Raw genomic sequence first — 143,566 nt, forward strand, 5'->3', positions numbered from 1 at the left:
ATTAACGCCCTTCTCACCGCCAGCGCCATCTGTCTTGTTCTAACGCAATTTAGAAATGCCCGGCTACTCTTAACAAAAGGAGCGGAACCTCTGCAGGGCAGGAGTCCCAACAAAACATCGAGCGCAGCGCTTGTCACTCGGCGTCACACGCGGTCCCGGTTTACAGAATCCCAGTGCTGCACACAGCAACGGAAAAGGTGGGAAACAATCTTTTGTTCATAAGGAAAGTCTAATTCAAGTCAGACTTCTGCTGCTTGGTCAGATAACTCTAAACCAAATCTTTTGTTTGAAGGCAAATATTGATCACAGTTTTGTTCGAAATCAAAACCACAACAACGACAACAACAAAAAAACCAACGGCCTTGTTCTTCGCAAAACGAGCGCTTTGTAAGAAAACAACGATGATTTCTAAAATATATCCTGTGTGGTCTTTCAAAAGTGAATTATCAAAAAACATTTTCCCAAAAATAAATTAGATAATTAAAAAAAAAGTCTTTTCCAGCATAGCTGGACATTAGGCTGTCCTCACCGAGCCACTAGTATTGCTGCTTTTCCCAAAACCGGGGTCGTTTTTTTCAAACCATATTTCAGCCAGCTGCTGTGTGGACCCATAAGTTGAAGCTTTGGACCCCAAGCACATTTTGTATTGTTTTGGATCAAGATTAGGGTCACAAAAAACAGGGTGATGCACGTGGACCACTCCAATTTCTTGGCTTCGGAAAGTTTTTAAGCCAGCTTGAATGACTTTGTTAAATAGGTCTACGTCTTCAAGGCCCCAGCCTTGGATGGAGACATCAAAGCCACCGGCTCGAAGAAGATCACCTTTGTAAATACAGGTAATGCCAAAGCCATAGTTCCTCCAGAAACCCGTTTTCTGGGTGAAGGCAAAATGATTGTCACTAGGAACCTTTCCACTATAAACAATCTTTGGATCATACTGGCTAAAAATGATGGGAAAATACACTTGTTGACCCAAAACTGTATTGGCTCTACACCGCTGGAGGAACTCTGTGGTAAACACCAAGTCAACGTCACAGAAGAAAAGTAAAGACTCGTTCTGGAACTGAGAAGATCCGACCTCCAGAGCCAGGGCCCTGGAGAACTCGCCTGACACCGGCAGGACCTGCATGTCAGCCTTGGGATACTTGGAGCGGTAATCTCTCATCAGATCGATCTGCTTCGCTTTGTCAGGGTTGGAGTTGGAATCGAAAAGCAGGACAACCAGCTTGACGTTCTGGTTTGGAATGAGGCACGTCTTTTCAAAATTCCCCATGAACCTCGCGAACATGTCGAACCGTCCTGAGAGAGGAATCAGAATGTTGATCTTCTTGTCTTTGAGTTCCTTCCTCTCTACTTTCGATCGGCTGAGCTGGAAGGGAACGAACATCTTCAGCGAGTTGGAGAGGAATGACAAGGATCCGGAGTCCTGGTTGATTTTGCTGGCCAGCTCCTTGGCGTCCATCTCTTCGTGCTCCAGAAACTGGATCTTGCTGAACGTCTGCTGCAAGTACGCGTGTCTCCTCACGGGGACGGTCATCTTCTTCCCCTTATGCTTTTTGTACAGAAGCAACAAGTCAAGAACGTACTCTGCTCCATACATGGGATTTACTCGGCGATAGCCATACTGGATTTCCTTGAAATCGATGATCCTCCCCCGGGTCTTAGCGTTGGCGTTGATCATTTCCATGACCTGCATAACGATGTCATCCAACGCTTCGCGCTGAGACGAGTCCATTCCTCTGCGAGGCGGCTGCCCGTCGGCACCCGAATACAAATACTTCCCCGTAAGAAACTCCCATTCCAGGATTTCTTCCCGGTGGCGGGGCTGGAACCGCATGAAGGAGGGCGGCATCCCCAGCTGCAGGTCGTCCTTGCGGATTTCGGTGTTGCTGTATTTGCTCATGAGGACGATTTCCCGGTGCAGCTGCACGGTGCGGTGGCGCAGCTCGGCGATCTTGCGGCTCAACATGTAGCTGTGCAGCCTGTACTGGTACGGGGGGTTCTTGTTGGGGTGCAGCGTTATCGCTCGGTGGATTTTGCTGTTCCTCAGGTCTCGGATATAGCCTTTTTTGTTCTGCTCGTAATTTTCATAGAACAGCTGCTGCATCTAGAAGAGAGAACGGAGAAGTCAGTGTCTCGGCAGCGCGGTACTTGTCAAAGTTCGCCCCCGCTGGGAGAAAATTGCTCCCGGCTCACAGGGCCAGGCGGCTTTCTGAATAAGCTGTTCTTGGGTTTAGGCACAGGTTGTAGCAATATCAGCTGCTATTCAAGGAAATTAAGAGGATTATTCCTTGTAAACTGGTGAAAGAAACATCTACCGTGGATTTGGGATTACTACAGCCCATTCTAGACATACCACTGTTGGCCAAACAACTGAGCAGTAAGTAGATTATAAACTCGTTTTTTCACAACACAGCATCACCAGGAAAAAACACCATGAAGTGTTCACTACAAAATTCTTACTATTCATCTGCTTCCCACGAGCTTTCATAATAATAATAAAGAACAATAAAAAAGGTTCCTATATCCATAGTAATTAAGTATGATGATGCTTCTTCCATGACACCCAAATGCAGTTCAGACATTAACAATCCAGCTTGCTGAATGTCTTAGTCAAGATGTCGAATGTGTTACCTCAAGTGCTGCAAGGCAAAGCGACAGTTCCCTCGTCACTTTAAAATGTCAACAGAAAATAAAAAGCACATGAGATTCCCAGCAGCAGTTCCACAAGGCAGGTAATACAACATATATATGTAAGCTAGAATAAAAGCATCCTTTAAGTGGAAATTGCTGTTTCAAAAGAAGAAGATCGGGAGCTAAGATTAGATTCAGAAGCCTTTGGAACTGAAGAAAAGGAACTCAGCTGCAGTAACTGATGGGAAAAACAAAACAAAACAAAAAAACAAGAGCAAAAAACCCCTCAAGGCTCAAGTTATACACCAGCCTAGACAGCGGACAGCTAAAAAGACCAGGAGCTAAATCTATGTCACAACACGAATGTCATCAACCTGCCAGAGGAGCTGATACGACAGATTCATTCCACAGATGATCCCGCCTGCGCTCCTGGCAGCAGAATTCGCAATAGGTAATACAGTCAATAAAGCACGTGTAAAAAGGTATGAAGATTAGCAAAGAGCTAAAATCCAAAAGACAAACAGAAGAGAGAATGACTCAAATATGATGCTTCTACCAGCTGTCCGGACCCAGCAGCAATCCTGTTTTATTAGGCCTTCAGTTGCATTTTTCCCATTATTGTGGACAGCCACTGAATCTGAGGGATAAACGCACACCTGGATTTCATTGCCGCTATCTTAACAAACCAGATGTGCGCACGCTGGAACCTGAAATCCAGCGTATCGCTGCGGACAGCACAGGAGCAAGCTGCCTCTGCTTGGATTTTAATCTGAACAAATGTTATTTATTGCAAAGTTATCTAAATCAAACGAACCTTCTGCCTTCCTGAGAAACGTGTTTTTCCGCTCACCCAAAGACTGTTCTTCATTTGTACCCTATATGGTTTCCTTTACTAATAACACTTCATTTTTTTGTCCACTTTGAACCTCTCTGCTTCTATTAAGGGCTCTAGGAGACCTCAAATCACACCCACTCAGTCCTGCAATCGCAATTTTATTACAATGGAGAGATCACACAGCAAGAACAAGACCCGTCCAACACGACCTGACCCACACGTGTATTTTTACTGATTCCAGTGATCTACCCTCTCTAACACTATATATATGTATATATATATGTATATATGTATATATGTATGTACATGTAAGTATTAAATGTGTATGGTAACAGGCTGGAGATTTCACTGACATTTTAACTACAATTATAGGCACAGCCTTTCTCAAGAGTATTGTGGCACCAGATAAAAATTCTTAAATCATGTCATTAGGCAGCTATTACTTAAAGGAAAACTGACAATAGGACTTAATTTCAAATTTTGTTTTGAATTTATAAGAAAACAAAATCAAGACCATGCAGCCTGAATGCATTTATTCCAAAATCGCCATCTAGGGCATTCTGAATTAGCTAAGAGAAGCAGAAAGGCTTTTAGATTACACAACCAAGTTTTAATAGGATACCGATGGGTAGGAAAATGTTATGAAATTCCCAATGGAAGTAAAGATCTGGACCCCTAGTAAACGGCCTTAAATAAAATTAGCAAGCGTTATTTTAAAGCTCAGGCTCACTGTGCAGGAGTAACCTCTTAGCTAAGCTGGGTAACTTTGGAACTTTTACTACCACTTCTTGTCCCTTCCGAAAACCAGCTCCCTTTGAAAACGGAACCGAAAATAAAACATATCTCAGCCAGACTCCTACTGGTGCTTCAACATAAAGCCATTTACAACAGAAACATCTATTAACGGCCGCTTTGCTGCAGCCAAGAAGGTGACAACTGTCACAAACCCCACGCCCCGGCCAACCCTGCGGTGCCACTAATGAGAAGCACCACAGTAGCCAGGCTTTGCTATAATCCTGTTTTTCAGCAGACTGCCTCGTAAGGCTGCCACTTTCATTGTTTTTCCGACAAAGTCTCCCCCTCTCCTATTCCATCACCCTCTCATCTCCTTATTGAGAGGCACGGGACGTGCCAGCATCCTGTGCCCTGAGCCCCATCCAGGAGCAAGGTGCACCCCACGCTGATAGAAAACACACAGAAAGGGATCGGAAGGGGTTACTCAACTCCCTACAGAGAGTATAATGACTTACAAACTATTTTTGCACAGTAGCATGTAGTGCTATACATGAAGTCCAAGTGGGCAGCAGCCAACTGAGCCGTTTAACCCCTCGCGGGCCGAGGCGCCTGCGGACACTGACCGAGGTGGAGGGGTCTGGGGACTCCCCTTCACGACAAGGAGCCCCACATGGATTGTGTTTTCTCGCCCACATCTACAAAACTCAAAAGAAATGAGCAGGTACCTCCATACAGTTCGACAGCTCCACCAGCATTAATTGGCTTAAATTATGAAGGCGGCGCTAGTCCTGGGCATCGGGTTCCATCACGAACAAGGGTAATGCTGACTATCGCCCATTGCTGCTAACGTAGTTTCTACCTCATTTGCGTCTAAAACACTACATTAAATGTTACCTATTAGCACACATGGGCTTTTGACTCCATACAATGCTGGAAAGCCATAAGGAAGGCAAAAAAATCACAACTGCTTCTTGTGTACAGCATTAACAGGGGGGTGGGAGAAGTGGACAGAGAAAGGAACAGTTGTAATTTATTTGTTCCTCCCGCATAGCAGCCATTAGACACACACGTGGGGAGCGACACAAGCCCAGAACATGCACGTCCCAAACAGACGTTACGTGCAAACCTCCCCATGCCCATTACCAGACTCCTGCAAGCTGAACTCTTGCAAAATCTGCTTTCAGCGAAACAGGTTTCTCTATGATTCTTTTTTTTTTTAAAAAAAGAGCCTTTCACAGATATTAATTTTGCAATGATTATATTCTAAGCATGCTTTATTCTAGTGCAGAGCACTGAGAGCGTAGGGATACAAAGAAGAGCCACTCTTTATTGACCGCTATTTACTCTAGACCTGTTGAAGCCTTAAAAACCCTAATGTTCCCCAAACCATTAGAGACTGAATGTTTAAACTGTGGTACAGCTGTTGTGGGCACCGCTGGCGCGTGTCCAAACGACCAACTGAAAGGAGAGAGTGTTACGTTCTTCGTTTTAAATGAAGAAGTCTTTTGCAGGCCAAAAAAAAGTGTACTGGAGAAAATGGACTTTAAAAATAAGACCAGTTTATGCAGAAACTGGCCTGCAGCCACGGATTAGCCCCCGAGGGCTTTCTCTCACAGCTCCAGATTGTGCTACTGTGGCCCAGAAAACGCAGCCCCACAAGTCTCATGAAAAGCAATTGTGGAGAAGACGCGTTGTATGGCGGGCTTCGAAATGCCCAAGATGTGCTTCAGATGCAAAGTCAAACTAAAGAAAAGCTGGAAAGATGGCTGATGTCACCTCACGTTCCTGTCGGTTGGTCGAAGAGAAATGAAAGATGTTCTGCACCCACATACCAAGTAACTGCATGAAATAATTGTAGCTGCACTAATACAGCTTTGCCACTTTGGAGCGATTAACCCAAAGAGATCACCGGTTTTCTCGCTTCTAAATCACTGATACAGCTAAGCTGAGAACATATTTTGCAAGTACATCTGATGGAAAGGGGCAGTGAGTCTTTGTTTACTGATGATGTGCTCATGGTGGAGGGGGAGACGGTCATGACTTCCCTGGATACAACTCTGTGTATTCAGCGTTCTTATTAACGTTTAGCTTTCCATTTTAAATCCCGATGCTTTACGTGTGATCCCACAGCTAACCCCTGACTGGGCAGAGATCCTATGATGGAGACAAACATGGGGAAGCGATGGATAAACACTGATTTCCAGTGAACTTGGCCACTTGTTCATCCCTGTAACCTCCCCAGTCGCCACTACAGGACATGCTGCAGGAAACCAGACCCGGCGCTGGGAGATCAGACCCCTCTCTCAGCTGAGAAGTGAAGACCTGAGCTCTGGGCGCGATTAAATGATGCGATCCTTAGACCAGTTACTTCTCACACAGATTTCATCATGTACCACCGGTTTGCATTTGCTTTGTTTCATAAATTAGGGAAGGGCAAGAAAATCAGCTGGACATCCCGAACAGCCCGTACTCAGAGTTTCCATAGCAGACTGCTGGAGGAGCAGCAGATCCAGCTGTGAAATACTGCGACCTCTGAGTGCAATAACTCCAGGCACGCTCTGAAGCAAGAAGTTTATTTTATACAACACAATTGCCTCTTCTTATATGATACTAAGTGAAACAGCGTCTGTCTCAAGAGCCTCGCAGTGCCTTCTGCACTGCTCTCCTCTCCAAAGTATTCGAGAAGGGAAGCCAAGTATCTAAAGCGAGTTTCAAGCAGAGTAAACTCAAGGTCATTGAATTCTCAAGGAATCTGTGAATTAGGAGAGTTACTGCTGGAGTTCAACCTTTTGTTAACATTACCAAGTAGCTGCTTAATTAAACAACTGTCCTTCTCCCAACCCTTTCTTGTTTAAGCAAGCAGAAGAGCTTAAAAATTACTTATTCATTTGCAGTTTCTCAAACCAAGTAGCCTTTAAAGTATTCCCAGCTTGGCAACAGAAAGAAGAAAACCTTCAGAAATGAATCTGTCTTCAAAACTTGCATCGTGTACTTCACCTCTGACCTTGAGCTTCACGATCTCATTACACAAAACCTACACGTGGGAGCAATACAAAGCACTTGGGAACTCACTGAGATCCTCCAGCTCTGAAGGAGTGAAGTTTCCTCCTCCTGGCCCTGCATTCTCCTCTTACCCCTGCCTTAGCTTCATGCTCCTGGTCTAAACGAGGACACAGGAACCTGGTCTCGTCATGAAGCAAGGATTCTTTCCTCAGGTCTCCCCTGCTTTGGGTAAGGGGGATAAGTTGGATCAGACCTGCTGCGTAAAGAAAAGAAAGACCAGAGCAATCACACGGCACTCTCAAAAGAGAGAGCTGCTCATTCAGTGAAACATCCTTCCCCTTGGGTGTCTTGGGCACACACCCTGTGACCTCCATAAAGCCCGGAACTGCTTCTCTAAAGATTTATGTTTTTAGAGCTTAAACCAGAATACAACCTGAAAGGATTTCACACCTTAGGAGTAACCAGATAAAACAGAATATGCCATTTTAGGATATTTAGATTTAACTGTGCAAACCTTAGGAGATCTGGATGCAATTGCAGGATTTTCTTCCAAAAGGTTCTGATTTAACAGAAACTAAAACAAATAAAACACCACTATTAAGATATTAACAAATGTTCTACCCTACAACTGTTAAAGAAGCAGAACATCATAGATGTTAATGACTAATTATCATTGCTGCTGCCTGAGAAAGTGTGATCAAAATTTGTTTCTAGCCTAATTTCCAAATTACGAGCCCTGGTGCAAACTGCTGTTCTGCACATGGCTCTCCCCTGCTCAAGTCAGAGCCTTGACCCGAGGGGCAGATGATTCAGCTCTCCGTCTCCAGCAGAGACGCGCTCACTGCCTCTGTCCCACATCCAAACCAACCGGGAACACAGCGACTCGCCGCTGGTTTGTTCCTTTAAAGGCCAGAGTCAGGGATGATGCCAAATTACTTGCCCATCAAATATACTGTCTGAGGATTCCTTTTCCTTGTTGTCAACTCCACGCTTTCAGGCCCCGCAGTACAGGCAGAGCACAAGGAAAACTTGGTTTTCATTATGACTTTCAACAGGCCTATGGAAGAAAGAGCCGCAGCCTTGGAAGTCAGCATCTGCTCTTTCTCATGCAAAGTGTGAGGATTTCAGAGGAGCAGCACATGACCCTTGGAGGGTAGTTTCTTGGAGATGATAAGCAGAAAGCTTCTGACACCCTGGCACATATTTTTTTGGATGCTGGAAAAGGGGGATGCAGTCTCCTCTGAGCAGAGACTAGAGAAGAGAAGACCTCTTCTGGGCCGCTGTGCGATTTTCCACCATGTGTTTTCAAGAGGCAGTAATGTAATCATTTTGAAATACTTTTGTCCATGGAATTCAAAGATTCCTATTTGGGACCTACTTTCCGCTTCCAGTGGTTTTGTAGGAGTTGCGAGCCATGATGGATGATGAGCCTTTTTGGTCCCAAAACACTTGGCAAGGCCACCACAAGCTGCTGCTTGGTGGAGAAGAAACCCTCTGCTCAGAGAAACTTCAGCGGCAGCCCGGGCATCCCCGCCTCATCTCACGCTGGATTTACAAGAACATCTTTTTTTTCTTCCCTGTTGGTGGAAAATAAGAATGAGCCATTCAGCTCCCTACAAACTCCCACAGTACCAGTGCCCGACACAGACGTCACATTTGTCACGCAGGCAGATGGTTTCGCTGCTCCTCTTTCACCAGCCTAAGAGCTCAGTTCGGTTCTTCATCTTCAATCTGTTTTTTCAGCCAGAGCCACCACTTTCTGGAGCTGGTTTGAAGACCATCTACAAGGGTCTGGACTCAATCACGAGTTTGTTTCACACGGGGAGCAGCACAGGGTGACAGCTTCCAGGGTTCACCAAAGCTGCAGAGCATTGTTCTGATGTGTGTGTTTTAAACACATGCACTTCTTTTTCTTATTTTTTGCCAATATGTTTAATAATTGCTTAGAGGAGGGGAGGGAAATAAAGCCACAAACCCTTGTTTTATGTGGAGAAGCCACATGTTTGAGTCAGCCCATGAAGATGCTACAGCTGAGCCCTGGGATAACGCAGCTTCTCCAGGCTGCGATGGCAAAGAGCATCGTGCGGTAACGCCGCAGCAGACAGAATTTCCACAGTGAGATGCCGTGATTGCGAAAGTGTTTCTGTTGTGCTTGTATCATTACCACACAGGACTTAAAGCTGAGCTTAAAGGCAAAATCTGCCCTTTGTCTCATCACTGGAAAACATATGTGCACCATCCAGTGTAGACGTGGCACTGCCAAAACCATACGATGACAAGGTCTGTGACTCAAAGAGTTCTGACATCTAAAATAAGTGCAATACACAGTAGTTTGGTTATAAAAGCTACAGCTCCTTGATGAATGGGGGAACCAGCAGAGGAAGTCTGCCCATTCAGAGGGCTGATGATCTCTCAAGAATTTGAGTTTCATGCCCTGTACATCAAAAGCCCCACAAACTGTGCATTAATAGGTCTAACTACAAAGGTCACCTATTTTTATTACTTGCTTTGCTGAAATACAAGGGATAATATATTTTAAATAAAGCATATTTTCGGAGAAAGTAGCAAATAATGCAAACTGGAGCCTCACCTGAATAGGGTTTGCTGGGTGGGTGCAGATTCAACATCCTGAAAAGTAGCAAAAGGAGGCAAAAGCACAGCTGCACATGCGCAGGTTTGGGACCAGCCCATTCCTCTGCAGTTTCATGTATGCTCTGAGCCCAAAGAAAGCCAACATCTTTCTGTGCAGCCACAGCTTTAATTGTCCTCCTGTCAGTGGAATAACTTTCTCATTATTAAAAAGAGCTGTCAGGCAGACTGGCATTTCCCTCCTCGCCGTGTCCAAGTTAGCCCGTTCGTTCAAATATGGTTAAAGATTTCACATAGCGTTGCTGGCTAACTGTATATGGTCTGAGGTTTTCTGGAACTCTGCTGTCTGGCACAGTTTGGAAAAGTAACAAGCAGTTTCACTCTGCAGTGCTCTGTAACCAAGTGCCTCTTGCATTACACATGGTCTGTCAAACCAAGGGTTTCACCTCCGAGCGGGTGTGTTTAAGCTTTGCTGATGTGCACCATCCATCATCGAGCTTTGGCAAAAAAGAATATTCAGCTGCTGCTTTTGTAATGACCTAAATTAAAGCCGGAGATGCAGATACCGATAAACCCAGTTACGCTGAATGTAAATGCATTAGCCACCATTAGAAATGTAACAGCAAAAAATAAATTAAACGCTGCCTGAAGTATTCCCAAGCTTGGTGAAGGACGTGCTATTCACACAGCACACTGAACTCCCTTAAGAACATTAGCCATGCACACATGAAGAGCTTTTTGGTCCTTTCCTAGGGTTTTCCTTGTTCCTCTGCTCCTGATCTGGAAGACCCTTTGTTCTGCTGGTTGTGAGCAAGCTGCCACAGATGCAGTTCTGGGAGAGCGGACCCGGCTCCAAACCTGTTACCTGCAGCCACTGCTGCTTGGTCCCTCCATCCCCCAAGTCTCTGCTCACACCCACCTACCGCTTTATGTCCTCTTCCTTCCCCCTTGAAGGCTGCAGCCCCTCTGGATTCAGAAACTAGGCAGCTTGGAGGAATTGTTCCATTTTCATTAGGGACCTTCCCTTACCCGAACGACACTTTCCATTCATCTGTGAGACAAGGGGCAGCGGGAGGAGCAGGAAAACATGATCTTCTGGGTGGGTTCGACAGTGGGTCAAAGTCCCATTGCTTCAGGAAACCTTGCGGGTGCTGGATGCTGCTGAGCACAACGGAGCATGGCAGGGAGGGAGGAAAAGTCATTGCTGAGAAAAGCAGAAGCAGCTTCAGCCAACAGATGGAGAAGACTGGTAGAGTTTGCAGCTTCATTCACCAAACAGCGATGCCTTGTCTTCTTACGACACATTTTTAGTTGTTGATTGAGGACATTTCAGGGATTTGACTCATGAATAGCAAATGACTTAGGCTGGGTTTGCCAGAAAGCCTTCTCCTTGCTGCAGGAAGGCAGGGCTGCTTTCAAGTAGCTCCTGAACCAAGACAATTTACAGCCTGACAGCTTAAAGCTGCATTGAAAGGGGTACTCGTTTCCTTGGGGCATTATAAATCGCCGCGGTTCAGACGCAGACGGGCACCGATCCGGGAAGGCAGGGTGCATGGATGGGGACTGTGTTCTTCTGCTGTCCCACAAAGGCACGTCCACGAGGGAGCCAGAGCCCTTCAATGGGGCTTTCAGAGGGACACACAGGACTACTTTCTGCGGCATTTTCCTCAGTGCTCTTCTGAGATACACGTGTCATCTGAGCTGCAGTTTGTTCCCCAGTTCAGTGCGGTTTTGAGCTGGAGCTAAGGGCTCTGACATAGACCCGATGAGCACTTCGATGTGCTCCCAGCCGACAGCAGGCTTTAAACACACTGCTAAGAGCGAGTTTTTGCCAAGAGGCTCAGCTGGTGGCTGCTCCCCATTGCTGACTCAGCCCTGGGGGTAGCACCTTGTGTCAGAAAGCAAAGGTGGGCACTGACACGCTATTTGCATTTTAGAATAGCAGTGCCCTTCAACACAGCTCATCTGGCAGGGCCTGGAGGCACCCGGAGAGCTGCGGGTGGGAGGAAGGCTCTCATAAGGACATCATCTGTCAAGGACATTCTCTACCGCAACAACGTGCTTTAGGATGCTAAATTTGGCATTATCAGTATTTTTCTCTATAGTCTACAGAAAGAGCTATGCATGTACCCCAAGATTCTCATTTCAGGGCTGTTTTTCCCACCACTGTTTGGGGACTTTTTGATGAAGTGCCAGCGGGTCAGCGTGGCCGGTGCTGGATGACGTTCTTCACCAAGCCCTGCCTGGGCTGCCTGTGCCTTGATGCGAATGCCAAAGTCAAATACAATCCATCCACCCACCCAAAACAGATGTTAGAAACCTGTCTCTCTCCAGCAGTCCTCTGAGGTCTGGCCTCCTCTCAAATGCCCAAAGGGATAGTTTTCATTTTTATTTTTAAGGCAATGGTAATACGTTCAAAGGCTTTTTTCTTTTTGGAGAAGGCAAATCTACACCTGGTCCAGAACTGCTTCTATATACACACCAGCGACTAACAGCACTCTATCTCTGAGGGAAGTTTGACCTCTTGGCTGACAAAATAGTTGTTTTCTACCTTCACAGAAATTTTAACAGCTAATTCAGAGGAACACAGGTGACAAATCCAGCCAAATCTATTTAGTGTGCCATCTTACCATTCAGCAAACTGTCAAAAGAGAACTCTTCTTTCCCCTTCTGGTATTGCATCTGCTTCTACAGGCCTTTAAGCAAGAAGAATACAGAGATGATCTCCCGGGTCTCTTGCTCTCCATGGAAACCATTATGGTATTTCCCACAGATAAAACCAGAGAGAAGCAAAGGATGAGCAAAGATGGAGTGAGAGCAGATGGGAGAAAGCACAAGGGCAGACCAGAAGAGGCAAGCTTGCTGATCCACTGGGTTGTCTTGTAGCACTTTTTAAGCAAGATGCTCCTTTCAGGCACTTTATGTCCTAAAAAAACCCCAAAACGTAACAGCAGTCTGTGTTGCGCAAAGATGCAAGATGGAAAGCATTATGCTAACCTTAAAATGTAGCCCAGGGGCCTGGTGCATCACAAACTGTTTAGTATTAGCATTATCCAGAAGAGCACTGAAAAAATGCATTGCAGGATATTGAAGAAATCTATATCCGGATATTAAAGCTAGTATTCAGTAAACTGGTAGGAGTGACTATGGTCAGGCCACAAGCTTAATGAAGTCTAGGAAATAAAGCACCATGACTAATTTGAAGCACGTTAAAAGAAATCACATACAAACTCCACTAAATCCACCAACTCAGAAGGGATACTTCTGTGCCTTACTTAGGACGGGCGAGGAGTCAGACACATGATTTACACAACATGCTGTATTGCTCACCACTTCGATTTTCAACAAAAAGTACAGAATGTTCTAGAGGTCTGGGATTTCACATCTAGGAGATTTCTAAGAAAAAGCTTTTATGGCTGGATTGGCAATGGCACGGCCCAAAGCTGCAGGCTCAGCACACTTGGTGCCTGCCGGACGCTGCCTTCCTGCCACACAAAGCAAGATGAGCATCCAGGTTTTGTGACCTGCCAGCAGAGCCACAGCGTCACCTTAGCATATGTAGCATGCCATTTGCAACCAGTCAAGAAGCAGATCAAAGCAAGTCTTCCTGGCACTGAAAGTGCAGGGTCCCAGGCTCCTCACAGGTTGGGTTTTTTTCTGTAGTGTAGCCCTCCCGTCCACTTTGAATAGGAAAGAAACCGCCTGACTCATTAAATGTCAGCTTCTCGGTTTTGTCAAAGGGCTACAATACACTGGGAAAGTAAAACAACCCCGCGACATCAAAAAATACACATCAAACCCCAACCCTATTCAAAACACCCTTCTCATCTTCATCCTTCAGCTAACTCCCACTCAGCACTAACTGAGACTGGAAACTGTCCTGAAAAGGACATTTCCTGAGCTGCTCTGCCCTGGTTTTGCTCCATGTTCCATAGAAGAGCAACCAAACGTGGTTCACAGGCACGAGAACGTGTGCAGGTACAACAGCGGGTGACTCACTCAAGGTGGCACTTGGAGCTTTACCGGCTACAGGGCATCACACAGCGGTTCTGCACAGACACCATGTGTGATAAATGCCAGCCTGGAAATCTCCTTACAATAAAAGAGATATACTGGAGACTTTAACAGAAGACAGTAAGGGATCATAGCTTACCAGAGTAATTGGAACTACTGCTAATAATATGTGCCTTGAGTGCTGCAAAATGCCAGAAAGTATGGTAAACTGTGTGAACTCACCAAGATGCAGGTTTGTGAGAGATGCACCGATTCATGTCATTGCTGAACAATGTCAAATCCAAACATCAAATCCACTCCACTGGTGAGTGAGCTGCCTCTATGTTAGGTTTCTTTCTTCACTTGCAAGTTACAGAAACCATTACCCTGATATAATGGTCAGGGTTTCAATAGCATGAATCTCTTGGTCATAACCATGAAGAAAAAAATAATAATAATCTGTAAGCCTCAGTGGCAAACAAAATAAGGTATTTTTTTTCCTTTGACCACTAAATAATTATGCTTACATCATGCTAAAATAAAAGTCTAGGTTGTGCTTTCTGCTATTAAAAACAAATTTAAAAAAAAAGAAAGAGATCAAACTGTCCATGTATATGAAATTATAAATCCAAGCCATATATAACGCAGACCAAACTATGTAATCAGGACATAACAAATGGAGTTTAATACTCAGAGGCAACCACAGCTCTGGAAGACTTTTAAAGGAATATGTCAATTTTCCTAGGTACTACATCAGGTTCTTGGCCAGACATTTTTGATTGCACTGTACTAAAAATACAGTCCCGGTTTCAGAAGACAAAAATCTTAGAAAGATGACGAAATGCGAAAGGTAATTGCAATGCACCGCTGAGCTATTTTATTACATTATCTAAAATCTTTAAAGAGCAGATTAGCTCACAGAGCAAACATTCTGGTTTCCCTGATGGTTAAGTCCTGGCATTGACACAGGCAGCAGAAACAAGGGCTCCCGAAGCCAGGGGAGTGGTGCTAGCGAGCTTCTGCAGCAGGTTTGCTCGGCAGAACGGGCAGCGCTTTCCGCCCAAGAACTACAAGGAAGAGCTGCAGCCCCTCTGTAAACGCAGAGGGGGAAGACGCTGGGAGAGGTATGTGATCGCTTGCCAAGCCCTCTCGAGCAAAACTGCAATACTTGAACAGTTATCGGCACTGTGTGGGTCTGACTACAGATGTAAAAATGGGGGGAGACGATGTGAAAAGCTGCCGAGGGGTTTGGAGGAGCCCAGAGAGCGCATTCAGCAGTGGTCAAGAACTGCCTCCCCCTTATCTTCCTTCATTTCATCCTAACCTCTTATCTTCCCAGAAAGAGAGGGCACAGCGTTATTATGATGATGCCGTAAGAACTAAGGTTGGCCAAAGTCGGAGACATTTAACTCTTAAGAAAAGGTAAAAAGCACAAAATCCAGCAACTGTGGCTATAACAGGAGGGACTCCCTACATGTGCAACAAATAACACACTTCAGCGGATGAGATTTGCACTACACAAATCCCTGTTTACCTAGGAAATCCGTATTTACAGTGGCCGCAGTTTTGTTTTCCTTCTGCTCCCTTTGCCGTCCCACCTGTCACAACCAGCAGCGTCAGGATCGCTCCTGCAGCCGCACCAGCATCCACAGCCCTTCTCTTCACCCTCTGCCCAGTTAGTCCAAGAAATGGCTCTAGTTATTCAATAAAAAGCAGGGAGATAGGCATTAGTCTCTGTTTGTTGAGGGGAAGAATGATGATTAAACAAACTCCTGTTTCCTTTGTGCGGTTAGGCTCAAAAATTAAATAACCGCTCCCTTCCTTAAGCACAGGGGAAACCTCCAGGGAAGCTGCATGCAGGTGGATCCAGCATCGCACGGGATGCAGGGAGCAGGAAAACATCTCTCAAGAAAGGAAAATAGAGGAGAAACATCAAGGTCTTTAGTTAAAAGTACAGCGTATCTAGATGTTGCTACCATCTAGCATATGACATTGCGGTTTCTTGCTCTATAAAAGCCAGTTTTAATCCTGAAGGCTGTCTCCAAGCAGCAATTTAAATGTAGGGTTTCAAACATGGTATTATAAAACTGAAGATTAATTTTAGACAAGACTGAACAAATTATATTTTGAACGTTATTTTTCTAAAATGTACAGACTGCCATAAAATATAGTCAGAGAAACTACATCCAGAATACGAGGTGTCAACGGTCAAGCGTATCCTCATTAGAGGGTGGCCAAGTGATATTTATTTAAAGTGTTATGCACTATGAATTAAACATTTATTTTGTATTACCCAGTAAAATATCTGAACCTCATTTTGGCAGCTGTGCAAATTCTACCCCAACTGCATTGACTGACTGTACTTCCTTTGACTTTCACACAGTCTCTCTTCTCGTTTTAAGAAAAACCTAAAAATCAAGAATGCCAAAAATGCAAACATTCATGTGTCAACCCACAGCATGCAAAAGGAGCATGAAAGCAGATCACCCCTCAAGACATCATCTTTATTAAGGTCACAGATGGAATTACAGTGTGATAATTAAAGTCTCTGGAGACCTGGCAGCCTCATCCTGTTAGAGTGACTCTTCCAAAAGATCTGGGAACAACAACTTTCCGCTCCCGGATCAGTGGCTTAAACAGGGACTATACTGAACATAATTCTGGAGATCTGATCATCCCCCTAAGGGAAGAAGGAGCCTCACAGGTTTTGACCAGATTCTTCTGCCCAAGGTGGCTAAAGCCAGAGATGACAGCCTGCAAGAAACTCGTGTCAGCCTGCTGTTAACGTTTACCCAGCCTGAAAAGTGTTGTGGCTTGGTTTTAGCAGGACTGCAAGATTTATTCCGTTTCAAACGCTCTCTGGACCATAAAGCAGAGCAGTGCTGCTGTGTGTCACTGTTTCATTGAACCAGCGATAGAAATATGCCACTTTTTCTACCTCAGAACGGGCCTGGAGGGCAGAATTAGCCTCTGCTACCCGAGGGACCGCGACCGCAGATGACAAGCTTGTCGATACAACAACTCTAACGAGAAACTGAAATAGGAGCTGTTGACACCTACTGCTCTTGGGCAAAGCCAATTCAAAAGGCACGTTTTGACAGACCAACGTGACTTCAGCGCCTGGCACACAAAAGAATTGTCACCACGTGTCCTGCCCATTGCAGGGCCATGTATGATGAAGCAGGAGTAACAGGGTGGGTTGTTCTTAAAAAGCACAAGAATGTGAAAGAGAGGGTTGCAAGCAAGACTGCTGGGATTTGCTTCGTTTTCTTTAATTAAATAGGCATTAGCTTAAGAAGAAAAGGCATTTACAAAGGCCAAGCCACAATTTGAACACTAGGCATGGATGGTTAGTATCTGACAATATGGAAATGGGGTTTCATTATTGATGTAAAAGTGAAATAAGATCCAAGAGCTGGAAACAGTGGCACCACACTGGCAAAGTGGCTAAACTTTTCAATAGTCACCAAAATGGAGAAAGTGGGCAAGATAATACACTACTGCCCAACTACTCAGACTACTCAGATTAAAACCCTTTTGTAGAAAATATATTTTAAATAAAGTTTCCGGGAGCTGTTGTGCAGCCTGTGCGCACAGAGCATCCTGCCTACATAGATGTGACCATTCTCTCTGGACCAGGACCCACAAATTCTCCATTTAGCTCATTACTTTATGCAATTACCTTTATCTAGCTCAGCTTGTTCCTACCATTCAGTCCTGTGTTAATAAACTTTTATATTGGATATTTTGGAGCTTTAGCAGTTGTCCATCAGGATCAGGGAAGATTTGGTGGTGTTAAATTTATTTGTGGCAGCAAAGGAAACTGATAGAGGAGATCAGGGGGGCATGGGTGCTTTCCTCTGAAAAGTTGCTGAGCATCTCACACAGTCCTTTTTTCTAAGAGCTAATGCTGAAGGTCACTGTTTGTCATCAGAGCTGGTGTCAGGAATAATTCCTACCCCAGGACAGATGGGAGGCAAATCCTTCCCCCAGTGTGTTCTCCTACTTCAATGTGGGATATGCCTCTCTTAGGACCACTTAAGCACCTCTCGCCTAATCAATCATCTGTCCATGGAGAAGATCAGGAATTAACCTCCCTCTTGTCTCCCCCGAGCAAAACTGGATTAGGCTGAAATTCCTGAGTTAATGCAGAGATACCTGGGTGAAACTTAACAGCCTGTGATGCACACAAGATCAAATGAGCAAAGTCCAGAGGGGACACGACTTAAGTGCTCTACAAGCTACAACTATAAGCACATGCACCGCCTGCTTTTCCAATTGCTTATATTCTGTGCAGAAAAAGAAGATTTAGAGCCGTGGCTGCAGCTGCAAGCGCGGTGGATCCGTCTCAGCCGCAGCACGGATCTGCCGCCCTCCCCGGCGCGCCGGTGCCAACCACCAGCATCCAGTTTCATAACGAGCAGCGGCCCAACAGCAGCCAGCTCCGGGCACCGCCGTGCGCCGCGCCTCGTGGAAAAACCATTGTCAAGCGCCGTGCAAAGCCAGTGAGCTAAACACTGCCAAGAAGCAGCTGAAAGCAGGCGCAGTCTCCCCATCAACGTGGACAGGCGACTCCCATGAACCTGCAAGGACACAATATTCCCTCCAGACACCGGCAAATCCAATTGCACATTTTATACCGCTTCGGTAATGACACGGATTTGAAGCGATCCAAGCTTCAGCCCCAAAGGATAAGTATTTGAGAGCAGGAACTCCAAGTTAAACTGTGGGCACAAAAAGTGACTTGGGATTAAGCAGCATTTTGCTTTGCTTAGACTGTTACCCTGGGTGGAGCTCAGCAGCTGGTCCACATATCCCTGTGCAGAACAGCTGGATCCTCTGGGTTTGGTCAGTGCTGGAGACCAAAAAAATCCTCCTTTGATTTTAAAAGAACAGCAGATAGGGAATGCTGACTCAGGATTTTAGCATTTCCCCCCACCACATCCCAGTAGCACTAGAAAGGTGCTGTGTTCTCATACACAGAGCAAGAGGATAAGGAAGAAAATAATTCGGGCTCTTCCAACAGATAGCAGAAGACACTCAGTGAGAAACTGCATCAGTGCAATGCACCAAACCCCAGCGAACTGTGACTAAAATGCAGCTTGATTTGTGTCCAGAGAGAAACAGCATTCTCTACCACTTTTTCCCCCTCTCACATACAACACCTCAGCTGCTCTGCAATGGGGGAAAGCTCGGCAGACAACGGGATGAATCTCAAAAATAATGAGAAGCAGCAGGTTCAGAATAGGGGGGGAGGGAAGAGATGAGAGAAGGAAGCAGATTACGGACTCCGGCCAAGGATCTACTCATTACATAGAAAGGAGATGAAAGGCTTTACTTAAAGCGCCAACGTCAGTTCAATGTATTTATAAGGATTCAAACAAGTCCCACTGGTGCAGAACAGCCCGAAGGAGCTTTGTATTCGTGTAATTTAATGGCTCTTTGTTCATAGAAGTCAAAAAGCAGCGGTGGATTTCAGCGAGTCCCCGGCCAGGCCCTGCGCGGCTTCCAGGACTAAAACGGGCATCACTGGAGAGCGCACGGCACTGCGGTGGGGCAGCTGGAATTAAAAGGCTGTTGTAAAAGAAATCCTCTGATACGAGCAATTAATACTACCCTAATTATGTCTTTTCCCATACTTGCTGCTATTCTTGCTGGCTGCCCACCTGACCAGCCACGAAGGCACTCCTCCCAGGCAAAAATAAGAAACTACAAGCGAAGTGGGGACTTTAAAAATATACTTTTGCCAACTTCTTTTCAATCCAGCGTAATGAATACAAGATATAAAAAAAAACATTCTGCACCCTTTTGTTCTGTGATGTATTTTTATTACTGGCAAAACCATTAAGCTTGAGGTTTTCTTATTTTATCTCTGCATTCAGGGTTCCTTTATTTTTTTTGGTAATCAAAATGGCAATAGTTTATTATATGCTTTGAGGTTTCCTGCACACAAAAAGAAAAAAAGGCCACGCTACTATTCCTGTCTCTAATTCATCCCTTTTGCTTGCTCTGCTGTGGGAAAGACTTCAAATCATAACCAGCAATTTCGTCTGCCTCCTAGTTACCAAAAATGACTGCTTCACGCACTGGTGATTCACAGACCGAGAGCGACACACATGCACACACGCTTGGTACCAGAACATCCATCTGATGCCTGGCAACTGTATCTTTCCTTCACTAAAACAGGAAAGCAAGCCTAAAAAGTCTTCCTGATAAACCAGTGGAAAACCCACAGGCACCTTCAAAGGGGTTTTAGGCTGATTAGTTGGAATAATATTTTCAAGCCAAGAGGATGATAGTGGAGCATTATACATCCTTGAGATACCTTATCTGAAATGTGCCATTCTTTGTTCAACACAGATGTGCCCAAAGGCAAAAAACAAGTGACTTCTATGAGAAATATATCCGCCAGAATATGTGGTTATTTCTAAGACAGACACAGAAAGGGAGAGAAAACCCTCCAGCATCAGTGTATTTAAGCAAAATCCCAGCTCCAGGCAGCAGGATGGCCCTCAACCTGTCTGAAAGGGGAACCCTGCGGTAAAACATGGTTCAGCATCCTCCCAAACACACTGTGAATTCTTCCTAACCCCAAACTGCATCACCCCATCTTCCACGCAGTATTTGCAGAACAACACGCTCATTTGCATCCCCAGAACAATAGAGAAATTAACGGAGATGACTGCAATTCATACAGCCTTGTGTCTGCAGCAGTGAAAAGGTCAAACAAATTAAGGCTCTGAATTCTGGGCAGAGATTTCAAGCTGGCTCTCTAACATTTGCAACACAAGGGAATAATTAGAAAACATCCATCAGCTCCATTTCCGTTAGAAAGCCCATTTCTGTTAACATGGTGATGAGCTGTCCTCTGCATAGCTAGATCCGCTGTCAGATTATGGTCAATTATTTCTCCTCAAGTATTTCAACTCACAAAAACACAGACTTTACTTCCTTCAGCTCTCAGATCTCAGACGAGCCGACCACACACAATACCCCTCACAGAAAGAGCCCCAAAACCCCACCAAGCTAGCGGACCGGCTGAGCCCCTGCAGAAAACCAGCTCCGAGGGACATCAAGGAGAAGGAAATTGTCCCTGCATTAAAAAAAGTCCCTAGGTACTTTATAAAAACACCAAGATTTCCATGCTGAACACACAAAACCTGCAGCGCCTCCCTCCTCATAACTGTGAAGCTTTATTCAAACGCTCTGTTCTCTTTTACAAGGAAGCATCCTGCTGAGCCCATAGGGTGTTTTTAGATGGAGGAACAGGAGAAATATGGGACACTGCAGCTTAAAAAGCACATTTTCTACGAGCTGTTCCACGTCAGAGCTTGCACGCCCAGACATTTCACGCCCCATGGAGCTGGCACAACCTGATTTTTAGCAGAACAAACCAACCTGTCCCCCCTGGGAAACAGAAAGCTGCTGAGAAGAGATGTGCTGGTTTGGCACTGCTGTGGGACTCCAGGCTTTCGGATCTCACGGCCAAGAAGGACACTGCCAGTTTCTGGAAATCTGGGTAAGGATCCATAAACACGAGCAATGTCCTCAGCTACACTGCAAGGAAGGCGCTAGGAAAGATTCAATGCAGGAGCCTCAGCAGCGTGACCAGAAGGAGACAAAATCTCTCACCAGCCACGTTGGCAAGGAAAAAAACCACATGAACTGAAGAGACGATTTAATATCAAAGTCTCTACTGCCCCAGGAGAGCTCCACGAGAGAAATCAAGAGGGAAAAGAGAGACAGGAGGAACCCACGTGAACGATTTCCTCACCTCGCAGGCAGTGATGGGACACGTGTGCCTGCTCATTACACGGCTGACCCATCTGTTTTCTGCAGGGTCTCCGTGTCAATCATGAACTTGCACTGAACCAGCAACCCCTGTGATGTCCCTCATTCCCTCAGGTACTAAACTTGCTTTCCAGCTCTGGACCGACACAGATCAGCAGCAGAATCCCACCTGGAGCATCGAGCACCAGAACGACCCAGATTTCCTTGGATCTGGGATTCCCAAGAACAGGCACTTCCACGCAGCACCATCCCTGTGCCGAAAGCATCACTCTTAAGCCCACTTATTCATTAACTTATTCCCTGGCACAGAAAAGCTCAAAACTGATGTCCTTTTTTGTTGTTGTAGCACAGCTGCCAAGGCTAATATTGATATCTGGCCATAATCCTTCCTAACCCCATGGAGGCCTTTGGCAGATCAGCACGTTGCAGCAACAAGGTTTAGGGGTTAATGGGTGCTAAATAAAAAGTACGCCCTCAGAAGCTGTTTTAAAACGTGTTTCTTCTCAACTGTTATGATGACACATGCCACCGTGCCCTTTCCATGCCCTCCAGCTGAGCGTGCAGCTGCAGTGCTGCCCTTGTCCCACTTTCCCAGTTTGCATTTGTGTCCCTTTTCCCCCATCTTTTAAAATTCATTTCATTTAAAATGTTTGTGAAGTCCTGGGTTAGCTGAAGCTTCATTACCCAGAAATGGCACCGTAAGAAGAAAAACCCAGACTTTCTGCCTTTGGAAATAAAAATGTTTTGGCTGCCAAAGAAAAGAAAGAGTTACACCCATGTAAAGCTTTCACTTAGGAAGAATTAATACAGCCAACTGGTTTTGGATGGACTGCCAGCAAACTAGAGTATAAAAAAACAAGAAAAGAAATAAGAAGAGGCCCAAGCCCCATCCTCCCCCATCAGATTTGCTCCAGTTTTCAGCTTCTGCTGGGTTCCCGTTCCAGAGGGAAATCCTCCGTCACCTCTGTCTAGACTACTCACCTGATTTTTTTACTGGAAGAAGCAGTGCTGAAAATTTATATAATGTAGTACTGCACACTACCACTCATAAATCATTTGATTCAAACGATGAATTAAGGAGCACTGTTTTCTGATACTAATCCATTGCCAAAGTCAAATATTTTAGGGGGATAACATATCTTGCACTGTCAGCAATATCTTGGTTTCTCTTTCAACTGCAAAAGCAATAAAATGACTTAGTCAGAAGCAGCACTTCTTTTTCCCCTTAGTCACTCATAGATAAATTACTCAAAACCAAACATGGCTCCAATAGAAGGCTGGCACTGTGCACCAGAGCAGGACTAACAGACTGTTGGATTATTTTCAAGAATATACCATTTAACTATATTAAAGACAGGAATGAAACTACATCAGAATTAACTAAAAACACAAGAGTTACACTGCAATTGGTTTAACCCTGTCTAGGTATTAGCATTTGCACCTCTTGCTGCTAACATTAACTTTTGTATAAACAGTTCCGACCATAGGTCAAAACCAAAAGAATAAAATACCTGCTTCCATTTAAGTGTCCAGCACATGTATTGCTTGCTTACTCTCAAGAAGCAGAGATGCAGCTTCCGGGACCATAAGCCCTTCGAATCACACAGGCTAGAATCACACATACAAGCTGTATTTTATACACTTACAATATTTTATATACGTGTCTCTGTAGCATCGACCCAAGTGAAATTCCCTGTTACGCTATTTCCTTGCTGACCATCAATTCCAACATCCCACCCCCAAAACGCTTCAGAAAAAGTCCCTTTTAAAGAGTTAGAAGTTGCATGTGCAATTCCTAGCATGACTTGCTCTCTATACTACAGGATTGCAGCTTGATCGTGAGTGCCTCCCTCGGAGCCAGTTCAGCTGCAGATCTGTCCAGCGGGACACGTAATCTTGCATATCATCACTGCTGAACACATAGCCACACTAGCATGGCTAAATTCCCAGCCTGGATAATTAGAGATTTTATTCCTCTATTGTCCAACTGCAGATTTCATTACAGACTCTATGAATGTCTCTCCTTAACTTCCCTCATAATCATTAGCAATAATTTAGCAATGAAGATGCAGAAGACAGAAATAAGCAGTTAATAAGAAGGGAGCAATGGCGCTTTTTTTTTCCTTTTTAAACAAGTCTAGTGCCAGCATTCATATCCATAAGCTGTATTTTCATGGCTGTCCAGCAAAAACATGTGGAACAGGAAAAGAAAACCTGGAGAAATCAGGCTTTGTTGTGCCCATTGGCTTTAACAACAAGAAGTGATACCGAGCGTACATCTCATTAGCTTGCCGGAGCCTGCGCTATGGATCTGCTTCGACAGCTCTCCTTAGGTCGACTCATAGTGCAACAGGGATGCTGTTTTGCCATCTCGATATAAACGACTTGTATCACAACACGGTGCTGGACTGTCCGAGGGGCTGACAGCGGCTGGGCTTCGTGACCCATTTCACACACTCGCTTTGCTGCAGCACGGAGCGTCCCTCGCCTGGGCACTGCGGGGACCTCGCTGCTGCTCTCGTCGTTCTGTGCCTTCTGCTGTCCACCCCTCCCCAGAAAGAGAGCTACAGGATTTTAACATCAATTAGAACAGCAATTCAACCCTTTCTTCTGGACAAAGTAGTGAAATAAAGAGGATTCTCTGTACTGGATATAATTCTCTTCAGCAGCACGAGCTGAAGGAAACACATTAAAATGCATCACTTGCAATTAAAAGCACACTGGTTAGAATATTTCCACTTAAAAAGTAACAAAAAATTTAATCTCTTAAGCATGTTTCCTTTGCTTCCTCTCTGATTTGGAAGTTTCAGATTGCGAATAATCATTATTCTGAACAACTTGCCCACAGGCGCAGCCCTGCAACTCCTCACAGACCAGAACATGTCAACTACATTCAAAATTCCCAAGTGCTGCTCTAACTTGCTTATCAAACGTCTGATTAAGAAGGCGGTGGAGACAATGAGTCTATGCACTGGTGGCTCAAGTATCACACACTGTTGCTCAATTTAGTCTTTTTTTTTCCTAGTTTACTTCGGAAAAAAAAGGCAAGCAGCTGTTCCAGCAGACAGCTCCCGGATTTCCCTGGATGTGCGTCAGCGGTGTGATGCAGGCTGCTGCTCAATCTGGCGGCCATCCTTCAGACAGAAGGAAGGAAGACCGTGGTCATATCTAAGCTACTGAAAATCTTGGACATAATCCGTAAAGTAAGCCAGACAGACAGCTTTCCGTGCTTGCACTTTCTAAAAATGAATCACAAAAAGCCACGACAGTAGATGGAACGGTTTAAGCCAACCAGTCAAAAATAAAGCCAAAGCAGAGCAGCACTGCCAACGTCGCTCCACTGTGTCATTTTGCATTTGGGAACACCTTATAAGCATTTGCAGAGTCTTAAATTAAGCCATCAGTACCAAACTGGACAGTGTGCAGACATTCACCAAGACCATGAAGAAATGTGGCTTTGCCTTCTTACAGCCATTTTCTCCTTAGTGCCTTTTAATAGTGTATTTTTTCAAGCACAGTTTCACCTTTTAATTAACGCAAGATGTACCAGCTGCTCAATAATTCTGCACCCTCTTCCCTCCCCAAAATATTCAGCTTATCAGTTTCATATTGTAAACCCAAGACACAGCCAAGAGGCCAAGACGTGATGGAGCTCAGGCTTCCTATGTGAGGGGATCAGGCTTTTCAGCCACATGATAACACAGCTGAGGCCACGGCACACAGTGGAAATGCTACAAAAGAGATTTACGCATCCTTGTTGGGAAATCTCAAGAGGAGCAGTATCTGTAGTGGACCCACTTCTTCCCACAGGGTGTGACAACCTCACGCTGAAGTCAACGAAAATTTGTCATATCCTGCGGTGGAAGAATTCACCCCATGAGCTAAGAGGGGAGTAGTAGCTGTCAGTCTGCGCTGATGAGGTGCAGCTGACCCAGGAGAGAAGCCAGACCCCATATACATCGACATCAGCTGATAAACCCCACATTAAACTATTTTGCCCCAAGCGATAGTCTGACAGGGCAAAACCACGTGCTTAACAGGCACCTTCTTTACCACACACGTTGCTGGCGTGCTGAGAAATGTGCACGGGTGTTAACCTAAAAACCTGTTAGGTGTTAACCTGACACACGGAAGAGTTTCTGTCTAGTAGGAGTACAGAGGGTAAAATTAAATCTCACTCACAAGGCAGCAATCTTTGCCAGGACTGCAATGGAGTATCTACGTTGCATGTGAAAACAAGATCTGTTTCGTTTCCTCGCCACCTCCTGCCTAAAAATTCGACCCAGATAACAACATCCTGAAGCTGTCCCCATTGCAGACAAGCTCAGAGATTGTCCCACTTTAATCCCTCACGTACCAGTTCCTGCCTGACGTTCTTTCAGATCAGGATTAAAACATCCTCCTACCTACACACAGAAGGCTCGTCACAATTTAGATTTCAATAAAATGCAACATTAAACCCACCACTGCCAGAGCCACATTAAACAGGCAATCTGTAGGTGATCTGGCCATGCGGTGACAGTCCAGATGTTCCCTGTCCGTGTCCGCCTTCCACCCCCTCATGGCATTAGTCACTCCTAAGACATCAGAACAAAGCCACATTCAGGCTCGCCAGATCAGGTTTTGTTTGCTTCAAGACCACAGTGCTAGACAGCTGCTGCACATTTTACCCTGAAGTTTGAGTGAGCTCTTCACAGGATTCCAGAAGCTGTGATTACGAAGGAGCTCTGAAGGGCTCCAGCTCAACCTTCTGCTCGAAGCGGTGCTACTGGCACAGCTTTGAACCTCCTGAGCTGCGCTACGTGGCCATTGCTCCTTGCACCATCTCGCACGACCAAAGTTGCCCTTTCAAGTAGTTGTAGGTGGCTGTTAGATGACTCCTGTAGGTTCTTCCTCACAAGAGGAAACAGCTCCCTGAGCACATCTGTGATGGTGGGTTTCTGGACATCTTAGAGGCCTTCTGCTAAACTCTCTTCAGTTTCTCATTGACCCTTTTGAGCTAAGAGGATAATATTTTAGATGCATCTGACCAGTGTCAAGCAGAAGGGAACAAGAACTTCCCCCCCCCTGCAGGCCAGGCTCCCAAGGTAGGTAACACACACTTTGCTTCATTTGTATCAATCGCACTCTGGGCTTGTACTCAACCTCTGCCCAATGCAACCCTGGGGCTTTCCACCAGTACTGACACAGGTTTTATTTCACTACACCTGCAAAACCTCACATTTTTTCCTCCTAAACCCTACAACCTTTCTGTCAGCCCAGCCCTGAGCAGACTGAAGGTCCTACAAACCCTCCAGACAGGGGATCATACAAATATATTTTTAAGTAAACTAAATCCCCTAGTGGTCTCCTATGCCACCAGATTGAAGTGTTTCTCCTCTGTGACTCACTTTCCCCATTTAAAAAGAGATAAATACACATACCCTGATACATGCATAAAAAACCTGGGTAACACAGCACTTCCCTGCCTTGAAGGTGCCGGTTATGTTTATTAGTAGGCAGCCAAAAGTAACATGACAATATTAACATGTGTGTCGTCCCTTGAACCTGTGTTGTTTCCTGCTTAAGACAAACTGTAAAGGTATCACACAAATTTAAAGCATAAGGGTTATAAACAGTTCAATTTGGAACATTTTTAGACTATATTTAAATCAGCCTTTATGTAATCGGAGAAAAACAGGGCAGTTCTGGCCATGTTTTTCTCCCCTGTAAATAGGCATTTAATCAACAGAAGACAAAACATGACATTCCTGGAAAACCACTTAAATGCTCAGATTTGCTAAGTGAAGCCCTGTTCTTCCTTACAGCCTTCCTGACCTTTGCATAAGAAAGAAATAGAGACTGGACTTCTTTAGAGAACAGCTGTTCAGCTTAAGGGGGACGTGAAGAGCCGCGGTTCCACGTCGCACCCTCTCTGGTTTGGTTGCTGGAGGGCAGGTGCATCTCCCCGGGCAGGGAGCAGGAGCTGGATACGTGCCCCAAAGGGATGTGTTTTGACTCAAAGTTCATCCCAGTGCCCTCAGGACATCATGCTGGGTCCATGCACAAACAGCCACGTCTCACTGTGAGTACTTTGTTCTCATTTATGGCCTCTTGGACTGAAGGCTGTTTAAAAGTTCTTTTTTTATCCCCCTCCCCCCTTTTTTTTTTTTTTAAAGAAAAAAAAAAGAGAGAGAAGATGCTGACACTGCAAGTGACCACCCAGGTTTTCAAAGCACTGCAAGAGGCCAAAAAGGAAAGTCACCCATCAAGCTGCTTGTTATCCTGACGTGTCTTTACAGGAGAGGCAGTTCCCACAATCAGTTCTATTTACTGCAGGCTGTAATTCTGCCTGGATGGCAGGATGAACTCCTCGGGTACTGCTCTAGTTGCGTACGAATGCTTTCAAGGCAATATTTACCACTAATGAAGATAGGTTTTGGGTCTCCCTCCTGTAAATGTTCAATGTCCATGTGCTGACTATCTGTTTTAGTGGACTCACATGATGCTTGTCAGCGAAGAATGTGCAAATACCCACCCTGTTGGGGAATAATTATGTGTATAATGGCACTAAAAGAGTGACAGACCTGTAACTTTTAACGCCTCAGCCTCTGTCTCAAGACCACAAGCCCCAAGAACAAGTGCAATTTTACTTGGCACAGACAGGGATGACTGAGCCAGATGACAGATAAAAGGAAGCCAAAAGTTTCAATCTCTTCCGAAAATCTCTGCCATAGTAAACCAATGACAGGGAGCATATGGCTCGCAGCCATATTATTTGTTTTAGCTTATTATGCATAGCACAATACACACAGTAACAAGTGCGTGTCAAGATGTGGCCCGTCAAACGTGTTGAAAACATTTACTGGTCTATTAACAATGAAAAGGTTCCCTGCCCTTGTATTACACAGACAGAGGTTTACCGCATGCAACTCAAAATTTGAATGCATTGCCCAATTTGCAGCCAACAGCCCCAAGTCTCGAATGTTTTATGAGCAAGCAACTTGGACTCCTTCTCTGGGATACGTGTGAGCAATTTCAATTGGAGTTGCATTTGTACATCCAACGGGCAACTGTCGGCTGCAATAGGATTGCAAAAGGGTTGCATTTTCTGGTGGTTTACCAACGGGTAAACTCTAGTCCAAGCGATATTTAAGAAGCTTCAGTAACTGTAAGAGAATGCAAGAGGCAGGGAGAGACCTCTAAATATCAGCTAATCCCACCACCCTGCTCAAAGGAAGGCAACTAAAGCAGGTTGCTCAGGACCCTGCTGGCAGTTGGGTGTTGACTGTCTCCAAGAATGGAGACTCCAAGGCCCCTCTGGACACCTGGTTCCTATGTCTGACCACCCCTGCAGTAACAAAGTTTTATCTTCCGTTTAAATGCAATTTCCTGTATGCCAGTTTGGGCCCATTGTCCATCATCTAGTCACTCAGCACCAAGAAGAAGAGGATGGTTCCACCTTCCTTAACAACCCACCAGGTGTTTATGCACGTTGATGAGATAGCCCCAAGCATCCTCTCTCCGGGCTGAACAGCCCCAGCTCTCTCCACCTCTCCCTGTTCACCAGATGCTTCAGTCCTCAGACCTTTCTCCAGGCCTGTCACATGTCTATGAATCCCCCTAGTTTTTATTCGCACTCACAAAGCCAGAAAATCCAAACGCAAATAGCTGACTCACCAAACACACGTGGTAAAGCCCCAAGTGTGCCCAGAACCTCACCCATTGCAGTGAGTTGTTTGAAAAGGCCACCAGTGTAGACACCCGAAAGGTCATTGTCTTCGTATGAGGAAAGTACAAAGCTCAGATCAGATATGGATCAGAAAATCAGCCTAACGCTGTAATCAATATAATTAAGTGGAAGTTGAATCACTGAAGGAAGAGTACAGGAGGAAATAATACCGTAAAACAACATGTAATGACGTTAGCACAACAATTACTGTGTTCAGACTTAAAATGAAACAGCAAGGTAACAAAGATGGGACCAGCCAAATCAAAGCTTAAGACAGAGTATTAAAAAAACCCTCAAACAATCTTAAAATTGTCTCACTTCAAATTTGCATTCTCTCTCCCTGAGAAGATGATTACAACCTCTTGATCTCGGCAAGCAAGACAAATTATATTATTGTGATTAAAAATCAAGGTCCTTCTGCGCAGCAGTAAGTAGGACACACATATTGTGCTGGCCGCTGCTACAAAGTGCCGAAGATCTAGAGAATGGCACAGCAGCAATTCTTCCCTGAGATTATCTTGGTTTCCGGACACAAAAGAGTTAAAGCCATAAGCTGCTATGACTTAGGAGATGCTCAGCTCCTCCACCCAGAGTGCACAGCACCACGCTGACCAACACAACAAATCCAGAAGCAGTTCTCCCAGCGGTGAAATTCAATTGCATGTGCCCATTATTTGATTTCTAGCTGCATGCGTAACAAAATTAAAAGGGGAAAGGAGAAATCAAGTAATTTTAACAAAACCTAATTGGGAAGGGAAGCCAAACAAACTACCATCTCTCTCCTTTTCAATAAAAGCTTCCTCTGTCAAAGCCTTAACATCTTGTAAGTGGATGGCAGCAAATCCATTTAAAGCTTAAACACAGAATTTTATTCTTCTGTGCCCGCACAGCAAAATAGATCATTCTTCCTTTGTCGTGCTGGAAGGATTTGGGCTGAAAACTGGCAAGAAGCAAATTTTAAAGCTGGGTCACTACTTCCCCCTACTTTTTCATCCTAGTAGGGTCTTCAGTAGCAACCTCCAGTTTCAGTCAAAGGAGATTAGGGAGGGGTTCAGGAGCTGCGCAGTGACAAAACCAGAAGTGTTACCTGTAATAATTACTAAGAAAGACTTTCATGGTGTTCCCATAGGAATTAATCCTATATTCGTATTTAAAGCATGACCGAAGCAAATGCTCTTGAAGAAATGATGGGAGGAAAAGTGCTAGCAGTTTGCCACTTCAATGCACTAATTGTAACTTAAAAAAAGAACAACAACAATGAAGAAAGGCTGACACCCTTAAGGAAACTGGGCTGTCTCGATGACAGGGTGAGCTCAAAACCAGAACCACTTTCTTTCCCTAGATATCTTCTCAAGTGAGTAGCAAGCCCTACCTAGGTTTTTACGAGTCTCCAGAACTGTACCCCCTTCTCTACAGCACCCCCTTCTCTACAGCTTTTTGGAAATAAAGCCGGCAACACAAAGCACTCTTAACTAAACCATATAAATTATGAGGCAATAAGATGTGAAGAGTTGTTCTCAAAATTCTGCCAGGTTTTTCTGAGTAAAGACAAAGTTTGGCACCACACCAAGTCCTAAAAAAGCAGGAAAGTGTCGGACCAAATTTTAAACTGTATCTTGAAAAGATTAGAAATATCAGCCATCCCCTTCGGATCATTGCTTCACAGCAAGTCTGAACAAGCACCTTCTGAAATGAAGTTGGGTAAACCTCAAACAGGCGCAGAAGCCAGAGCTTAAAGGGCCACTGTTCCCTCTGCAGCAGGGAGGACGAAACGCGGCCCCACGTGCGTGCACAAAGAGCTGCACCGCATGGGGCTTCGCTCAGCTACTGCCCTGCACTCGCTTCTAAACCAAGAGGCAGCCAAAAGCAGCGAAGAGAGGAATTACATGAACCTGAGTGCTACTTTCAGTGGAACAAAATCCTACTTAAGTGCCATGGCATAGCAAGTGTGTTGAAAATACGGGTCATGCGAGATGCGCCACCACCAGAAAGGTGGGGTCTAGAGTAAGTCTCCCTTTAAAACCCATTATTTCAAGAGAACTTACAGATTTCAACACCACTCTACGCAGAAATTGCCATCATCAGTCTCCTTTTCCCTGCCAATACTCCTCAGCCTTTTGTGTTGTATTTTTTCTTTTAAAAGAAAATGTACACCTAACACTGCATTTCTAAACATTGGACATTGATTCCAGTCTCTACCAGTCTGTTAGAAAGCTGCTTCTAGATTCATTCTCAAACTACTTTAAAAATATGGAATGCTCCCCATGTCAGGGAAGAGCACAGAGATCCCAGTCCCTTCACCGAAAGCTCAGAAGTGGAAAAATCCTTTGAGCAGCCATTTGGATATTAAAGAACAGGTCAGAGAGCAGAACATCTTATTCCCTTCGATTCACAACAGAAGGTGAATGTTGTTTTCAAGATGCCAGGGAAAACGCAACCTGGATTCTGGAGTTTGCATGGTGGCTTTGAGATGTGAAAGCAGCTTGCTCAAGGGAAAAAATAGCATTTTTTGATCTTATAGAGCTAAGTGCATTTATATCAGTTACTGTAGTCAACGTGAATAATCAAATGCTTCAAAACCTCATGTTACAGAATACTGCAAAGAAGTTTGGGAGAGCATGCATGGAAAGAACAGGAAGACTAATAGCTAATAAGAGAGCTCTCCAGTTCCAATTTCCTAAAACTGATGTCCTGAGTACTGCTGTGACAGCAAAAATAACAAGCCTCTTTTTTTTTTTTCCCTTTCCCTGTTAGCAACAGCTATAAATGTCATCAACAGTACCAGCAGGAAACCTCCACAGAGGGTAGGATGTGAAGAAATAAGATGCTTGCTTGTTTTAGAAACCATTAAATTTGCCATTTCCACTGAACTCCTACAGTAACGTCTTCCTGAGAAGTTCAGGGACTCAAAAAATAGAAAAAAGCCATCCTCGCAGAAAGAGAAACTGCATCTGCATCTGCAGCAGAGGAGTGAGCAGCAACAGTCCTGCCCATCTCCTGAGGACCCTTCCAAGTCTGATGGGATTGTGACTGGCCAGCGCGGGTGGTGGAAGAGGCCAAATTCCTCTGGGTCAAGAGGCTCTGAAACTGAAAACTAAGCTCTCTGTCATCACAAACAAAAAAAAACCCATCACCAAGATGGTTTCACAGGAAAGACCTCACAGTCAGAAGCACCCTGCTCTCACATTCCCATGAAAAAATCGCCCTACTCTGCCCAGATGCCTAAGAGGAAGGAGCACGCTTTTCGAAATGTTATTTCTGCCGTCAGACGTACTCACACCATTGAATCCAGCCTACTGCCTTTTTATTTTTCTCAGAGATACTTCTGTGGAACTGGAAGTCAAGGGGACATGGAAGCTGAACAACAGAAGTGCCCGTGATAGCCTTAAGTGTGCTCGTTAGGGTCTGTGGACTGAACAAATCAACTGAATAACAGAGAAGTACAATTAGAATCTATTCTAACAAATGCATTTTTGAGGCCAAACCTACTGCTCGAAAACAGCAGAGGCCTGTGCAAACAGCATGAGAAAAATCTGATGCCCCAGCTTCTTCAAATACACAAACTTTTATATTGGAACTCTCTGCAGTCATGTGGCATTTTTTCCCTGACATTGCCATACAGGTCTGAGCCACACAGAACAATTCGGGGTATTTACAGCCAGACTGACTTGAAATGCCTTAGCTCAGGTAGCAGGAGCAGTTTTACTCTGGGAATTGCCCACTACAAACACAACAGCCACAGCCTGTTTGTTTTTCACATCTTCCTACTCAGGCTGCTGCTTTTACACCGCCCTCCAGCCTGCGCTACAGATGTCCCTACAGGAGCTATTAATTGTGAGGCTGCAACTACCCACAGTAAGGGAAAAAATTAGATCTGTCAATGACTTGCCAAAGATTCAATATAATAAGACAGTAGTGCTACTGAAAAGCAGACCATTGCACGCTTCAAAGACAGATCTTTAGAAATTGTAGGTAGTCAGATCCAGCTGATACATGCCATCATTCAGCAGGTTAAAAAAAATAGTTTAAAAAAAGATCTGTCTGATAAACTGCAGATTCTGGTATGCTGTCACTTCGACAAAGATCACTTGTTAATGTAAAAAAAGCAGTGCAGCAAGAGCAAGAACCAGCTCCTCACAGGGTGTTTAATTCTGCAGCGCATTAATGGAAGAGAACAAACCCAGGGCTGCGCTAACCTGTCCACATTCTTCCTTCCCTGCACGTTGTGAATATGACAAAATACATTTTGTTTTAAAGGTCACTATTTGTTATGAGAATGTTAATGGCTTCACAATCCTTAAAGCAGCACTTCAAGGCTCACCTGCAGAAAGTATTTGAGAAACAGTGGTCAAGAATACAATTTCTCAGCTAATACTAAAAACCTAATAGCTGAGAACCTGGACATTTCACAGTATCCATGCGACTGGAAGGAGGGGACACGCTGGCACAGCCCATCTCCTGCCGGTGACAGAGCAGCCCCAGGCCCGGTGCGGGCTGGAGTTACACCCCTTGCAACATGCCCACAGTATTTTGGGAGATATTTTATTGATGTATCTGTTCCCGAGGGATTATTGAGTCCGCTGGCAGCAAATGCTAATCACAGTACACCACCTTGTAAAGCAGGCAAGGAACTGGTGCTATGTTACATTAGGAGCCACTGGATAAGACCACGTTTCAGTGCTTCCAAAAGACAGGAACGTGCAGCTAACTAGTGGAAAATGAAGAGTTTGGGGAGTTTGGTGGATAACGGCACTAAATAAAGCAAAGATTTCTGCAGAAAAGTGTAACAAGAGCTGCAAGTAACACTAGATGATGATGCAGCAGAAGCTCCAGTAACTGAAAAGCCCAGCTGCATGAAAAGGGACAAAGGCAAAGCAAACATCTGCTGCAGGACTAGCATTGAAATAGACTCTACCGAGACTTCAAAACGAAAGTTTTCAATAACTGAAACTTTAAAGGCCTCTGTATTGTCCATACTACTTCACCACCCACTTAAATAAAGTTGGATAGCATTTCCAAATCCATCTTCATGATTTAAAGGCTGTTCAGATGTGTTATGGAAACCTGCCTAATTCGCCTAGACAGTTTTGACAAATCCAAACCGGAGTGTTTTAACATTCAGTGAGGAAGCATTTTTCAGGAGATGTAATGCCTTTTACTGGACCAACAGATACAAACAAGAAGCCCAGGGGCTCAGAGGGCAAAGAGACTGACAAGCTTTCGGCATCTAAGTCCTCTTTTCCAGTCTGAAGAAGGGCTGTTGGCCTGAAAGCCTTTCTGCTCAGACTAAATAATGTAAAAAAAATTGGAAAACTTGGCTCCTCCTCTAAACCTCACTTCATTCGTATCCTTAAACTGTCAAGGCTTCAACATCACTTTGTTAAATGATGAATACACCTTTGGACTGTGTATTTGAATACACCAAAAGGTTTGTAAATCCTTTTTTTATACAATGAGAAAACTTAAATCCACATATGGGAAGTGTTATTAATAATGTCATCTCTCACCAACCTTTGCTTCCTTGTCCTACAACACAATGAGCCCTTTTATTGTTGCCTTGTAGCTTGGCTGGGTTGAGGGAGGCAGCGCTTACAAAACTTGTCACCACACGCATGACGTACTGGAACATGCTGCTACCCCCAAAGAGGATGAAAGAGGGAATGCACAAAAATTCATTTTGGAGTTGCGTTGGGAGAAACACGACCTCAGCGTAACACACCTCTGGAATTTCCCTGCTGCACCTGGGGACTGCAGCGGGGCAGAGCACACACCACCGCATGTTCTTCCTGTAGGAAATGCTGCAGGACCATGAGGGGAGCTTGAGGCAGCGCGGGTCTCACCTGGCTTTCTGTAGGCATTGCACGGCCTTTTAAAGGCGATTGTTGCCTTATTGCTGGGGACACTTGAATTGCTGTAATCTAATCACCACCAAGGACTGTTTTAGGAGCTGTACTAAGGATTTTGCTAGATACAAGAAGCTCACACGTATCTTCAAAGGTCACTTGTAGTGGTTTGAAGCCAGTGAGGGTCCTGGAGCACAAATCTGATGAGGAGCGGTTGAGGGAGCTGGGGCTGTTCAGCCTTGAGAACAGGAGCTGAGGGGAGACATTATCACTGTGTACAACTGCCTGAAAGGGGGCTGTAGCATGGAGGGTGTTGGTCTCTTCTCCCAATAACAAGTGACAGGACAAAAGGAAATGGCCTCAAATTGCAGCAGTGGAGGTTTAGATTGGATATCAGGAAAAAATTCTTCATGGAAAGGGTTGTCAGATATTGGAACAGGCTGCCCAGAGCAGTGGTGGAGTCACCATTCCTGGAAGTGTTTAAAGGCATTTAGATGAGGTTCTTAGAGACACGGTTTAGTGCTAGAGTTAGGTTATGTTTGGACTCGATGATCCTGAGGGTCTCTTCCAACTGAAATGATTCTATGATATGTCCTGGGAGGGTTTCACATTATGGCCACCACCACCAAAGATGTGCTCTACTAGCAGGAACACAGATACACCATCCTGGCCAATTACTCCTGGAATTTGGTCACCTTATGCAAAGAAAGCAAATGATCATACTGCCAGGAGATCCTCTCCAACAATTAGGCATGGTTAGATAGCTCAAGCAGCAAGAAAACAACATCAGCACTGTGACAAGTGGCTTCTGCAACTTCTCAGATGAAGAAGCAGAGACCACAGCAAGCTACAACTGAGGGATGGAGAAGGAAACCCAGAGCCGTGCCCATCCTTGTGTCTGGTCTCACACCCGTGCTGTTCTCAGAAAAGAGTCTGATCTTCCTGCCAAGCAGCCGCTTCTGCTTCCAAGGCGGGACGCAGAGGCTGCCCAGCGTGACGGGGCGGTCGGGCACCCAGCCTGACCGCATGCCACACAAACCAGCGAGGACCGCAGCACGCCGGTCATTGCCAGAAATCAAGGCTGCAGCAGACGTGACTCTAGGAAACATCTCTGACGTCCTTAACCAGAATATTCACTTGCACCCTGCAGAAGGACCTGGGCGGTGGAAAACCGTGCCAGGTACAGCCAGTGTGCAGTACAGCTGACCACCCTTAAATGCTTGGAGGACAACCACGAATAAAAGAAACTCAGATATTTTGAACACCAGCTTCTCTCACTCCTCTCTTAAAAAATATGAACCAAAACCAGATCCAAATATGAGGACCTACAGGCTAATCTAGTACCTTAAATGACAGAGGTAAATTTTTATTTTAGTATTTTATGTTTTTTTTTTTTCTGTACCCCTTTGTAAGAAAGCCTTAAATAGATGCCTGAGGTCTTCTGGGCTGTTATTAACAGCAGAGCAAAGAGTCTTTGAAACACACACCCTGCAGGGATCTCTGCACACGTATCCAATTACATACATTTCTATTTCCAAACTTTTTTCCTGATAAGTGTCTGGAATAATCTGAAATTTCTGCAGCATGTAGAACTTCTGGAATTAATTTAAATAAGCATCTCCAGCATTTTATGAACAAGCCTTTACAAAGAGGAAAATGAGAAGATAAGGTCCACTGTCCAAAACAGGTTCTAGACAAGGTTTTGCTGTAAAATTCCTGTATGACTTTTGGGAAAAAGTCCATTCCATAGAATGGAAGTTGGAAATGGAAACTGGACAGGTATAAGAAACTGCTCTCCCATGCATCTAGTAAACCAGATTAAAGACTGTATAAGCGGTATTTCAGATCCGGCAGAGCCATCTCTAACCCATGAGAGAGCAGATCTGGGGAGCAATCAGAAATGCCCACTGTCAGAAAAGGCCTGTTTTATTGACATTTGGCAAGACCTGAGAACACGTGCTGGAGTCAAGAAAAGGGTGAAATAAATAATTTTTAAAAAGGAAAAGAAGAAAGAAAAAGAACATGTCAAAAGATACTTTATTACCACGGACTCCGAGCCAACTGTACAACAAGGATTTGCAGGAAGCAGACAGCTCTGCCAGACAGCTGTGCGAACTTCACACTCATCGCACAACCAGCCTCGGCTCTATAACCACCTCCAGTGCTACCCCAAGAAAGATTTGCTCACTATCTGCAAGTTAGAGAAAATTCTGTTTATAATTTATAGTCTTGGGATGGCCGAAGGTGCTCTCTTACCGCAGATGAGAAGCCACCAGGCTTGGCAACAATATATATATATATTAAAAAAAAAAAAAGGATAAAATAAACACACAAAAAACCCCAATAAAATACCCAACCTCTCTCTGACCTCCAAAATTAACAAAGCAGAATTAAGGTGACACACAGCAGGCAAGTCCAGGCAGAGCTGAGAGCACCGGTAAAAGCTAACAGCTCAGCATCACTGGGCAGCAGTGTCTGTGAACCACACACGTACATCTGGAAAGGACAGACGAACAGAGAGGGGCTACAGACTGATAATAAGCAGATGAAATCTAATCAAGGAAATGCAGATCCTTCCAGTGTACTTTATCCTTTAATGTGGTGGCCTTGCAGACTGAACGCTGCTGTTTGCAAACATGGAGTCTGAGTAAAGAACACATGATTTTCCTAAGCTTGACCCTACAGAGACAGAATATCACACATTATTGCCCCAAGCTTTGCATTTCAGCTGTGGCAAAAATTAAGGACAGAGGAAAGGCACCACTTCAGCTGGGTGCACATTCTTAGAGAGTTTTGTAACTGATGGTGTAGCAATCCTACCATTTTTAATCACAGCTGTGGGGAAAGGTAATTTATTTGCCCATTATGGCTTACAACTGGGAAATATTTATGGAACGAGCAGCATGTTAGCATGTCTTTATTTCCAGCAGTTAAATGAGGCTGGTAAGAGTCCTCCCTAATATGATGGACATTCGTTTCATTGCATGAGACTTTGTGCTCTACTTTAGGATTAAACTGTCATAGGGGGATTTACTGATTTAACTGAATACTTGCTTTCTGAGAGAGAAATTCCAGTTGTCTGCTTCTCAGCTCTATCTAGCCATCAATACAAGCCAATTTCAATTTCAGGTTTCCTGAATGCCTGGATTAAAAGAAAAAGAGGTGAAAATAAGAATCAATTTTTTCCTGGGAAAAAAAAAATCAGCCAACACAACAACATAATAATCAAGCAACATTAAAAAGAAAAAAGCATATGTGTCTTCCTAAAGATATTGAGGAGTCTCTTCTGCTCAGCCTTTTTCAGTTCCAGCTTCCTCAAACACACAAACTTGTCCGAGGCTGCTGTGCAGAAGGGGCTGTTGCAGCCCTGCCTTTTGTCTGCTGTCCAGACTTGTTCGATCCTCTGAGTAGCTGCAGCATGGAAATGAGGTTGAAGGTTTAGCAGCGCAGCCGTCGCTGCCCCGGGCAGATGAACACCCATAAAGCACAGGAAGGTGAGCTCTGTCTCAATAGAGCTCATCAGATCAACAATTACTTTCCATAGTGTCATCATGTTCAAGCATAAACATGCTTATCTTTGTACTTAAGATACAGAAAAGGAAAAACACTGCTGCAAAAATCCCTGTTTCACGTCTGATTCTGTTCCAGGAGCTATAATCCCGAATGGAAAAAAAGGATTAAGGACAACAAGTAACTACATTCTGTCTTTAAAACTCCAGCATTTGGAAAAGTCTATGGGATTGTATGCATTAGTAAAATTTGGGGGATTTTTTTGCTATTTACCTTTCCATAAGGCAAAGTAATACTATTTATTTTAAGGGTTGCAAGACAAGGAAAAAGGACAGTATTATCAAGTCAATACTATAGAAATACGTTCCAACTACAAAAATCATTGTTAACAACAAATTTTTAGGAAACATCTCCTAAGCTGTTGACTTTTCATAACTGTTTTTCAACCAAAAGAAGCCTTCAACTTCAATATTCACTTCCATGACACCAATTTAACAGATATGATGATCTACCAAATCCTCCCCTTATTCCACGCGAGAAACAGAAAAAAACCCACAACACAAACAGAACGAGCAGTGCACAGCTGGATCGAACACCGGCTTGTCTTCCTCAGAAATGCCTACAGCTTTAAAGCCAAGAAAAGATGATTTGACTGATACCAGAGGTAAAAAAAGACTGCAAAAAGACACACACCTTACCTTCTGAAAGAAGGGACATCTAAGTGTCTTCAAAATTCTTGAAAAATTAACTACCACAGGAGTGCTCAAATCACAAAAGTCTTTGACTTTGTCGAAAGCCTAACTCAATTTAAGCTGTTAGTTTAAAACTAAATACTCAGTTTGTAGACAAGAGGGCTTCCAAGGGGTGACGGGAAGGAGAAGACGGCTCTTCCCTGGCAGGGCCAAGCAGCCTTCCACACCCACCTTGCCCCACAAGCCAGGGTTTTCCGACTAACCACAGGGGTCAAAAACCAGCACTATGGGTTAAGTGCAGTTTAACCAGTCATGCGACTATTCAAAACATGGAAAGGTTTCCTACAGGAGGAAGAAGAAACACAAATCTGACAAAAACTCCTGAATTCATCACTATTACTGATCACCAGAAAAATGAACCTAGGCACTGTTCTTAAACCATTAAACACCCATAGAAAAAGCACATGTGCCTTTCCATCTTTCTCACCTGCACGCATCTAGCCCTGGGCCAAATTTCTTTAAGAAAGGAAATTAACTCAATTAAATTTAAAAAGCTCTTGGCTTCGCGTTGCATTGTTCAGATGTTCCCTCTCTGCTGCAGTGCCCTTTGGAGTGCTGTAAAGGACAGGGCAGATTTAAGGAGAGGGAACTGGAGAGAAATAAGGCAAGGTGCTCTGATTAAAAGCAACCCAGACCCATTCATAAATTCAAAGTTCAACTGACAAGATTTAGCACTGCAGCCTGGTCAAGGAATTTTCCCACTGCGTACTTCATGTTCCCAGGATACAGGAGGAGGAGGAAAGTGCAAGATCTGTTGGTGAAAACCAGGAGATAGCACACACTCCAACCATTTGGTACCATGCAGAATACTGTTTGCAAAACCAACCAAAGTTCAGTGAGCAGGTGAGAACTGATGCCACTGACCTGGCATTTCTTCGTATTTCCTAATACAGAAGGGTCCCTTTGGTCTGTAGTCTGCAAGTAGTCTTTTCTCTCTGAGTAAACAAAAGACACAATCGCCAACATCTCAGAAGCACTTTCATAAGCTTAAGATTGGTATTACTGGAATACAGACATTTGGATGCCCCTTTCTTTTCCTAATATGAAAAATAATCCTATACCGTGAAGCTTCATTAATAATGACCTTAAAATACAAAGCACTAACTTTTATTAAAGTATTTTCACATACCAGCAGGAAGGGCAATACCTGAATCTGCATTAAGCAAAGGGAAACGCTGCAGATATAACCCTCTCTCACCAGCAATTAAAGAGGCTCTTCATGGAAAAGCTGCCCTTTACAATGTTTGCCCTACTTAGCATTAGCTCTCAATCAGTAAGAGGCAATGCTCCAGAGGGTGGTAGGAATCCAAAGGAAAATATTAACAGGTAGAGAGTAGAGGTTGAAGGCTGTTAAATGAGCTCACAAGATCCTCCAGGCAGCAATAAGAGGAGGAAAATGGGTTGAAATAAATGGAACGCCACTTAGTGCAAAGGATGGAGATGAAACACTGCAAATGCACTAGAACCAAAAGGAAAACGGCTCACAAGTCACCTGGTTGCAGGGAAAGATTGAAAAGCACCAGAAATTCAAATCTGTAGAGAAACGTGTACACGGGAGAAGATGATCTCAGGATACAGAACAGCGATACAATTTTGGAAGAGTAACGCTCTTTAAGACACCAGCATCACGACCAGCAGCAGTGACACAAACCCATCCGGGGATGAAGGCTCTGGAGGGAGACAAGGGAAGAAACCAAAAGGTGACACCGAGCCGGTAAAAGCCTTCGCTCACGTATCTCATGAAAAAGAGAAGCTCACGATGCTGGAAAAAAAGGGTCAGAGGAACAGTTAATGTATTTCATCTCGTTTTATCCTGTTGACGCAGTGAAACCAGATGACACGCATCCAGAGTTCACAGGCCAGCTGGCAAACAATTCGGACAATTCAGCAAGACAAGGGGCGGCACCAGAAAAGAACTTAAGAACATAGACATATAGCAGCCACGCTGCGCCTGAATAAGGGCCCACCTGGGGAGCATCTTGTCTGACAGCGGGCAGCTGTGAATCCCCCGGGAAGCGTCCAAGCGGCCGGGCAGATCCAGGATGGTCCTTGCCCTCATCCAGCTTTCCAGTTTGCAGCAGACAGCAAAAGCTTCCCTGAGCTGGAGATTGCGTTTGGACCATGATATTTAATAGCCCCTGACAGACCTTCCTGCAAAAGAGGAGCTGTAGGTTTTTTTACATCTTACAGTGTGATCTCGAAAGCAATTTAATCACCAGCACAGCAAAACATTATTGCTTTGAGTTATATTAATGGTATCCCCATGTTCAGGGCTGGGGAGCTGAAATTGTACATTTACTCCCATACTGCACCTTCTGTAGATGTTCCTACCAGAAAACTGGCTGCAAAACTAGAGGAGTTAGGGAAAAAGCCAACACAGCAAGAAAGTGCCCAAGCACATGGGACAGATGGACAAAGGAAAGAGTAATGTCATTAGTCTGAATGGAGCCAAGGTAGGATCTGCTAAAATATTTACAAATATTTGTAAAGCAATAATCTAGATGTGAAGGGACCAGTTAACAGCATAAATAAGGTTCTCTTCTCTGATCCTAAAACAAGACACTATGTAGTTATAATGTGAACTGAAAAAGCAGATTTTGCAAGTGATTAATGAAAAAGTCACTGAAAAAGTGGTTTATATGCACAGAAATGTCTGGAACACAGCCCTTACAGGACTAGCAAGGAGAAAGCTTTGAGTTCTCCCTTGAGATTTTAGGGGAGAGAAGAGGTAAAGATTACAGACATCATCTCAAATCTCATTACTCTTTCCTATTACAAAAACACCCTGCCTCACTCCATTTAGGAAGTTTCAGTTTTACTGCAAGATTATTTTTTCCTGTTACTTTTCCCCATCTGTACGTCAAAGCCCATACCAGACGCCCAATGCTTCAGCACGATGGCATTTCAGAAATTTGTGCATAGAATTAATGCATGTTTACAACTCTGGCATTTTAGATCTCAATTTACTTGTCAATGCGCACAAGATACCTGTTAATTTCCTTAATTGTGCAAGTATCAAACCGGTCAGTTGTACAGAATGACCCCATGAACCACAGCTGTGTTTTCATTTACACCTGCCTTACAACACCTGATACACTTCAAAACCAACAATGCTCAAAACCAATTCAATTTATATTGGGGTTGCTCAATTGCTACATAAATAATGGAAAAATGATCAATAGACCGCAGTTCTCAGACTATCAACATTTACTGAAAAACACGCAAAAATAATTAAAATTGAGTAGAAGATTTGTGGTTGGAGCCAGTTTAACCACCAAAAAAGGATTTTCAAAGGATAGGGCCATGTTCAATACAGCACCGATACCAATCAGGGTTGCCTGTTGTTCAGAAAATACTTCCCGCACTAGAGAAATAAGGTTCTTCGGTCATTATTTGCATGTCTGAATTAACACATGGCAAACAATGCAGAAAAACCCAAAGTATTTATCCAGGGGGTGCAGAAAAGTATTTTTTCAAGTTACAGTAATCTTGCAGACTTAAAGGTTATCTGTGCAGTTTGTAAGAAATGTCATTTATTAATGTATGGAGTAACTTCAGTGGTTTTATCTGAGAACATTTTTCACATTCGTAATTTCTCATTTATTTTCTCCACCTAATTTAGCCTCCAAACATCAAATCTAATATCCTAATACTGCCACGACAGTGCTAATCTCTCCTCCTGCCAGTGGACACAGCAGGCAAAACAGGCAACAACCCACAACAAAATCGCTTCCCCTACCTTTACAAACATAAAATTTTCTCCCTAAGTTCCCATTTCTTCCCAAATCACAGTATATGCAAGACATTATTGACATCTCCAGCAGGAGATCTTACATGGTTAATAAAAATCAGACATTTTACAGTTTGACACCCCAGCCTTCTTATTTATAAAGGGCTTTATGCATCTCAAAGGGAGATTCCCAGCTAGATAATGGAAGAGTCATTACTGGAGCCTAGTCCTGCAAAGGCCCAAGACACAGGGCTTTAATGTCCTGCTAGTCTTCTGTACAGAACAGTTATTTTGGGTAATTACAGAAATTGTAATAATGTCTTTGGAGTTCCACAAACTTGAGTTCACTCTAAGACGTGTAGTCTTGCAGGCAGAAACTTTTGCAAAGGGGATTCAATTTATTTTAATAAAATATTTTGCTGAACAACAACATCCTTTAGACTTCATTATTTTATTGTAATACTTGAATGTAGTCCCATACAAGATTTCTAAGCCTAATCTTTAGCTGATGTAAATCAGCATAACCTTGCTACCCGATCATGTTACACTCATTTACATCAGAGGAAAATTCAACCTTATGCCAGGTCTTATTTAGAAGTAGCTCTTGTAACTCATTTGTATTTCACCTTCAGTATATTTCTTTAAAAAAGAAAAAATCTGAAATGTTATCTGATACAGTGCTTGCTGTTTTGAACTGAGCTCTTTATTATACCAGAATTAATTTCCTATTGTGTACACATTAAAGACAGCTCAATCCAAACTGATTGAGACATGTCTGTAGGAAGTTCAAGAGAAACATTTACAAGTACGAAGCTGTTTGCGCACAAGGAACCAGAGTGCAAAACCAGCCTTTTTGCTGCAGAACAGATGAAGGACAAAGGGGCCACAAGAGCCACATGAGCACTGGGGCCACAAGAAGTGGATCAGAGCTTTTCCTCCTGCTCCTTCAAGTACCAGCTCTTGGAATAAGTCTTAACTCTCCAAACCCATAGAGAGGTTGTGGACCACATTTTTAGTTTGTGAAAAGCAGCATAAGAACCCAAATGCCCCCGGTCACTGATGTCCCTGTGCATGTATTTTGTGCTGGTACGTGAATTTTCAGGTGTTCATTCAAACACCCGCAGGCTCAGAGCCAGTTAGTGCTCTCTGGAGATGAGAAGACTTCGCTCTCTTCTTGGGAGGGAACGGTCTGTTCCTCAAGCAGGCAAAAAGCAGTGAAAGCCAGAAAGAAATCAAAAAAGGTCTTAAGTATGATAAAATACTAAAAGCCTGTTAGCTACTGTGCACCTCGGTTTTCAGTGACGTCTTTAGTGCAGCCTCCACGTTCTCAAGTCCCTTCTGTTAACCGGGCATGATTAATTTCCCTTCAGTTTTCCAAGCCTGCTTCTGCTCAGAAGCCAATTTAGCAATTAAATTAATCGTCAAATATTTCTTGCCAGAGAATAAAAACTGAGTTTCACCTCGCCTGGGCAAAACGCAATTCCCAAAGGATTTGAGAAGTTAATGAGCAGAACAGTTACCAAAAAAAAAAAGTAAAAACTGGCAAATCAGACAGCCAAGAAAGAGACAGGAAGTGACAGATTTAAGAAAATACCTCTAAAGTAGAGGAAATGAGTCGTCCTTTAAGAAGAAATCATACATATAAAGCACATAAAACAGAGTATTCTTTGTAGACTTGACTGAAGGAAAAAAAGATTTCAAAAAGACACATCCTGAATAGTATTAAAAGCAAGACAACTTCAGTGGTTAGCCTAAGATGGAAATTTGAACAATTTTCAAAGCAGTGGCCAAAACCTGTCTGTAAAAGAGCGAGAAAAAAAATAGGAAAAAAAATGCAACTAAATGCATAGAGAGGAGCAACTCAAGCCATGTTAATGGGAGCACCACTGCACTAGGCTACTCTGCGCACTGCCGGTTAAGTCCTAAGGGTGCTGGTCCTGAATGGATAAAAGGAGGTTTTTTTAAAATACAATATGAATAAGCTTGTCCTGGGAGAGATGTGCTGAGAAATGCTCAGATGAAGCTCTCCTCAACTGAGAGGCTTCTTCAGTGAGTTACAAACTGGAGGCCTTGGCTTAGCAAAGGGGCTCGATGCATAGCTGGAAGGGTAATAAAGATGCAGCTTTATCACACACATGACAGGCAGTTCCCAAACTCACAACAGCAAGAATTGCCTTGTTGCACCCACCAAGCTCATAGATACCAGGGAAGGCATTAAAGGCTTTGTTAGGTGACAATGACATTTTAAAAAGGAAGCTCAAGCTAAGTACAGCCTTGTCTATGTCAAGTTAAGTCTTCCTTAAACGCTTTCCTTACAAGCTAGTTGCTATAATGCTTGAAATGTCATATATAAAAGAGCCTTATCTGAGTACAAACACCTTACAGACAAAGTTTAACCTCCGAGACTGTGTTTTCATCCCTACAAAAGAACATTCATTGTCCAGACATGTCAGCAAGGTTCTGCTGCAGGGGACAAGGAAAGAAAATGGAAGAGGAGGAAAAAAAAGTATTAAATATATATATATATATATATATAAAATCTTTACTCCATTTTATAACTGCAAAAAGCATTTCTAAGACATTTCTGAATAGCTACAATCTTCTCTTTCGCAATAACTTTATCTCATTAAATATAAATGTACCTGGACCCAATTCTTTTCTTTTGAAATTATTCAAGACTTCTTTCACTAGATAGATAAAATTAGACCAGTTAATAAACCTAAAAGCCTTCTGTCACAGGATTTCCCCCAGAAGGACTTTAAGAGCAAATTTAGCACTGAACTGCTTCAAGCAAGCTCAATGCCTGGTTTTCTCCAGCTATAAAGGCAGCAGCAGTTACATGGAGTAACAAGCCTGCTACTGTAATACATCACCCATCGCAGCCTAACCGGCATGATAAAGTGTTTGCTTGTGAGGGGATTATGCGGACAGTCCAAACAAAGACCACTTCGTCTTGCATTTCCTAGAAATTTTTCTTTATTAAAAAAAAAAAAAGAAAAAAAAAGAAAAAAAAAAGAAAAAAGGTCACAAAAAATCTTTTTTTTTGTCCTTTTTAAAAAGAAAAGTGCTATTCCTCACATAACAGAGAGCTGCCTGCCTGCCCTTTCAAACACCTGCTCTCTTGCAGTCTATCCTACGTATTTCATTCAGTTATAAACAAAATAACATTATAATCACTTGGGGTTTTATTACTGTTACCCAGAGACACTGCCAGCAGTTTCCTTCAGCAGCTTGCCGAGTGGATGAGATTTGCAGGGAACCTAAGTCAATCAAGCCAGGAAGGTCATTTTATTGCAGAGAGAGAAATAAAGCCTGGATCAGCCTCTTAGGTTATTCCACCCCTCAGCCCCATCATTTCCCCCTGCTCCTGATGGCTCCTGTTCCTCAGAGCTCCCAGGGAGAACTTGTAGGAGAACCACTGGGAGAGCACCTCCCCACCACCGACTGTGGTACACCTTCTCCCTTCAAGAAGCAGGGTTGTAAATCTATATCTCTATATCATCTCTATATCAATCATCTATCACAAGTGCAAATCCCTGATCATTCCAGTACTTTCCCACAAACAGGAGAGAAACAAAGAGAGTGGTCTACCACCTCTCCAAACTATTATTTTGTTAAATTTGCTCTGGTTTGGGCAAGCAGGGATTTACCTACCAGATGAAGCCCTGAGCAGTGGCAGTTCTGGTTTGAAATGTACAATCCACAGACGAGCGTGCCCCTGTGCTCTCTGTACATCCTTATGTTCTAACTCACCTTCCAATCCTACGAATTTCCTGCTTCCACTGACATTAATTACATGGCAATGAGTTTCCCGGGCTGCACAAATAGCAGACCACTCAGCCTTGACCTTCAACCAAAGTGCCAGGAGACAAGAAGGTGTGCTTGGCCACCAACACATATCTTCCCTTTCACCCTTTCGGGGAGGCCAGTATGACATCTGCTGTACCCCATACCTGGGAGGTTTGCCATCCCAGCCTGGTCAACCAGTACATTTGAGTCCCCATTCTCGAAGACCAAAGGACAACTGCCAAAAGCTTGCAACTTAGAGCAAAGGTTTCAACCTTCCCAATGCTACCTGCCTTGTTCAGACATCTTACAACCAGAAGCCACAGGATGGCTTATCCTCAACCCCAAAGGGCTGGCCCACCTCCTTTTGTGGCTGGTGTTTCCAGTGAGCCCAGGCTCACCCCAGCAGGGCTCCCACACGGGATCCACCCTTGATCCCATGGGAGAACCAAGGTGGTCACAGCAGCACACAGGGGAGGTGACAAGGGGCAGATGAGAGCTAAGGGGGACCCAGAGCAGCCAGCTTAACCAAAAGGGCAGCCAGGAAGCTCTCCTGAAGATGAGAAGTTCTCTCTCTACCAAGCTGGTTGTCTAAATTGAATTCGGTTTAACTTAAAACATCATTTAAAATGTCTGCACCTATTCTTGTGGTGTTCTGGCGCTTGCTGTACCTCTCTTAAATCTCTTGGCAAGTGAGCTTTCCAAAGCAAAGGCTGCAGCGTGCAGCCCTCTGCTCTTTCTGCACAACACGCAGGCTCCCAGCAGGGACGCAGCAACCCGTATGGGATTACAGACTCCATGTCGCAGCGGGTCAAACACACAAGGAACGCACTCCACGCCGTCAGTCTGTCACCTTCAGCCCAGGACCGCTCTCGGGGAATGACAAAAAACCCAAATTGAATTGTACATATAACCACAGCACCATGGGCCAACACGGATACTGCCCTAACAGGATCCGGTGCCAGCAACTCCTCAGGCAGGATGGGCTCAAATCCACCAGGCAACTGAATCTAAGAAGAACGGACAATCCCATGGTTTGTTTGAAATGTTATAGAAGACACAGGTTGAATGTTAATCAGAAAGAAAAAAGTACTGATCATCAACATATCAATGGGCTCCGTTTAGCTTTCTGTGCTCATTATTGTCTGGTGTGAGATGCAAGACTGAGTCTGTACGGATATTTCCAAGTTTCAAAGTTATAACTGCGGTTTTATTCCCAAAGGCTGATATAGAAAGGCCTGCAGCAACTCCACAGAACACTTAAAGATTTAAAAAGAGAAAAAAAACCCCAACACAATAGCATCATCCAAGTGACAGTGCTCAGGAACAGGGCCTGGAATATTTTACAGTGATTCTGTTATATTCCAGCACATGCAAGGACGTGAACATTTACTTTAGCTAACCGCAGAGCGCATGAGCATGCACAGTTACATGAAAAGGGGTGCTTTCCAATACAGTGTGTGGCAATCGGGGGAGTCTAACCAGAATATTAAGAGATAGCCATATTTTATTATTATTTACCATCAAGGCACCACAGGAACCACTGCAGCTCCTTTTTTTCTGCATATAATCATTATATAGACAAAACTGGCAACAACCCCAAACTGGACGTGGCTTTTCTGTCTCACCACACAAAGAGAGGCAGATACAAAGACAACCAGTGACGTTATGCTGGCTACCAAAGAAAACAAAATCCAAGCCACTGTTCTTCACTGCACACTCTCTGCTTGGACAGGAAGAAAACACACCCTAAGAAGTCACTTTCAAACCTCGTTTTTGGATGAAGAGTTGCCTGTTTTGCATGGTAACTAGGCATGAAATTGCACCAGCTACAATGCAGGCTGCTCAGTGGTTTTTTTATGTTGGCTACCAGTCAGGCGCATGAGTGCTCCGACTCAGATGTAACTCGGATGCCATGCCAGAACGTGTCCCATCAGCACCACACTTGTCACTTTAGCGCAGGATGGTTTTGCTGGCATGCCAAAGCAGCTGAGGCTCAGAGTGCATTGCTTTCTTGGCAGGTATTCCTCCTTGCCTAGGGGAGACAGACAGAGGGGAGTTCTACGTCTAGAAAAAAATAAGATTATTGTAGCCCATCAGATATGATTTCCGGTTTTAATGATTAAAGCTGTGTCACAGCAAGAGCCAGGGGAAAAAGCAGGTTGTTCCTTAGCTTGCACCTTGTAATGTTTTACTGTTTACTTGCACTTATTTTAGACCAATTTCCTTTCTGATAGCATATCCCAGTTCTTCTCTACCTTCCTTCACTGTGTGCCCAGCTCTCATACTCCCACTAGAGAAACTCCTTGCAACTAAGGTTAAGCACATTTAAGGTTCACATTGTCCTCACACTCCTTAAGGAGACAGTTTCTTCAGCAACTGCTTCTCCTCCACTCTCGGCACTTCCAACCTCAGCTTTTATCACTGTGCTGACCCTCTGCAAGTGTGAGCAGCCCAATTTACACGTGCAGCCAGACTCTCCCTCATGGCGAGAAACTGGTTCACTTTGAGTAGCAGTTACAAAAGGAGCAACATCTGCTCTGTAACTGCTCAGCAAAGCGTTGCACAAGAGCAGTTACTTTAGCCAGCCTGATATTGCAAATGCCAAAGGAATTTGGTTCCTTCATATCTCTACTCACGGGACCTCTGTTTAGAATATTTGAAATTACTTGGAGTCCATCACACTAAGAAGACCCCCTCGGGTTTCAGCCCAGCTTTCTTACTTTCATCACCTTCCACCCTCAGGACGTTTTTTTCCCCATTTGCCAGCAAAGAGTCTCACTTGCACCTCTGCACCCTTAGCTCCCCCCAGCTTTATTAAGAAATCATCTTCAATGAGTGCTCTGGTTCATAAAGGCTGATGGAGAACCACAGGTTTGTCTCTGCAGGGCTCCTATTCATTAATTCGGTGATGCCCTCTGGGAACTGAAACAGATTATTTTTGCAATTTCTACCTGTGACTGCACCTCACCAGCGGGGAAGGGACATTTCCTGAACCCGCTCTGGGAAAAGGCCCATTCCAGCAGAAAATGTAGTGCTCCCTCTCCCTCCTGAAAACAAGTCTGCTCCTGCCTGCCCTCACTTCAGCCCTGACGGTGGAATTTTAATTGAAGTGACTGGTGAAAGAGGGGAGGGAAGGTGTGGTTTGGCTGCAGGACACAGAGTCAGGACCTCTTACCCTCTACACCTTGCCCTGACAGCACCTCCTCCCGTGCCCTGGGGATAACCCCATGCCACGTAGGGAGACAGGGTATAAGAAAGGTTTGCAAAGTGCTTTGATGCTGAAGCACAAAATTCTAGACCTGAGGTAACAGTTCCCTCAATGTACTGGGAAATCAGGTTCCTCCAAGTTTCCCTGCGAGCAAGGTCAAAACCACACTTCTTCTAGCTTGCTTGGGAATGACAGCCAGTCTAAAATTAAATCAAAAAGTAACTTCTCACCCTCTTGTGAAAGAGGCCACAAAAAGCCTAGATGAATCTTCAAAGCCTAAGGAGATCTTCACCAAGAAAGAAATGCTCCCCGGAGAGGAGAGCAAGTTCAGGCACGTGTTCACAAGCCAGAGGCGGGCGCTGAAGCCAGGGCAGGGCACAGCTGCTGCTCTTGAGGGACCAGGACTTGGTGATGGAACATCCCACGGACCTTCCCCAAGTCACCTTTTGCCACAGTCACCTACCAGATTTCAGTATTTATCCATGCTAACGGAGCAGAAGAAAACATCAAAGCAAAATAGCTTAAAGGGAAACAGGGCACATCCCTCTTGTGCTCCTGCTTTCTCCCATGGGACTTCTCATGGTAATTTGACAGAGAGTTGTTTTTCCACCCAAACTCTACTTTGAGTCAAGAAGCCAGCAGTGACAGTGCTATTTGGGAATGGAACCGAAGAGCTGCCAGCTAGCTTTGTGGGGTTAAAGAAAGCCAACACAGAAAACCCAACACAGGAGCCAGGAGATGGCAAACCTGAAAGCCAAAGGAGACAAACACTGGGGATTCAAAACTCACCAGGGCTTTGTCAGCATACAGAGCCTCCTCTCTCCTCTCACTGCCTCCCTCCCCTGCATTTCAAAAGATGAGTGTGCACTTCTGGACAGGACTGGTTTCAGCAAAGTCTCTTTGTGAAATGAGAATGAGAACATGTGCAGGAGAAGAAAAAAAATATCAGGGGCACCATGAGGCAATGGGGAAATTAATACAGAGGCTGCAATAAAGTTCAAAAAACTTTAGAAAGCAATTTTTTCTTTCCAGCTGTCAAGTGCCCTGTGAAGGACAAGGGTCCCTCTGCGCTGGTGCACACACTGTCTTTTAAGTCAAGTCTACCTCCAAAACAGAAATTCAACACACTTTTCCCTAGAAAAGGTTCTATTGTCCTGCAGTCACATTGCCAAATTCAGACATTTCATTCCAAGTGTGAAACAGAAGGATTCCAGTCCTGCTTTTAAAAGGAAAATCTCCAGGCTACCGCTCCATCACGTAACTAACACCAGCTTTGTTCGGGCAGGAGACAGTAAAGCTCCCTCTCCTCCGAAGGAAAGGGAGGCAACATATAAACAACATATCACTGTACATCCCAGCCTCGGATCCTGCATACCTCCAGGAGTAACCAGCGCTCACAGGCTGAGGCACCTCGGCAGATGTATGGCCAGGCAGCTATAAAAGAGCCTTTGTGCTGGCTGAACAGAAACAAGGCATTTTCTGTAAGGGAGACGGCCTTGACCACCTAGCAGAATAAACGGGGTTACACATTTCACACTTCCTCTGCACCAGGAACCGCGAGGGTAGATGGCACAAAGCAGACGCTGCGGGCTGGAGAAACGACCCGTTTGCTCCCACACAGCCACGTCGGGGATCTGGAGGAGCCACATTACAACCAGAAGGAAGATCATGCTGCCTTCACCTTCCATCTTCCCTGCTTGTGGTTCCCATATGAGAACTAAACCACTTGATTTAAATGTGAGCAGATCTGCAGTTCAGCAGACACTTGCCCCTGCGGTAGCATCCGTGCAAAAGATCATCACAAATGCTTCTGACTCACCGTCCAGAGCTCCAAAGGCTTTTCATCCCAACACTTAGGCACTTGGCTCCTATTTTATAGATTTTGAAATACCCTTTTCATCTGCACCCTAGTTTCCAATTCTGAAATTAGGCTAATTCTTTAAGTCTGCAAGAGTTATGATGTTATTTTTGGCCTAGAAAAGATAAGAAACCACGTGGATAGTTTCTGCTCAGTACGAGCACATGCAGCAGGGATGCTGCTGCCATCAGCAAACTTCAGGATTTGGTCAAGCATGTTATTCCGTAGGATCACAGGTGGCTTCCAGTTGGGCCTGGTAAAATGCAGCAACAGGACAAAGTGTCCCTGAAAAGGCTCTCACAGTGACTACAGCACACATTTCAACTCCAAGGAGTCAGAAAGGGGAAAAAAGATTATTGGAAAAGGCCAAAGAAAAATTGCTCTGTCCAAAACCTAGGAAAGCCACAGCTCGCCAGCATTCCCAGGGAAGCAAAAGCCCTGCTGCTTTATGAAGATTAAATCTGCTGTTGTCTCTCCGTTGTTGGGTTTTGTTTGCTTTGTTGCTGTTTTTTGTTTTGTTTTTTTAAATAAAGTTCCCCTTGGCCAAAGACGTTAGGAAATGTTTTCAACAGGAGAAGGATATAAAACCGAACATGTCAGTTAAGTAATCTGTGTTAAGGTTAAACAAACAGGGTAAGGTGAGGTAAGGGTAAGGTTTCTTGACAAATCATCTGTGATAAGGTTAAGCAAATTTCTCTTTTGTGAGGACAGCAAAGACACATATTCAAGGGCAGAAAACTTTTGCTGACCTGGACAACAAATATGAGAGATGTACATTCTGGAGTCACTCTAGTTGGACAAGATTGTTTTTAGTGAAACATCTGGTCTGAAGACTATATGAAACCATTAAAATAATCTGGGTCAGGCACTTAACCCACTCTGCACCTATACATTGAGGGGGACTGTAGGAAAAAGACTAATAAAATACTCAGACCTAAGGTAGAGACAGTTCCCCATTAAGTATTTCTGCAGAATTACACACCATATTAATTGCCAACAGCCAGTTACTAAGAACTTAGTCCTCATTAAGGACAAAGAACATTGACCTTTTGCAGAGACGTGGAGGAGTGAATTCTCCTGTCCCCTGGGCAAATGTTTTATTCCTCTGTAAGACAGTAACACATATTAAAAGGTATGGTTACAAAGGATTAAGGCAGCTCAGTTAATGCAAACTAGCACTCTCTCCTGCATTCCTCACTAATACAGAGGTGACATGACCAGCCAAAACATGTAGCTTTAATTCAAATAAGGTTTCAAGAAGTTACTGCCAAGTAATTACACCCATTGAAGGCCTGTGAGCAGAGGAACCTTCATTAATACCCTGCTGCTATTCTCAGAGCGCTTTTCTAACCCGTTGCACCAATCTCAAGTGGCAACCACAAACAAGAGCAGGCAACAAGTTCTCATGAACTGACTAGTGCCTGCACTTCAGAGAACACACGGACACAGGGCTGAGCATGGACACTGGGCAAGGACAAAGCACCCCAACGCCGCCTGTCTGCTCAGAAAGGCTGGGGCAACCCAAAGGTAGATGAGTTTGCCAATAATGTGCTTCTTTCTTTATTTTTCTGATAACATGCTTTGCTTTGCAGATGGAAGAAGGTGACAGTAGCGCTTCTGGAACTGCAAGCAGCTTTCTGCCACCCTTTTCTGCTTTCTAATGAACTGCTGGCTGAGTTCAAACTACAGGTTCCCGTTTATTTCATTGCTAATTCTAGCCTCTGTCCCAGAACCTGTGCTTAATCCTCAAAGAGTACCGGATGCTTCTGAAGACTGCTTCCAAGAACAAAAATACAGCACTCAGCTGGAGCTCCCTAAAGCCATTCAGTAGGAAGGATTAAACCCAGAGACTTGGATGGAGCTCAGATCCAGTGGGCATGACCCTACCTGTGCTCTCTTCATTACACAAGAGCCCAGTGTGCCTTTTCCTAAACCTCCTTCTAAGCTAAAGACTCCAAAGTGCTGGCTCAAGGAGCCTCATCTCACAGCTCTGCTGAACATTTAGGGCTCCCATCCTGTACCAACATGCACTTTCAGCTATAAACCAGAACAGGCACAAAATGAAGCAGTTTGCTCTAGCCCAGCGATGTTCCCAGGACATCAGACCAAGGCACAATGCTGCAGTGTGGACAGATCAAAGAGTCTTAAAAAACACTCTGGGTCCTTAAGAGCAATTTTGGTCACATGCAGGATTTGACCCTTCTACCGAAGTCACCATTACCACACAAGTGGCAAGTAACTGGCATGAAGTTCAATTGGTTCTCAAGCATCCCAATGATAAAAAAGTTACTTTTGCATCATTAGTGTAACAGTACTTTAAACTTGCTCAAAACACATCTGAAAGAACCACTGACAACTAACTTGCTTTCACTGAGGACACCAGCAGAAATTCACTTTTATGTAAGAAACTAATCAGAAATAACCAGAACTCAGTTTTGAGTTCTGCAAGGACCCACAAATACACTTTCAACTGAAATATCAGAATTTAAGAAAACAAAACCCATTAGTTCCCCCAACCCTTCCAATTACGTTCCTAACTTCTTTGTGACACATAAAGGTCATTTTAGTCTAGGCATAGAGGAAGATAATCCCCACCCTTCATGCAATCAGGATTTCTGGCAAGATTTTAAGAGGTCTCCAGCTGATAACCATGAAAGTTCACATCACCAGGAGTCCAGATAAGCTTTTAACACAGGAAATTAGTGCTAAAATGTTTTAAGCATTTTAAGGATCAATTTAAAATGGTGCAACAGTCCAGCAAAGTAGAACTCAGTTCGCTGCTCCAAATCAGATAGTTTGAGAACACAAAACAGCAGCAGCTTTTCAGCCAAAGGTGTCTACAGGAAATGAGGTTAGACAAAGCCCAGACAATTAATCCTCTGTGCAGTCAGATTACATACTCAATGCCATCCACAGAGCACCCAGTTGAAGTGCTACCTGCCTGCTGCAGGGCCTGGGTGTTCCAGGTTGTCATCTTGCATCTTTCCTGTTCATCCATGAACCAACGGTTCTCCCACCATGGCCTAAAAAGCCAAGCTCCTTACTGACTTATGTTAAGTACACTTATGATGCACAGGAAAACTAAAGATACACATTTCTCATTAGTAATTGCTGCTGCAAGCTATTAAAAAAGAAACATGGCAGTTACTTTGTTAGAAAAGTAACAAGTAAATATTACATCAAAACCCACCATATATCCATCTATTTAAAAGATCCAGCCTTTGTTTCTTCTTTGTAATAACTCAATTGTTTTTATTAAAAAATCCAAATATTTCTCAAAACACTATACTCCAACTATAACACAGCTAGCCCTTGAAAGTATTTGAGCTGTTTCTACCATCCCTTTGGTGACCTCAGCTAGTTTATATTAAGCCCCTATCCCACATCAGCACTTCATTTCTACTTCCCACCACCAAACAAGCCTGGCTTTTCTCTCCCATGCTTACAGGCTCTGACACCTCCATGCTGCCCACGCTTTAAACTGCTCAGAGAATTTGGCCTTAACAGATTGAGGGGAGAAAAGCCCCAAATTCTCTCCAAATTTACACAATTAACCCTCCCTCCCCCAAACATCCAGATCACTTCTACCCTCTACATATAGACCAGCTAAAACCTTCTATATTGAGAGTCCCCGCTGAAGACACTTCATGTCCACTTCAGCTGAGAGAGACATTTTTTTTTACTGCCTAGTCTCATGGTACATTTCACAGAGTTCTGTTTATACAGAGGTAGCCATAAAGTGGTTTATTCCCCACTCTCTTATACACAGAGATAAGCAAAACCAAAACTTGCTGACTCAAAGTTTGATCAGACATAATTGATAGATAACTGACTACATGGGTATTACTGGGTTTTATATTGATTTGATTTGGAGTTTAACCATGTTCTTCCAAGGTCTCCAGTCAGGTAGGATTCATGTACAAGAGGCAGCATGTAGCTCTGATTGCAGCTCAAAGCCATTTCCTCCAAGTACCAACTCTCACAGTTGTAAAGTGAAAATCTACCCTTCAGAAAAGGGATGGCTTTCCCATCAGTTCAAAAGAGAAAAATCTATTAAAAAGGTTCTAGTCTGACTTACCTCCCTCTGACTATCCCCACTGCAGCTCAACAGAACAAACTCAAATCCTCAAGTATCTTCTGAGTGCTTTAATTAAGACACTGGGATGATAAGCTATGTTATTAGAGTCCTTTGTCCTGTCATGCAATGAAGGATTAGCCTTTCCTGACTTGTCCTTAAGATAACAACTAATCCTGTTGCCTTCCTAAACTCAACGAGCTGCACAGATCCTCACTTCTAACTCAACCACTGCACTTCAAGGTGACAATAATGGGGTAAAAAGTATTACTTCTGTTTGCTGGATTCATGGCTGAAGCTTCCTTAGAGTCTGCATGACACCAAAGTCCCCATTTCAGCAACCCTCAGTTTAGGCATTAGATCAAATCATCCAGCTAACTAGGGATAGATTAACTGTGTGCTCACAAAAACTGGGTCAGTCTCAACCAGCCTCCACAGCCTGGAAAATCATGTGTGTGTGCACACAAATCACACAGCCTCCCCCTCTGATGGCCAGCAGAAAGCTGGTGAGATCCACACAACAGCTCAGAGCTGTTATCCATGAAAAGTGGTTCTTGATTTCTACAACAAACAAAAAACCTTCACCAACCAGAGTTCAGAAGTCACTGAGAAATGACTTAGTCGCGTCAAGTCAGTTTTCCCCTTTTGAAATATTTGGTTTTCGGATATTTAATTATTTTCCGAAGTGAAGGGGCTAGCTTAGGACTTGGGTGCAGATCTGATATCTGCCTCCTATTCCAAACCCTCCTAACCCACGCCTTGGTTTCACAAACCCAAACTGCAGCTTTGCTCTCTTGTTTGACCTCTCTGCTCTCCTCCTCAGCAAACACTGCTACTAAATTAGCCCACAGTGGTCACACCACACTGCCTTCCCCACCATCGTCACAGACTCCCTGTCACATCAGTCATGTATTTTGGTCTCACACTGAGCTCTGTGCATCACCTACCCAGCCCAGATAATGCTCTTCTCTAGTCCTAACTGTGTGTCCTTGGACAAAATACCATTCCTTGTTACCTGCATGAAGCTCAATCTCCATCCATTCCCAGAACAGTCACCCACCCACTTCCAGCTTACTCTGAAGCCAAAAAGGCATGTATGAAGTGTTTCAAAGATCAAATTTAGTGCATAAGGAAAGCTGTTTTATAATAATCCACCATAAAACACTGGGCATGCTTATATCCTCCCTCTCATGCACATTTGTATTGTACATTTCTTGAATGAAGAGATGCAATGGGCTGCACACACATGGCAAGATAAGGTATCTATTGCTGGCAGGGTTTGCCAAGTTCCTATGCTCTGGCATCCAAAAAAAGTACAAGCTAGAAACAGGCTGAATCTCCTTTCTCATTGATGATGGAAGGTTCTCTCTGAGAGGATAAAGCAAGGAATTGGAGGTTAGCGGTTAACAGCTGCATCTGTCCCCAGCCTTTCAGTTCTGATCAATCGCTGCAGGGCCTCTATCTTTTTTTGGCTTCTGGCTATCTTACAGAAAATCATAAACTTCAGTTTGACCCATGAGAGAGTCCATTCCAGAAACCATATGTTCTGGCACTGCCAGTGTACTTGGCAGACATAATGTGCGCTATAAGGGCTTTTCTAACTTCAGGGAATTTCAGAGTAGCAATTATCTTCAATTACTCCAGATGAAAGACCACACAAAATGTTAATTCAAATCTCCCTTCACCCAGAAGCCCCTCGTTATCCACGATCACCACTGCCCTACTTTTTCCCTTGCCAACACCCAAAAGGTTGGACCTGCTCTTCTTGGATGCCCACATTTCCTGATGTGATCCTTTCCCTTGTCACAGCTTCTTTTCCATTATACGTGGAAAAAAAATCCTGTCTCAATTCAGGACATTCAAGAGTACCTGTTGCTGGTTTGGAGGAAAGCACTGCCCCTCCACACAGACACAACTGCTGCTTCTTACCTACTTTATCCCACTACTTCAATCAAAACAGAAGGAAAAAACAGACAAAACATATGGGCACTTGCAGCAGCAGTTAGAGGTGCCATCAGCTGCTCCACTGGATCCAGCTGCTTCTGTCACGCTGTAGGACACGAAGCAGCATCACCTGAAAGTAATGGTGTGTCAGAAGGGTTTTATTACTGAAGAAATTAATGGGATATGATTCATTACTGCCATAACTTCTAGCAGCTACCAAGAGCTTGTATTAAAATTACCAGCACTCTTAAGATGGGGATATTAAACACAAATTAGAACAATACTCCGCAGCAGCTACAAAACAAGGCTGAAACGACACTAAGCTACAGAGAGACTGCTTCATAATTCAAATGCATTTAAAGGCAACATTAGACTCAAAACAAAAACTGAGATCAACAATACATTGGGGTCGTTTAAATAACAAAGAAGATAGCTTGTCATCAAAGCTGGAACCTGTTCTCAAGCTGAACAGCCAAGACCGTGCATGGCAGAATAGCACTTCCCTGTGATCCACACAACATGAACTAGAACTACTAGGGGGAGGAAATGAGAGAAGGAAGGAGACTTAAGTATGTAAACTTTTTCTGAGAAAAACACCCAGCAGTGTGCCAGAAGTCCTAAACACCAATATTCACTTGAAATGAGGATCACTTCCTAGCAAGTTCAGTATGAGCCTTTTGTACTCTTCAAGAGAAAGGACTGTGCTCTGTATCGCTTCATTAACTGTCCAGCTCCCATCCATAAGCTTCAGAGATTGCACAGCTCCATTCTTTTCACATTTTTTTTTTTCACATTTTTTTTTTTCTTCTGGTTTGCTGCTCCACCCTATAGATGGCTGAGTTTTACAGCTATTTGTCAAATAGCAGTAACGGTCTTAGTTTTGTTTTTACAGTGATGATAATCCTTCCCATAAAGAACTTACACTTTAAGAGGCATGTCTCATCTATGACTCACTCGACCTATGTCAAGTAAGGCAACGGCTACAAGCCTGGTCACAGGAGCCTGAAATCCACCACGGGCTGCAAACTGCTCCTGAAGCAGCAGCCTGGGTGTCGAGACAAACCTCTGCAGAGCCCAGGCAGCTCCGGTTCTCCTCAAGCTTGCACATACTGTTGCTGCTTCTTTTCTGGGGTGAGATGAAGCAGAAAGTCCACAGAATTGTGGTGTCAATTCCTTTACTGTATTTGCTGAAAAGCTCCTGATGGCAGGAAGAGCATGAACAAATCTTTGCAAGGCTTGAAATGGGCAATAACCGGTGCCCACCAATGAAGTGGTCTCAGAGGCACCGCAGAGAGTAGCGAAGTGACAGAAACACAGGAAGAGGGAGGAAAAAAAGGGTTTTGAGACAGACTGCTGTGAGCAGAAAAAAAACAGAGCCAGGCCTGGAGACAGATTTGGGTACACCACCAGAGGCAGAGAAGATGAGCAGCACAGTAAAGACATTGTGGGATCCTAAAATCAGAGAAAGGGAGCAGTGACAGTCATGGAGATGAGTAAAATGACTCTGGGCATCGAGCCCATCACAAGAACAGCGCAGGAAAAAAAACACGCTGAGGTCCAGCAGGGCTTTCCGTGTCTGAGGCACTAAGAAAGAAAACAAAACAGCTGGGGTGACTGCAAAGACCTGAGCTCCGTGTTTGTGCTGCCACTTGAGAATCTGCAGAATAGGAAGCGCAGGAAGCGAAGGAAAAGTACGAGGTTTGGGTTTTCTGAGGCCAATGCTGTTTTGTTTGCTGAGCCTCGTGCTGTCGCTGCTTCCCTTTTGACAGGAATTGTGAAGAACGTGGTGGATGAGCAGGCACAGATAAAGTTTTTGCTCCGTCAGAAGTTCACTGAAATACACTTTTCAATTCACTTACAGTGGCCTGTTGTTTGATGTTCATGAACGTGCAAGACATGGAAAATGTCGCTTTTACACCAAGCTTTCCTAGCACAGCTGTTACAACAGCTGTGTTATTTCATACAGCTATTGCTTTATCTTAAATAAAATACCAGGCACATTTAATCTAGTTGTCTGGGCAATGAGAGGACTAGATCAAAAAAAAAAGGAAAAGATGACAGGTTTTTTAATTGAAAAGCCTCAACTAAATGAGAGTGAACATACTCCTTGCAGAAGCAGCGTGCTTTCATCACTGAAACTCTCCCCTCTCTCCAAAGCAGCTGAGCCTTAGCATCTCTCACTCACAGGTTAATAAGTAACATCTTTCAGTTTATACACTTCACACAAACCAATTTTAAGTAATTCATGGCATTTGGGAGAATCCAGCACTACAGATCATTTAACACAAGCTGATCAAACAAAACTGATTTTGAGAAAGGCCAAATCTCATTCTGTCAGATAGCATTCCTAAGTCCAGTTGTATGCTGTCGTCAGCTATTTCAAGCCAAAATTTGATCATATTGAATTTAGGAAGTCTTTGCCAGTTTCAGGAGGACTGCTGATCTTCAGTAAGTTATCAAATGCCACACGGAACATGCATTCACAGGATAAGTTATTTCACCTCAGAGAAAAAAATTATGCTGCTAAAAACTGTGGAAAAAGTTACTGACTCTTACAAATGGCTAACCACAATGCTGGCAGTACATAAACTAGTTCCAGGTCTGTACACAGGGAACATGAAAAGCTGCTGTTAGGCCAGAAAGTCTTTATGCACAAAAGATATGAATTAATTACTGCACCTGGAAACCTCCCTCCCCTTCCTCAGAGGCTTCACCAGCACTGAACTGTGAACTGAAACAAAGCAACAGCTTTTGGGGGCAGAAATTCAGTGTCAAAAGTTTAACACATCTTTGCCGGTGAAAGAGCAGATCAGCAGCAGTATCTGTCATTATCTGTAACCACGGCTCTTCTCTCACACACGCAGAATTCCCCCCTTTACCACATCTCATAAAAGGACAAAGCGACAGTCGCGTACAAGTCATAAATGTTTGTGTAAAAAGACAAACTGTTCGCCTTCTCTCCTGCTCTCAACTTCTCCCTCATTTCAAGGACAAACCCACCAGCATTTTCCCTGGCATGGGAAGAGGAACTGCAGCTCCAGCCTAGCAGGTGTTTCCAATCAGACAGTCTGGAAACACCCAGGACTTGCTTTAAAGCACCCAGTGCACCCGAGCAGAAGCCCCTTCACCCTGGGAGGAGTCACCAGCCCCCAGCAGGAACAGCAGCAGGAAACTCTGCCACAAACAGCCTGGGGACGCTCATTTTTTTTCCCCCCAAGATGCCAAATTTCACAGCCACACCAGTGTGGGCAGACCCCGAGTTTCCGTGTAAGAGCGGCGGCTTTTCTCTGCTGACGTCAAGGACCTGCTGAGCAGGCATCTGCAGGATGGACCTGGGCTGTGGGCAGGCCGGGAGGCAGCTGAACATGCAGGGTGACAGTGCCAGCCACCATGAGATATCTCTGCCATGGCTGTAGGTTGGGGAAAAAACTGTCACTGTCAGGGCAAACATCTGTCAGCTTTGCGCATTTCAACTGCAGTAAGTCACACAGGAATTGTATCATCTATTTTCCACACCGACACCATGACATACCCAGCTAAAGAAGATAGAAGAGGCTTGGACAGTCAAGGCTGCAGGGACCCATGGCCATTTTGATTTAAGGTTATTCCTTTCCTGTCTAAATAAAAATATCTCTTATGAATGATGAATGTTCCTCCCCTCACCCCAATGTGCCTAATGTCAGGGTCCATTTCTCTTCTTACTGTTGCACTTCTGTATTTGTGTAGGTCTATCCCAGGGTGACGCTTACAGGAATCAAAGAGTGTAGACATGGTACAGCTGGATGGTCGAGTTGCGCAGGGAGTTGAGCTCTGGAGGAACCGCTGCACAGACACAGGACAGCAACCCCCTGCTGCCAGCCTCTCCCACCCTCTCCTGATGTCCCCTAAAACACACATCTTATCCTCCATGCCCCCATCCTTACCTCATAGGACCATACACACTGCACTCCTGCAAACCTCCGTACGCATCTTCCCACTTCCACGTCCTCGTGGGTGGTGTACATCTCTCGCAGGCACTCGCCAATGTGGGGCACCATTCTCCGCAGGACTTCCCGGCTCATGATCACTCCTGGTCCCCCCATGCAGAAGTTCTCACCCGGTTCTAGCGCCAGCTTTCCCATCTCCTCCGTGGTGCCGAGGCCAGTCTGCCCGAGAAAGAGGGGCTCGCTGCTGTTCAAACTCCTGAGGAAGTTCTCTAGCTTGTCCCCTTTGATGTAAACGTCATCATCAGCTCTCATAAACCATTCATATTTGTCCAAGTAGTGGTCATGCATGTATTTGAGCATCATGAAAGATTTCTTCTGGGGTGGGTAGGAGTCATCTACACCTGGAAGCGGCACGATGGGGATGGGAATAGAGGTGTCTGAACCCTCGCTGGAGAAGAATTCAACCTTGCCAGGAATGCTTTTGGACCATGTTCTAGATAGAAAAAGACAATAAGGACTAATTAAGTATGCGAACCAAGGCAGGGAGGGTGCTACCAGAGACCACCCAAAGGAACTACACCTAATCTGCTTTACAAATTTTCTCTTTATATGCCTTGAAGGATTTTTTTTTTTCCATGCAACTAAGAAATGCAGATAGCACACAGAGCAAATGGAATAACCCACAAAAAATTCTGACATGACAAGCAGCTGAATATCATTTTTGCAGCTCTGACAGAAAAATAATTCAATAGTAGTAGTTCACTAGTGGCAGGCAGGCATTTAGTATTGGTGTAACAGCTATGGGTCACGAGATACAGAGAGAAACCAAAGGGAGCCAAGATGGGCAAACAATTCACATACAACTGGATTTAATGATTCCAAAGCTTCCCTGCAAGTAATTCAGCATCATATCCACCTCCCAACTTCCCCAAATCTCAAATGTTCATTCAGAAGTACTGACTTCCAAAGAGTAAATAGATGCAAATTTCACAAGAACTTGTGAGGAATCAACCTGTGAGAAACCAACCAAACAGCAACTTCTTCAGATGCTACATGGAGAAGCAGGTAGGGCTTTGACAGAAATAAAACACTCCAACCTGTTTGCAACAGCCAGAGAAGCGCAGAGCAAGCAAGCGACACCAACCTCAAACAGGTCTGCCCACTCAGGCAGAGGACTAGTAGAAAAGAAACCCCAAGAGGTGCATCCAAAACACGTAATCTCAACGGATGACCTGCTGCTACCAGCACTGGCACCTCCAGCAGCTTTCCACATACTTCAGATTGGAGTCGAAAGGAACATCATAAAAGAGGAGCCTTTTCTGTGAGATGGCACACAGTAACAACATCTGCTCCACACCTTCCCTGCTCCTCTCTGCCAAATCCAACCCGTCTATGTGGGCAAACTGGGTCACTTGTGTTGCAAGAAGGATGGTTCCCTTAAGGCAAACTGCAGAGCACTTCACTGCCTCCAGGGAGGATCTGCAATCATCTAACTGTTACAGCCTCCCCATAAAAATCATGAATTTTAAGCTTGCAGTACCATTTTCTCAAATTCTACCTGGGAAAAAGCAGATTTCACGTCTCCACAGAAATTCACAGAAAACTATTTTTATTAGTAAACCAGCAGATTTTGCCCCTTCTTCTACAGGAGGAAAATATTTTCTAATTATGTTTGACAATTGTGCTCCAAATATAACTTCTATTCAAAGCTGAATGTGAGAACACTATTAAGGCAAAGGACACAGTATTCCCTCAATGCATCACTGTCACTTTGACCAGATGCCTCTCAACACAGGTTTCTTGCCAAAAGCAGAGCAGATTTTGGGCAGTACAGACCATCTGAAATTTGAAATCTCCAGAATTAGCTACCATACAAAGTCTGAAATGTACAAATATTTCAGGGGAAATATTCCTTAAATCTCACCGGGAAAAGTAAAGGTATTTAATTAGTACTAACTAAACATCAACTTCGACACCTCAACAGTTACACCCTAGTTCAGCTTTGTGTAATGAATATCACCCAATTACTTTAAAAGCTTTGTCTTCTGGATTTCTTACCGCTATGGGTAGTGTTTCATAGCAAAGGTTTAGATCCCAGCTTTCCACAAGAGCACAGAGTGAAGCCAGTGGAAACATTCCTGTTGACTTCACGACAGAGGTGATGAGGACTCTAATCATCAGTGATGCAATTAATGCACCATACTACTGGTTAGAAAGTCACACCCTGTTAAAGCATTGAAAACTGCCCATTTTAAAATAAGACATGCTCGTATCTTGAACTTCCACTATTGAAGAAGTTCCTCTGTTTATTTGACACTCACACTCCACATACAAATCATCTGGTCTTTTCATTCAAGACGACACTGTAAACTGCTCTTCCCATATCAACTCCCAATCTAAGGTTAAAAGACTTATTTATTACTTACTACATTCTAATTTTAATCTCATAAAGAGAAAAGGCGGAAAAAGCTACTGAGAAATGCAGCTCATCTCATCCACTGTGACCAGTTCCCAACATGGCTTTAGGTGGACCCAGGACACTTTCCAGACAATCACCAGGTGAAGTTATAATCTAAAGTGTCATGGAAATTTCTGCTTACTGACTTTTTATTCAAAAGCAAACAATGAAGTTTCAAACTTGCTCTCCATATCCTGAAAAATCTGCCTTTGCGATGTTTACAAACTGTGGACAATGCATAAGGTCTTCTATCACTCCAAGCTTTAGCTCTTTTCCGGACTCTCAAGGAGCAGTTTCTGCCCCTTCTGTTGGTTCCCAGTTTAAATTTACTCCTTGCTCTCCAACCAGGCTTCCTCACCTCAGGACCTCCTTAGGTATTGTTAGAGAAGCATTCCCGTTCAATAAAGAGGGAACAAAACGTGTACATCCATAAACTCTGGCTTGTTTGATTCCCAGTCCTTGTATCATGCTAAACCCCTCAGCTTAAGGCCAGTTTGACCCCATTTTATTACGGATCTGGGCCATATTTAAGTTTCATACTAAACCAGAGATATATCTCTGCATACATGGGGGTCACAACACGCAAAGACTGTGCCCTAATGATAACCACACCCCAAGGATCAACATGCAACTTGGGTCGCATCACAACGTTACTTCAGCCTTGGGATCCCACGCTGACTGTGCCCCAGCTCAGCTTGACTAAGCTGTTGCTCATTTCCTGTGACAACACAATTTCTAGGATGACACGACTCGCGGTGTCGTGACTGTGGTTTTGATCATTTGTTTGAACTCAGACAGACAAAATACGTTCCCACATTGAAAAAATTGCCTAAGTGTCTGTGTCAACGCAAGTGCTGCTCAGCAAAGGCTGAAACAATGGGAGTCACCATGTGCTGCTCCTTATGTCTAAGCCACAGCTCGCTGCTCCACACAGCCCCTTTTTGGGGAGAAAATACAGAACAGTTTGCTCAGGAAACATGTTGCACCCAACCCAAGCAGTCAAACCACAGATTGTAAGATGAACTGTAAGTACATTTTTCTGACCCCAGCTATCAGCAGAACTAAGGACTGGTAAATGCAGGGATTAATTCTGATCAAAGCTACTATTAGGGCTTTTTATCTGACATGGCAAAGAATCAGACCTGGCTCAATCACTAGTGATCCTGCAGATCAGTGTGTTAACAGCTATGTTTCTTGCCCATCCTCCCATGTCCAGCCTAGTTAAGCATGTCTGCTCTCAGGTTATGGGCAGCAACTTGACCCCTTTGGCTCCTCCAGTACAGAGCTCCGGTCTCAACACCTTCCTCCTCCTGTGGGCCCACCAGCACGCACTCCCATGAGTGGACATTGCCTTCCTCCTCAAGGCTTCTCTAATAGTTAAAGACTTGCAGATTTTATCTGCAAAGTAATCATATGTTGGATAGTAAAAAATATTTTTAGCGAAACCTGACACCTTCCTTCCCCCCACAGGGACTCCCCATCACCCTTAGTTGTTTAAAGGAAATGTGGTCACAGCCTTTCTGCCACCAGGCTCCTGCACCTGTACTTGCAGAGACCACCTCCTGCGCGGTCATTGCCGGTAGCCTTACCCAGCTTAAGGCCGTCTCAACTCTGTCCAGAGAGAAATATCAGGTTCTGAATACAACTGATACAGGTACTGAACCGGTCATTTAAAAAACACAGCAACCAAACTGCTCTGACAGATCCCAACTTTATCTCTTCTGTGTAATCTGAATCGACTCGGTTAAACAGGAGGATGTGCATGAATCAGGATGGTAAGGCTCTCCGTTACCTTCCCCTTGAGCAGTGCTGAAAGCGAGTACGAGGGTGTGCGACCTGGTTTCTCTCAGCACACAGGACACGTAGCTCCAACAAACTAGAAGCTACCCTTGACAAGGGAACAAAAGTGCAATTTAAACAAACACATACATAGAAAAAATAGGTAACACTTTCTTAGAATAAACCTTTTAGTTAGGATTGCTCCGATATCGGTGGCTAACAAGTCAATTTTAACATCTCTTAACTGGTTTTGTGCATAGGGTATCCTATGTGTACCCTCACCTGAGCAAGTCACAAGCAAACTGGGTGCAAAGATTTTATCGTGGCTGGTACAGCTTTTTATGCAATACAGAAGACTCTGCGCACAAAAAGAGTGCTAAAAAAGCCCAGTATTAGCTAAAAAGTGACAACTACTATAGTTACCAAATGCTGTCACAAGTGAGTTCTTCATTTAAAAAGAAGTTTAAAAAGCATAGCTTGGAGCAAGAGAAGCACAGATCTGGAATGTTTTATCTTCAGCTTCCAGTGTTTATTATTTATTTGTATTACCTTGCTTTGCTATCAGCTCTGCAGACTCAGCAGAAGCACAGTCAGCAGTGTTATGCAGACAGTGCTCCCTTTGTAGAGACTCAAATCGGAGATGATTACAAAAAAATTATTTATTTTTTGTCTGCAGCTTGGAAACCTCCTTTAGTGCAGATGAGCAGAACCTTTTACGCTTTTGAGAAATAGTCATCTGGTATAATTACACTGAAGAAAATAATAATTTGTGAAGAACTCAACAAGGTAACAGACCTAAAAGACTGATTTCTTGAATACATGGCTCAGCTAAATTTGATGTTGAATTAGGGTTAGTTTTGCGTAAGCATTTTTCAAGGTCCTGTCTTTCCAGCAACGGTTGCTATAGGGGAAGCAATGAACCACAGCTTGGCCAGCAGAACTGAGCACGGGAACCAGCACGCTGCTCCTGCACATGGTGCTGCAGATGACCAGCATGAGAGGTCAGAAAAACACGCTGCTTTTTTAAAATTTCCAGATAGGTTTAAAAGAGCTTGTCAGTTCAGATCTGCATGACAGAATTCAGATTCTGAGGGAGAGCTGCTTTCAAATTTTTGCTGGACAGTGTGGTATCTAGCTTTAATGGAGAACCCAAGCAGTTTCCACAGCTCTTTAGAGTCCTTTGGATTAAACTCCTCCAACTTAAAGTGATGCCAGTTTTCTGTCCATGGTTATCCATCTACCCTCCTTGTGGAAACAGAGACAGAAATGGATCCATCATCCACAGGCACACCGATATTCTGTGGTTCAGACTGAAATCAAGGCCCAAGTGTCCCAGAGGTTTGGGTGATATTATTATTTTGGGGTATGTAGGTGACTTAGTGCCTCCTTATCCCCCATGCACCAATGCCAGTTGCTCTCACTGCATGTGTTTTATATTGTTCCATAAACATTCTTGCAAATTTTAGGTAACTGCTTACTGCTAGGAATGCTAAAGCATGACATACTTCTGCTAAAGGATGTAAGAGCAGGACACACCCGAGTTTTCACTACTGCAATACTGTGGTATGATCGATATGTTGGGCAAAATGTGTATTGCACTGTCACAATGTCTAAAGTCACTTCACACAACCTCCTCCCAAGATTTAAGTGTGCACAGTCCACAATCTATCACATTATCTCATTAGCAACCAGAAAGGACTAAATCTGAATAGCACCCAGGCACCTGAACCAAGGCTCCAAATTTAAAAGAAGCACAAAAATGTGTTTTGTATTACACTTCTGCAGCAGCTAGAGCAGGCTTAGACAGATAATACAAACTCCTCTAGACCCCAAATCTTTCTGGCTGCCTTTCACTTAAGCTTTTCCAAGCACTCAGGTATTTAGATTCCAGTACAGTCTGTTTCCTATAAGCCACCACATTTGAAACGAAGCCTCCCGAAGGGCATTGCTCTGCCGTGGGAGCAGGACAGCGCAGCAGGAGCCCCAGCATCACTGCCCAGTACTGCCAAACGGCATCTCTCACTGTCCTCATGCATGTGGCCTCGTGGCACTTCAAAGTGCCGTGGGGACTGTCCCGAACTGAGAAGTATCGTGACTGTGTTCCTGCAGATACTGCCAAAGGCCAGCCTCTGACATCTCACCATAAACTGCATTCACACTCGTCTCTCGCCACGTTTCCCAGGAAATCTAGTTGCTATGCAAAAAAAAAAAAGGGGGTGGGGGGGGGGGGTTAACTGCCTGATATTTCTGTTCCTGAGAGAGCAGACAAATCTTCTGGGAGATTGCTTATTCTCATCCTCTCCTTCCTGCAGCTCTTTTAGAACAACTCCCCGCAACTGCAAAACCATTAGCACATATTGCTGCACTTTCCCTGAACCCCAGCACTACCTTAACTCCTTCCTGCACGGCTCTTTTCCTGACTCCTCTCCTTTGATGTGACACCGAAGTTTCTGCTGCTGCACTTCACCGGCCTCCTGGAAGAGAAGCTCTGCTAACCCGGCTGTCAGATGCAATAACCACTGAAGCTACAAATCTGCCTTCCGAAAATCTGTGGATCTAAAGCTTATTCTCTGCCTCGCAGACTACAAAAGCATGACTGTTTCAAAGAGCCGGCGTCTCCTGAAAATCCAGCAGGCCCGTTTTGCCTTGCAGTGGTCATTTCACTCATGATTGATGTTCAGGAAGTGGATTGCTTCCCCTCTTGTTAGACCCTATCTGGATTCACAGCAGCAAGGATCAGCAAATGCTTTCCGCTTCAGTCCCTTTTAGATGTGTCTGTAAATGGCCTTTGAGCCACAGCAATTTGGAGGTATTCAGCCTCTGAATCCCTAATTCCGCTCAGCGCTCCAGCTAGCGCGGTATCAAGGCTCTGCACACGCTGCCACCCCGGGAATGCCTTGCTAGCAGCTTCCCATTTCGCTCGCTGTGCCAGCGATTCAGCTCACCAGGATGCTTTGTCAATGTAGTAATCCCAGCAATTGTCTGCTTGAGTACTTCATGGCAATCAAAAGCCATTTAAGATTTCAGGTTTGTCTTCCTCTTCCCCCCTCCCCACCTTCCCCCAAAGATGTCTTCCTGTCACTAGGACATTAGCTCAATTCTTTTACCAACAGAGGGGAGAAAAACGCATCTAGCGCTACCACAACGTTAAGAGGTCTCTTTATTCGTCCCTTCTGAGAGCCGACATCATCTCTAGAGGTTAAACCAAAAGAGCAATGCAGTAAAAAGCAACACTCAGATCTCCTTCTGAGGGCTGAAGGAGCCCAATTCCATTAGCTGGATTTGTTAAGTTGCATCTTTAGCCATTTTTTTGTGTGAGCTGATGTTGCAGATATGGTTCTGTAAAGCCAGCTCTCCCACAGCACAGGACTGTTCAGCAAGCATGGGCAAAGCCAGGGACAAGAATCCTTAAGGCTCCACAACTAACACTTATCTCTGGACAGTATCGTGATAAATTTCCCTTTCTTGAATTCTTGACATAAAATCTGGTGGATGCCAGACAAACTATCCTGCCATAAAACCTGTTATGTGATGTCCCAACACGACTCCAGCCTTTCTGTATGTTAATGTAAATTATACGGCTCATGAGGTTTGCAATCCAAAATGCTTCAAACCACACAGCGAAGAATACACAACCCTGAAGAAACAGATTCTTTCACCTATTTCAAAGCACCAATCACACACCCTCTGTAACTTAATTACAGGTCTACTGCTGAAAGAAGGAATTAAGTTTCCATTAAAACCCTCGCTGGTGGATAATATGTCCAAATTAAGCAATTTTACTGCATTTGATGCTGGTATAAAGAGAACTACCATTTTCCAAAACTGGGGCTGGGCAGGGGAGGAGGAGATGGTCCATCATATGTGGTTTTGCCATCTTATTCTTACTGGCCAATAGGGTCAAGTACTTTTCAACCTGGGCAGGCAGGAGATGGAGAAGGGTTTGTTCTAGCGCAAGACTAAAAGGGATGTTGTATTAGAGAAAGATCCGCCCCAGAGCTCCTGGCTGCTCCTCCGATGGCACTAACTGTGCAGTGCTCAATCAGAGCTGGGGTATACCCGAGCTGACATTTTAGCTCTTAACTCTTTTGGATTTCCGAAGCAGGCTTCCCACGCAGCCTCCCAGCACTGCCTGCTGGTGCGAATGCCAGAGCAATAAGCATATTTCAGCAGAGAGTTTCTTCAAAGCCACAGGCGAGATGATTATTCTGATAGCGCTGAGGCTTTGGACTGAAGTCCCGTTAGCGCACGGTGCTTGCAGCAATATCCAGCTACAGCTGGAGATCGCACCACGGGCTACGGCGAGCAGCGTGCAGCGCAAAGCACAAAGATTGTCCCTGCTCCAAAAATAGGCGTATTCAGGTAATAAACACATGGCTCAGAGGCCCCGGTTCTTGCACTGGCTTCCCCAGCCCAAAGCTTGCAATGTTTCACCAAAACTGACCTTCTCCCATTCAAGCTGTTTTGCTACCTCGTCCAGCATCACTTACAGCTTCAGTGAGCACAGGCCGGTTTTACTCTTTGTTCCCAGATGCATTTTCCGAGTCTCATTCCTAAGCACATGCTCTCGGCTTGGTGCAACGTTCTTTTTTTTCCTATCCAAGGAGATACAGCAGTCCCCAAACTTTACTATTATCAGGCTGTTGGCTCCCTTCAGAAGCAGCCCCGGACTGCACCAGCGTGACGGGGCCATGCCCAGGTAGAAGCGCCAAGGGAAGCACCTCGACCACCCCGGTGACTGGCGGTGGGTGCCCCCTCGCTACAGTGCGGCTGCCTGCCAGGTACTGACTCAACCAGACCGTGCGAGAGCATCGACGCGGCTCAATTCGACCCCTCGCGTCTCCGCCGAGCTGTCCAGGCAGCGGAGGAGCGCTCGGGGCACCTCGCTGCCCGCACCCCTCACTCGGGCCAGCGCCTCAGCGCTGCCCACCCTGCAGTGGGGCTGGTGCGGCGAGAGCCGGGGCTGAGCGTCCTCCGAGGGGCCCCTCTCTGCTCGCTCACACTCGCCTCACGGAAGGGCGAGCGGTGCCCTGGCCGGCGCGGGGATCCCGGCCGCAAGGGCCCCGCCGTGGTGGACCTCCCGCCCGGAGGCTCCTACTTCAGCCGCTCCTCAGGGCAAACGGCCGTGCGACAGCCGAGCCCAGCCGAACCGAGCCGAACAGAGCCCAGCCGAACCCACCCGAGCAGACCCCAGCGCACCCGAGCCCAGCCGAAAGCAGCGGAGCGGCGCTGCCCCCCCCCAGCCCTCTCACCGGTGGGCGGCCACAGCACGGCTCCGCAGGTACTTCTGCGCCGTCATGACCCCCACGAAGAGGAAGCTCTGTGCCGGCGGGCCGGGGCGGCGCGGCGGGGCGGCGGCAGCGGGCGGCGGGCGGCAGCCCTGCGGGCGGGCTCGGCGGGGCCGCGCCGCCGCCGCCAGCTCGGAGGCGCGGGGCAGGACGAGGCGCGAGGCGAGCACGAAGCCCAGCACCAGCCCCAGCAGGACGCTGAGCCAGGCGCGGCGGCCGCGGCCCGCCATGCCCGCCCGGCGCCGCGCCGCGCAGGCCCCGCGCGGCTCCTCACAGCGCCGCCGCCCCGCGCTGCGCCGCGGCCGCCAGCCGCGCCGTGTCGCCCAGCGCCGCCATGGGGGGAAGGGGCAGGGACGGGAAGCGGAGGGAGGGGAGGAGAAGGGAACGGGGCGCCCGCCTCCCCGGCCCTGCCCCTCAGCACAGGCGCTGTGTGCGGCCCCGCCGCCGGTAGCCCCGCCCGGCCGTGGCGGTGGTGGCGGGGCCGCCGCGGGAGGGGGGCGGGAGGCGGCTCGGCCCGGCCCCCTCCGTTCCCGCCGCGCTGGCGCACCGGGGGGGGGCACGGGACAGGGACCGAGAGCCGGGCTGTGACCCCGGGACGGGGACCGGCTCCTAGAGCACCGCCCGGGAGCGGGACCACGGGACAGGGCAGCCCGGAGCAGGAGCAGCGCTGGCCCAACGCCCCAGCCCAGAACCTCGGCCCAGCTGCCCAGACCGAGGGGCTGGGACCGGAGCCTGAGAGAACGTGGGTGCTCAGACCCGGGGATGGAGACTGAGACCCCGGGCAGAACCCCAGCCCAGCACCCGGCACTGCGGAGCTGGAACTGGGGCTCCAGCCCGGCCCTCCAGACCAGGATGGGACAGTACTGGGAGACTGGTACTCTGACCTGGGACAGGTACCAGGTGCCCATGCCTGGTGGCAGAGGTTCCACCGCTCATCCCAGCACAGCTCATCCCAGTATGGCTTGCGTGGAGTCTGCAGCCAGAAATACACTGGGAAATTCAGGCTAGAGATAAGGAATAAATCTTTCACACTGAGGGTGGTGAGAGCCTGTCCCAGGGTGCCCAGAGAGGCGGTGGATGCCCCATCCCTGGAGACATCCCAGGCCAGGCTGGACGGGGCTCTGAGCAACCTGAGCTGGTGAAGATGTCCCTGCTCATGGCAGGGGTGGCACTGAGGGAGCTGGGAAGATCCCTTCCAACTCGCACTATTCTCTGATTCTATGATCTCCATCTCTGCATGGCTGGGTCCTTGCTGCCCAAGCCCCAGACCTGCGATGTCTTGGTCCCCGGTGTCTGCAGAGCCAGAGTGCTGGCATGGCCGCGAGGAGCAGCCTCCAGCCCGGGTTTCGCCTGACACTGATGCATTCGTGCAGCTCGTGTTCTGGTGCTGGGGTGGGCGAAAGCACAGGCAGCTCTCTGGGTTTTCCCACCTTGCTAATTAAACCAACCAGAAATAGGTCAACCTATTTTGATCCAGAAGCTATAATGACTGCTCAACAGAGAGAAGATGTTAGGTGTACCAGGTGAAGATTTATTTTTTCTTTGTCTGCACTAACTCTCCATGTTCATTTCATCTACTGTGTGCTTCAGCTTCAAATACTGCACCCCCAAACCCTTGACATTTTACAGGAAAAAACCCTCTGGTCTTCAGAGAAGAAACATATCAAGTACAACCCACTGACCTCCTGCTTGTCATTGTGGTTTCTTCCATTTCCTACCCACTTTTGTATGTCCAATTACCAGTCATTCCCATTTTAAAATTTATCTATATTGTGGTGTCATCCACAACAACCTGAGAAGAAGAAAGTCTTGGTATAACGGCAGCCTGCTCTTGAGCAAGATCTGTTGCAAAAGAGGATGCTGAACCAAATTAATACTGTACATTAATAAGTCAAAGAGAGCCATACATGACAGATTTTGATGATCCTTGTACAGTAAGTGACTGTCACACTTCTGGGAACTAGCAGGTAATATGACAATCTGCTTATCTAACGAACTAGATGATAGGTCTCAAAAAAAATGCTTTCATGTGGTTTTTATTGCTCTCGTGATGGTGCAATCCTCATACCAAGGTCAGCACCGATGAACTCTTGTGATGTCAGGAGCAACGAATAACACAGGGAAAGTGCCACTACAATTTATGGTACTAAACAAAGATAAAATGAAATAGAAACTAGAGAAGAAATACCAGCAATTAGCAGGAAAGAAGAGCAGGAGGTCTCATTTTGGTTGCTCACAGGTAGAACACAGAAGCATTGAGTGACATGTCTGTTTGTGGAAAGAGGAAGATAAGAACTAAATGGTGAAAGAGAAAGTGAGAAGAAGACAAGATGGGAGGTGAGAAAAGCCAGGGAAGGACAGGAACACCATCACTTGGCAAAAGCTGGCTGGAAGGTGAGGAGAGTCACCAAGGCTGAGTGTCTTTGAGAGTGGCAGAACACTGAGGAAGGGTTAAAAACGCAGCACTGGCTGGTTTGCAGTGAATGTTAGCAGTTTCCCAACAGCTTCGTGAGTACCACAGGCAGAGAAGGGGTTGATGAAGATCCCCAAAAGGGCTCCTCAAAGTTTGACCAAACATTCCTGGGAGCCCCATGATTGCTCTGACAAAGCCAGCACAAAGTTGCGTTTCTGGGACCTTCATCTGGGGAATGGGATCCACGATCCACCCCAGTTTACCCTATTAAAAAAAAAATCCTTTTTCTGCTTTACTGTCCTTTCCATCCCTTCCACATAGGGAAATCCCCCCAACCACTACTGCAATTCCCTTCTGCTTCCCAGAATTTGCAATGCTTTACTATTATTTCTAACTACGGGTGCTCCGATCCCTTTCTATGAGCCTGTACTTATCCTCAGCCTGTGCCACTCTGCACACGTGCATCTTTTAGAATAGAATCATTTTGGTTGGAAGAGACCCTCAAGATCATCGAGTCCAGCCATAACCCAACTCTGACGTTAAACCATGTCCCTAAGAACCTCGTCTGTACATCTTTTAAATACCTTCAGGGATAGTGACCCAACCCTCCACTTTCAAAAGCAACCTCATCAAACTCTTTGCCTTCCCTCAAGCCTGACTGTCATGTCTTGAAATACAGGACACCAACAGATGTTGGAGCTAAAATAAAATGTAAGGCCACTCCTTTCCAAAGGAGGGAGATGTGGCAAGTCTGTGAGCAGGAATAAGGTTATTCTCAGCATGCTCCAAATCAGCAATAAAAATCTCCTGATTCAAAGGAAAGCCACTGTGGCCTAAGAATTACAGGAAAAGGCAGAGCTAGCATGGTTAAAAGGCAGTAAAAAAAACGGTTTGGGCCGAGGAGCTGTCAGTTGGCTTCTTCCCATGAAGAAAAGAAGTTAGTCATCAGAATTGAAAACTCCATGTGAATTCAGCACACATGGAAACTATGAAGCAGAGCAGCACACTCCTGCGTTGGATCTCCTCTGCCTCTAGTTCTCCTTCGGCACATTCCCACCTCCCCGCACTTCCAGGGCAGTTACGGGTCCTCACCTCGGTAGGGGGAGAGCAGAGAACATTCGGAGAAGGGGCAGGAGAAGGACAAGGCACTTCTTGGTGCTGGGATTTACCTACAAGAGGAGACATGTTCAGAGTTCACACTGCACCGTGCAAGATCACACCAGTGAAACGCTGACACATCCACCTGTAAAGAGGGGGTTGCACCAGGAACGCTGCGATGCTCACACAACCTCCCTAAGCGCATCCAAGTGCCACGCTTAATTTCATTTATCATGCCAAACTCATATTCGAAAGTGTTAGGTGAGCAAATGCCCCTTTTTATTGCTCCCACCTCCTCCCCCTGTTCTTGCATAGAGCAGCTGCTGTTTCCACTATAGGAAAAAAAAGACGGGAGGGTGGGGGGGTGGGGGGTGGGAAGGCAAATTTAAGGGAAACTTAAATAGCACAGCTTAGTTTTTCCAGCTGAATTATAATCCTGCCATTACCTGCCTTGAGTGTGTTTTTAATCTGGTTGGCAGAGAAAGGTCATACTGCATAATCACATTGAAGCGCCTTCCCCTATTTATACAGCTCTTAGTCTCAGTAAATAGTTTACACTATATATTGTGGCTACTATATATTAAAAGGCGTGGCATTTTTCTCATATAACACTGCATAAACATTCTGCGTGGCATTGCTTGAGGAAATAGTCCAAGGGCTCTCTAAATCTGAAGAGGATGCCCCTTGTGTGTGTTCCATCTCCATGCTCCCATCCCACTCACTCCAGCGAGATTAGCGTCCAGACCAGCCAGTGAGACACCACTGGACTGGCCCACACAGTTAAGATTCATAATCAGATTAACTAAACAGTAATCCTGGTTTTAAACAATGGAAAAGCCAAGTTGTTGAAGCGGTGAGCTGTTTTGTGGGTGTACAGAACAGATACCATCCTTTTGGAACAAAGTAGTTTAATACAAGGAAAAAAAGGTTTCTTCCACATAGGGGACTCTACCATATAGAGGAAAGAGGGACTATCTTGCATTATTACCACTTCATTTTCCCATCGGTTTGGATCTCCAGTTTTTCCACAGTGATGAGCCCACTCTAATACTTTACAGGATGTGCCTTCTACATTAGATATTCTTTACCATATTTTAAAATAATAGTTAGAGAAGGGAACTACTTCCCAAGTGCTTCAGAAACTTTAATTATGAAAGTTCCAGTACTTAAATGGATACTTCAAAAACTACCCAGGCACTGGAAAAATGAGCATACTTCATATATTCAAGGTAACAGACTCACGGTGGAAAAAATCTAGCTGGGCAACCAGCAGCATTTATCTCTGTCACAGTATTTCCAGCACCGTTGCATTTTCCCAAATGATGCAGAAACTCCAGCTTCAGCATCCACTTTTTTTTCTCTTCTTTCCTCCCCATCCTGTTCTGGTCCAGTCATGGAGCAGTCTCAACCTTTCAGCAGATGCCAATTCAAGGGATGATAAAATTAAAAACCATATATATATGCACTATGATGGGTTTCTCCTTGCTGGACCAACACCGCCACCCCACGGCACAGCCCCGCGGTGCAGCGGCCGCTCGGTGCCGGGGTCCGGGGGGTGGGAGCGGGTGGAAACCCCCCTGCTCCCCACACAGCTCCTCGGTTGCCTGCTCAGACCTCCCGTTCTCACCGGCTGGGTGGCCTTGGGGCATCAGGCATCTTGAGTTTTGCACCACAGGGCGAGGTGATGAGTTTGTAACGAGCTACGGCCAGAGTGGAGTCACCAAACCACTGAACAAAGTCTAGAACGTGTATTTAGAATCACAGAACAGTTTGGGTTGGAAGGGACCTTCTCAGCTCCCCCAGTGCCCCCCCTGCCATGAGCAGGGACATCTTCACCAGCTCAGGTTGCTCAGAGCCCTGTCCAGCCTGGCCTGGGATGTCTCCAGGGATGGGGCATCCACCACCTCTCTGGGCAACCTGGGACAGGCTCTCACCACTTTCAGTGGAAAAATTTCTTCCTCATGTCTAACCTGAATCTCCCCGTTTTTGGTTTAAAACCATCACCCCTTGTTCTGTCCTAACCCACCCTGCTAAAAAGTCTGTCCCCAAAAGTGTCAAGATACAATACACACAAGAAGCAGGACAGCTAACGAAGTAGCAATTACCTAAGCAGCAAGCTGAACATGACCCCTTCCAGTACATGACAAAGCAAAGCTTTAGGACCCAGCTTTGGTTTTTTTGCAAGTGCATCTTGTAGGCCAGCCTAACAGTAGCTCCTTATTTTAATGCACAGAACAGAGCAGCAGAACCAGATCGAAAGGCGAAGTATTTTGGTATATCCATTTTCCTTCCATTCTCTTTAAATAGAATTAGAATTCTAAGTTCTTTCCCTTGCCACCCCTATGTTAACGTTACTCATGGTACCAGCTCTGAAGCTGAGCTCAGTCAGCAGCATGCAGAACCTTGACTAGTAAACTGTTGTAGACACAGAGGGAGAAGTGAAATTATTAATTTATCAGTGGAGACCTTGCTCTGTGCTAAAAGTGCCTTTTTAACAGGTATGCACTTCAAAACACACCTATCCCAGAAAAAAAAAAGGACATCAGAGCAGCAGCCGCATACCTGCCAGCCCCTCGCAACAGGAACCTGCAATGAAAATGTGAGTATTCACCACCAAAACTGAGCTGAGACGACCTACTTCATTCCAGCCATTGGTTGCTTCATAAAAACTGATGCAAGTTTTTGAAGTTGCTGGCTCTAGAGCTGGGAATATGGGCAGGGTGTGTGTCAGGCTCGGAACAGCTGGCTTGGATGCTCACACAAAAATCGTCTACGACGGTGCAACCGGGCCAAGACACCACCCAGCCAGCAGCCGAATGCTTTTCCTTTGTGGTTACAGAGCTGTTCCAAAAGCCAAGCTTTCACTGCAAAAGAGCAAAAAAACCCCAAACCAACAAAACCAATCAAGTCTTCAGCCCATCCAAGTCTAGACCGGCTTTTTCTGCAGTTGGTAATCATGTAGTTTCAGCGTTCAGTGACAGCGTGGACACAAACACGCTGTGCCCCACTCTTGGCTAACCAGGTCCCTGGAAAGGTGTCTCTTTTTAGCCTGTATAGGAGCAAAAATCATCCAAAGGGTGGATCTGATCTGATATGGAGATGTGTGCTGATGCACAGTGAGGCTTGAAAAAACAACCGCAGAGATGGGACCTGTGTGGTTGAGCACAGGAGGCATAAAGGACAGAGTATGGATGGTTTAAATGGTTTAAATGCAACCACTAACTGTACCGCTGCTGGTAAAACATACGTGGGACCATCACGGTGAATGCCATCCTGGGTCAGAGCTCTCTGCATGCAAGGGCTCCCCACAGTCACCTTCCTAGGGAGCGGAAAAAGACACAAAACTCAAGAAAAAACACCCCAATCCAAACACCTGAGCTGAGGGTCAGCACTGTCTAATGACAAAACGAGACAGGGCACAGAGCAACTACAGAACAGCCAAATTCCTTGAGGTTTGAGTCAAAATAGTAAATAACTGTATAAAACACAGTAGATGGTATTTGTTAGTATTAACATTTCACGCCTGCATTCAGACCCTGCTAGGAGAGCAGTTCCTTACAGATACAGGTGCAATGATCATGTTCAATCACACTGTTCTTTGAAAAGTACACTGCCAATTCCAGAACACCTGGGAACAGCTCTGCTGACAGATTCTCTGCTCTCACTCCCCCAAGTCCATCTCCTTTTCTTCGTTATTAAAAATTTCCAGTATAAGAAACTTTTTTTAACAACTAAGCACGCAACGCAATATCACTCTTAAAAGCTTTTCCTTATTTCACGATGTTTTTGAAAGGCAAAAATAAAGCCAAATAAGTTTTGTGAGAGCGAGAACATGCTCAGCACCTCCTGATGAATACTTAAGAGAACTGCACATAAAATAGAGCTCATCTGCAATTTAAAGAAAACAAAAAACTTTGTTCCTCTGGCATATAAATAACCTGAACGGCAATGAAAAATTCTGAGCTGCATTTCTCGAGCAACTAACATTTTCAAGACATTTTGAGCCTCTGAGCACTTGCTTGATTTAGGATTTTTTAATGCCCCAAATAGATTGGTCTTCAGTGGCTAAGCAACATTATACAGCAGTTCAATAGCATTGTATGAACTCTTAAGTTTGTTAGCTAGCTTCTCCCAGATAAAGATATTTCCAGAACATCTGCACCCGTAGAGTAAGAGGCTTCTTGCATAACTACTGTAAGTGGGGAGAAAAAAAATCCTCCTGAAGGCTTTTTAATCTGATCCTTTGTAATTCAAGTTCTTGGGAATTCATACCAAAGTAGGAATAATGGAATCATTAAATAGTTCATTTCCACCTAGTGCCTGCTGCATGCTGCATTCTTAAGCTATAAAACGACAAGCAGACACCTTTCCAGACTCATTTGTGGTCAATGGAGAGTTTTCTATTCGAAGTCAGAGGAAAAACGCTTCTCTCTGCTTGTGCGGATCATGACCCGAGAGTTTTACAGACTGAGGTTCTTCCATCCACCCTGTTCAACAGCTTAGGAGTGTCTGATCAAAAAAAACTTAGGGACTTGAGGATTAAAATTAAAAAACTAAGGTAGACAGAAGGTGAAATTTTCCAGTAGTATGTAAATCACTTCATTCTCACTGGATATGTCTTACTAAATCTTAGACTTGGGCAAAAATCCATATCCCCACTTGAGCCAGAAGTAAGTCTTGAGACACAGAGAAAGATTTAGCATATGCTCAGTTCAGACCTGCTTATTTATTTCTTAAAATGTTTTTACTATACTAAACCACCCCATCCTTACCATTTTATCCACACAAGGAATTCTGCTTCTTTAAGACAACAACCTCCCCCGGTTGTTCTCCTGAAGACACCACCTCAGTCTATTGCCTGTTTCCCCAACACAAAGGAAAAATGTTCCCCAGAGGTATGAGTAAGATAACAACTCTTTACTGATGAACAATCTTCAAATCTTGAAAATACTCTTCCCTACCTCTATTTTTTTTTCATTATTAAAGATTAAAATCTGAAGTTACATACACCAGTCTATGTTACAACAATGGAAATTTAAGTTTATGTACCAGAAGCCAGGAAATGAACACTAAGTTTCCATAGGAACATTAATAACCTTTGCACTTCATCATCTATATGCGCTTGAACACTCCATGGATCTAAAGCAAGAGGTTCTTGGCCTTTCCGTTTCAGCAGCTGCCAATTTTAAAACTTAACAGTAACATGCTACTGTTACAGATAACAGTCAAGAGAAAAATCACAGATCACCTGACACACAAATCAGGTTCTCTAGATAAATGGTATTTTCGAAGTTGGCACTCAGAGGTATTGATGAACACAAATATTCCAAGCGTATTTAGAAAGAAGTTATCACGCAGCCCTAAGGTACCCAAAGGAAACACTGATATGTACACTAACGCCTACACTGAAGTTCAATAACAGTAATCAGACACGAGGACGCTCATTGTACGCTGACGGGAACTATTTCACTTAAGGAGAGCCTGGATTTTGCTGAGCTTTCACATTTTGTGCTAGAGATCAAATCAAGGGGATGGGATGTTTGGAAAGCTCATATACGATGACCAGCTCTGACTATGTTTTCTATCCACAGTGCTGGACCTGCACCAGAAGTCTAAAGACCACACACGCTTCAGATACTCCTTACAGGTGCCAGTTTTACCCCTTTGCTACCCAGAGGCTTTTTCCAGCAAAAACAACCACAGACACATTCAGAACACCCAGTGGTAAAGTTCTTGAAGTCTCGGAGGTGTAACCCTGACGCTGCACAGCCAAAGCTCTACACAGTCTTGCTGCCCACACCACACAGATCTGTTTGCAGCTTCTCTTTTCCCTTTGGGTACCTTGCAGCGTTTGAGTTGACCATCCTTACATATCCTCTCCTCAAACTGAATTTGTCGACAGTGATTTGTGAAGAAACCTGCTCTGCTCTACCAGAGCAAAGGCCTTGGCTACATGTTTTCTTGCTTTAAGTTCAAATACAGCCTGGAGTGCTCAACAACCAGTAACGTAGCCAGCCCACTTTTGGAATCACGTATTGGGGTGGGTAAAATAACATGAAGTTTCACTTTTCAAACTTGGGGAAAACTTGATCTGGTCTTAACCTGAAGGTGACTCTTCTAAAATCATTATTTGGAACACAGAACACCCAAATAAACCATAAGTGTTAAAAGCAAAATATAACAACTTAAAAAACCCCTTTTGTTTATTGAGGAAGTCAAATGAAAATAATTTCATTTGATCTCTTATCTTGCTTTATACACATTTATTGCACTAGAACATAAGCCCTCTATATAAAAAGATGCTGTAGAAAACCTCAAGATTGTAAACACTAGATTTATGATTTGTTTGCAATTATATTTAATATAATAGTATTTTTCATTTTTACAAAGCCGTTGAAATAAAGAAAAAAAAAAAGACAAAACAAAACAGGAATAGCAAGAACCGCCCCCATCTGCTGCCTAGTATCAGTAATCCTCACTGGTTTGTTCACCATTTCTAAGGAAAACGTCATTCAGGGTAGCTTGTCACAGAGACTCTTCTGCAATAACCGGCCTTTGGTGCAAATCCGTGGTGTTTGTCAGTTCATCTGTTTTTTCTGGAAGTCCCTCTGCCTATAATTCAAGTTGCCTGCCAATGTTAATATTCTTCCCCTCTAAAGTACCTTGCAGCCAGACATGGTAAATCTGGTAACAGATGTCTGAGGATGGTAAATAACCTCATTTTACAGAGGGAAACCAAGCGTGGATAATTAAATTTGCCTGAGGCCAGTGTTTTGAATAGCCAGCACAGAACCAGATCTCATAATCCCAGGTGATCCACCTTGGTGGGAGACTACGCTTCCTCTCTGTAGAAGAGTGAAAATTAACTGATTACACTGAAATTGTTTCTTTTTTTATCCTCCCTAAGAGGATCTGGGTATTTTTCCTGTGCAGTATCAGCTTCCGTGCTATCTGGAAATGGCGTAAATCTGTTTTCAAGTTAACACCTACACTAAGCCTGATCCCAAAGGAGTCCCTGTGACCCACAAACTGTAGGCAGCAAGATTGGGGTACGATCAAGCTCGCCAGTGACATGAGACACCAGGGGGGTTAACCTCATCCACTTGCCGATGGGCCTCTGCGGCCTGGTCTCCAGGAGCAAGTGCCGCCTCCTTCTCCAGACAGGGGGTTATAGCCTAGAAATGCAGAGGAGAAATCCACCATGTTAATATTTGTCCTCAACAGGCCTTCACCAACACACAGGGAACACAAAAAATAAATCCCACAATTATTTGCACCCTGTTTATATTTACTATACAGGCAGCATTTTAAGGAAAAGGAAAGCAGAGAAAACATGCAGACTTGAGATGGTTTATTTTTGTAGTTGTAACAGTAAAAGCCCTTGCAAAACCCTTACGTTTTAATTTGATCAATTCAGATTAAATTAAATTGAAATTAATTACCATTTAATTTCCCTAAGTCTGCTCTAAAGCTTTAATGCTGCTCTGCAGAGTAAACAGAGCAGTAACTCTTACAGTAAACTCTGTAAGAGTGAATCTGTTCTCTAAGAGCCCTAATAGGGACTTGAAAGAATCTTTTGTTCCAGTCCTGCAAGGAAGGAATACTCTGAAAGTCAAAGGTGGATCCACTCATTACTACTGTAAGATTTTTTTAAGAATTTGAAAAGGCAAGTATAGATGGTAAGTCAAAACAGATACTTTAGATGAACATCCTAACACCAGAACTATCATCAACTTTATTTTACAAGTACGTACTCTTGGCAAATGTTCTCAATTTGTTCTGTACAAGGTAAAGAAAAAGACAACCAAAAACCTAAGAGCATTGCTAACCAAGGAGGTTTCAAAGCAACTTGTTCCACTGAAGCTTCAAGCATCACCTCCACCTTTGAAGTTTTTCTCAGACTAACCAAGTTCTGCTTTCCAGCTTAATTCAGCAACTGAACAGTGCAGATGGTTGTTTCACTTCATGCTGATCTACCACATGAGAAGATCAGAGACCTCTATCATCTGTTATTTAAGCAAAGATTTTGCTTAGGATGAAACTAGGACAGGTGCCTCAACCCAGCTGCCCTGATCCTGGCTGTCAGCAGAGCTATTGCCCGTGTGTTCCTCATCCCCCATAGTGGGGAATATCCTGGGCAAGAGCTATAGAAGATATTTGACAGATCAGACATCAGACTGCACTCATATCAAACAGCATGAGATGAATCAATCCGTCAGTTCCTTCAGATGTTGTCAACAGCTGCCAGTAAAAATATTCAAAGCAGAAATTTCAGTACTGCACTGTTATGAAGGTTTAACATGTTTAATCACGAATCTTTGGGTTTCATACATTTATCAAGTGACTGATTGAGCGTGGCACCCTAAGTGGGTTTCCCTTTTAGTCTGACATAACTGAGGCTGTCGAGATGATCCCCTCCACTAGGGAAAATTGTAATTAAAATATTATACCCAAATTAGCGCTTGCAGGCTCTTTGACCAGCTAGGAGATGAGTTGCGTGGCCAATACATGGCGGTGATCCTAACACCGGTTAACAAGGCCATACGAACGAATTATCATTCATCATGATAATTTCAGCAGTTGACAGTAAATTTAATGATAAGATCCTCTAGCAATTTGAGAATTGGTAACAGTTTCTACATCTGCAGGATTTATATGTTCAGTAAATCATTTCTGTGACCTCTGAGAAGGTCACTCTTTGCATAACAGTCTTTCATCTGCCTCAATCTACACAGTACAAGGCAAAATATCCTCTCCCTGCACTTAGTGAGTACAACAGGTCATTGAAAGACTGACCAGATAGTAAAATATCTGGCTTTTACAATAATGGGGAGTGGTCCCAGAAATGTTGTGAGAATCTATAATTTTGAGTCACAAAAATCTCAGTAAATGATGGCAAAAGCATTTACAAGAAAACTGAAACACTGTTTGCCCAGGGAAAAGCACCATAGAATCTTCCTGCCAGGTTTTGCACAACACGCAACGCCAGCCACACTGGTCAGCAGTAAAGAGCTCGTTTGTAAGGCGCACTTTATTTCCTCCTTGAAGAAGAGAAAAAATATGTACAATGACTGTGTACACAGCTGAATAAATGTTTCAAGTTCAGAATATCTTGAGAATTTCATACTTACCACCTCCTCGCAGGGGCTTTTTGTTTGGTTTGGATTTTGGGACTGCTGATGAGGTGGAGGCACCGGATTCTACTTCATGCTGTTCACAAAAGCAAAAGTTACTCAGAATTCAATCAATGTGAATTTCAGCCTATTTAATCACATAAACGTAACTGTAACCTGATTAACAATGCAGTTGTTACCTGATTCAGTTTCAGGTTTCCTTTATAGCTTTTTCCTTCTTGCATACTTTCCCACATGGCTATTTTCTGCCTTCTCTTCTCTTCTTCAAGCTAAGGAACAAATCCAGGACATGCTAGACTAAGATTTCAGAAATAACAGAATTCCCAGTGCTACAGAAACAGCTACAACAGGCTCATCAAAAACCAAGGCACATATCTTTCCAAGTTTATGGAAGCATTTACTTTTTTAAACACCCACACCTTCCCAGCCACAGAACCACCCCTCTTCAACATATACAGATTGTATCTGCAGCTTCTTTTGATTGCTTGAGGCTTAAAAGCATTTAAAAAATAAAACAGAACCAAGTGGCAAGCTTAAATCCTGAGTTTATAAAAAGCGCAGAGTAAAGAATATTGCATATGATAGTAATGTAATGTACAATGTAGGATGCTACAGAAGAAAATGTGTTTTTCAAAGGAACGAGACAGCCAGCTACGTATTTACGTCCCAATTTACATTATCAAGGCTTTTTCCAGCTTTCTTCTAAAGCAGTTTATCCTCAAAACAATATAAATTAATGGTTAAGACAGACTGCTTACTTCTCAACATGCAGAAAGCAAACGAGGTGGCTACTGCATCCAGACAAAGAAAGCAAAGCTCCCCAAGTCCAAGCACACTAGACCTAAATTTTCTACATAGTGGCTATTTTTTTTCCACAATATGAGTTTTCATTCATTTTTAATTGTCAATATTGCATAAAGCGTCAGCTACAAGCTGAGGTCTGAATGTACCTGACTGAAAAAATAGAAACAGCAGAGCTGGGATTAACGAGCTGTATTATTGCTATGCTGATCACATCCGCTTTTCTGCGCTGCCCCACACAGCAATATGTTTTTCCTCATTATCTCAAGTGGCAGTCCAAACCATTAAATTACAGTGATGTTGAACTACATTTCTAAGAACTTATATATGCCATTAGCAACAGAAAATATGTATGCAGTAGTACAGTTAATCTGCTAGTAAATCCACTCCAGCCATTCAGTGCACATGTAACTAAGATTCTGTAGGTAACAGATTTACCTGGAAAAAGCCCAGGCCCACAGAGTCCCACACACAGACTTGTGGAGAAGCAAGCACCACAGAGATTAATATTACATGTATCAATCATTTTAATCAACAAAGAGCATGGAGACAGCAGGTCAGCACAGCATTTAAGAACGTGCTTGCATTCCTGAAGGTCTGTTGTGAAAGCTACTGCCTGTTACTGCTCCATGGATCAAACTGTATCCAAAAATGGTAAAAAGTGGTAAAGGATGGGGGTAAAACCCACCACGCACATTCCAGCAAAGAGACCGAGTCTCCTTCTGGCATCTAGCACAGAGTAAACCTTTCCATAGCAGCAGCGAAGTACTTGATGACAAATTTATGAGTTAAAGAAAGAAATGCTCTCTGGTTACCTGTCTTTGTTTTTCTTTGTATCTTTCTGCTTGTGCATTCAACTCCTCCTGCATCCTGAGGCGAGCTGCGGCCAAAGCTTCCTGCCTTCTTACCACCACGTCAGGTTCTAGGAGATTGGCAAAGAGTTTGCAAAGATGTTCAGAATAAATTCTAAATGGTCTCATCAAAGAATTGTAATAAGGGAAGGCTCACATCTCCCTCTACAGCTGTTCTGTAGAAAATAACAGCTCAAGTTCAGTTTCCAGTTAATCTTTTACAGTAATTTATATGCTGATTTAAATTTTATAACATTTCAATATTTCTAGAGCAATTGCTTTAATGGGTTTTTAATGAATAAGGAGGCCAATGTGATGAACCCATAAAAAATTCAAATTCACAGTTCTAGGATACTTGCTTCTATTTCCGAAGGATTTGTTTGATACAAATAATTTCAGAAATAACACCCTTGCTTCGCAGGGATTTCATTTTTACCCAGAGAAATTCTTTTATGCAGAAGCATGAGGCAACCAGCCCACATTCCCTCCCACTCCTCCTGGCAACTGGTCCTACTTGTTTCATTACAGCAAATTTAACATGCCCCACCAGCAGAGAAATTACTTATAAATATCACACGTCTCAAGAAAAAAATAGCACTCTCAGAAAATCTACACTGAATCACCACTTCTCTTCACAGTTGCCCTTTAGGAGAAGTCAAAATAAAAATTATATCCAAGCAAAGTCAAATATTGCCTTTTTTTTTCCCCCCAGTAGCTGAAGTATCTCTACATTTGTTTATCTCCTCATATATTTGCTACCATCCAATGATGAATATGTACAAGAAATTTCAGTACATTCAGTAATTTCATTTTATAGGTAGTTTTGGTAATTAAATCAGGATTTAATTAGCATTACAAAAGAACAGCAGTAGGATAAGGACACTTGAGTAATATTTTCTGGGGCCCCACATAGTTCCGTGCCAACATGCCAAAGGAATCAGCGCTGTGAGCTTATTGTTTTGGCAGACACACCAGCACAGCCTGTCCTTTACAGCAATGAGGCTCCAAACGAAGCAGGATCACGACTGTGTAAGACTGACAAGCTATGCCACGCTTGAGAAAGTAACACAGACGAGAGGCAGTTACACCCCAAATGTACACAATCCTGCCAGAGCAGGAACTGTGAAGGAATAATTGACAGAAGAGATTACCAATATTAATTGAAAATTAATACTAATTTAAAAGTTTTCCCCAGTGTTTAGGTTTGAATGTTTTAGTTTTGTTTGGTAAGTTTAAAAGTTATTTGATAACTGACCACAGCTAATTTTAACCACCATTCTCTCCGCTCCTGCGCTATAAAAGACCAGCTTTTCCCTCATTCTACAACACTCTACTCTTTCTCTCCCAACCACATTACTTTGGGACACAATCCTTCCTTGACAGCCTTTTAAAACCAACCTTTCCCCAGTAATCTCTTCAGAAACATGATCTGTACACTTTTGTGGGCCAAATGGTTATTCTGAGTATCGACCACCACTGAGACCGCCCCCAGAACTGAACCACTTTTTCATATAACTGTAGATTAGTTTTGGGTGGAAGAAACCTTCCCAGCTCCCCCAGTGCCACCCCTGCCATGAGCAGGAACATCTTCACCAGCTCAGGTTGCTCAGAGCCCCGTCCAGCCTGGCCTGGGATGTCTCCAGGGATGGTTCATCCACCACCTCTCTGGGCACCCTGGGACAGGCTTTCACCACCTCCAGTATAAAAATTTCTGCCTCATGTCCAGGCTGAATCTCCCTCTTTTAGTTTAAAATCATCACCCCTTGTCCTATTTCAACAGGCTCTGCTATAAAGTCTCTCCCCACCTTTCTTATTGCCTCCTTTTAAGTACAGAAAGGCTGCAATAAGGTCTCCCTGGAGCTTCTCATCTCCAGCTGAACAGCCCAACTCCCTCAGCCTGTCCTCCCTCGGCTGTTCCAGCCTCGGATCGTTCCTGTGGCTCCTCTGGCCCCTCTCCAGCAGGTCCATGTGTGTCCTGTGCTGAGGAACCAGAGCTGGACCAGCACAGCTCGTTATTAAATAAAGACGCTGTGTGTGGGTCTGAGCAGCTGTCAGACATTCCATCACTACAGCAGAGCACCAGCAGGTACCTGAGGGAACACAAGCATCACTCTGTACAGCTCCAGAGAACAAGCAACGACTGACTCACCCATAACTGCGTCAGCTGCTCCCGCCCGGCCGCTCGGCCCGGCCGCCAGGCTCTGGGACACCTTCTGCACGAGGAGATAGATGGCGACGGCGGCCAAGACGATGTACCAGCCATAGCTGGAGAGCAGGGAGCCCACTGTGACGGGGACAAGCCGGAGGTGAGCGCAGGCTGAGGGGAAGGAGCCCACCCAGCCAAGCGGCGATACGGGGGAGGAGGCCGACAAGGGGACGCGGCTCCTCAGGGGGCGGGCGAGCCCGCTGGGGTCCCCTCATCCTCGCCACCCACAACTCCCCTCAGCCCAGAGCCCCTCAGCCCCGCTGCCCCTCACCCGTGTGCTGCAGAACCTCCAGCCCGCCCCGGCCCAGCGCCGCCTGCCCGGGGCCCGGCCCAGCCCCGCCGTCCCCCAAATCCATCGCCCGCCGCCGCCACCGCCGCCGCCTCACATCCGGGAACCGCCCAATCACCGCCCTCCTCGTCCTCTGCCACCTCAGACCCAGGGAACCAACCAGCAAGCGAGGCTTCCCCTCGCGGGCCAATAGAAAGGCGGTAGCGAGTAACACAGTGACAGCACGGCTATGCGGGCCAATGAGAAGACGTGATGAGCACAAGGCAGCCAATCAGGGTGCGCAAGGCTGCTCTTTCTCCTCCCGCCGCCATGGCCGTCCGGTCCGCACAGCCCGGCCCGGCGCTGGGCCGGGGAAGCAGACGCGGCACCGCGGGGAAAAGAAAAAAACGTTCGTTTATTGAACGCCGAAATGCGCTGGGACGGGGAGCCGGGGGGCGGCTGCCGAGCCCCCGGCAGAGAGGACACGAATGGGGTCCGGGGGAAGCGCTGGGGCCGGCAGGGCCCGGGCTCAGGAGCCGTTGGGCACCGGATCTTCTTCCATTTCTTCCTCAGCGTCCTCCGAGGGGCCTGAAAGGAGGCGGCGGTTACTGCACATGTTGGTTCTCGTTCCCACACGCGCAATGTTAATTTTCACCCCTCTGAACAGGAATAATACGAATTAAAAACCTCTCCAGAAAGAGAAAAAAAAAAAAAGGTATCTCTAGTACACAGAAAAGAGGCAATATTGCCAGCCTGCAGCCAAGATTTGTCCATGCAGAGACCTCCCGGAGATGACAGAGACCTTCCTGTGCCCCCACCTGAGGTAATTACGCTCAGAACAAGAGTCCAGGTGTACTTTGCTATTAATCTCATTTTTTTTTAATTACTGGGATGAGCTGTTTGTAGTTAACCAATACAGCAAAGCACTTTGGGCTGAAGTTTTGCACGTCATTGTTGAGGGCACCCAAGTGCAGCTGCTATGGACACAATCCTCAGTTATACCAACCATAAAGTTAAACTCATTTTAAACAGTTTTTTTGGCTCCCTGTTTGGCCCTTCCAATGTAAATCCCTACGGCAATCACACAAAACATCAGGAAGCACAGTTACCTGATTTTCTTTCTCTGCCAGGAATCTGCCCAGCCTGTAGCAAGCCTTTCAGTCGCTCCACTTCAGCCAGAGTTGTGGCGTTGGCAATAGCAGTCTGAAAAAGACAAAAGAACATGATGAATCTTCACATACAGTATGTTTCTTCTGAGCACACTGAAATAAACACAAGATTTTTTTAAGTGACATGAAGTGAAGCCTCTACAGAACATTTCAATAAATTCTAGTTCTGGACATCTTACAAATGACCAAGCACATTCTTACTTCACTCCATATTAAACAAACTGCTCTGTCCTAGGAGAGCTCTAAGCTCAGACCAAACTTTCATTTAAGTTCTCAAAACCCACGTGTATCACAACAGATGCAAAATTACAGAAAGAGCACCTAAAACATGAAGTTAGGACACACTGTTCTATTCATCTGAACAGAGCTGGGGTTGCCAGGAGGAAGGAAACCTTTGTTAAGTTTAGATCCACAAGTTTTTCTCCTCCACTTTCACCTCCGTGTGCTGTCAACGTATTTACCTTAATTGCCTCGACGTCCCCTGGGGAGGGCCCAGCTTTCTTTTTGTCAGTTGGTAAACCAGCACCTGGATTGAAGCTTCAAAAGAAAAAAGACCCATTACATCATTTTGAAGAGTAAGTGCTTCTCTAACTTCCAAACTAGGTTTGGAAGTATTTCATTCAATCAAGTGTAGTATCTTATCTTTGTTAACAAACTGATACAGTGAAGTTGCCTCCTTCAGAAACACCAACATTTCCCCCCCCCCGCCCTTTCATCTGCTCTTAGAGGCAGACCTTAACTTTATAAAATTAAGCAGCTGACAAAAGCTATTGGATTTGGATGTTGGTGAACACAAAGGTCTGTCACCATTTCCAAAGCAGGGTGAATACATAAAGAGTAACTGAAATTGGGTTTCCTGTTCTCATCCATCTGATCTTACAACAGACTGTATTGAAGCCTACACTAGACTAAATGTAATCTTAACACTCAAAAGTTATCTGCTGCTGCTTTAAAAAAAAAAACAAACAATCTGTAGTATGTGAAAATGGATGTTACTTACTAATCATCTGAAATTTCCTGCAATGCTGACCCAATGTCAGAGTGCTGTAGCCTCTCTTGCAGCTACAGAAAGATTTTCTTCATATGTTTATTGAGCTATTTAGTTCAACCACCTACTTGTTCTAAAACTATCACAGACCTAAACCCCTATCCACTCATAAATTAGCGCTGGAGTCCATCTATAATTTTAAATGCTAAATACATTCAAGATATTTTGTAATTTAACTATGAATTTGGAAATACTGTTGCCATACATGATCCAAATTCTGATTTCCAAATAGGTTGATGAGAGATTAAACAAAACGATGAGGTACTACTCAAGAATTAAACTAAACAAACATATATTAACTGAAAATTTTAATCTGCATTTATCCTCCTAATTACAGCAGATTTTACAGTTTGTATTTCCTGGCAAACCAAATAATTTTCATCACCAATCATCTAGGAAAAACAAATCAACAGAATAAACAATGACCACTTCTCTCCAGTTAAATAACAAAGAGAAAATAATTAAATTAAGGTTTCCTGTTTGGTGACTTAAATCAATCCACCCTGACCAAAAATCTCATGGAAAATTATTTCTGAGATGTATTCACCACCATCCAAAAATCAGGATGCTTGGACAAGGTGCTTGTGGCTACCAAAGCTTCAAGGCATCCTGCCAGTAGCTAATATCTCAGTTTACTAATAGCGCACACAAACAACGTGGTGTTTCTGAAGGAGAACGCCAGTGTAAATTTGTTATTTTATCTTACGTTTTTGTTCTCCTGGCAATATCCTTTGCAAGCTGTGCACCCCGTTTGCCCTTGAACATTTTCTCTGCCTCCTGTCGCTCCTACAGCGATACCACACACACAAAGTTAATTTAAGAACATCGCATTCTGCAAAGCTTCCGTCCTTGCAAAGAAAGACGCTTTGGCTCATCTTCAGCAGTGAACAACGGTACGTGGAGAGCAGATGTAAGAACAAGCATGTAAACATTGAGCAAACGCTCAGGCTCAAAGCAGAGCAACCTAATGCTCTTAAAAGTACAAACTCTTTCCCACAATCACCTTCACTGAAAGCAAATGTCTCTGTTGCAGTTGCTCATTTCTAGAGGTCTTTCTACTAATACCAGAAGGCCAAAAAAGAATCAAACTAAACAAAGGTAGTAGACATAATTATAAGAGACTATACCTTTAACAAAACGAAACCATGGAAGAAGACAAGGAGCATGATTTAGAGCCACTTATGATACACAATTCCAATAAAATTTACAACTATGGCAAAAAGCTCATGGTTACCACTGAATTTCCAAGAATTTAACAACAAAAAAGGTTTTAATCTTGTGCTGAATCAGAAAAAAGTAGACTTACTTTGAGTTTCACTTTTTGAAAATCCAGTACTCTGACCTGGGGAACTTTGTGGATTACATATAATCTGTAATGCTTCTTATTTGTTACAGGATTCCTTAAAATGCTACAAGGTAAATAAATATTATAAAGAGTTTCTTAATGTAAAATATTTTAAGATCTGCTTATATTGAAATACATTAATATACTTAAAATGTGGTCATGTACCTTCTGCTGTAACAGACAACAAATAATGAGCCTAGTGACAGTGTTCTTTGGTATTATGAAAACAGCGCAAAAACTTGCACTTAAAGTATTTTATTACGTAGATTTTATTGAAGAACCTAAAGAACAACCTCAAAATATTAAAACCAAACAAATAAACAAAAAACCATCACATTTCCTACCTGGACATTGATCAACAACAACAACAAAAAACCTCACAGGACAAATTGCTTTTCTTTTTTGGTCCCTCACACCAAATGTAATGTTACTGAAAAGTCATTGTTCACATGTAATTTAAACCATTTTGTAACAAGTTTAAAAGTTTAGGTTTTTGGTTTTTAAAGGTTAAGGTTACTTCAATGCTTGCATATTGATTTACAGAAATATTACACGTCATTGCTCCAACAGTCAGTCTGTAATATAAAGCTTCACCCATTAAATACCAGGTATTTCTGACAGGTAGTAAAAACATTTTTAATCAATTCAATATTTAAGCATAAGGAACCTGCCACAGCTCTTAAAAATGAGAGAATTCTAGATCAAGGTGGAGAGCCAGGCCAGCAGTAGAGTTCAAAGAGCAGAGAAAACAGCAGCTTTTATTTTCAAGATTACATACCTCAGGTAAGTCAGGGATTTAATAGTTGCTAATGGATCCAGTTCACCCTACGTAATGGGAACACAGTGAGAAATCGTAAGTCTATTAATGAGAATCAAACATTTGAAAACAAAGTTCCTGAACTTGTATCTATTTTAGAGATCCATTTGAATTATTGCAATTAGTTTAACAGGAAACCCACAATGAATTTGTGACTGCCATTCCACTGCATGCTGCAAATTATATTATTTAAAATACATAAACCGTTAACTACCACCAAAACCATCTGATATTGCTCTAAACAAAAACCAATAAAGCTAATTAGAAAGACAAGTAGTACCAATTATTACCAAAAGCATACAACAGTACTCTCAGGGAAAAGGTCAATTAGGAACATGACAAATACAAATTTCAGCTTGTTTAGATTGATCTCGTGTTGACAGCTTACCAGCTCAGCAATGTTGTTGTTGGTAAGAATGAGCTCCGTCAGGCTGGGCAGAGCCTGCTCAAGGCTTTCACCAATCCGACTAAGGAAGAACGAAAAGCAAAGAAATTACCAAAGGTGAAGAAGGCAGAAATATGATAACATAGCGGATTTCCCTGTAAAACAACCCAGTCTGGCACTGGCAGAAGTTTGGGTTAGCATCCCCTACAATACTATATCTAATACAGCTAGCAATGAATACCAGCCATTGCTGTAAGGGTAACAGATGCAATATGAGATTTATGTTCATTTGCTTGCAGGTATCACCATTTTCTTTTCTTTATGAGGATGATACTGAAATCCAAAGTCTCTGGCCAAATTCTGAACTCTGCATCTCATTGTCATGTCTGAAAAACGATGACTGACTTTTGTACTGAATGAGGCAGTGCTCAACACTGATATTTTTTCCATAAAACAAACACTTCTACACATACCCAGCACTGAAAGACAAGCACAGACTTTTTTTTCATCTGCCCTAGGGTCCCATCTGGCCAAAATACAAATACTTACCAAATCCTATTGTTATTCATCAGAAGAGTTTTCAGCCGTCTCAACAGAGGGAACCCATCCAATTTACGGATCTCATTGTCAGAGAAATCAATCGCATCGAACTGGTCCAGAGTGGCACCTAGGTTCTCAATAACTGGGATTTTATAACCTGGGGAGAGAATACAAGACAGAAATTAGATTGTACTCACAGGAGAGCAGAACAAAGCAAGACAGTGTGTGTGGGGCATATCTGGATGGACTGAGATCACAGATAGTCTCAGTCAAAACATCTCCGCAATAACCCTTCTCCACACCACACACAGACCAAACTTTCCCCTCAAAGCCAACAGCCCCCATTGCTTTTCCAAACCATCCCTCTTCAGCAAACACCTCGAGTCCGTCCGCACGTTCCCTCAGCCCAAGCCTACCCTTCTGGTACACCCCGTGTGTGTCCCACCGCCCCACGCTGCAGGTTCCTCCCACGCTGCTCCCCCAAATCCCCTTCCACGCATCCCCTCCCCCGAGTCCCTCTGCGACTGGAGCCCCTGTAGACGTCCCCAAGCCCCGCCCCCAGTCCCTCTAGCCCCCCAGCCCCTGCAGGCCCCTCCGCCAACCGGCTGCCCCGTCCCGCTGCAGCCCCTCACAAGTCCCGAGGCCTCAGGCCCACTCCTGGCACAGGCCGCCTCGCCTCCCAGGCCGCCCCGCCCCACGCGAGAGCCCCGCCGAGCCCGCGCACCGCGCAGGTCGAGCTCGCGGTCGCGGACGGCGTTGGTGTATTGAGCCGCCTGCTCGATCAGCTCCGCCGTGAGCTTCACCATCCCGCCGGACCCGCCGCGCCGCCGCCACCCGCGCCGCCGCCAGGACAGGCTGCCGAGCGCCGACCTGCGCCAGGCCGAGCAGCCGAGCGCCGAGGGGCGGGAACCGCCCCGCCCTCTCCTCAGCGCTCCGCCCCGCCCGGGGGTCATAGAATCGATTCATAAAATCAGGGAATAGTTTGGGTTGAAGGGACCTTCCTAGCTCCCCAGTGCCACCCCTGCCATGAGCAGGGACATCTTCACCAGCTCAGGTTGCTCAGAGCCCCGTCCAGCCTGGCCTGGGATGTCTCCAGGGATGGTTCATCCACCACCTCTCTGGGCACCCTGGGACAGGCTCTCACCACCTCCAGTATAAAAATTTCTGCCTCATGTCCAGGCTGAATCTCCCTCTTTTAGTTTAAAACCATCACCCCTTGTCCTATTTCAACAGGCTCTGCTATAAAGTCTCTCCCCACCTTTCTTATTGCCCCCTTTTAAGTACAGAAAGGCTGCAATAAGGTCTCCCTGAAGCTCCTTGTCTCCAGCTGAACAGCCCAACTCTCTCAGCCTGTCCCCCAGCAGAGCTGTTCCAGCCTCGGATCGTTCCTGTGGCTCCTCTGGCCCCTCTCCAGCAGGTCCATGTGTGTCCTGTGCTGAGGAACCAGAGCTGGCCCAGCACTGCAGGGGGTCTCACAGAGCAGAGGGACAGAGTCACCTCCTGACCTGCTGCCCACGCTCCTGCTGCAGCCCAAGGTGTAATTTGCTCTCTGGGCTGCAAGTGCATGTTGCACATGTCCATGGGTCAGGGGATCCCTTAGCACCCCCCACCAGGCCGTTCTCCTCCATCCTTGTTCCCCTCCCCAATCTCACCCCGTTAAAAGTCTTTTAATGGTAATTTTCGGGGCAGTTGAAGCCTCCCGGCTGCAGGGAGGGCCGGGGAGCAGCTCAGCCTCCAGCAATGACACCAGCAGCGCTTCGGCAGCCCGTCAGCAGAGGGACCCGCTGTCCTGCGAACGCCTCTTCCCTCAGCAAAGCAACCCCGAGCACCCTGGGGTGCCCCTGACACCCCAGCCCCCCCGAGCAGCCCGGCCTGGCTGCCCCAAAGCTAGTGGTCCCTGCTGGGACCATCCCCCTCCCTGGAGACACCCCAGGCCAGGCTGGATGGGGCCCTGAGCAACCTGAGCTGGTGAAGATGTCCCTGCTCATGGCAGGGGTGGCACTGGGGGATCTTTAAAGGTCCCTTCCAAGCCAAACTATTCCATGATTCCTTGCTGAGGTGGGTTCCTCCATATTCCCCCGTGTTATCATGTATCGACGACATAGACAGTGGGATCAAGTTTGCGGATGACCCGAAGCTGAGTGGTGCAGGTGACACTCCTGAGGGACAGGATGCCACCCAGAGGGACCTGGACAAGCTTGAGAAGTGGGGCCACGTGAATTTCATGAGGTTCAACAAGGCCAAGTGTAAGGTCCTGCACCTGGGTTGGGGCACCTGCTGGTATCAGTTCAGGCTGGGGGATGAAGGGATGGAGAGCATCCTGCTGAGAAGGACTTGGAGGTGCTGGTGGGTGAAAGATTGGACATGAGCTGGCAACATGCACTTGCAGCCCAGAAAGCCGATCAGCTACTGCTCTTGGTGCTTTCTCTCCTTCAGCCTTTGCTCCTGGACGTAGGGCTGCCCATAAACACCTTCTACCTGCAGCATTTGAGGCAGTTGCTCTGCCACTTCCACATGTGTTCCTGGTTCCAGAGAAGCCGTGGTGGGCTGGGAACATGGCGCAGGCTGCGGCATGACATTCAGATAAAGTGCACTTTTCAGGTGTCACTGCACACCCTCTTACCTGCTTTAGGAATTTGGGGAACTGTGAGGAAGAGCTGGGGGGACCTGTGGGGGAGCTGAGATGGTTCAGCCAGGCAATTCCAGCATAAAGCTGCTTGGCCCCCGGCAGAGTCTGGTTTGCGGCAGTGGGGCTTTGCAGGAGGGTGAACCACAGTGTGGGCGACATTGACTGAAGGTGACAGGCAAAGAGAAGTGGTTGAGCACACCCAGGTCCCAAATCCTGCTGAATGTCACCAAGCCACTGCTTCTGCAGCCCTGGATATAAATACTTCCCCAGCCTTCAAGGTCCCCAGAGTGAAATGAGGCAGAATGATTTCTGCATCCACTGCTGTCAAGGGAAGGATGGTTTTCCCTGAGCCATGACATTTCTGTGAACTCAGAGGATGTGATAATAGGTTAAATGCTGCAGCCACGTCTGGCATCAGGCAGAGATGGCTCATGCTTTTCCTTTGGGAGCATCGAGCAGCATCACCCCGAGAGTACCGCCTGGCTGGTTCCCCAGGACTGCAGCGTCAGATCTGGCTCTGCTCTGCCCAGCAGTCCCTGCGGATCTGTCAGCTGGGGTCAGGCAGCTCCTGTGCTCCCTGCTTAACAAACACCCACTCCAAAGCCGTGTATGAAAGAGCATACTCAAGTTTTTATAACATCTGCATTTGTTTAAAAGCAGTTAGGAGAAAGCAAGTGAAAGAGAGAGAGCTGTCATAAGAAGGAATGAAGAATCTGTTGTACGTGACTCAGGAATCATGCGGCAGTAAAGACAACAGAGTCTTCAGTCATTTCAGGCACTCGTTGAAAGGAGACCCTCTTCAGCCTCCTGGAAAGCGGGTCCTGCCTCTGACAAGGCCAAATAAAACACGGACCTTTCGCCCTTAGCGCAATACAGCTGTATGCCTCGGCTCTGCAGCTGTGATAGAATTGTAATTGAGAGCAGACAGGTTCTTGGTCTCAAATGCTGTACACAAGCTCTTAAAAGCCTTCACTTTGTAATGGAAAGTCAAAGGAATGATTTTTAAGATGTGTGTTCTCCACCTGCCACAAAATGGCAGATGGCCATGGATGCAAACTCATAGCCAAACAGCAAACAAGGAGTCAGGCTGCACTAAGAAGATTTTTCCAGAAAACAGCTATTGTAGATTTGTCTTTGGTGCCAAGAGACAACAGAGAAATTTGCTTTAATAAATTGCTTAAATATGCATTTTTCTTGAAGATACAGCCACTCTGATCCTCTGAGCATACCAGTGTCAGAGAGACTTCAATAGCTCCAAGCGAGCATTGCAATAGCTTGGATAAATAATCTGAATTTTATTACTTTCCAGGAATTATTTCTGAGGAGTTAGTGTCCTGGGAAACACTGGAAGCTGATGTGGTTACATGAACTCAATGTGTAGAATTAGTTTCTTTCCCTGGGAGGCTGGAGGGCAGCAGAAAGCAGGATAAAGCTGGGACTGCTGGGGGATGGTCATCCTAAATTGCATTGCTTCACCCAGTGTGTATTTTAAGTTATGCCAAGGATGTAAGGGTAAACATATTTCTTTTTTTTTTTTTTAGCATTTCAGTACATCTAAATATACCAGTGAGCAGGGTTTAGAGGCAGGCCACGGTGAGGCAGAGCTGATGCCAGACTCCTGATTCACAGCTCCCGGGTTTTGACTGTGTGACACAGCAACAGAAATGAAGCCAGGAGAATTTCACCCCTCTTCTGACCACTAGTTTGGCCCGAGACCAAAAGGGGAATCCTAAAGCAACAGAAGGAATCATGATGTGTGATAAACCACCTAATTAATTCTCATTTATCATATGACAAATGTGAAGACCTGTAAGGCACATGAGCTCACAGCAGCACAGCTCTGCGGAAGTGCAAAAGCATCTTCATTTGCAGGAGCATTCTGTTCCTTTTTTTTTTTTAACACTTAAAAAGCTCAGTTCCAGATATCCAGGCACTACCCTGGGCACCTGGCCCATGGTTAAACATTGCAAAACCAACAAACAAAAGGCTCCACAGCTCCCTCTGCTCCCCAACACATCAGCAGCTCGTCTTCTTCCCCTGCCGTTCCCAGTGCCTCTGAACTGCGGAGGGGGGCTACAGGGTGCTCTGAATGCGGGTGGGAAAGGGGTACAAGCCCCCTGCCAGCTCATCTGGCTGCAAATTCATTGCCACATCCTGCACTACCCCCACAACTGGGGAATACACCCAGCCATGCCCAAATGCAGCCCCAAGCCCTGGCCAGACAGCCCGGGGTGCACCAGAGACACCAGCGCAGCCTGGCATGGTGTGGGTATTGAAAATACAAGTTTCCTCTGAAGGTAAAAGGCATTTATGAGAATAAAAGTGAGATTTTTGCAGATGAAGCTTATCTGTTTCTCCTGCAGGTGTTCTGGGCTAATCAGGAGCTCCAGACAGGACAGATGCTTTGCCCAGCAAAATAAAGAGGTGTGGTGCATCACTGACGTGCCTCTGGTCGGGATTTGGAAAAAGGAACAGATTCGTTTGTCAGAGGAGATCAATAGTTTATTAACTTAAAGGTCAGTTCACCAAAGCTTCATCTTTTCTTGGGTTTGGACCAGGTAGGTGAGGACGGGTAATGATGTGGCTCTGCGGGCAAGCCCAGGCATGGTGCACGTCGTCGCAACCGAAACCAAGCAGGGATTATCACAGCTCCAAAAGGAACTGATGACAATTTGTATTGTGAATTTCATTGGTAAAAAAGGTTTAACTCGTTAAAACTATTAAAAATGAAAATCAGAACATGCAGCGTAGGAAAGAGTGTTCACATATGTCTGATGCAGAGTGGCTCTGCAGGGTCAGAGAGGAGAACAGGAGGACATAAGACACAAAAAGATTCCCCACTTCCATATAAAAAATAGTCCACAGAGAAAAAAACAAGGATTGTATAAGTTATTTTTTAAAAATCTGTAAAACAACATAGCCAAGGATATTTTAAACACAATTATATAAACACCACATGACTTACTATTAAGAAAGAACATGAAAAGGTTTGTTTTAAGGAAGAGTTTTGTAGAATTAAGAGTTTCCTGGCCATATCCTGGGAATGTCTCTTTTGGAAACAGATGCCCAAGAAAAATCACTGCCATGAACAGGAGGATTTTGTGAGAGAGAGAGGGGAGTATTTGTGGGGAGTGGGGGATATCCACAGCAAAACAGGGGATAACACAAAATACCAGAAGAGGTTAAGGGGGACACCACCTCATTTCGAGGAAGGATCTGACTCGTTCCAGACTGAATTCGTCAACTTACTAGCAGTTCCAGGAGGGAAATACATTTCATGGTAAGGCTGTGACCCCCAGGCTGCTCCATGCCGATGAACCTCGCCAAATCCAGACTCCCTGCAGGCACAGGGGGTTTTGCAAAGCCCTGCCAGACCTGCAGGGCTGATGCCCGCAGAGCCACATGGATCTGCTCTCGCTTTGGTCCTCAAAAATCTCCAGTTATTGCCACGGCCAGAGAGAAACAGCTACCGAGCGAATCTGAACAGGAGTGCCAGAGTGGCCTTGAGGGCACCACTCTGGGAACCACCTAATTCGTCGTTTTACGTATGTACAGAGCACGGCGCCGGCTGTTTGCAATGCAGGTTTATATCAGCCATCACCTAGCAGAAAAGGGTACCAAAAATTTGAGCCAGAAACAGCTGTTTCTTCGCAGATGCGTGAAGTCCTGCATCCTTCGCAGCCAGGGCTCTCGCCAGCCGCTGGGAGTGGGCAGATCAGTAGGATTTCTGCGAAGAACCAAGCGTGTGTACATGGATCATGCATCGGTCCCTGCTCACGAGGAGTGTTTGAGAGTATTAATATCACCGTTTGTCTGCTGCCTATCAGGACTCGATCATTCAGGGTACGATCCAATCTCTGTTTAACATACTGCTATAGAAACGCGCTGACAGTGATATTAAAGCTATCAAACTTCCAAGCGAATGCTTGACAGCACCTTGTAAACTCTCCCAAAGCTGAAAAAATAAACTTTTGTCCTAAACATTTGGCAAAAACTGGGCTGGCAGTTGGTGGAAGTCCTGGATGGATGCAGCCGTTGAACTTTACCCGGCCATAAGACACGTCTGACAGCAGAACTGCACAAACAGCTTCTTTTCACAGAGCTTGTTTGATTTCACCATCTCACAGAAAGTCTTGTCAGCTGGGAGAGGCAAGGAACAAGAGAAAATGAGAGCAGATTAACATTTAAAATAAACAAACATTGCACGTAACAGGCGGTGCAATTCGTTCCAGTGTTGGAGGACAGAATTGAAAACGAGTTGCTTTTTAAGGGCATCTTTCACATGGTTTTAATGAAGGAATAAAGCAGCTTTGCAGCAAGTGGGAGAACTAGCCCCAAGACTAAAACTAAAATGAAATACAAACACTTGGATGCGTTTGAGCAACAGGCAGATATCCAGCAGCTCTGCCAGGTAACCTGCCTGCCCACCACAGCCATGCCCCAGCAAGCCCAGGAGCTCCAGTGCTTTCAGCTTTAAATTGTGAAGGGAATATCTCAAACGCCTTAATTTTCACTACCGGGGAAGCACTACAGTGCCAGCTGTTCTATCACAGCTACTTACCATTGGTGCAGGTTTCATTTGTCACACAGGAGCCGCCGAGGAGGCTGAAACCTTCTTTACACTTGAGGCAGTTTCCACCGGAGCCCTCGCAGGCTGAGCAGTGGTCATCGCACCTGGGGACAGAGACCCTGCCACGGTCTGAACCGCCACTGCCAACCCGACCCCAGCCATCCAAAATGGGCTGTCAGCCAGAAAACATGTCTGCCAGCACTGTGACATGCAGACTGAATCGGAGGATGTGGAAAACAGCGAGTCTGAAGCTTCAAAAGTTACCAAAACATTGGGAAAAATGGGCTTCGTGGTGCCAGTGCGATGCCCAGTGACAGTGATATCCCAAAAATGTTTGCCTGCTGGGAAGGCTCAGTGGGACATGCACCTCTCTTCCAAGGAATCCCAGTTAGAAAAAGTGCTGCATGGGGAATATGTGCTGCTCCCACGTGTTTGCTCAGGGAAAAGAGCCCAGCAGCTGTGCCTCCTGCCTGGGGACAGCACCTGGCAGAAAACAGACCCCAAATCTTCGGGTAGGGATGCTGGTACCCAGATCCTCCCTGCTGGAGAGCCAGCAGCACTGGTGAGCGAAACCCGGGGCAGGCAGGGCCTGTGTTGTGTGTTCCCAAGTCAACTTTAATCCTTCCCTTTCATATTTTGCTTTAATGAGCCTGAATCCACTCCCACTCCCCACTTAAAGTGCAGAGTGGGAGCAAATTGCTGCCTCCCAGCATCTCCCAGCAGCCCCTGTGCTGGGCCAAGGAGCAGGAGAAGGCTCCTCCAACATGGCCGTGGGGCAAACAGAGCAGGTTTGATTGAAAGCTGGAATATTTGCCTAAACATTACCGTTCCTCCCACACCTCCTCCGCAGAGCCTGGGGCTGGGGCTGAGCCCTTTCCACCGTAGCCCTAAGACATCTTGGCTGGCTCTGGCTGGGGAGCATGCAGCTCTTAACTCTCTGAGGCAGGGGCATGTGGGGTCCAGCCTCACCGCTGCCCTGGCTCCCTCATTTCCCCAGTAAACAGCTCCAGCTGCGAGCTGCTTTCAGCATTATTATTTTCCTTTTTATCATCGCTGCCAGCACTCCCTGTCGGTCCCAGCTTTGCTCAGGTTCTGACGGCGATGGTACCGTCCCAGCTTTGCTTGGCTCACCATGGAGGTGGTACCATACCAGCTTTGCTCAGGTTGCAATGAGGATGGTACCATACCTCTTGCAGACTTTGTTGGGGAGCCCATGGCTGTTGGCAGGGTAGAAGCCCTCGCGACAGGCGGGGACGCAGCGCCAGTGGGGTGCTGGGGTCTCGGGGGTACAGGGTGCACAGTGCTCCTCTCCTGGACCTGTGGGGACACGGGGGAGGACAGATGGTAGACATGAGGAAGAAATGTTTTATACTGAGGAGGGTGAGAGCCTGGCCAAGGTCACTCAGAGAGGTGTTGGATGCCCCATCCCTGGAGACATCCCAGGCCAGGCTGGACGGGACTCTGAGCAACCTAAGCTGGCAAAGATGTGGAGTTGGACAATATGAGCTTTGAAGGCCCTTTCTAAGCTGAATTATTCTGTGATTCTATGATGTGGGCAATTTCAGAAACAGGAGCCACGTTGCACCAGTATGACCACAGCCCCACGTGAGATGAGGGCACCAGCTCGGCTCTGTCCCACTTGTGCCCAGGACTGAACAAGTTGCTTGTTATCCCACCAGAGTTCTGTGCAGCTGCTTGGCTCCCATCCCCAAAAAACTAGCTCCCATCCCAAAAAACTCAACCCCCATCCCAGAGCTGAGCTGAGCTAAGAGCTGGTGACAGGGGCTTATCAGGGGACAGCACATCAAAATCCCCTCCCAGGCATCAGCCACCGCTCCTAGGCATGCACTCATTTGGCTTTCCTGTGCAGAGTAGTGCATGGAAAAAGAAATGCTAAATTGGGTTGTGGAGGAGCTGGAGGAGGGAAGGGCTCAGGAGAGGAACTGGGAAAGCAGAGAGTCCTGCTCTGACACCAGCACGATGCTGCTGGACGGCAAATCGTGGTGATGGAGGTGGTATTATTAGAGGCCTTCCACACGCTGGGCTTGAGAAATGGTTACATAGGAAAAGGAGACAAGAAAAGGCTTGAAAAATAATTGTGGTGAAGTACATTTACACTGACTGGAATAAGAATTAGAAGGGAAGTAATTTTCTTAAGGGATTAAGAGCCCGTTCTCTTCCACGCTTGCCAACGAGATCAATAAATATTTTGGATTTAGTCTTAGGAAATTGCCCATGTATGATAGATGAGATTCACGCCACTGAACATGAATTGTCTGGAGATCGTATTATCATCAGATCTATGATGATTTCGAGGGCAGACGCAAACATTAACCATGGAAAATAATTGGACTTTCCAGAAGCAAAAAAAGACAGCATTTAAAGGGACCGTCGAGTGATTTTGGGCAGCAGGGGGAAGCTGACAGTGGCCAGCTCAGTGCCACGGGGCAGCTGGGATAATGTTCCTCAGTTGCCTGACGTTTTTATATGCTGTAAAGCCATCTTCCATCACTCCGAGAGTCTTTTACAAGCCTCCCCCGCAACCTTATTAAACTAAAGCACCTGGCTTCGGAGGAATCAGGGAAATAAAGAATGGCTCTAATAAAAATGTAAAAACTACCCTAAAAAAACCCAACCTTTTCAAGATGAATATACTCCCAGCACCTCACGGGATGTGCTGAAGTGCTGAGATTGCATCCCCTCTGGCACTGTGGTACCGTGGGCATCGGCTCATGATGCAGGAAGGTTTTGGGGTTTTGCGTGGGGATTTGGGGGGTGAAGGACGTACCTGTGCTGGCGGGGCAGGTCTCGCACCGCCGCGGCTCCCGGCTGAGGAACATGCTGGGCTGGCACTCGGGGACGCAGCTCTCTCCTGCCAGGCTGCCGGGAAAGCAGAAAGGATGTTTGTACCCGAAGCTACAGGCTCTGGGGACTCAACAACCAAAATGATTCTATGATGACACAGCCCATCCCCATCTCCACATGCCCCAGTGCCCCACAGCAGCCTCAGCCCACAGCGCCCGAGCATCGGAAAGCCAGCCAGCGCTTCAGGAGAAATTAAAGTCCCGCCTGGACCAAAGAGACAGCTGCAGGTTACTTAATTAAGTATCCAGGAGGAAATTATTTTTTCCTGTGGGCAGCCAGCCTATCCCTCCCAAAGACCTTTTGCACCGTGAGGCTCCCTGGAATAAAAGGAAATTGGTTAAGAGCCGCAGCTGGGCCAGTGCTGCTTTGCCATGGCAGGGATGATTTGAAGTCCCAGCTTAAAAGGATATTGGACAATAAAAAGCAAGCGCCATGCGGATTATGTCTGACAAGCGCCTCCACTTTTGCTTTTCTGAGGGAGTAGATAATCTTTCTGGCAGTGGCAATTTCCTTGTCTGGGAGAGCCCCGCTGCTACACCGTGGGTTTGGCCCATTTACAGCCCCTGAGTGAAGTGCTCCAGGATCTTACTGCCATGGGAGCTTGGGGATGGAAAACAGCTCTGACAGAGCTGTCTGGGATATGGGAGGAAAGATGCACTTGCCAATGTGAGGCATAAACATTTTCATTGCTTTTTTCCCCCATTTGAGATTCTGTGATGCCGGGAGGTGCACTGGTCACAGGTCACCAAATTTGGATGGGCACTTCTGATCCTGCAGCACAGCACCTACCCACCACCCTGGCAAGCACTGGAGAAAAGGAAATTAAATTTAAATTGTGCTCTCCAGCTAAGAAAGGGACACGAGGGACCACCTTTAAATTCCCAGCTCCGCACCACAGCTGTAGTACCAGGGAAGCAGGATCTTGGGTCTTTAATTCACTCTCTTATTTCCCATCAGTTTTCCCAAATTTAAACCACAGGTACCGATGCTGTGGGCATAAGCCCCTCCCGTGCTGGGATTTTACCTGAATCCATCTTTGCATGCAGTACATTTGTCTGCTTCGCCGACACACTTTTTACAGCTTTGATGACATTTCAGACAGCGCTTCTGACCTTTCGAAAAAACAAAATGAGGCAGAGAGAATAAAATCTGGACAGTGATTTGCAAGCAGCAGTCAGAGCCTCAAAGCCCCGCTGCACCCCAGTGCCAGCTCCCTGAGGAGAGACACGTCCCCACAGCAGGTCCCTGCTATTGCAGATGACCTTATCTGTCATTGCTTGCTAAGAAGAAATTAGCTTTGCAAGCAGTTAGGATCATTAATTACAGTCTTTTAATTAAGAGCTGAGTTGAACACCTCTGCTTTGCACCACCCTCTGCACACAAAAAGGTTTTTCTCTTGCCCTCGCTGTGCAAAGCGGGTCTGGGGCAGGAGAGTGGATTTTAAAGCCAGTATTCAAAAATCAAAGTGTTTTCTCCCCCTCTAACACTTAAAATAGAAGCAACCCCTGCATATCCCCATGCCACAGCTTGCAAGTGATAAAAATCCTTACGTTCCTCGGCGTAAAACCCGGGCGGACACAGCACCACACAGGTGCTCATCTCCTGGTGATGGTAGAGGCTCCTCTTGCATGCCGTGCACTGGGTTGGTCCCCTCCCCACACAGCGCTCACAGCCCTTGTAGCACCGGCGGCACCTCCGGGCACCTTTGTCACCAAAAAACCCCACAGGACACGAACTCACACACATCCTGAGAAAGGAACCGAGAGCCTTGATGATGATTTGGGCTCATTTGCTTCTTACTTGTAAGATTTTGGGTGTCTTGAATGTAGTGGCTCTGTAATAAAGAGCTGGGGACTCTCTTGGCCAGCGACCCTTTCTATGGGTAACCTTTCCCTGTGCCAGCCCAAGAGATGGAGAAGTGGAAACCCCAGTTCCAGAAGTGATTTGGGGCACCAAGCTGTCCCTCGGGCATGGGTGATCCCAGTGAAGCCAATGCTTTTTCCACCAGGACTGCATGGCCCAGGTCCTCCAGGGTTCTCCAGCTCATTGTCACATGTTCCATCGTACCCTAGTCCATGGCAGGGATCATAGCATCACAGAACAGTTTGGGTTGAAGGGACCTTCCCAGCTCCCCCAGTGCCACCCCTGCCATGAGCAGGGACATCTTCACCAGCTCAGGTTGCTCAGAGCCCCGTCCAGCCTGGCCTGGGATGTCTCCAGGGATGGGGCATCCACCACCTCTCTGGGCAACCTGGGCCAGGCTCTCACCACCCTCAGTGTAAAAAATTTCTTCCCCCTTGTCCTATGGCAACAGGTCCTCCTAAAAATTCTGTCTCATCTTTTTTATATCCCCATGCCTTGTCCTCCCACCATTTTCTCATACTTTTCTTTCTCTGTGCAAACTTCCATAACCCACGCCATGGTGTGAGCCCTGGGGAAAGATGCTGCCACCACCCAGGGACCCCATGGGGACACCCCAGCACCCCTCACCTGCCGGTTTTCACGCTGCCCAGGCTGTAGTGGATGCAGTTCAAGCACTGGTCGGCATTGGGGCCATCACAGCCCTGGTCACCACACTCGGGGTGACACGGACCTGGGGAGGAAGAGAGCGGCTCAGCATCCCTGAGCCCCCACTGCCAGGATGTTCTGAGGACATTAATCCTGGACAGACAGACATGGAGAAGGGACCCTCTGCCTATCTTATCCTATATCTACTACCTTATTGATCTTATATATCTCACTCTGTCTATGCTATGGTGCTGCCTGGCTCTGGGTGCTCACCCATCCTCCCTAGCATGAATCCGACCCGGATAACACCCTGGTGCAGAAGCAGCTTGGAAAGAGGGGCTGGACACTCCTCGGGGACCAGCAGGGACGCCCGCCCGTGCCCACGCCAGTGAGAAGGTGGGCAGAGGAGCTTTTTTTACTCCCCAGACAGCTGCACCACCAATTTGTGGTGGGAGCACTGGGACGGGGCATTTCGCTACCTTCTAATTTCACCATCCCGCTGCCCTGTGCAGGCCACAGGCACCGCTCCTCCCAGCCCGCCTTGGCCCCAGGCAGGATCTGGCCTCATGGCTCCCCCAGTTTATCCAGGTTTGCATTTTCCTGGGTATTTCTGGGGGTGGATGACACAGTAGCTTGGCCAGCACTTACCTGCATACTCCTCCTCCTCCTCTGCCACCTCCACCTGGCTCTGCAGGAAGGCGGCTCTCGAGGGCTCCATCTCTGATGCCGGCACCTCCAGCATCCTCCCACGGGTCTGGGGGCTGCCCAGGGCAGTGTAGGGGTGCTCAGCTGTCCCGTAGAAGAGGAGGCTCCATTCCTTCAGCTTCCCTGGGGGGTAAGCACAACGTCACCATCCCGGTCTCCATCCTGCTCCTCCCCAGACAACCCCATGGCACTTTGGGGGAAGCAGGAAGGTACATCGGACCATCAGGGCTTCTCCACATCACACAAGCAAACAACAAACATCCCAAAATCTTCACCAGCTCCTTTGAGCTCCCAGCCTGTGCGAATGCAGCTGTTTATGGCACCTACAAGGGATTTTTTTATATTATAACTCATCTAACGAACTGCAGCATTACCATACCCTTCATGATCAACGTGCAGAGAGAACTAGCAACTTTAAAAGCTCCATAATGGAGGATTATTTCTGTCTGATAACAGCCGTCTGGCACATGCTGGATTATTTCTTGCTGCTGTTGCTCCAGCTGCCCCTGTACCCGACACATCAGAGGCCTGAGCTCAGCATCCCCCAAAACTCCGCAGGGCCACTGCAGCCTGTGTGGCACCTGGTCCCAAGGTTGGGGACCCCCCCCCACAGCCTTACACCCACACCAGGGTCCTCCCCTACGCATGCTTTGGGGAAGGGATCCAAAATACCCTGTTGTTTCTTTTCAGTGCTGTTTTTTCTTTCAGTTCCCCATCAAGGCACATCACTTCTTGCCCACGGCACGCTTGGCTTTGAACACTAATCCCTGTGTTTCCAGGAAGGGCTTAAAATTTCCAACACTGATCAGGTGGCATCAGGTGGGCAAGAGCTCCACCAAAATAATAAAATATGCTTTAAATCTAAAATGTCCTGCCTGAGGAAAACCTGGTCTGCATGGGGCTGATGCTGGGGATGCAGCGCTACCAGTGACAGAACACCCACAGTATTTAATTGGTATTAAATTAACAAATTTAATTGGTTTAATTTAATGGTCTTAATTTAACATTTAAGACCTGTTTCTGCCGCGGGCTGGGAGCGCCGTCCCTCTTTTTCCTTCTGCTTTGCCCTCTCTGCTTCCAACCCGGTGCAGACCCTTTGAGGGGGGTGAATTAATGCGCTCGTTTTCATTTTGTTTTGCACAGCCGGGTAAAGCTGAGTCCTGACACCCGCAAGGGGCTCAGAAACACCCACCGCAAACTGTAAATACCAGGGGAAAAGCAGCTCCGTGGGCGCTTTGCAGCCGCTCGCCGAGTTCAAAAAGATTTCAGGTGAAGGCAACAAACAGAAACGCTTTCTGCACAACGAACCCCCGCCAGAAAGTCGCGTGGGGGGAGGTTTTTAATATACTCCTGGCTTCCTATCAATGAGCGTGTGGATTTTAACACCCCCGCAACGCTCGCCAGCCCCAGGCATGGTGATGCTTCATGTCCCGCTGCCACCAGCCTGCGAGGCGGCTGCTCCATCCCAGTGGAGCCAGATCCCGACAGCTTTGCCGGGAAAGGGTCAGGGACAAGGCGGCCAAGCCAGGGAAGGGGGGACATGGCAGGGTTGGGGACACGCAGGGGGCCAGGCTGAGCCCAGCCACCCCCTGCCAGCACAGTGGCAGCCCAGAGAGGATGTCTGTCCGTCCGTCTGTCTGCAGCCTGAGGGCCATCATCCCATCCCCTTGCACCATTGCACAACCAGCCCACACGCCAGATGTCCCAGCAGTGAAGCAAAACAAACAAACAACAATTACAGCTCTTGGGTTTCCTCGTTTCGACTCATTACGGTTTAATTTTGGAAACCTGGCCCTCAGTTGCAATGGGTTTGCTGGTGGGACAAAACCTGCTCCCAGCTCAGCCAGACCTGCAGCCTCCTGCACTCGGGGCTTGGGTTTTATTCCCGTTTTTGAAAAATCTGGACTGAATTTTTGCTGAAGACTATAAAACTTGCAGCAAAAGTTACGGCCAGGTGAAATATCCTGCAAAGAGTTTTGGGGGTGAGGGGAACGTGGGTGCTGGGGGACCCTTACCTTGCACGGTGGGGTTGCGCACTTGAGATGGTGTGTCGTGGATCTCCAGGGTCCACTCCCCTGCCGCCCGCTCCCCCCAGCAGTGGACGGTCATGAACTCCCAGCCCTTGAACCCCTCATTGGAGTGGTCAAACACCCTGCAATGGCAATGCCATGCATTGAGAAGTGTGACTTCGAATGTCTTAGTTAATTGGAAAAAATAGATAGGTAATTAAGGATTTTAGGGATCATAGAATCACAGAACAGTTTGGGTTGGAGGGACCTTCCCAGCTCCCCCAGTGCCACCCCTGCCATGAGCAGGGACATCTTCACCAGCTCAGGTTGCTCAGAGCCCCGTCCAGCCTGGCCTGGGATGTCTCCAGGGATGGGGCATCCAACACCTCTCTGGGCACCCTGGGCCAGGCTCTCACCACACTCAGGGGCAACAATTTCTTCCTCATGTCTGGTCCAAATCTCCCCTCCTTTAGTTTAAAACCATCACCCCCTGTCCTATTGCAACAGGCCCTGCTGAAAAGTCTGTCCCCATCTTTCATATCAGCCCCTTTCAGGTACTGAAAGGACACAATAATGTCTCCCCAGAGCTTCTCTTCTCCAGGCTGAACACCCCAACTCTCTCAGCCTGTCCTCTCAGCAGAGCTATTCCAGTTCTCAGATCCTTGCATGCAACTGCCTTGCACAGATCCCTCCTGCAGCTGACACAAGAGCATGCCCCCCGCCTTCCCAAAAAATCCAAGCAAACCTGCAGCAACCCCTGCAACACATGCTGGCTCTGGCTGCTCTTACCTCCTGCCAAGGAGCTGTGACCTGGTCCCTGCTGGAGAGATGAGGCTGATCTGGAGGTCGCCCCGGCGTGGGTGTGAGATGCTGAGCCGCACCACAACATGCTCCAGGTACAGGACGTGCTGGTCGCGGTGCTCAGAGCAGGCGCTGCTGAGGGTACTGGCACGGAGGACGTGGTCTGCACGGATGTACCTGCCGGGGACAGGCAGAGCATCACATTAGGGATGGCAGCGTTACTCAGTTGCCAGCATCATGGACACCCGGCTATACTTGAACCCAGTCTCCTGCTGCTTCACGGCAAAAATTATCTCATCTTCCATTACAACATGGTGTCCCAGTGCAGGAATTTGCTGAATTGCTCGATGGTAACAAGATGGGTTTGAGCTGCCTCTAAGATCTGTGCCTTATGGGCTGCAAGGGCGCTGCTTTATTACAATTATCGGTGCAGTGCTCCTCTTGGGGTTGTAATTAGTGTCTATATCAGATAAATAGTTTCGTGAACACACTTGGCTCCAAATTCATTCCTGATTTGCATATACAAGTCACTCCAAAGGAACAGTTTTTCTGATGAACGACTCAACTTGCTGTGCAGCCAGGCAGTAGTGAACCCAGAGAGTCCATTCGGTCAAGTCCCAGCAGGGGCAGGCCAAGGATGAGATCTGAACCTAAGCTGGTTTGAACCTGAAGTCAAATTCAGAGAGACCTCAGGCACTGGAAATTTGGGAACCCTTTCAACAAAGCACCGAATTTTGGTGTCTTCCATCACAATGAGGTATTTGGTGGAAGAGGGAGGAGAGCCAAACACTTCACCAGTCATGTAGGACCCATCAGATGAGTTGGTTTTGGCCTCCTTAAGCCATTTCTGAAATGGCAAATATCATTATCAGCCCTTAAAACTTCCTTGCTGATCATCTACCTGGGAAGTGCAAAAATAAATCACTTGCCATCAAAGCTGGTCCCAGAGAGCCCCATGGGACCTGCTCCTCACCGAGCTGTAGGCACAGACCCTGGGCGGCCACTTAGTCAATAAAGAGACCTTGGATGGACAGTGCAAGTCACTGTGACCGTAAAATCCATGAGGATGAAGGTGAACCTTCACAAGAGCCAGCTCCCCAAAAGCTCCTTCCAAGTGGCCATGTGCCCCAAGAGAGACCCCCACCCCATGACACTCACTTGGGCACCCTGTCCAGGCTTCCCACGCAGACATGCTGGGGAGGAACAGTCTTCCACTTCTTGGCTTCCACCACAATAGCATCTGCATCCACCAGACCAAAGCCATATAGATGGCTAACTGGAAAGAGAGAAGACTCAGAAACCCACTGCCTTCCAAACAGGGATCAGCAGCTCCTCCTCAGCTATTGGTGGAACATTCTCCAACCATCAGAGAAGGTGTGAAGTTGACCCCATTGGGATACAAAGTGTTCCAACATGTGGAGCTCATCAGCCTGTGAGCTACACCCCAAATCCATGTTGGCACCAGAGAAAACCCATTGCTGGGAGCAGCCTGCTGAAGGGAGCAGTCAACACTGCAGCTCAGGACAGGCTCCACCAAGCAAGGCTTCCAAACCTCCAACAAGCAAGGCTTCCAAGCCTTTACCAAGCAAGGTTTCCAAGCATCTCACCCCATGAATTATTGCCCTCTCCTCCTTCTGCTCAACAGCCTCATGGTAGGAGCCCCCGAGCCAGCTGATTGCTGCCATCCAGGGCAAATGCCCCCAAGAACAAAGCTCTGGAGAGCTTTATTTTCCCTTCTGTGGTCATTTTCATGACTCCACCACCACAGCCCCTCACCTTTGTGTCCTGCGCCATTGGTCTTCCAGTCAGCCGCTCGCAGGTGCACCGGCCGTGAGGTTTTGACCAGCAGATGCTGGACATCCCTCCAGGTGAGCAGGGGGCTGCAACGACACAAGGCTCATGGGATGGCTCTACTGCCTCCAGTCTTCCTAGTAGCAGCAGGGACCCCCATTGGGTTAAAAACCCCAAAAAAAGCCTCTTTCCTGCTCCAAAAGAGCATGAATTGATGATTTAAATGCTAATGCCCTGCCTGGAGGTTGGCCATCACTTGGGCTATGCTTTTGAGGCCCCCACAAGACCCCAGCCCAAGGATATTGCCAGAGAATTTTCCATGTTTTTCTTACAGTGAGCTCTTCAGCATCCCGAGCTGGGATTTATATTGCTCTCAAGCAACACTGAAGAAATTCATTTCATTCCTTCTCATCATAATGGAGTGCCTGAGCACCAAGCTCCGGTACTTAATGTTGCATTTTATGCCTCAGCTAAACAATTCAAAAAATTACATCTAACCCTCTTAATATATTTCTAATGAAAACGGCATCTTCGGGAACGTGTTCCCTCAGCCTGGGTGCTGGGATTAAACTGGAGGAAAGGGACTGGAGCCAACACACCACAATTACCAGTCCCAGAAGTGAGCACAAAGCTGCCACGCTGTTTATTTGCAACCTTATTTTAATTTCTACCCCATAAAAGTAATAATAATAGTGAGAAACTGAGGAGAAGATGCTCCATGGAGCAACATGGAGATGCCCAAGGGGTGGGCCTGGTTCCCCATGGGGGCTGCTCCCTATGATGGAATGAGATGAGACTGGGATGGGGACAAGAGGCAAAGAGTAGCTCCTTGGAACCAGGGAGCATGTCGTGGCTGGTCACGACGTGGGTTTTTGACATTATGCAAAATTTCCACCAGAAATGAAACACTTGCTGAAAAACATCACTTCTACAGACATTTTCTAATTTTTTGATGTTTTCTGACTTTTTTTCCTCAGGACGCATTTCTAAAACTCCCGGTGGAGCTGGCTGTCAGCAGTTTCAATGCACCAAACGAAAAGCCCAACTTATCTCACCAACCTCAACTTTCAGCAGATGGCAAAAAGTGAAGAAGTAGCTCAATAAAACACCTGCAGGAAGATTAGATGCAAAACAACAACACTGCATCAAACCCTGCCAAAAGGCAGAGATTTAGAATAACTTTGCTCCGTTTTGAGTTGCTCCAGAGGAAAAAAAAAGGCCTTTCTTCTCTCTGATTTTGCTTCTCAGCTACTAAATTTGGAAACATGCCCCGCGAGCTGTTGGCAAGTTGACACTTACTTTGCCTCCAAAGCCAAAGCGATGATGCCCGCGACCATGGGGGCGGACACGGAGGTGCCAGTGTGGCCGTCGGTGCAGCGGTGCCGGAGATCTGTGGTGACCTGCACAGAGAGGAGCTGCTGGAGATGTTCCCAGAGTGGGTTGTACCCCATGGAACACCCCATATTTCCTTGGGATGCTGCCAGTGGGGAGCTGAGCCTGTGGGTACCCAAACCTGCCACGGCTCCCACACCATTGGGGTGCTCTGAGCCCCAAAAAAGGGGCTGCAGACACATTTGGTACATGAGAAAACATCCCTGCTTCTATTTTCCTTTGCTGAAAGGTGCAAAAAATGTTTGAAAAGGGGAAAAAAAGGCAATTTTGCTGCAGATCAGCTGGAGAAAAAGGTGCCAACGGAGCAGGGCAGGAGGGGGTGCGCACCCGTAGGTACACGTTGAACTGTGCTATATTAAGTGTTTTCCTTAAAAGATCTGTCTCTTGGTGTCAGGCAAAAATTACCATTTGCATGGGGAAAAAAAGGAAAAAAAAAAAAGAGGAAAAAAAGCAGCATTTCCAGCTTTTTCAGTTCAGGGCAGAGCATGATGCTTGGGTACCAAAAGCTTGGAAAGATGAAGTGGGCAAAGAGACGCTCGGTCAGTTACATTTTTAAAAGGCCTCTGTGTTTGGAGTTAATCTGGTGAGTTTTGGAGGGGGGAGATTGTGCCACCTGCTTTCTCCGGAGAGCTCTCTGGAAGCTGCTTTTTGCCCCGTGATGCTCCGGCAGTGCCGGGCTGGTGTTGGCCTCGGCCACGCTAACGCTCCTGAGCACCATGAAAATGGCACTTGGATTCTGTTTTCTGGCTGGAAACTAATATTTTAGAGGCCAAACAAACCACTCTTGAATAAAACAAAACAAAACAAAATCCACTTGCAAAAGCCCACATTTTTTGTCAAAAAATTAATTTGGGTGGAAAACTCCCTCCCAGGTCAGGTAAGGTGGGTGCTGCCAAACGCTTCCATCCTCCCTTTTTTAAGTCTGTCTCAGGCTAAAAACCCTCAAAATTCCCTTTATCTTAAAGTAGGGCACAGTGAGCAGGCACTTTGAGGGACCAGTAAATATTTACATGGGTATTTTTTGCAAACCTCCAGCCCTTTCACCCATTTAGCAGGGAAAACGTCGCATCCCTGAGCTCTTCCCAGTGCAATTTTAGCCTCACCATTAAAAAAAACCAAACAAGCTAAAAGCACCACAGAGCTAAAGGGGAAGCCTGGCTCTTATAACCAAGCCACCATCCAGCCCAACCATTCAGATAACATTCAGGGGATGCTGCCACACTCAAAATTGGGGTAAAACTCACTATTTTCCGCTCGTAAAAAGCCCCACTGCTGTAGGTGGTGGCGAGCGTGGAGGCACATTCCTCCAGGTACCAGGGCTTGTAGCCGTTCTCAGTGGTGCTGCTGATGGAGATGGTGTAGATGCTGTTGGTGTAGCCGTCACAGGAGCAATAGTCGCCTTCTCTGCCGCCGTTCCCTGATGCCCAGACGAAAATGGAGCCCAAACCCCTGCGGCCCTGTGGGGAGAGAGGGGACGGGGGAGTGAGAGGAGGCAATTGATGGGGGTGAACAGCCGGCTTGGCACAGGGAGCAGTGGGAGCCCTCCCCAGCAATGGGTTGTCATTGGTAAGCTGGATCCTTTGGGTTTGGCGAGGGTGGAAGGATGGGTCCCATCCTGCCCAGCACTCAGCCCTCTGGATCAGCCCCCGCAAATGGCTCAGACAGCCGCGGTTTTACCAGCAGCGACTCCCCATGAGGATGGGAGAGCCACTGGTGATGGGGACTTTGGCACAGAATCATGGAATCATTTTGGTCGGAAAAGACCTTTCAGATCAAGTTCAACCATTAACCCAACACTGCCAAGTCTACCACTAAACCATGTCCCTGAGAACCTCATCTATGCATCTCTTGAATATCTTCAGGGATCTTCCGCATGGGTGAAAACATCTCAGGTGCTCAGAGCCCCTGGACCAGGTGGTAACACTGCGGTGGTGTTTTCTGGGGGTACAGGGATGGCCCCACAGGAGGACCCCTCCCAAAACCCATGTCTCCCTCATCCTGAGCCTGCAAAGCCCCTTGTGAACCCACCCAAACCATCAGAAACCTTCCACCAGCCTCTCTTTTAGGTTCCTTTTTTATTATTTTTTTTAAACCTGAGCTTTTCTCCTCCCCCACTACATCACTTGGCAGGAGCATCTGATGGAGCCGTCCACACCGGGTACCAGCTGCAGGAGGCCCCCCAGGAACTGGGGGGGGCAGAAGGGGTACATGAGCCACCCACACCTCCTCGGAGCCAGGGGAAAATCCCGCCCGGTAGCAGCAGCTGCAATGCCAACGAGGGGCCCCTAATGAAGCCGACGGCGGCGACGGAGCAGGGCTCACCCTTCCATCCCAACTGCTGCCAGGAATAACCCAGGGGGCTTTGCAAACAGGGTGCTGCCATCCCAAAAGGAGGATTTTGGGGACCCAAGGGGGGTTCAGGACAGGAAATTAAGTGGATTGTTTGTTTCTCTGCTCCGTAAAGCAGGATTCTCTGGGGAGGGCTTGGCAGGCGATGGAAGCAGACAGCAGCGGAGCAGCCCCCATCCTCCTCCCCCCATGGCTACTCCTGCCACCAAGAGGTTTCGGCGCTCGTCCGGGCAGATCTGGTGTTTACCTCCCTCCCACTGCTCTGCGGCGGCTTCCTCCACAAAGAATAATCATAATCATAATAATAATGATAATAATAAAAAAGCAGCTTTGCTCCAGAGGAATTCACTGGGATTTATTGTGGGTTTTAAGCGCTGGGGGGTTGGAGAGGGATGGTTTATTACCTGTCTCACCCTCCTCCTGGGGCAGAGGCTCTCGGAGCTGACCCTGCCTCTGGATACACAGGATAAGTCAGGCTTTTTCCTTACTTTATGAAAGTTTTCATTATCTGGGCTGCCTCCCAGCCAAACTGGGTGGATATTTTCCCTAGCAAAGATTAATAGAGCTGTGTGGAGCTCTGCAAAGGAAAAGTGCAACTGCAAAAGGGAATTATTGCCCTGCCCCGTGTCACGGAGAGCTCACCCCGAGCCTGCTGCTGGCATCTCCAGTCCCGCTTCCCAGGGTTTTCCTGGATCTGCTTGGCGCAGGCAGCAACAATCCAGCTCTTCAACACTAAAATCCACCCATTTCCAAGGACCAGCCCTGCTGCACGCAACCCAGGCTTTCCTAAATCATTAGTCGGGGGAATAAAAGCAGGAACTGATTGCTGAAGGTGTGTGAAGATGTGATGATGGTTTTGACTGGGATAAATAGACAAGGAGCCCAGACCTCCCCTGTGTCCTGCACCTCGCTGGGTGGAAACAGGTTTAGATCCAGCACAGTTGCACGAAGACACGAACAGGCACATAAATGACACTACAGCAATGCACAGCTAACACCCAATGGCATTTCCCAGTGGAAAATTGCAACCACAAAGAAAAGAAAAAATCACACCACGAATCTCAACTCCCTCAGACTGGAAAAAAAGCCCCACTTTTTCCCTTTGCTCTCAAACAAGCAACCACCAAGATTTCCACAAGCAGACCCCCCCTTCTTTATTTGCCATCCTAAGCCAGCACCAAGGGGCTCCTGGCTGCTATAAAACCCAGATCCAGGCATTATTTAACCCAGGGAATCCTGTCCTGGCCAAGGCTGGGGACGATCCGTCACCCCAGCAGCGCATCGGTCAGATGCAGGAAGAACAGCATCTCCCTGCTCCCCCAGCACCACCGGGGCTCGGGTGTTTGCTCCGTGAGAGCCCAGGATAAATATCCCCTCATTAGCTTGGGAACTAATAATGTGTGGCTGAAGGAGCGAGAAACAAGATGATAAATCACCCTGGCGCAGTCCTATCGCTAATAGATAAAGGTTGCTTTAATGTTTCCATTAAGAACTCAATTTTCAGGATTTATAACTCAGTTACAGATGTTTGCTCGGGCTAAAGGTGGCAGCTAACTATCTGCTTGTGGCTTTCCTTGTTATTTAAGGAGAAGCTGGCAATTAAGAGCTGTGCATGCAGGACAGTGGTGCCACAAACATGGTTGGCAGTGGGGGGGTTCATGTCCCCTGGGAGACAGAAGCGAGGATCCCGAAACAGCAGGAACCTGCTGCCGCCCATTTGCTCCCGCATGGAAAAATAAGGTCTAAAAAGCAGCTTGTTCCCCCGTATTTACACGGCGTGAACTCCCCAGCACTTCAATGGATTCCTCGGCAGGCTCACCGCCCCGGCAGGAAATCGAGTAAATAGTGGGAAAAACACTCCACCCTATTTTTAGATAACAGGGAGGCTGCGCCGCCCCGAGTCCTGGCACGTTGTGAGAAAAGGCAGGAGTTGAGGTGGAGAGAGAAACCGGGGGGGGGTTCAAAGCCTCTGGGAGGGTTTCAAAACCCCAAGCCCAAAGTGACGGAAGCGCCCAGGAGGAGAACACCCCCCCCGTAGAGCCCTGAGCCACTATGACACTTACCCACGAGCTGCCAAGAAAGGTCTTTTTCCCTGCTGCTTTTAGCCAATATTGGGCATTTTTAAAAAACACTTCATAAAGGAAGGGTTGTGAGAAAGCCAGGGCATGCCCCGCTTGGATTGACAGCTGTCAATCATGTGTGATAGCAGTTGAGCTCCTCTCACTGGAGGACTCCAGGGACAATAATCTGAATTATTCCTGTGCCCCTGTGGCCAGATTCTGTGGCTGCACCCGCATCCCACCCCCAGGCCATGACACAGCCACTCATTTTGGGTAGAAAACCAAGAAAATGCTTAATGTGATGGAGACCCCAGCGAGATGACACCGGGGACCGGAGGGGTAAAGGTGGAGGGGACGGAGATGCTGGGGGGGTGGCTGCTTCCCTCCATGCCAGCACCCAGGGGGGACATTTTAAGAGCGCAAAGTCACCCCCCCCAGAACCGCTTTGGGTTTCTCAGCCTGGCAGAGCTTCACAACTCAACCTGGGGCCTCCTGCCTGCTCTGCCAGGGCTCTGCCTGGCACCCGGCGCTGCCAGATGCTCCCTCCGGAGCCGACGGTGCCGAGGGGTCCCGCCGGGGCCGCGCCATCGCCGGGCACCTCCCGCCGTCACCACCCGCAGCCGCAAAATCCACCGGACGCCGGGGAAAACTAGGAAAAATTAGAGATGATTCGACCCCCGCCCCACCCCAGCCCTAGTTTTGGCATCACCTCAGAGTAGGGGGCGAGGTGCCCGTCCCCGCCTCCGACCCACGTTCCCCACGGGGCAGGGGGAGGAGAGCGAGCGCATCTGGGGCACTGCGGGATCCACACCTTTTTAATGCCATGCTCAAAAGCCTGTTTGGCCAATAGACCAGGTCCATCAACTGTCTTCCCATCATCATCTGGCCCCCAGCTCGCGCTGTAAATGTCAATGTAATCGGGTCTGATGCCAAGCGACTTCGCTTCAACAACATCTGTTACATCGCCATCTAACATACGAATGCCTAAAAGCACAAAAACATCAGACATTAGGGCTTAATGGCGCGGATGAAAGCGTGAGGATTGCAATCAAAGGGCTTTGTGAAACGGCGGCAGAAACCGCGCGCCTGGAATCGCTTCAACCCGCGGCCCCGCGCGTGAACAAGTCCAGCAGTGGGATGCTGGGTAGATATTTTGGAAAGTTTTTGTGTCTTTGCTGGCTTCACTGCAAGCGATGGAGAGAGGGGTTAAAATCTGTTTGGCGGGGAGTGAGTGGTGGGAGCAGTGCTGCGTTCCCTGGTGGCAAAATCCCCCTACTATAAACCTTTTCCACCCCCCTTTTAATGAATTAGTGAACTAATTTCTCCATTTGGAAGATATTGGTGTTTCCCGAATGCTCACAGTTCCCCAGCTTTGGGCACACCGGTGGAACGAAGCCTCTCCCTGCAATGGGAGATGACTGTGACTGTCCCCAAACCCCATCGCTGCCCCACTGATGCCAGTGGCACCCAGAAAGGTGGCTGTGGCTTCCATGGCCAAAATCAGAGCCAGGACTCCAACCCACAGCAGAATGTCCCCACTACATGACGAACAGAGGGTGCCAGGCACCCCAAAGAGCTGCCCAGAAACAGCTCTTGCAGTAAAGGAGGTGCTGGAAATTCTGGCATCGTTTTTGGCCAGCCAGGGAGAGTCTGGTTTATAAAAATGCATTTCCCTTTCTGCACATATTTTTTTCTTAAAGCAAACAAATGCAGGCAGATGTCATTCCAGCTGCAGCTGCGCTCTGGCCACCAGTCAAGTCAAATATCTCTTTCTGACGCTGTTCCCTACCAGCCAACAAACAAGCTTGGAAATACAAAACGAGGGAGCAGAACAGTTCCCCAAAACTTCCTCTCTTTGTTGTTTTCACAAGAAAACATGAGGAGAAGGGCCAAAAAGCTGAGCCTGCTGTTCAAGCCACGCTCAGCAGCAATGCAGCAAGAAAAACTAGCTGAGGGATCAGTTTTTGTGCTTGCTAAATGTGGGCACGTATCAGCGAGCCTAAATTTAGCCCAAATTAGCTTGAAGTCAGCCCAAAGCCAGTCCAAAGTTAGCTCGAAGTCAACCCAAGGTTAGCTCAAAGTGAACCCAAAACAGCCCAAAAGACAACCTAGAGTCAGCCCAGAGTCAGCTCAAAGCCAACTCGAAGTCAATGTGGAGCCAGACCAAAGAGAACTTAAAGCCAACCCAGAGCCAGCCTAAAGCCAACCCAGAGCCAGCCTAAAGCCAACCCAGAGCCAGCCTAAAGCCAACCCAGAGTCAACCCAGAGCCAGCTCAAAGTCAAACCAAAGCCAGCTCAGAGCCAGCCCAAGGTCAATCAAAAGCCGGCTCAGAGACAACCCAAAGCCAGCTCAGAGCCAACCCAAAGCCAGTCCTAAGCCAGCCCAGAGCCAGACAAAAGTCAACCCAAAGCCAAGCCCAGCATCAACCACCCATGATGCAGGGACCCCACAGTTAAATAGCGGGGTGCAGGAGGAGCGGGGAAGGATGCTGCACAATAACCGAGCCCTTTGCCACACCCGGAGCAATCCAGCCTTCAGAGTGAGCACTCAAGGAGAGGGAAAAGGAAGAGGAAGGATGTCAGGAGCCCGTTTTGTTTCCCGAGCAGCAATGTATTTTGCCCAGAGCAAATGAAAAGCAACGCAAGAGCACTGAAGAGCAGCCGGGAAAATTAGATGGTAGCTCTCCAAGTGTGACAAATAGGCTTCCCCAACAAGTCATGCTCATTAATCGCTGCTTTATTTGCGTAATCCATCTAAAATCACTCTCACTGCAGCTATAGCGCATTTTCTTCCACAATCCCAAACTCGATACAGCTATGGACTTTATTTTTCCCTTTTGCCTGTTCACATTGTGGGAAGCCCATGGTCTCTACCCTGTACCAGGCACTTCACATAGATCAATGCCCCCCCTATACACCCCGAAGGCAAGGCACTCGTTGAAGGAAGCAAATTAAAACGGGACTCACAGGTCATTATAAAGTCAACAAGTAACACTTGTCTCCGCAGCTGCTGCAGAGAAATGAGCTTGAAAAAGAGCAAGAAGGCAATGGCCTGATCCTGCAGGATGCAAAACTGCCTTAAACATCCCCCCTGGGGGCTTTGCCTCACTCTGCTGCTGCTTGGTGGGTGCTTGGAGATGAGTTTTTAGAGGCAAGAAGCCGCTAAGAAGCAAGAAGCCATTCCATATGGGATGGGATGGGAAGACGTGCTGCAGCCTTTACAGCCCACATCACTCCCCCATTCCCTCTCCTTGGGGTTATTTCTTCCTTTGGGGGATTTTACCAGTGCAGGGACCCACGGAAGATGCTTGGCCAGGAGCAGGACTGCCTGCGGGCACTGCTCCTGTGCAGACACAACTTTAACGAAAGCTGTTTCTTGCACAGCCAGGATGGACAAAGGAGAAAAAGAATTAAGCCCTGTACACACCCACACGCACTTGTGTCTGTGCTCCCGACTGCAACTTCTCTCAGTGTTCGACGGCGGGGGGAGGATGCAGTAAAATCCCCTCTCCTCATACTATAGTGCCGGGGACAGGCTAAAACCCCTGGTGAGGACCCAGTTCCAGGGATTTGTCACCTACATGGTCTCACCAGCCACGCAGATGGGACACGGCACTCCCTCTCCCACAACACCCCCATCTCACTGGTGGGTGCTAGACCAGCCTCCAAAACAGCCTCCAAAACAGCTCCACTAATGCAAATGCGATGCTAATTACCATCAGGATCCAGTTTGGTGATAAAGATGCATGGGCACCTTGTGTTATTTGAGGGACTGTGCAAAGGTCCCCCCACCCTGCATAGCCCTGGCCCCCCACCTCCTTGTTTTTTTTCCCACAAGGCTATTTGGGGGGTCTTCTCAGACCCCCACTCTGAGTGGTTCATCTGCAGACACTAAATTAACCTCACAAATGAGCAATTTTTGGCTCTGAAACTAAACTGGTGCCGCCAATCATAGCAAATACAGCCACCCCAAAAAGGCCAGGCCCCTCCCCAGGACTCCAGACTTTTGTCTTGAAACCACCACCTCCTCGCTCCACGTGCATCCTCACAGTGAGGATGCAGCCTGAGTAGGTTTCCATCCCAAAATACATGAAGCCAGGATCCTCTGCACCCTGTGTCACCCATCATCCCCCCCAGCACCCCTGGGCTCCCTGTAGCTGAGGCACTGAGGAGGCGCCTCTTTCCTGGCAATATCTGGGAGAGCAGCACCCACCACCCGCCCCAGGAGCCCCTTGGCGCGGTCAGGGTGGCCAGGGTCCCTTGATGGGGACGGCGAAGGGTAGGTGACAGCCTCACCTCCAATGCGGGCGTTGTAGGCGATGCCCACGATGCAATACGAGTTGTTCACTGCTGCTGCCACTTCGCCTGCACAGCGGGTGCCATGTCTGCAAAAAGAAACCCCCCATGAGCCAACATCCCACAGGGAAGGATCCCTCTGGCCACCCCACATCTAGAAACCGGCACTGAGGCCAGAGCGGTGAGAGAAAGGCTGCGGAACCCTTGTCCAAAACCCTTGGGGACAGAGGAAACCAATGCAAAAAGCAATTTTGCTCTTTGCATCTTGCAGCTAAATGCAATTTGCTCTTTTCATCTCGCACTGAAACGCAATTTGCTGTTTGCATCTCACACCTAAATGCAATCTCCTCTTTGCATTCTCATTTCTTTTCCACATGTGCTACCACGTGCCTGTCCTGTTTTAACCAAAGCCCCAAAAGTGTGATCAAATTTTCATCCAAGACACCTCGCCTGACTCAAGTGGTTTGATCCCCAATCATGCCAAGGACCGCCCCCCCCCCCCCCGCCCAGTGCTATTGTTTGGTGGCTCAAGGGTTCATTAGCAATTAGCATGGTTGCTGTGGGCTGGATTTGCATTAAATGCAATGCCTCCTTGCAAAGCCCATAAGGCAGCATCCTCTGCAGTGCTGGGGATGGGGAGAGGTCATGGACCTGGAAGACACCACAGGGGGACACCCAGCCCCAAGGGACACCCGCACACTCCAGCTCCACAGCAGTTAGTGTCACGTACTTATTCTCATTGCTGGCATCGTAGCGTGGAGTTGGGTCGTGGTCGTTCCCATTGACATCGTAGCTTGCAAGAGGGTCCTAAAAACATGTTGCTGTCATTAGGTTCAACTTACCAGCACAGTAGGGGACAAAGTGACTTTGGCAGCAGCACCGTCCTGCTTCACCCAGTCAACAGAACCAAAGCAGGCAAAAAATTGCCATTTTTCCCTTAGTTTCTCACAGTTTCTCAGGATAAATAGTTCTGGGCTGCAGCCCTGCATGTTTCCCAAATGAAACATCCCGCTTGCATGGGGACAGCTCCTCTGAACCCCAAATCCCCCTAGGTCTGGCACTTCCTCCCCCCTACCCTGCCCCCCAGCTACGGCCGTTTGAGGTTTGAGCTGGGGCTGAGTGGGTCCATGCAGGTTTTTGGCGAGCGGGAGGGAGGCAGCTGCTTCCCAGGCAGCTGCAAAGGGAGTTTCCCCCAAACCCTCTTGTCTGAAAACCTCATTTTATTCTGAAAAACATCGCAGGCTTTTTTTTTTTTTTTTTAAAAAAAAAAAAAATCACTTTTCTTCTCATCGGCCAACGCACAGTCTTAAACTGTGTTTATATGCTGAAATTCTCCACTGTGAGGACCAGCCCCAGCCCATCCATCCCCCAGCTCACGTAGTTTTGCAGGAGGTCGGGGTGGTTCCTCTCTATACCGTCATCGAGGATGGTGACTACCACATTTTTCCCGGTGTAGCCCCTCTGCCAGGCTGCCAGGACGTTCATCTCCGACCTGCAGCGACTGTTTTTATCACCGCAGTGCTACGGGGGGAAACACAACAAGCACAAGCTGCAAGACGGGCTGCAACCCCTTTTCAGCCCATCTAAGCAAGTAGCCAGGCTGGGAGCCCATTTAATCCACCAGAAAATATATTTATGTTCCACTCCCTACCATATAACTCATAGATTTGTTATAACTTTACTCCATTGATCAAAGCCATCCAGCAGCAGTTAATCCAGGCAATGCTATCTCTCTATTTCTTTTCCTCTGCCATTTCAAATACTGTGGGCTCTTTGGTTTTGAAGTGCTCATTTCCTTTCTGTGCTTAATTTTCAATGAATTTCCCTGTCAAATACAGATCGATGAAGCAGATAGGAGAGAAAAAAAACTATATTGGGAATAGATGGCTGCAGCTCCTGGATGGGCAAACTGCAGCAGTGTTCCTCCCATGCCTTTGCTATGCAGGCCATAATGAGGGGCTGCTAATGACAGTGCAACACTTCAAACTAGACTCTACCGAGTATTAATTTACAATTTCAAGATCCTATTGCGAAGCACATTTGCTGGTATTAAGGTGTTTCATTACTCTTCAGGCTGAGCAAAGACTGATGACTTGTTTGATTAAAAATAAATTACCCCCCCCATAAAGCAGCAGGTTTCTGGTAGGGCAGCGATGAGGAGACACTCACCAGGTACCACATGTTGGGCCACACTGGGTCATTGAAGGGCAGGACGTGGGGCTCCCCTCGGACGTGCCGCTTCACCCGCCGCTTCACCTCCTGCTGCTGCAGCCAGTCCACCTGCAAGGAGAGCCGTGGGTCAGCATCGTCCCTGGGCACCGGGACAGGCATCACCCGTGGGGACAGAGTCCAGCATCACCTGCTGAAACTGCATGCAGGATGCAGAAGTGATGCAAACCTCTGCTTGGACCCATCCTAGCATCATCCCACCTCCCCAGCACCTTTGGCAGGACTGCTGCAGAGGTAGTAGCTTCATTTTGGGGGATTAAGGTATGGATGGACAGACAGGGCAAGCTTGGCTCTTTGTCTTCTCCGAGCCATGGACCTTCTGGTGCAGCAAAACTCTTGAGTGTAAATAAGGTCGCCTCCAAGCACATGCCAAAGCCTCTCTGGGCTTAACGAAGCACTGAGGCACATGCTGAAGTCCCACTGGAGACAAATCACATATTTCAGTGTTTAGTCAAAACATTGGACTCAGGAGCTTGGCTTAACTCTGGGGCTGATCCTTCCCCCTGGCCAGGAGGCAGCAGCTCAGCCCTGAGACTTCACCACCCAGCTCCGGGGCTGCTCAACCTTCCAGCCCCTCTTCCTCCGACAAAATAATAAAACTGGGGACTTTACACAAACAATATGTTTCCCAAATACCTGTGGTGACCACCCACAGCCACGGCAGGTCTCAGGGGACATGGCCAGCTCCCGAGAGGTGTTTTTGGTACTGGTGGTGGGCGAGGTGGCCTTGGGGCTGACCGCTCTGACATTTGTTTGCTTTTCAGTGGGACATGACACACTAAGAGATCAAATGGGAAATGGGTCAGAAAAGGCCAGGATTGGGAAATGCCCGTGTTTGTCTGCGCCAAGAGCTGCCTACGGCGCTGGTTTGGGAGCAGCCACATCCCACCCCAGCGAGAATTTTCCCCCCTTCAGACCCTTCATTGCTCACAAAAAAAGGCCCTCCTGCCTTCAGCACAAAGATAAAACCCAGGTTTATTAAAAACAAGTTGTAAAAATAATTTATAGACCACATCTTTACATGTGCTCATGGTGGGGGGGAGAAGGGCTGCACCAGCTGATGAGCTGGGAGGGCTCCAGAGCACATCATTCCTCACCAGGCACATCCCAACAGCTCAGGGTCTTCTGGGAACACCAAAGCTGCTTGTGGGGATGGCTCTATTCTTCTGACTAAGGTTTTATAATGATAATCATAAAAAAATCTGAAATGCAAGTTTTTGTTGGGATCGTTTATGTGGAAACTGTCAGCTGAACAGAGTGCTTCTTGCATGGTTTGCAGCTTTCTGACTTGGATGGAGGTGGATGGGGAGCTGGGTATCAGAAACACGACAGTTTCCAGCCTAGAGCTTGATTTTTAAACATCTATATTTTAAAGAAAAACTGTTGAAAGGAAAAAACATATATTTATATTTCATAGAAAATTTAGTTTCAACACTGCCTTGGCTGACAACAGCATGCTGCTTTGCTTTTATGGTGGTGGATTTAAGTATCAGAAGTAAAAATACAACTTCATGGTCTAGTTAAAAAAAACAAACAAACAAAAACCAAAACAAAAAAAAAAGAGGATATGGCTCAAATACCCAGCCTTTTTCCTTAAAGCAGCACTCCTTGGCAGCATTACCATGGGTCTCACTGCTTCAGTCACAGCCATCACCTGCAGCTTTGTCGGATGCAGGAACCCCAGGAAAATGTAGGATTTCACAGGATTTTGCCAGGAGCTACAGTGCCACACAGCAACATCTTCATCCTAAACATGCTCCTGATCGACCCCAGCGCTGCCAGCCAGGAGTCGATGGAGAAGTCTTGTGTGGACACAAAGAAATCAGCAGTTTAACAGCATTGATTTCAAGTGGGGTTCTGCTAAATTGATGCCGCTGGTGTGGGAAGACGAGCAGGAAGGAGCCCAGGGCATCCCTGCAACCACTGCCATGGGTTGTGAAACTCAGATCCACTTCCAGCACTCATCCTGGGGGGGGAGAAGCTTCTTGGAAATTTAAAAAAAAAAAAAAAAGAAAATTTTGCTACTAGAAATGGCCAAAATAGTTGCAACACAGTCCTGAGCCTGGGGGTTCTCAGGTCCATCCCTGCAAACAAGGCCACCATGAGTGACACCAAAGGACCCTGCGAGGAGGCACAGGTATCACTGAGCCAAACCCGCCACCCTTACTGGAAACAGAGCAGCAGCTTTTCAATTTCCCCCTTACTCTGAGAATTTCCATGGGCGATGCTCAGATTCAGCCACCCAGGGTGTTTCCACCGAACATGATCACCAGCACAGTTGAGGATGCAGCTCCAGAAAAGCGATTGCTTGACTTATTCTAGTGGATATGCAGCAATTAAAGCTGAGGTCCAGGACAAACCAGATGCTTCCAGCATGCTCACCACAAAGCATGGCAGAAATTTAGGTGGGGTCGGTTTTATCATAGAATCATTTTGGTTGGAAAGAGACCCTTCAAGAATGAGTCCAACCGTTACCCCACTCCTGGCACTACCCCATGTCCCTGAGAACATCATCTCTGCATCTGTTCAACCCCCCCAGGGATGCTGACTCCACCACTGCCCTGGGCAGCCTGTTCCAATGCCCGACAGCCCTTTGGGGAAGAAATTGTTTCCCAGATCCAACCTCAGCCTCCCCTGGCGCAACTTGAGGCTGTTTCCTCTCGACTTGTCTCTTGTGGCTGGGGAGAAGAGACCAGCTTTTTCCATGCTCCAACCTCTTTTCAGGCAATTCAGAGATCAGAAGGTCTCCCCTCAGCTCCTGTTCTCCAGCTGAACCCCCCAGGTCCCTCAGCCGCTCCCATCACACTTGTGCTCCAGCCCCTTCCCCAGCTTTTGCTGTGGTACACGGACAAAGGCACAGGGACTGAGGCTGCAACATCCTCCAATGAGGATTAAGAGACTGGAGCAGTGAGGCTGAAGTGTCCTGCACCATGAGGACCAACAGGAGCATCCCACTGAGCCAGCATGACCCTGCTCTGCATCCCAATGTACCTCCACACCTCTTACCCTCACCACCACAACCTGCCCCCAGAATTGCTGGATTTGCCACACCTCTCCTCCCCTTCCATCACCTACCACATCATATCAGCCCCAAACAGAGCAGCCGCAGCCACAGGGGGCTCCTGGGGCACAAGGAGAGCTCCGCAGCAGCGTGGTCCCTCAGGGACCGGGACCCTGGGTGATGCCTGGTCCTTGTGTCACCAACTCCCACAGCAGAGCAAACTGATAAATAACGGCACTGGAAACAATAGTCCCTGGAAGGCATGAACCACCCAACATCTGCAAATAATTGAATTTGCTGTTTTGTCAGGCTTTCTGCAAGATTTCTTTCCATCTTCGCTACTCCAGCTCCTGTCTCCTTGTGCCTCACGGTGATGTTTTCCCATCCAAGTGCTGAGATATCTCCAGAACAATTTGCAAATGTGCATGGAAGAGACAACACATGCCAAGAGGCCTTGAACTCCAACTGATAAGGAAGGATTAAGAGAACAGGAGCTAATTGCTCCAGTTTGCAGTCCACAGAGCGAGGCAAGGTAAATGTTAATAAGACTAAAAGCTCATTGATTTGGTTTGCATTATAACTAGACTTATCAAAATGGTAGTATTTCAATTGCAGAGCTGAATTCATCAGTTGCTGGGATGCCTGCACACCTCCCCGAGGGCCATCAGCTTCAATTAGAGCCCAGCGCGCTTGCAGGGCACCCCACCAGCAACATCACCTGTGTGCCTCCTCAGAAAGGTGCTACAGACCCTGCTCAAATATTTAACAGCAAATCTCACTGGAAATCCAGCTGGCTGAGGAAAGCAGGGGTGCTGTGTGGGCCTGGAGAGATGTGAATGGGATGTGATGAGTTGGAAATATTTCAAGTAAGAGTATCCCAAGGGCAGCCAGGAGCATCAGTGCAAGCACCAGCCACTTGCTGCAGCACAGGTACCTTCATTGTAATGACTTTTTCTGTACTTATTTCTTCCTTTCCCCTCCCTACACATTAACCCTTCCGCTGCACTGCAGAAGTAGCATCTTGCAGGGTTCAGGTGCCAGGTGGGGCTGGGGATGAGAAAGCCAAGGCAGAGCCGCAGCCCTTTGCTGTCATCACTCCGAACCCAGCTCACCCAGGTCCTGCCTGTCCCTCCTCGCCTTCTCCTTCCGCCCTCCTGATACTTTTGTCAATTCAGCTGCACTGAAAAAATCCCTTCGGATGCTTGCTCTAGGAAAAAGCAACGCAGGGCCATTGCCAAGGATTTCACACATAGCAACCATAGAGGCAGCAAATGTTGTGGCAACTGGATCAACACCCTGAGCATGCAGCAGCCTTTCTACCCTGCAAGGCTTTTTTTCTCCCTCTTCCTCCTGGTTTCAGGCAGATGTTAACGTTTAGTCACTTCTCAGTATTTTTCATCACCGATCGACGTACCCGTGGCCAATGAGTCACCCCGCGCACGCACAGGGCTGCAGTTCAAGCATAACATGTCATTGCAAGATGCTCAGGCTCACACTTGACCTGGATCAAGTCAATGGGCTTCTCTAGGGGAAATGGGGACCCACAAACCACCACCCCCTCAGAGCCTGGGGAACCCCAGGCTGCTCAGCCCTGTACCTTGGGGTCCATACGGAGAAAGTTGTGTGGTCCCCGGCTGCTCAGCGTCGAGCGCTTAAACGTCTTGCTGTGGTGAAAGTGGTAGTAGTTTTCCAAACTTCCAATCTGCAAAAAAGAGAGTGTTTTAAAAAATAAAAAATAAAATATACATACATATATATATATATATAAAAAACCAGGTTTTCCTGTGGCTCACCCCATTTTGGTGCTGGCAGCACCTCTTTGTGTGTTGGTGCAGCTGCGTCTCACAACACAAACCCGATGTTCAGGGAGGGGATGCAGGATGCTGGCACTAACCCCAGTGCCACTGCTAGATGCTGCACCGGCACAACAGAGCGCAGAAAACATTTTTATGAATTTTCACCCATTAAATATATCTTTACAAATCGCCTTCCATCATCTCCCAAGCAGGAATAATGAGATAAAAATGAGCTCAGCAGCTGCAGCAGAGCTGGGGGAGCGGTGCCTCATCCCGCTGCCTTTCCCCACTCGACGCTCCAGTAGCACAAACAGCCCCGTAAGGAGAGGAGAACGCCATCCCTGCTAATCCTGGGATGCTCTGTGGAAGTGCAGGATATAACCATGCTCAACCTGGAGTCACAGATGGCAGCAGGAGTAAAAAATAAAATTAAAATATCTCCAAGCAAACCAGTGATGCTTCCCAAGGGATATATAACACATGCCCCTGCCTCGAGTCCCTCCCCAGTGGTAAGTGCAGCCTGGGAGTGAAGGCAAGCTGGAAAATGCAGCCCCACCAGCTCCCTTCAGCTCAGGAAAGCCCCATGCTTCTCCTTTACAAGTTTTTGCCTTTTTTTTTTTTATTTGCTTGTTTGTTTTGTGGTTTTTGTTGTTGTTGTTGTTTTGTTTTTGTTGAACAGAGCTGAAATGCCCCATATTTGCAGGAAAGCCACACCACCTTGATGAACCCTGGGTGGCTGCGCTGCCTCCAGCCCTTTTATCCCAGCAGCTGGAGACACCTTAACTCCTCTTTTCCAACCCAAAAGCACAGATAAATTCTCATGACTATGCAACAATGCAGCTCTATTGGCCAGACACCACATGAAGAGCATCCCAAAGGGATTCGCAGACTTAGGGATGGGGAAAACCCAAAAGCTGGCTCCCCAGTCACACAATTTTGGTACCAGTTGGGTCTCTGTTAAAAATTCCTTTTCCCTTGAGGCTGGTTTTTTTTCTCCCCTCTGAAAAGACCCACGCCATGGCCAGGAGCTGCTGGGAGCCAGGGGCAGGTCCTGTGCCTGGCTCAAGGGACCAGGGTGAGCTGTGCCATGAGCCTGTCTGCAACCCAGGGGCTGGGGTGACATCCCTGAAGCCACATGTGATATCCCCAGAGCCACATGTGACCCAGGAGCCAGGGTGACATCCCCGAGGCCACACCAGGGCTGGCTACAACAGGACAGGGTGGGGGGAGCAAACAGGTTTGTCCGGACCAGATGCTGAAGCAGATGATGACAACTACTTACATCTTTATCACAATACCTTGAGATGTGCCAGTGCCTCTTACAAGCATTAAATATTTAATTAGTTTTGCTCTGCCTTTTATGCCAGAACGTCATTTCACCAACTTGTCTTTACTGTCGGTAGTGATTTTTGTAATTTGTTTCCACTCAAGCTCTTTAAACACTCTCTCCCCCTCCACCACCACCTTTTTCTTTGCTTTACAGCGTAGCTGTGCATTTTCTGTAACATCTACATGCAAAGTGGCTGCTCACTGCAATCTGCATTTGGTTTTTAACGCCCATTCCTTAAATTCACTTGTACTTAGGAAAGAGAAGGAGGATGCTCCAACGTCCCCATATTGTAGGGAAAATTTGCGTGAGGCTACCCTTCAGGTTCAGCTCCGCATCCACCAGCTCAGCCTTGAGTTTGCAGGGTTATAATATTCAGTTTATTCTCATCTCCTGTCCCTCTGGCACTCATCATAACAGGATCACGCTCCATAAACAAGCATCGGCTGAAGAAGCACTTCTGTTTCCCACCAGAGTGGGCTTTTCAGAAACAAATGCAAAATTACCACGCAATGCAAATCTGCAAGAAGACAGGGAGGGAGAAAACCCATCCCAAGGTCTGGGGATGTCTGGTGAGAGCAGCAGGAGAAGCACTCTGTGCTCCAGGTTCTTTATTTTCCTGGGATTTATTGAAGGAAAAATAAGGAAAAACCTTCTTAAGTTGAGGCTAACTTGAAAACCAGCCCCACTCTGAGCAGAGGTTGGACCCAGTGACCTCCAGAGGCCACTTCTACCTGAGCTATTCTAAGGAGAAAAATTCAAAATTGCCATTTCTTTTTAAATGCAAGAGTATTCTTTCTCCTCCTTGAGGTCAGCCAGCTTGGTGGGGGCTCAGCAATGCAACCCCTATGGATGGGACTACTGGAGACACCCAAAAGATCTGAGTTTTCTCCTGCACACAGCACCAAGGTAGTTTTCTTCTCCCCTGTTAACTGAGGCAGAGGAAGCCCTGGTTGGTTCCACCATGCTCAGCTGAGCTGCAGATCTTGGAGCAATTCAGAAGCAACATGAATGTGTTTTGCTCCCCACAATGCCATTGTCACTATGCAAGGGGTGTCAATGGCTCCACTTTCAAAAAACCACACACCTGCCAGTGTCATCCAGCCAAATGGGGAAGAGTTTGAAGATGAAGGAGCTTCTCATGGCTTCAGTGGGACCCACGTAGTTAGAGATGGATGGCAAAAGGATGAGAAGCAACAAGTCGCAAGGGGAGAAATCCTAACTGGGTATAAAGACAAATTATTTGGGTAGGATGGAGACACATGGGCCTGGGGAGATGGTGGGATCTCGATCCTTGGAGAACTTCAAATCTCACCCAGTTGAGGCTCCATACAGCCTGATTTAGCCCCCAAGTTAATTGGGGGGGGAGGGGGGGGGGGTTGGGCCAGAGACCTCCAGAGGTCCTTGCCAAGAGGGAGTACTCCACAAATACTTAACATTGTTAAAAAGAGGTATGATTGCAAGGGGGTCATCCACCTCCCAACCTGCTTTTCCATTCCCCTTCTCCCACAAATCCCCATGCTGCCTGCTGGGCCCCCACAAAGGCACGGAGGCTGGAGAGGCACTGGGAGACACTCCTGCAGCAGCATCCATCCCTGCCCTGCCTCATTAACAGCCATTAGTATTTCCAACAGTTTCAAGGTTGCTGGCAGCTAATGAGATATTGCAAAGGAGAGCTTTTTGGGAGCTGTACACCACCAATGGCAGCCCTAGAGCCCGTAAGAGAATTGCTGAGCCTGTTTCTTCCCTCCTCATCACAGCAAAGTCCTCCAGCATTTCACCCAAACCAGCCCATTTCTGGAAAACACTAGCATCTGTGCTGGTGTCCTGCAGGAGGACGGATCGGGCTGGGGAGGCCAAGCCTGGTCTCCTCCTGGGGACACCACCCACGCCCAGCAGGCACAAGGGCCTTCAGGAATGTCATTCTCAAATGGTCACAGCTGGATTCAGCCCAGTAAGGACAGAGCCCAGGGCTGCAAGGACACCATCGCTCCAGCCTCCTCCAGACAACAAACATCCAGGAAAGCTCCAATTCCAGCCCCAAATGAATCCTGCCCACCTCCTGCACCACAGAAGAGACTGCTGAGCACATGAGAGCCCTCCCAAAATGCAATGCTTTGGTCATCGCACAAGGAAAAATAAATCAGATAAATCTCGTTATTGGGATAGGAACAGGCTCATCACCACCCCAGGATGGCAGTGGAGGTGCTGCCTAGGGCACCAGCACCACACAGCCCTTGGCCAGGGCCTGTCCTGGTTCCTCCCAGCCCAGCACAGGGAGGAACAAGCAGCCATTTGGGGGTGTAAAGTCTTTTCCTTTTGTTTAATTGTTTACTTCACTTCAATAGAAGTTGATGAAAATGATTCCCCAAGAAAAATGTCACTCTACTGTGAGCCAGAAGGATTTAAAATTGTCTTGGTGGCTGAGCTGGGCATGGCAACATGGGAGGACAGCTGGGAGATGGGGCAGACACGGGTGTGTGCAATGCCCTTCCCAGCTAAGAATGTGTCAGCAGACCCCAGGATTGCATCTCAGAGGAAAAGAGCTCACCAGCCAACAACTGAGCCTTCCTTGCACCCAGCTGTGCTACCTCCGTGACCATCACCTCTCCTCCTCCCTCAACATGTGGGACTCCACCATTTGCCTCCACCTAACCCTCTCCCCATGGCATGGTGACAGCCCCTTGGCAGGGTTTTCCAGCAGGACCAGGACCCCAGGGAGGGCACGAATCACCAGGAACAGTGCTGTCCCCAGCAGCCCCATGGGCAGAGGACGTGGCAGGGGAAGCTGGGGACACCCAGGCCCCCACAAGCACAGGGAAAGCATTTCCTTGGGGTTTGACCACAGACAAGCTCCTGTGGGAAAAGCCCCAGGGTCTTGAAAGCTGAAGGCAGGGTACAGAGAGCAGCTGGGGAAGCCCCAGCGGTGCAGGACCTCCCAGCATCCGCGGGAAAGGCGGGAGCCAGGAACAACCTGATGCAACCGCAGAAATATTTCCCTTGCTCTCCAGCCTGCGCGGAGCTGCCCCGGGAAAGGGCTCAGGGGGGAGGGAGAGATGCTCCAATGGGGCCATGTTGTGCCCATGGGCCACACGCCTCTGATATTATGGGGATGAGCTTGGGAAAGCCGGAATGTTGGTGAGAAACAAATGCTCCAGTGGGCAGGGACACAGCAAAACCCCAACCCAGGAGCTGACGTGAGGCTGATGCAAACCAGGAGAGTGGGAAGCTCAATCAGATATTCTCTGGCTGAAGAGGGATAAACATCGAAAAGCTCTTTGGGTTGCACAACAGCATTGACCCGGCCCTGTGATAGAGGCATTTGAATAATTTAAGTGATTTTCTCCTCAGTGGGGCAAGAGCCAATCACAGCAGGTAGGGGATGGAGGGTAGGACATGCAGGGTTGTCCCCCATAGACACTGGTGCAGGAAACACCGTCCCAGATTCAGCCTTCCCCCCCACAAATTTGTTTACACAGCACCTCGTGACTTTAATTATACTTAAAAGCAGGGTTGCAATATAAAGCGAGGATATAATTTATGGTCCAGGAGACACCTTGGGCAGGAAGACAACCTGAAGTGCCACCCAGCCAGCAGAGCGCTGAGCAGTGCGGAAGGTAATAAACTCCGGAGGAAGCTCTGAGGACACCAGCCCATATCTGGGCTTACACAGAATGAAGAAATTGACAGGAAAAAGGAGCTGCCGTGATGAAAGTCACCTTAAACCATCCGTGTTCTGCGGGGGATGGAAAGCAAAAGTTCCTCGTGTTCTCAACATCTCCGATAAACCCGGTGCCAGAGAGTCCAAAGTTTGTTAAATCCACAAATGTAACTCGCCGGGATGGGAGGAACTTGTGCAACCCGCAGCCACTGTGGGAACGGATTGTGCGGGGCGAGGACACCCCGAGGAGCGGCGGCCAAGGTGAGGGGAACGGAGTCGGGGCTGCCCGGCCGCCCCCCCGTGCCAAATCGCTCCGCCAGCATCGCTGCATCGTCCTCATCCCGCCGCTCCGGGGGGCGGGAGGGGCCCATCTCCCTGGGACCCCCGGCACCACCCCTGTGGCGACAGACCGGGCAGCTCCGCGGGACCCCTGGCAGTTTCCCGAAGCCGGGACCGACAGTGCAAGACCCTCGGCAGGTCCCCACTCGCAGGATCCCCCGCAGGTTGCCGGTGTCGGGACCCCCGGCAGCTCCGGCCCCTCGGGACCCCCGACATCTTCCCGGGACCCTCCGCAGACCCCCGGTGTAGATCCCTCTGCAGCTCCCGGAAGCCCCGACAGTTCCCGGGAGCCCCGACAGTTCCCGGGAGCCCCCGCACCTCTCCACTCCCGGGACCCCTGACAGCTCCACGACCCCAGGACCCCCTCAGGCTCCCAGTACGAGCCCCCTTTGCATTCTCCGCTCCCGGTACCCCGGCATCTGCCCGCCCCCCGGTGCTCCCCTCTTCCGCTTACCTGCCCCAGGCTGATGTACCCGTAGGCGGCGGCGAGGCGGGCAGCCTCAGCGGGGCCCCCTCGCACCCGCACGGCCCAGTGGTTGGTGTAGACGGTGCGGGAGGGCTCGGCCGCGGCTCCGCACCCGCTCAGCGCCAGCGGCAGCGCCAGGACCAGCAAGCAGAGGCGGGAGGACGGCGGAGCGGCCGCGCTCCCCGGGCCGGGGCCGGCTGCGGCGGGCATGGTGCGCTCCGCGGTGCCGAGCTGGGCGGAGCGGGGAGCTGCGCCTTTTAAAGCGGCCCCGGAGCCCGGCGGGGGCGGGGGGATGCTCCGGGCGGGGTGGGGGGGAGGGTGGAGGCAGCGGGGAGGGCCCGGCCGGGCGGCAGCGGCGGGTAAGCGGGCGCCCGAAGGAGGGGGGGCGGTTTCTGAGCACCCCCTTGCATCCCCCTGCCTGCCGCCGGGCGTCCCGCCTGCCATTCCTGCACCCCCCGTGTGTACGCGGTACTGCTTCCCGGATAACCGCCTGCATCTCCCCGGGTGTCCCCGAACAACCCCTTGCATCCCCTTTCATGTCCCGGTCCGCTCCGCGGAAACCCCGCTTTACACCTCAGCATCCCCCCTGCGAGCCTCGGTGCAGCCCCCCGGCAAACCCTCTGCATTCCCCTGCATCCCCCCTACATGTGAACCGGACACGTCCTGTGCCCCCTGCATCCCCCCTGCATGCAGCTGTGCTGCTTTCCAGAAACCCCCCTGTACACCCCTGCATTCCTCTGCACCCCATTGCATGTCCTGCTGCTGCTTCCCAGATACACCCCTGCGTGTCCCCGGACATCCCTCTGCATTCCCCAGCACTGCACTCTGGGTTTCCCCCTGCACCCCCCAGCATCCTCCTTTGTGCCCTCGCATCCCCAAGGCAGCTCCTCATGTGTCCTCCCAGTCTGGCCCCCCGGGGCAGCCAACCCGAAACCCCCCATCACTGCCCTGCATCCCCCAGCACTGAGCCCTTGGCATCCCGCCTGTATATTCTCCCCTCTCCCTGCATGCCCCCAGGCATCCACCACCCCTCATCTCTGCACTACCCCCATAGGCATCCCCCATTGCACCTCCTCCCTGTATCCCTCCAGCTCTGGTTCCCAAATCCCCCTGGCATCTTCTCTGCACCCCCCAGCATTACCCGCCATGTATCCTTGGGCATCCCTCCTGCACCCCAGGCAAACTGCAGCAAATTTTGGGGCAGGATTCCTCAGGTGACCTTGGCTGTGGAGCACTGGATGGGCACAAGGGGTACCACAGGGAGCCATGGGCACAGGCAGAGGGGCTGGAGAGTCTTTGCCTCCCACAGGCACCGTTCAAAGGACAGCAGAAAGCTCGTGGGATATTAGAAAATAGGCTTTGTTAGGGAGAAGGCAATGGCGCATACAAAGGATGGGCTCAGGAGCGGGTCAATGATGCTCTGTTCCACAGCCCTCCCTGCCAGCGCAGGAAGAGGCCTGCAAGTAAGCTGAGAGCTCCCCAAAACGAAGCCGTGTTTCGCTCGCATCACATCAGAGCTTTGCTCACATCACATCAGAGCTTCACCTACATTACATCAGAGCTTCAGAAATGCCCCCGTTCAGCCCCCAGGGCTCGGTGATGAGCTGGAGATGAGCTCAGGAGCTGTGCCAAGCGCTGCAGCTGCAACCACAGGCTCTGGCCAGCATACCCTCAGGGTGGCTGTGATTCCCGGAGTGGGTGTTGTCTGTTTTCCAGGCCCTGAACAGATTTGAGAGGTATTTGGGGTACAAGCCATGGCTGCCAAACAAAGTGCTTACAGTGCCCTTGTAGCCGCCCCCAGCCCCATCCATCTGAATGCAAATACCTTCCCAAGCCCCAAACAGCTTTGCAAACCCCACTTAAGTGCAGCCCCCAGGCACGAGGGCATCTGGAAAGCCATGCCAGTGGCAAGGAGGGGGGATGGGGTGGTTGGAGGGAACGCGGAGTGCATGGTACATCCCATCACTAAAGCCAGAGGGAAAAATCATGGCCTTATCACCATGTGTTTGTACCAGTCCTGCCAGCGGGCAGGCGAGCTACTGACAGGCTGAGTTAATAGGAAAGTCCTCCCTAGCTCAGCAGCAAGATTAAACCAAGGGAAATTTATAGGGAGCCTGTTCTGCATCAGACAGGACCAAAATCCTCCGGCAGCTCCCGCTCTGGGCTGGATCTGGCCCACTCACAGCCACAAATACATGGAGAGGGGCAGACGGAGGCGTGTCGCTGTGCCAGCAGCAACCTTGTCCCATGCAATTAGAAATATCAACAAAATGAGGATTTGGAGGGCTTGTGTGCGCAGATGGAAGGTGTTGTGCCGGCACCAGGGATGGGACAATTTGCTGCCACAGGCAAAGGGGAGTTTGGTGACTCTGTAATTGCCATAAGCTGTTGCTTGTGGAAATCTTTGCTGGCAACAGTCACCATGTGTGGGGATGTCAGAGCTGGTGTCAAGGCTTGTCATCCCAGGAGCCCTCACAAGGCCACCCCCCGAGCTGCCCAGGCAGGCCTGATGGGTTTGTGCGTGGCCATTTCTTCTGATTAAGCAGTAAAGGGTGGTTTCCATTAGTACAAGCACACTGTGAATCCATTCCCATCTAGTTTATGGGCTTTTCCTCAAGTTTTCCATTGGTTAAGGTGCATGAGATGAATGAGCAAGGCTGGCGGGTGCTATGTGTGCGACACACATCAAGAGAGACACAGAGGAAAGGCAAGAATAGGTAAGAAACCTCATCTCTTTGCTATCACAACATCCACTTCGCCCTGCTGGGGAAAGTCGGGGGGGCTGCCTGATGTCAGCAGGGGCTGCAAAGGAGGGAAAAAATGGGGAGGAGAGAGGGAAGAACAGACTCTGGCAGCTGCAGGAAGGGTTTAGGGTTTGATGGTAGGAAAAGCTTTCTGATGGTAAATGGAGTGAATATAGGAAGGGGGTTGCCTGGGGGGATGCGAAAGCCTCTGCTTTAGGTGATAGAAGACAGGCAAATCCCCGCGGAGCCAGGATGAATCTGTGCCCAGGAGTGCTCTGCATCCCACTGCAAGAGCCCCATGGGCAACAAAACCCAGCAGCATCCTGCATCCCAAACCTTACATCCCGAGGCCATTGATTGTGACTCCAGACGTATCGGCTCAGGGGATAATTTGTTTGCACCAATAAAACTTTGTGGTCTGTCATGGGTTTGGCGGTGCCCAGCTCAGCCTTGCCTGAGTGCTGACTGCAACACTGCAACCCGCGTTTCAGTGTCCCCCAGTCCCCACATCTCTCCTGTCCCCTGTCCTGCTGCCATGATTTTGAAATTCAGAGCATAGCCCTTTATGTCCTGGATGGCAATTTTCCTGGCCAAGCCCACAGGGTTACCAGGGGTGTCAGGAAAACCAGACTTTGGCCCCACGTGCTTTGCAATGAATGCAGACTAAGGCAGAGGCTCCGTTTTAACAGTTTTCCTGAGATTATTTGAAAACACAGAGAATTACTGTGAGAAATCGGTGATGCAATAAATTTTGTGAGCTGAGCAGTTAAACAGAAGCTGCTGCAAAGACAGCGCGGAAAGAGGCGCTGCTGAACCAGTAACGTTCAAACCCTGCTGAATTAAATTTGTAATAATCCTGGCAGTTTTATATCTGTCCATGAATTACAGTTAAAATCCCACCGCATACCATGAATGCCCATTGCTTCTTATAGTAGTAAGACTACAGTGAAGAGTTTGACTAGGATGCAGCAGGGGAGAATGTCATTTAAACCCTGGTTCTTTGAAAACCAAGCCCTTCCGTGTCTTTTTAAGGCAAGTGCAGGAAAGGAAAGTGCAAATAAAGCACCCAAAAGCTGCTATTTTTGCAGGGGAGGGCTGGCAGTGGGGCAGGCGGAGGGAGCGGGGCAGTGGGAGCTGTGCCTCTGCGTGCTGCATTGCAAGAAGTTAAGCAAATAAAAGCAGTTTTGCAAACACACACACATGGCCCAGAGGTGTTCCCGGGGTGCTGGGACAGGGTGGCCACTCGGCTCAGGGCCAGCGGGACCCACAGCATGGCCGAGCCAAAACCCCGCCGGGACCTGGCCATGGGAGCTGAGGTTTTATCCTTCGCATGATGAGGGCCTGTCAACATGGAGATTACAGCAAAAATCAGGTCAAAACCCATTTATCTGACCTGAGCAGAGCCCACGTGTGTGTGTCCCAGGGACACACAAGTGGGGCCATTGCAACGCTGGTGACTGCAAACCTGCTCTGGCCAGAGAGCCCAGCAAAGCCCAGCCACAACTGGGTGCAATCGTTAATAAAGGGCACACGGTAATTAAACTGGCATACCTGGAAATAGCTCTTTCTGTAGCTCCCAGGCTTAACCAAATGAGTGAAATTTGCACTGGCATAATTAAAGCGATGTGGTTCACAATCTTGTCTGCACGGGGGAGTTACTCTGCAGATTGACTCTTCGCTCTCTGGTGAAAGCCCATGTGGAAAAACCCTGTCCAGCTCCAGCTCCAGTTCCTGCCCAGCTCCAGCGCTGCCTAACCCAACCTCTTGCCATCAGGGTGCCCATTAACACCAGTTCATTAACACCAGCCTTCAAACCTGTCCAGCAGCCCGATGCCCTCAGCATCCACCTGTAGTGGTGGTGGCAAAACACGGGGCTCTCGGCCGCTGTCACCACTCCTGTCCAGGGATTTATTAACCTGAAGAAGAAATCGGTATTGTTGCATTTATATCCATGCTTCTCAAACAATCTCTTTTTTCTCTGCTTGTCCTTCCAGGTGTTAACCCCAGGTTCACTAGTGGCCATATGGTTTGGTTTCTGTTGTATTAATGGTAAAATCCTGAGAGCAAGCGAGCTCCCCATGAAGCTCACCAGTGGAAAATAAGACTTGGGGACACTGGAGCAGCATCCCCACAGCTGATGTGTCACAGGGATGCTGGCAATGCCACCAGCACTGTCACCGCTCAGCAGCCACCGGCTTTGCGCCCGGGAAACCCCTGGGTGAACCCCCAGGAGATTCGTGCTCAATGGAAAAATGTTACCCTTGCCTTTTTCTTTTCCTTCCTAGATCTGGTTTAAGCTGTTTTCAGACCAAAGAGGTGACATCAAATGTGATGGAGAGGAAGGAGGTGGTGGAGGAAGGCCTGGGAAGGTGGGGGACAAGTGACAGCTCCACGTCCTGGACACAACAGCCCAGGGATGGGGAAACTCATTTCAAAGTGCCCAAATCACACGTTTTAGAAACCTCTGATCCCTGGCAGCTCTCAGTGAGAAATGGGGAGAATTACAGAGAAAAAAGGGCTTCTGCCAGGGTGAAAGAGCTCAAAACCACAGGGACAGCCAAGGAGGGATGTGCTGATGGGTTTCTTTCATCCAGCATCCCTTCCAAGCGTTGAAGACAGAAGCAAAAGGGATTTAAATTGGAGATTAGAGAGGCTGCCCGACTGCAGTGATGCACTCGGAGTATAGAGAGCGGAGCATCCCCAGCGCCAGAGGTTTTAGCTGTAATTACACCAACATCTGTCCAGCGACGGTTGGGACTTGCGTAGTCACTGCGCAGCTCCAGGCTGGGCTGGAGCTCTCCCACAGGCTCCTTCTGCTCTGCTTTTCTGTGATTTCAGAGAAATCTGGATTTTCTTTTTTTTTCTATCCAATGTGTTCTTTCTCTCCAGAAAGATTAAATCTCGACTGTCAGGAACTGGTGTAGCGGGTGAGATGATTTCCCAGACTAGTCAAAATGTCATCCTGGTAAGAATGCTAGTAATAAAAAATTTTTAAAAAGAGCCCACTACAGACTCAGGCCTGTAAAAATATCCAAAAGATGGATCTGGAAGTTTAGAAACAATTGAAACTCAGCAGTGAAAGGGCACTCTGGGGACAATCAGGCCCAGCACAGATATTCATAGTGGGGGGAAAAAATCAATAAGTTAAAAAAAAAAATAGTGTGCTTGCTCTTGAATTAAAAGAAAGGAACAAACCCAGATTTTTTTTTACCTATCTCAAATAGCTTTGGGGCTTATTATTGTTTTGGAAATCAGGGCAAGGAAGGAAAAGCCCAAGGTGGTGGGATGGAGAGATGCTCCAGCTCCCCGTGGAGCTGCACCCGGGTTGTCCTGGCTCCCGCTCGCTGTGTTTTGGGACACCTGGGATGCAGGAGGGATACTTGGGATGCTAATCCCTGAGGAGAGGGTGCTGGAACAGGACCCCAAGGGTCTGTCCTGGTGGCACCCACCCCACAGGACACCGCTCGTATGTGGGGTAGGAATCCTTCCTCCTCCTCTCTCAGTCCCCACCACCATCCTGCTTCATCCAGAGCACCAAACTGGGAAAGAGCAGCAGAGCCAGGAGGAAGCTGGTGACAAACCCAGCCCCACCCCTGGAATAGCAGGTTTTGGAAAAGCCGGTTACGCCGGCGCCGTGTTGTCACCGTGCGGAGGAGGATATTTTGGGTCCCTCTGAAGGAATCGCAGCCATCGCTGTTCGGGTGGCAGCTCCAGGGCTGAAATTGGGCTCAAAAATTGGACTCCTGCGAGGGCTGGGGTGGATTTTGCAAATCAAATGCAACTCTTTTACTTCATCCCCAGCTCAGGTGATGGATGTCCCCAAGAACCCAGCTGTGGCCAGCATAGGATGAGACCCCCCACACTGTGTTTTCATTCCCCAACAAACCCCACTGCACTGAGGGGAGCAACACACAGGGAGAGAGATGCGCCTGGGGGTGGAGAGATGCAAAGATCAAACCGGCAACGATGTCAAAATAAAATCCGACAGCCCAGGGAAAGCACGGCATGTCCATGCCGAGGCTATCACTTATGCCAATTAAAAAAAACAACGAAAAAACCCACCAAAACCAAACAAAAAAATTGGCATGGCACAAAGGAAAGTGGCGTGGTATTTCCTGAAGAGGGTGTGGGGAGCATCCTTGGAAAGCCTTCCCTGCACAATGTGCTTGCTGTTTCCAGAAAAATAAAGTTTGCTGTGACCCACCTGTCCCTGAAAAGCAGCTATTTAGGGCTGTAACATGGTCAGCCTGGAGTCGGTGGCTGCGTCTGTCCGGGCACCTTTGCCAGGCTCTGGGCTTTGGCTTTTTACCTGCAGCTCTTTAATTGCTGCAAAATACCCTGAAAATAATAATTAAAAAAAAGCAGGAGAGCTGCCCAAGCACCATGTGTTCCCAGTTTAAGGTATTTCCCCCTCAACTTTTGGCTGGTGGCTTTTAAACCTCCCCAGAGCTGTGCCTCTGGTCCCCTTTTGGGGACATTTTGGCCCCAGTTGGGAATTTGGGGGCTCAAAGCCTGGTGGGCAGTAGTTTTGGGGTTTGCTGGAGAGACAGATGTGGGAGTGTCCCCTTGGGGCTGTGGAGGGGCTCGGCTGCCTTTCCCTTGGGGAAGGGACAGTTTTTGGCAGAGAAGGGGGTGTCCTGTGGGTCAGTGTCACATGTGTCCCCGCATCCTCTGGAAAGCCAGGACTGGGACTCAGTCCCCATCTCAGCATCAGGGGACACTCAGGGCTCACCAAGGTTGTTCCTGGAAGTTTCGGCAGCGTTACAAGATTTGCCAAAGCCTCATCTCCAAGAGGTGCTACCTTTGGCATGGTATTTCACAGGGGGAGCATGGAAAACAAACACAACCCCACAGCTTGGGTGTTGTTTTGTTTTGTTTCCCAGTCTCTGCTCAGAAGCTGCAGTCAGGCGGTATTTGGGCGATCAGATCAAATCCAGCATTTTCTGGCCAGACGCGATGCTGAAGAGAAGCAGCTCCACCTAGGCAGGCGCTGGTGCTAAAGCAGAGCCGACCCTACACCAGTTCAACCATCAACCATCCACTATCAACCAGCATCTGTGCTGGGGACCGCACCAGCAGCATCAACCTGCAGCCAGGCTTGGAACCAGCACCAACCTCCCAAATCTTGCAGTCAGTTTGGGCTGAGAATTCAAAGTTTCCCTTTTGGATATCTCCCAAAAAACCTCTGATGTTTATTTTCTTTCCTGATGAGGCTGCAAAATTGGGGGCAAACCCACCTATTTTCAGCAAATGTCCATTTGCATCCTGCAAAGGCAGCCTGAGATCCATGGGAGGGGGGCAAATCCTTCAAGAATCAAAACTCCACAGTAATAAAAACCCCATCCCAGGTTGAAAAAGACTTAAAAAAACACAAAATCAGCCAAAGGTGAAGGAGGGTTTTATGGAGCCCTGGACGCGTCTGGATATAGTCCCATAAAAATCAGCATTAGCTGCTGGTGGTGAATATTGACTTCCCCGCAGGAGACAGCAGGAAAGATGTTAACCTGGTCTTGTTTTGAAAGCCACTTATTATTCCTCATCAAACATAATTATACATCAAACCTGACTGAGATGGCCAACTGAATTTTGAACACACATTCATGTAGTTCAACAGGGAAAAAAAAACCCCAAACCCAGCATTTGTTGAATCCCAGCCAGGTTCTGAGTGTTAAAATAGATGCTGCTAATGGCTTGGGGAAGGGGGGGTTACAGCTTCGTTTAAGCTTTGCCAATTAAATGTTTATTATTCACCAATTAAGCAGAAATCAACCTGGTTTTAAGTGATATCTGATTAAACAGATCCTGTAGATCAGCCTGGACTGTTAACTGGGGGAGAGATGCTCTCCACACCAGCCCTGGGGGATGCTCGGACCAGTCAGGGTTTCTACCCACCCTGCCCACAACAAATCTTTTCTTTCAGCCCCACTCCCAAGGGAAACACACCCCACGGACCCACCTGGGAAGAGCAAAACCTTTCGGAGCCAGGAAGGAAATGGGAAAGAAATGAAAAGGGGAAAATTAGCCACATGCAGAGGGGGCTTGTCCCCCTGCTCGGCAGGTTGCTGCTGCTCGGCACGCACGGGGCCATGCCCATTCACAGGTTTTTCTAAATATTATCCCAATTTTTTTTTTTTTCCAGTTCCCAGATAAATGGGCCTCTTCAGCAGGATTTAAGCCCTCTCTGTTCCAAAATTTTCTTGAAGGCAGCCCAGGAAACGTTTGGGTTATACTGAGCTGCTGAATCCCGCTTTCAGGGCTGAGCTGCAAGTGGGTTTTCTGAGACAATAAAGAGGCAGTGTTGGGTTTTTTCCTTGTTTCACCGGGAAATATGAAGGAAGCCATGTTGCCCCTTCATCTTCCTTTCTTTCTGACTCCTCTTCCACACTGTGGTCTATCTTTCCCATGTCTTCCTTTGGTCTTCACAGATTTCTGAGCATGTTTCCAGCTCCATTCAGAGAGGGCACTTTGCAGTCTCTACCCAAGATGTGTTCCCTCTGCAATA

At 47.1% G+C, this 143,566-nt stretch overlaps 4 protein-coding genes across 4 annotated transcripts; all 4 read right to left on the reverse strand.

Annotated features, from left to right (window-relative positions):
• Positions 1-514: 514 nt before the first annotated feature.
• On the reverse strand, positions 515-71,681 carry CHSY1 (chondroitin sulfate synthase 1; the record flags this gene model as incomplete). The annotated part of the gene is made up of 3 exons (XM_080351551.1): positions 515-2,107; positions 61,924-62,419; positions 71,416-71,681. 3 exons carry the CDS (start codon positions 71,679-71,681, stop codon positions 515-517), a joined length of 2,355 nt encoding a protein of 784 aa, XP_080207677.1.
• Positions 71,682-81,013: 9,332 nt separating this feature from the next.
• Positions 81,014-88,335, reverse strand: SELENOS (selenoprotein S). The gene is made up of 6 exons (XM_080350888.1): positions 88,226-88,335; positions 87,898-88,032; positions 85,713-85,819; positions 84,276-84,365; positions 84,094-84,172; positions 81,014-82,137 (listed from the first exon to the last, which is right to left on the reverse strand). The coding sequence occupies exons 1-6, from the start codon at positions 88,308-88,310 to the stop codon at positions 82,058-82,060; spliced, it is 576 nt and encodes a 191-aa protein (XP_080207014.1). The 5' UTR covers positions 88,311-88,335; the 3' UTR covers positions 81,014-82,057.
• Positions 88,336-88,617: 282 nt separating this feature from the next.
• On the reverse strand, positions 88,618-94,369 carry SNRPA1 (small nuclear ribonucleoprotein polypeptide A'). Its single transcript, XM_080351138.1, has 9 exons — positions 94,251-94,369; positions 93,536-93,683; positions 92,990-93,068; positions 92,563-92,609; positions 91,746-91,848; positions 91,146-91,225; positions 89,853-89,928; positions 89,332-89,425; positions 88,618-88,810 (listed from the first exon to the last, which is right to left on the reverse strand). The coding sequence occupies exons 1-9, from the start codon at positions 94,330-94,332 to the stop codon at positions 88,752-88,754; spliced, it is 768 nt and encodes a 255-aa protein (XP_080207264.1). The 5' UTR covers positions 94,333-94,369; the 3' UTR covers positions 88,618-88,751.
• Positions 94,370-100,197: 5,828 nt separating this feature from the next.
• Positions 100,198-134,530, reverse strand: PCSK6 (proprotein convertase subtilisin/kexin type 6; the record flags this gene model as incomplete). Its single annotated transcript, XM_080351384.1, has 21 exons — positions 100,198-100,295; positions 100,717-100,829; positions 101,913-102,042; positions 103,514-103,605; positions 104,615-104,702; positions 105,141-105,337; positions 106,081-106,183; positions 106,747-106,926; positions 108,819-108,955; positions 109,602-109,790; positions 110,772-110,889; positions 111,390-111,493; positions 112,704-112,804; positions 114,041-114,253; positions 118,017-118,189; positions 121,502-121,590; positions 122,232-122,308; positions 122,879-123,022; positions 123,671-123,781; positions 128,329-128,433; positions 134,309-134,530. The coding sequence occupies 21 exons, from the start codon at positions 134,528-134,530 to the stop codon at positions 100,198-100,200; spliced, it is 2,784 nt and encodes a 927-aa protein (XP_080207510.1).
• Positions 134,531-143,566: the final 9,036 nt, after the last annotated feature.

The sequence above is a fragment of the Nesoenas mayeri genome (assembly GCF_963082525.1).
Source record: "Nesoenas mayeri genome assembly, chromosome: 11".
Lineage (NCBI taxonomy): Eukaryota > Metazoa > Chordata > Aves > Columbiformes > Columbidae > Nesoenas > Nesoenas mayeri.

Coding starts and splice junctions, on each gene's coding strand:
- SELENOS (XM_080350888.1), bottom strand. CDS start 88,310: ATGGATTTGGGGGACGGCGGGGCTGGGCCGGGCCCCGGGCAGGCGGCG. Junction 88,033..88,225: donor GGAGGTTCTGCAGCACACGG/GTGAGGGGCAGC, acceptor TCCCCGTCACAG/TGGGCTCCCTGCTCTCCAGC. Junction 84,173..84,275: donor GAAACCTGAAACTGAATCAG/GTAACAACTGCA, acceptor TTTTGTGAACAG/CATGAAGTAGAATCCGGTGC.
- SNRPA1 (XM_080351138.1), bottom strand. CDS start 94,332: ATGGTGAAGCTCACGGCGGAGCTGATCGAGCAGGCGGCTCAATACACC. Junction 92,610..92,989: donor ACAACAACATTGCTGAGCTG/GTAAGCTGTCAA, acceptor CCCATTACGTAG/GGTGAACTGGATCCATTAGC. Junction 88,811..89,331: donor TGGCAGAGAAAGAAAATCAG/GTAACTGTGCTT, acceptor GCCTCCTTTCAG/GCCCCTCGGAGGACGCTGAG.